The sequence below is a fragment of the Dromiciops gliroides genome, chromosome 1 (genome assembly GCF_019393635.1).
Source record: "Dromiciops gliroides isolate mDroGli1 chromosome 1, mDroGli1.pri, whole genome shotgun sequence".
NCBI classification, from domain to species: Eukaryota; Metazoa; Chordata; class Mammalia; order Microbiotheria; family Microbiotheriidae; genus Dromiciops; species Dromiciops gliroides.
The window spans coordinates 546,978,244-547,122,422 of NC_057861.1; the positions used below are offsets into that span (position 1 = coordinate 546,978,244).

Below are 144,179 nucleotides of genomic sequence, written 5' to 3' on the forward strand. Positions count from 1 at the left end.
ACCAGCAGAGCAGTGTTTGGAGAAGCACACGTGCGTGTCCTTTGAAAATGGGGAGGTGGGGCAAGTCTGTCAGAAGTAGCACGATGAGCTCATCAGAACACATCAGTGCCCTCAATGAAGCATGGGAAGCATGAGTTGCCCCATCTGGTGCAGTGGATAGAGCACTGGCCTCGAAGTTGGGAGGATCTGAATTCAAATCTCACCTCAGACACTTACTAGTTGTGTGATCCTGGGCAAGTCACTTAACCCCAATTACTTTAAAAACCTCAGGGGCCATCTCCAGTCATCCTGATGTATATCTTGTCACTGGACCCAGATGGCTCTGGAGGAGAGAGTGAGGCTGGTGATCTTGCACAGCCCTCCCTCATTTAAATCCAATTTAGTGCAAGTCATGACATCACTTTGAGAATGAAGGACAAATGACAACAACAACGCTGGAGATAGATATTTCCTCATGTGTGAGCCTTTCCATGCCTCTTCCCTCTGTGTAGCTACTCTTTCTACAAATGGACTGTGTATTTGTGGGATGGTATGTCCCATTTTTATGGGGGGAATGCTTTGGTACATTTCATCAAATACATTTTGCTTGGGTGGTACTGAGGATGGAGCTCTGGGTCTAGAGTCAGGAAGACCCGTGTTTAAATCCAGCCTTGGACACTTAGTAGCTGTGTAGCCTTGCCTAAGTCACTTAACCTGTGTTTACCTCAGTTTCCTTAACTGTAATATAAGGATAATAATAGCAGCTGTCTCCTGGGGTTGTTGTTTGGTATGTAGGAGGTACTTAATAAATGTTTTTTCCTTTCCCCTGCCTTTCTCTTTGTCTTACTGTTAAGGGTAAACAAATCTGTAGAGGTGAGTTATGGTTCTGAGTGGATATGTAACATCTCTCTCTTGGCTGACTAACTGATCCACCCTGTGAGTTGGGTGAGGGAGGGGTGCCCACACATACTACATTCAGATGGCATTTCCCTATACTTTTCTCTCCTAGGGCATGTCCTGTGTATTATTAACTTCTTGCATGAATCTCCTTTCCTTCCAGGAGACATTTAGAAAGCCCTGGTACAGGATGTTGAAAATGATGTCATATTGTCCAGTGAAATTTGTTTATTTAGAACTGAGCTTATCTTATCAACAGAATGTAGATTTATAATTATTATTCATGATAGATCCAGGGTTGGCAAACTTTCAAAGTGTTGGGCCAATTCTGACCCTTGGGTTTCTGTAGTATGTTGGTTGCTAAGTGCTGACTTTCAGTCTCTGGGTGGAAAGGGATCTTTGATTCTCTCTGGAGCAGAGGGCCAGAATGCTAGATTTTCGGGGGCCAGGGGACAGAGGGTAAGGTTAGAAGCATGACTGAGCTTCTAGTCAAGCTCCCATAAGCCATCCCCCCTTGCACAATATTCCATCAGTGTCTGCACAATCAGTCTCCGTTTCTGGATTGTACTCAATCCTTATCTATGAGTCAGGGAATTCCTAACTTCCTTCAAAGCTCAGTTCTGCTGCTACTTCCTGTATAAGGCCTTTCCTGATCTCCCTCACCCCCTTCACCCCCTCTCTATTAGCAGTCTATCCCTTTTGGAAATTGTTTTTTTAATTACTTTTTCTTTTGTACTATTTGATATGTTTGGATTTTTTTTGTATACTCTGGTAGAGTCCCCTCTGAACACCTCAAAATTGCACTCAATGATTTGGTCCCATAGAGAACAATTACTCCAGGCTTCTGGGGTCAACATTCCTAAACTATACCTCATGAGCTTCCATTAGTACCTTTGTCTTTGATAGCAGCTAGGCGACATAGGTAGTATAGTGGCTAGAGCACTGGGCTTGGAATCAGGAAGATTCATCCCCATAAGTTCAAATCTGGCCTCAGAAATTTACTAGCTGTGTGACCCTGGGCAAGTCACTTAACCCTGTTTGTTTCGATTTCCTCATCTATAAAATGAGCTAGAGAAGGAAATGGCAAACCACCCCAGTATCTTTGCCAAGAAAACCCCAAATGGGGTCACAAAAAGTTAGACACAACTGAACAACAACAACAACAAAAATACACAATTAATTTTAATCAAAAGCATTTATTAAGGTGGTATTGTAAGATTAATAGAAACCAATCATTCTACCCATAAACCTAGGGTAGGTATACTCTCCCACAGTTACACATGGTACCAGTGAGAAGACTGGAAACAAATATACATTTTCTTATCAGACTTCAATCTGGTCTTCTCCATCATGTCCCCAACTAGTTCCCTTTCCCCCCTTTCCCCATTTTGAGCCCCCTTTTATGTATTGTCTTCTTTTATTAGAATATAAATTCCTTGAGGGCAGGGACTTGCTTTTTATTATTTTTTTTTAATTTTATTTTACAAGGCACTGAGGGTTTAGTGACTTGACCGGGGTTATACAGCTAGTAAGTGTCAAGTGTCTGAGGTCAGATTTGAACTCAGGTCCTCCTGAATCCAAGGCCAGTGCTTTATCCACAGTGCATGGATAAAACTGCCCAAGGGACTTTCTTTTTACTCGTATTTATATTCCCGATCCTTAGCACAGTGTCTAGCACATAGTAAATTAGGCATAATATAGACCCAGGCAACTCACATAAGGCCACTTCAGGGCTTCTTGTGGTGTTCTCACATCTCTTGTCACTCATCTGGGTTTGCTAGTACCCAATCCTCTCCACAATTCAACTCCCAGTGCCAGAGATGGCTCTTTTCTCTATTCAATATCTTACACTCCTCATGCCTATTTCCTGCCTTGGCTGATGAGCTGTTCCCTGTTGGGTGTGGTGTTTCCTACTGGGTGAGTAGCACTGTTGTAAGACATCATGGCCAATTTTGGAAAAAAAGAGAAAGACCCTTTCCCCCTTCCCAATTGCTCCAAGGTGAAGAACTCTCTTAAGAATTGTGTTCTTCAGGGCAGCTAGGTGGTGCAGTGGATAGAGCACTGGCCCTGGAGTCAGGAGGACCTGAGTTCAAATCCAGTCTCAGACACTTAACACTTACTAGCTGTGTGACCCTGGGCAAGTCGCTTGACCCTCAATTGCCTTACAAAAAAAAAAAAAGAATTATGTTCTCTGGTTAACTCTATTCTCTGCTGCCAAATTGTACACTTCTTGGAACTGTGTCCTGCCTTGACTCAAAATTGACTCTCTTAATAAATATCTTTTATTTATTTCATTAAATATTTCCCAATTATATGTAAATTTTTTAAAATTTGTTTGGAAAATTTTGAATTCCACATTTTTCTCCTTTTCTCCCACCTGTTACACTAAAAATAATATTATCGACCCCTTTTTGCTTTATCCACAATTTTGTGAAGCTAAATTTCAGCTGCTTGTAAGTCACAAAATTACATCCCCTCCCAAAGGTTCCCTGACTTAAGGAATGGCACAAGACTACCCCCTTCTCTCTCTCACCTCAGTTTCTCCTGATTCCCTCCACCAGTAAGAAACTAGGTGTCTCAATCCCTATAATTCTGCTTTTTACTCCTTCCACATTATATATTAACTGTCTAAAAACCAAGGTTCTGAGTCTTTGGCTACCTAGAGCCTTGGTTCTGGTTTGTTTCTGCAACCACATGCATTGCTAAATGAATCACTGTCTGGATGTAACTACTTAGTCTTTTTATTCCACAGTAACATGCCCTTCTCCCCTCCTTAAGAAGGCAAGAAATTTGATATTGATTATGCATGTGAAGTAATGCAAAACATGTTTTCTTTTTTTATATTAGCCATGTTGCAAAAGAAAACACAGACAAAAAACCCAAGAAAAATAAATTCAGAGTTAATTAGTTCTCTCTTTGGGGGCAAATAGCATTTTTCATCATGGGTCCCTTGTTATTGTCTTGGATCATTGTCTTGATCCAAGTGCCTAAGTCTTTCCCCTTTGATCATCCCTACAATATTGATGTATAACTGACTCTTTAGAGACTATATTTCACTTTTTAAAAGGCCACTTGGGGATGATCCTTGGTTAGCCAATGGCTAGCTGCCTTCTTTTTTTTTCTTTTTTTTTTTTTTTAGTGAGGCAATTGGGGTTAAGTGACTTGCCCAGGGTCACACAGCTAGTAAGTGATAAATGTCTGAGGCTGGATTTGAACTCAGGTCCTCCTGACTCCAGGGCTGGTGCTCTATCCACTGTGCCACCTGGCTGCCCCAGCTAGCTACCTTCTAATTCCATCAAGGGACTCTTCATAAAAGGGTTTTGTTTTTGTTTTTTAATATAGGCAGGGGTCAGGAACTTCAGCAGTTCTGAAATCACCAGTGGGGCTAAGAGAGGATCAAGCAAACTATTTGCAGGCCTAGGGTATAGGTTGGGGAAGAGGAAAAAGTAGAGTGAATGAAAGTGAGTAGGGGGAAGTAGAGAGGAAGAGAGGGAAAAGAAAAGAACGAAATATAAGCAATAGGAATAAGTAGAAGAAAGGCTATTACCACTATTGCCAATCAGACCCCAGTGCCATAGGTGGTCTCCTCTTGGGGAGCTAGGAGCAGATGTTTCTAAAAAATTAGGACCCTTTAGATTAGATTTCTTCCAGAACCTATGATTTCCCTTTGCCTTATCCAGCCTGGAAAAAATGCACACACTAATTCATATATGTAAAACAGTGATACAGTAACAGGCCACAGAAAATGTCAGCCTCTTAAGCAGTTCCTCAGTGGGTGGGGTTACTTATGGAATTTCAAAGTTTTAAACATTGTCCCCAAGGGAATTTACATAATGGGATCCTGATGACTTTTAAAAATGCTCTTACAATTTAGTATCCACAACTACATTTATTGTCTTTCAAACACACACCCTCCATCCGAGGGACATAGGCGTGCATGACTCAGACGTTAATTTAATGACTTGAAAGATGTGTTTTCAAAGATGAAGGCCCCACTTAGTGTATAATAACATAGAAAGAGCTTGCATTCTCATTTACTGTGAGAAAGCTAAAGAGGGGAGTTCTGAGAAAACATGTAGGCCCCTCACCTCTCAGGCTCCATCCATGGCAGTGTTGCCCAGTAGAAAACCCTTTTCATTCGACAGAGGCTTAGCTAGGGAAAACAACTGATGCCTACAAATGGATTAGATGGGAAAATGCTACTTAAACGTGCTCAGTCCTGGCTTCCTCTAAGAGCAGGGCCAGCTCTTTGGGGTTTAGCATCCGCAGAGGCAGGTCTTCAAGGGACAGAGAAGGAATCACAAGATCCTTTTGTTTAGCACTTTGCAGGCAGGGCAAACGTTTGCTGAGGTCTTTAATCTCTGTAAACTTCTCAAAACTGCCAAATCGTTATGGCTAAACCACATCCCAAACCATTAGGGACAGCTAGGTGGCACAGTGGATAGAGTACTGGCCCTGAAGTTAGGAGGACCTGAGTGCAAATCTCACCTCAGACACTAGCTGTGTGACCCTGAGCAAGTCACTTAACCCCAATTGCCTTAAACATCTGGGGCTATCTCCAGTCGTCCTGATGTATAACTTGCCACTGAACCCAGATGGCTCTGAAGGAGAGACTGAAGTTAGTAACCTTGCACAGCCCTCCCTCACTTAAAAATCCAATTCATCACCCCAATATCATGGTTCTCTTTGAGACTGAAGGACAAACAACAACAATTCATCTAATTCAATCCCAGGACAGACTGACCAAAATCAGAGAGTGATGACTTGGAAAAGAACCTGAGAAATATTAGGGAACTCCATTAAGAAAACAGCAGCAATGGGGCAGCTAGATGGTGCAGTGGTTAAAGCACCGGCCCTGGATTCAGGAGTTACTGAGTTCAAATCCAGCCTCAGACACTTGACACTTCCTAGCTGTGTGACCCTGGGCAAGTCACTTAACCCCCATTGCCTGCAAAAAAAAAAAAGAAAAAAGAAAAAAGAAAACAGCAGCAAGATACATCAGAAAAAAGATTGAATTGAGAGTCAGAGGACCTCGTTTCTAGACCTGACTCTGCCATTAACCACTTGGATAAACTTGAATACATCCATTTAACCACTGTGGACCTTAGTTTCCCCATCTGGAGTATTTAAGAGCTGGAAGGGAATCATCTGCTCTGATCTCTGTACTCCAAACAATGAGCACCCTATTATGTCTCCTGGTTCTTTCACTGACCATAGTTGTGAAAAGAATACTTTAGAGGTATCCCTGGGTTCAAATGTAACACAGGCTATTTACCATTTAAGTAATTTACTCCTTCCAGGCTTCAACTTCTTCCCTCCATAAGATGAGAAGGTTAGGTTAGATAACCTCTTCAGCTTTAAGTCTGTGATCCTTTGTCTTCCCTTTGATTCCCCCTTAATTCCATTGCCTTCTCTCTGCTGATAATCTTCAATTTATCCTGTATCATAGTTTGTCCATAGTTGTTTTCTCCCTCATTTGATTCTTCCTTTTTTTTTTTTTTTTTTTGGTGAGGCAATTGGGGTTAAGTGACTTGCCCAGGGTCACACAGCTAGTAAGTATCAAGGGTCTGATGCTGGATTTGAACTCAGGTCCTCCTGAATCCAGGGCCAGTGCTCTATCCACTGCACCACCTAGCCGCCCCTCCCTCATTTGGTTCTGAGCTCCTCAAGAGGAGTTACTCTTGCCTTTTTTTTTGTATCAGTGGGGCTTGGCATATAGTAGGTGCTTCAGAAATAATTATTGACTGACTGTCTCTATTTTTCCTTGACCACTAGACATTCCTGTTTGAATGCCAGTCTCTTTTTGTTTTATTCTATAGTCTAGCTTGACTGATTGTAACAAAATCTTGATCATCAGTCAAGGGTACCTAAATTAAACCTTGATTCAACAGACTTTTATTTAAAATTTGAAGTACACAAGTCATTGTATATAGAGCACTTTTTTTTAATGATACATAGTTCCTACACTCAAGAAGCTTGCAATAAGTATATATTTATCAATTTTTGGATAACAAGCATAGGGACAACAAATGCCCAAATTGGTCATGTCCAAAAACCCATGTCTCCTTCTATATGTTGCCCATCATCCCTCTGTTGGAAGGTGGGTATCATACTTCATCATGGATCCTCTGGAGTACAGTTAGTTGTTTATATAAGTACAGCCTATTGTGCTGATAACAGGCAGCTAGGTGGTATGGATAGAGCAGTGGACCTGGAGCTGGTTAATCAGTCAAAGAAGCATTTATTAAGTGCCTAGTATATACCAAGCACTCTGCTAAGCCCTGGGGATTCAAAAAGAAAAAAAACATTTGCTGCCCTGAAGGACCTCACAATCTAATGGGGGAGACAGCAAGCAAAGAAATATATTCTAACACGCTAAATACAGTATAAGGAAATAATTGCGAGAAGGCACTAGAATCAAGATGGATTGGGAAAGACTTCCTATAGAATATAGCATTTTAGTCGGGACTCAAAGAAATCTAGGAAAGACAGTAGGTTGAGATGAGAAGAGAGAAACTTGAGTTCCAAACCAGCCTTGCTACTAGCTATGTGACCCTGGTCAAGTCACTTAAGTCTGTCAATTTCCTCATCTACAGAACAGGGCTAATAATAGCACTTATTTCCAGGGGGGTTGTTGTAAAATGAGGTGATATTTGTGTTGTTGTTGTTTTTTTTTCCGGGGCAATGGGGGTTAAGTGACTTGCCCAGGGTCACACAGCTAGTCAGTGTCAAATGTCTGAGGCCGGATTTGAACTCAGGTCCTTCTGAATCCAGGGCCCCGTGCTTTATTCACTGCACTACCTAGCTAGCTGCCCACTTGAGGGGATATTTGTAAAGCACTTTGCAAACCTCTAAGTGATGTATAAATGCTTAGTTATTATGGGGACAAAGGAGATCTTAGACCAAGCACTCTAGAAAAATTTGAGGAGGGATCACACTTCATAGAAAAGGTAACACCTGAGCTGAGCCTTTTAAGAAGAGAAGTATTCTAAAAGATGGGGAAGGAAGGTTGGAGCCTTAACTTCAAATTATGGTTGAGTTTGAAACATCTTGAAACAAAATAATGGCCAATAAAAGTTTCCAAATGGCCCTATTTTTCTGTAATGTTTAATAGATTTCTTTGAAGTGTGGCCTGTAGGTTGAGTTTACAGAGAATTTATTATGGTTGCAGTGAGCAAGATGTGCAGGTCAGAGAACATAAAATTCATTGTCTGGCTGACTCTACCACTTTAGAACAAGTCAAAAGGTATTTTTTTTCACTTTACCAAAAATCCAAACAGTAGCCTCCCCCTCCCTTCCTGCCTATTCTCATTTTTCTCTTGCTACATTCAATGCTACTATTTTTCTTTTTTAAAGAGGGGAGGGCAAAACATAGAGAGGATGGGACAGTTATGTATTTGGGGAATGATGTCATTGATGTCCATTTTTCACTAGTTCTAAAATTATATTACTGCACATTTCTTGGGAGCAGGAATGCAATATTTCTAGGTGGTGGTGGTGGTGGTGATAATGATGATATAGCTGACAGGTAGCTACCATTTGAAAGTTTGTAAAGCACTTTAACACATTAACTTATTTAAGTCTCTCGACAATCTTCCAAAGGGTTTCTTAGGGTTCTTTAACCCATTAGGATTTCTTAACTCTATTTTAGGGAAGAAGAAACTGAGGCTCTGAGAAATCAAGCGACATGGGCACAACCCTGATAAGCAGTGGAAAAGTAGATAGAATGCTGGCGTTGGAGTTAGGAAGACCTGGGTTCAAATCCAGCCTCAGACACTTACTAGCTGTGTGATCCTGGACAAGTCACTTAATCTCTGTGTGCCTTAGTTTCCTCAACTGTAAATGGGGATAATAATAATATTCACTTCATTGTCTGTTGTGAGGATCAAATGAGATCATCTATGTAATTCTCTTTGCAAACCTTAAAATAATAAATAAATCCTAGCTGTTATTTTAAGTATTTAGTTAGAATCAGGATATGAACCCAGGTCTTCCTGACTTTAAGGTCAGGATTCCATCTTCCTGAAGATTTAGTCAATTAGTCAGTCAATAAGTATATATTAACTGCCTATTATGTGTCAGGCACTATACTAAGCACTGGGTATATAAAGAAAGGCAAAAGACAGTCCCTGCCCTGTAGGAGCATAGAGTCTAATGGGGGAAGACAACATATGGACAACTATGTACAATTTATATTCAGGATAAATTCAGAAGATTATCAAGAGAGGGAAGGCACTAGAATGAAGGGGGCTTGACAAAGGGTTCTTGTGGAAGGTGGGATTTTAGTTGTGACTTGAAGGAAGCTAGGGAAGTCAAGAGGTAGAAATAAAGATCTAGAACATTCCAGGCATGGGGGACAACCATGTGTAGAGGACACATGGCCTGGAGTCAGGAAGACCTGAGTTCAAATCCAGCCGCAGAGACTCCCTACCTCTGTGACCCTGGGCAAGTCAGTTATCCTCTGCCTCAGTTTCCTCAACTGTAAAATGAAAATAATAATAGCACCTATCTCACAAGGTTGTTGTGAGAATCAAATGAGATAATATTTGTAGAGTGCTTAGCACAGTGCCTGGCACATGGTAGGTAATAAATACTTGTTCCCTCCCCCTTATAAACTCTCACTTCCTAACAGATAAAATGAGAAGAGTTGGATTAGATGATCTCTAATGTCTCTTCTAGGTCTAATCTCTATGATTCTATGATTGCAATTTAAAAATTATATTCTGCTTTGGATCAGCCGTGCTTCACATCACTTATCTGGATAATTGAATTGACTATAATTAGAGCCAAGGAGATGCTGGGAAAGATTGTGTTTGGTCATGTCAATTTCTTCTTCTTCTTTTTTTGTTTTTTTTTGTTTTTGCGGGGCAATGGGGGTTAAGTGACTTGCCCAGGGTCACACAGCTAGTAAGTGTCAAGTGTCTGAGGCCGGATTTGAACTCAGGTACTCCTGAATCCAGGGCCGGTGCTTTATCCACTGCGCCACCTAGCCGCCCCCTCAATTTCTTCTTGTAATGTCAAATATTTAGGGAGGAACAATGCTTTCAATTCAGTAAACCTTTATGAAGGACCTACTCTGTGCAGAGCACTGTGGTAGGCATGGGAGGAGATGCAAAATTCAGATAAAGCACACTACCTGCCTCAGTGGAATTTTACTGTCTAGAACTGGAATAATGGCAATAGCCAATATTGATTAGTTGATCGAGGCTATTCAAGGCTAGTCCTCCCCCTCCATAGTCATGAATAGCTCTTGATTACCTCCACCATGGCTCTTAGATGGGGTCCTGGCAGGTGGTGGCAGATAGGACTGAAGAGTAGCAGTAGCTACATAGCTCCCATGTGTTGTCATCACCTAAAGGACACATTAAAGACAGTTATTCTATTTGATAAGAGCCAGTGTTAGGGACCCCCCTGATTCCTGTAATCTAATTCTGACTGCTCATTTCAGCTTTGCTGAGAAACTATATGGTCTGTAAGCAGTAAGCTTGAGCAGAATTGTGTGAACTAATGAATTCTAGACTTTCATTGTCCAGGAATCCTCTTTGTTCTTCCCTCATGTGTGAATTTTTGTGTCTCTCTTGGGGTCCACCCATTCTGAATCAATGCAGGGAGGTGTATCTTATCTTTGTGTTTCTAGGAGATTGGGGGACATTGGGAAAGGAAGCTCCAACAGTGTGTTAATTTGTGAGTTTAAAAGTTTTTAAAAAAATTAAAAGAAGGCACTCTGCCCCACCCTCTCACTTTATAGAAGGGGTTCTGTGCTGAGCCTATCAAACTGCTTAATGGTGACAGCCCCTGATGAGAACTGATCCCCGATGGGGTGAACTTGGCTTTTGCCTGAGATTGTGTTTCTAAGGCTTCCTCTGTTTCTATACCTCAGGAATAATACTCAGGGAAGAAGAGCACTTGCACAATCATGGAGTGTAGAGTTTGTATAAAAACTTGTATGATCACTCTATCCCAGCCAAAATGAAAGGGAGGGAACATTCTTACCGGTCACTGCCCTAGAGTGCAGAATCTGTCCTCTGAGGAGTGCCTGCTGAAGCCCTAGTAGTGTTGGAGACAGGGAGCAGGTATGCTGGGTTAGGGGCTAGTCCATTTTCCCCAAAGCACCAGGCAGGTGCTACTATGGGTTCCTGGGTAATGGTTAGATTATAACTATTCAGCCTTCCTCGGAAAGGGGAAGCTTACAGAGAGAGGGTGAAGAATGGGAGAACGTTGGGAGGGCGTGTTAGAGACAAGCCCTATGATTGGCTTTCACAGGGAGGATGGGATGCAAACCATCTTCCTACCCTCTGATTGGCTCATTACACAACCCGTGGAGTCAAACCACAGTATTCACTTTAGAGACCTCCATTCTAGAGTGCTCAGATTTCCCCCTCCTTCTGGAGGAGACTGATTAAATAAGACCTCAAATTATCCATGATTATCTTTCCTCAACTCTCTGGATTGGAGTGAGCTCCATCTTGGTGCATTTTTTTCTCCCTTGGAAATCTGCCTAAATGGAGCACAATGGAAATCGAGGTTGGTTGACCTGGGTTGACTCTCAGTCCTGCCACTTTTACTAGTTGTATAAATTCCTTAGGGCCTCAGTTTCCTAATCAATAAAGTGTAAGAATTGGACTAGCTTCTCTTTAAGGCCCCTGTGATCTCAAAATCCTATGGTCCTATGAGATTTAAAAATAGGAGAGATTCTCCTTCATGTTTCCTTTAGACCCTTCTTCTCTGCAATAGACTCCCATTCTCTCTCTTTTTTTTTGCTTTAAGTGAAGACAGAAAACAGCTGGTCACCAACCTCCTCATAATCACCCTTCATATCCTTGAAGACCGTTATTAACTCACCCTCAGTTTTTCCTTCTCTAGACTAAATAATTAGTTACTCCTCTCTGCTTCCGTGCACTGATTCACTGGTTGGAGAGGACTTAGCTAAGCATAGTTACCAGCCTTAGTTAAGGGCATTCTCTCAGTAAATTCTCAAGCCCAGGAGTTCCAAGAAGGAAATACAGCTGGCTAGGGGAGATTGCACAGGTTTCACAGGTTGGACCAACAGATTCCTCTATCTCTCTTCAAGACCCGTAAGACTGGTATCATCACTCAGATATGCAAGGTGGAGACATCCCTGGGACTCAGGGACCTGCACAAGTCAATACTCCAGGGGTGAGTCAAGCTCCTTTTTAAGATTTTCGTCTTTTGGTTGCCAGGGACCTCTTGAGGACATATCATCAATTCTTCTGCCTCCAGGAGACCCTCTTACTGCTTTCTCATTCCCAATCCTTCTAGCCTAAGGAATACTGTGTATTAAAGATCACTGGGACAAGAAATTCCATAATCTAATCTAGGGTAATTTTTGCTATTGATACTTGGTTCTTCTGGTTTGATGGAGTGTTGTAAGCATTTAGGGGGTGGATCCTGGACCTAGAGCACCCTAGCATAATCCCATATGAAGTAAGGTACTTAATGAAGTCTTTTTTTTTTTTTCAAGCGGGTCAATGAAGGTTAAGTGACTTGCCGAGGGTCATACAGCTAGTAAGTATCAAGTGTCTGAGGTCAGATTCGAACTCAGGTCCTCCTGAATTCAGGGTCGGTGCTCTATCCACTGCGCCACTTAGCTGCCCTTTAATGAAGTCATTTTGCCAATGATGATGATAAACTTTTGTCCAATCTCAGTCCTCCCTGGAACTTGCTGAGTCCTTTTAGTTTTGGCTAGGAGATAAAAGGAAGGTGTGCATCCAGTGCATCTTATGGGAGGAGAGAAAATGTAGGTAGAAACCCATTCCAACCCAACAAAATTTCATTAGTTTGTTACTATGTGCCAGGCATTGTGCTAAGTAGGCTCTGGAGAGAGACAAAGTGAAAAATAGCTCCTGCCTTCAAGAAGCTTATATTCTATTGGGTAAGGGGTACGATATATAATAGATAAGTACATATGCAATTATTTGATAAAGGAGAGAGCATTAATTGTAAGGGAATAAGGAATGGCTTCTGTAGGAAGTTGGATATGAGCTAAGGAAGGAAGCCAGGGCTTCTAAGAGTACATTCCAGGTATGAGGGCTAGACTATGCAGAGTTTGGGAAGTTGCGAGTAGGCTGAACTGTTAGAAATATAACCCTGAAATAATGTGAAGTTAAGAGGGATTGAGATATATTGTTTAATATTATCATCTATTAGTACTGTTCTTGATAGAGAGTGTCCTTACTATTTCCAAAAGCCTTATTTAAATCTGTCCAGAGCCATTGTCCGCCTGTGTGTTCTCTGATGATGCCTAGGGTTAAAGGGTCATCTAAAACTGGATCTGTATGGTATGCTGGGGAAGTGGTATAATTAAATTGACTTAGGAGACAAGTGTTGTCAGACTATTTAGTGCTGAAATAGACACACACCCGGCAAAGAGCTGGACTCACCATATGGATGTCAGAAATTGCATTTGACGTTCAAATTCTTGTTAATTAAAATTAGTAATTTAAGGACTGTGATTTGCATGACCACTTCTAACTATGTTCCAAATATACTCAAAGAGAAAATGACTATTATGTCTCTCTGTTGTCCTCAGTTGCGATTTAGTCCTAAGATTGCAGGTTGTCTATGTCTTAAGAATATTCTGTGGTGGACTTGCAGGGGTAGGGTCAGAGGTAAATCTTTGGTTGCTACCAGAGGAAGTGAATGAGTCACCAAGACCTTTAGTGGCTTTAGAAATTTCTTATTTGGATGGAGCTGATTTGTAGGCACTCTGTCCAACTGTAGAGGTCAGAAACCACCCACACCACCTTATCTGATATGATTCTTGTTCATGTCCTCTCACAAATCCTCCATGAGAGCATTTACCCAATGTGTGTGTGTGTGTGTGTGTGTGTGTGTGTGTGTGTGTGTGTGTGTGCGCGTGCGTGCGTGTGTGTGTGTGTGTGTGTGTGTGTGTGTGTGCTTCCTCTAGTCTCTTTACATTGTGTGTCTACCTATGGAGCATGTGGACTATTTATCAATTGGTTATTCATCACCATCCCTGTATTACCAGTTCACTGCATTTTCTGGGTGTCCGTTTTTTGGATAATTCTTACCATTCTTCTTTTGTAATGTGCTGTAAGCAACTCATGCTCACCATATGTCTCATACTCTTTCTCTATTGCTCTTTGGGTGAACTTCAACTTACATTCTTTGAAGATTGTGGTCAAAGGACAGCAACATCAAGTGTGATAGACTTAGGTTCCAATTTTGACTTTGACACTTACTAGCCATGTGACCATAGCAAAGTAAGTTAATGTCTATATCCCAGTAAAATGTCATCTCTAAAAAGGGGATAAGAACAACTGTAATGCCCACCTCATAAGGTTGTTGTAGCACCCACATCAAATGAGAAAAAAAATAATCAAAGTGCTTTGTAAATGAAGTAACCAAGGCACTCTTTATTGCTTAGAGAAGCTATACAAGTTGACAGTACTTTGTGGATCTGTACCCACTCAAAACTGTAGCTTATGACACCCCCCCCCAAATGTGTTTACTTTTGCTAGGCATTGAGAGGATACAACTAGTTCAAAGTAAAGGAACTGAATGAAATAACATAGTAGGAAAAATATCAATGGAAAGATCACCTCAAGTCTGGGTCATATTCCCTCACAAGAATATATAACATCAACAGGGAAGGTAGACATACGTAGTGATGATGCATACATGATGGAGACCATACATGTAGGGAAATCATGTGGCCAGGGCAAACATATAGAGAGGCATATGTGGAGTGAAGGCATGTGATTGGAACATATGGGTGGAAGAGCAACTCTTTTCTCTGATGTTACAGGGCCGCTAATGTCTTCTGGAAATCTCATTAACCTGATCTTTCTGGGCCTGTTCCATGCTGAGTGATGTTCCCTTTGGGGTTAGCAATTGGTTGTTATAGAATTCCTATGTTGCTCCATTCTGGGTGTCCCATCTCTAGTATTCTCGATCTTTTTTTCCCAATGATATTTACTCTATTTTCTATCTTATTTTGCCCTATTCCTCCTCAAAAGTGTTTTGCTACTGACTGCCCCCTCCCCCTCTCTACCCTCCCTTCATTCTCTATCATTCTTTTTTTCTTTTTTTCCCTTTTTTTGGTGGGGCCATGGGGGTTAAGTGACTTGCCCAGAGTCACACAGCTAGTAAGTGTCAAGCGTCTGAGGCCGGATTTGAACTCAGGTTCTCCTGAATCCAGGGCCAGTGCTTTGTCCACTGTGCCACCTAGCTGCCCCCCTCTATCTTTCTTTTTTTTTTTTTAATTTTTTTTTTGATGAGGCAATTGGGGTTAAGTGACTTGCCCAGGGTCACACAGCTAGTGAGTGTTAAGTGTCTGAGGCCGGATTTGAACTCAGGTTCTCCTGAATCCAGGGCCAGTGCTTTGTCCACTGTGCCACCTAGCTGCCCCCCTCTATCTTTCTTTTTTTTTTTAAATTTTTTTTTTGGTGAGGCAATTGGGGTTAAGTGACTTGCCCAGGGTCACACAGCTAGTGAGTGTTAAGTGTCTGAGGCTGGATTTGAACTCAGGTACTCCTGAATCCAGGCCCCGTGCTTATCCACTGCCATCTAGCTGCCCCTCCTCTGAATTTCTTTGTTCTTTAATGGGCTTGTTACTTTGTTAGAATTTGTGGGTGTCATTGTTTTCTCCTACTGGCTTCTGGGCTTCATCTTTTTTGAGGTGCTTCTAATATTCCCTTCAGCTACAGTCTTCTGGGGGTGTAGTGACTAGAAAGCCTCTCCCCAGTATGGGCAAAACGAAAGCTCTTTAGTCATAGTCAGAGACTTTGAACTACTACAGACTTTTAACAAAAGCTAGGAATAGAGTCAGGCCAAGGTTACATATTTTCTTGTAACACCTATTTCTGAGGATGAGCTCATTGTTCTTTGTCCCAGACAACTGAAAAAACCAACCATCTGAGTTAGAGTTTGAAATTCTTCAGATCTTTTCTGCCTTAGTATGCAAATGAATTTGATCAGAACAGAAAGTTAAAGGAAGGAGGTGAGGTCATTTTCATTGAAAACCAGGCCCACACTTCTACCTCAGTTGTTTGCAGCAAAACCCTCTAACTTTGGTGATATATTTTGGCCAGTGAAAAACTTTGCTGTCTCCCTATAGAAACTTTAATGTTATGTAAATGTCAGTCGTTATTTAATTCTTCTCAGATTTATATTTGATGGAACTCATAGAAATAGTTCTGGATCAAGTTGCTAACTTGCTATTCTTTGATGTTTAGTGTTAGGTAAACGATTGTGTAGGTAGATAAAAGATTGAATTTTGTAACTGAATTAAAATATTTGGATGCAGGCTTATCTTCCATAGAACTGCTGAAAGCATCCTTGGGACAATCCTTTCTTTGTATCCCTAGTGTTTAGCACAGTCCCTAGCACAGTAGTCAACAATAAATGCTTATTAAGTGACTGGTTGACAAACTGACAGGGATGACATATACTTCTTATTGCCATGTGGTTTTAATTTCTTCTCCTATGTCTCTACATGTTAAGAACTTTTAATTCCAGATTGTTTAAAGGTTGTGAATGTTTGGTATGAAAACATCTATTAAAATGCTCTTTAATTTTTGTGGCTCAGTGCTTTGTCTGAGAGATTATAGGTAGCAATTTCATATGTGATAATACTCAAATTTCAGTAGTTTATTTGTTAATAATTACAATAGCTTATATTTATGTAATGCCTTATAACTTGCAAAGTGCTTTACATATGTGATCTCATTTTATGGGTGAGAAAAATTGAAATTAAGAGAAGTTAAATGACTTGCTTAGTCTCACACAGCTAGTAAATGTCTAAGATGGGATTTGAACTAAAATATTCTGACTCCAAGTCTAGAACTCCCGGTCCTTTGGCTGAATTCTGAATTCTCAAGGATATTTTGAGGTTTGTGTTTCGAGAATGATGATTTGTCTTCTCTGAGTTTATGACAAATTAGTAAGTAATTACTCTTGTGTGCAATTCTGGCCACTTGATCATCTTTCTAGGGGTTTAGTAAATGCTAAAATATTTACAAACTACAGTGATATATTATTTACAAACTACAGTGATATATTATGCAATTTCTATCATTTTCTTGCAAAGTCTTTATCAGTCAATAAATCTGAACTCATTAAGAATGAGCTTTTGGGGGCAGCTAGGTGGTGCAGTGGATAGAGCACTGGCCCTGGAGTCAGGAAGACCTGAGTTCAAATCTGGCCTCAGACACTTTACACTTACTAGCTGTGTGACCCTAGGCAAGTCACTTAACCCCAATTGCCTCACCAAAAAAAAAAAGAAAGAAAAAAGAAAAAAAAGAATCAGCTTTCTATAGTTTTTGGTAGTAATTTCTCATGTTGCAAACTGCTCTGTTTCTATAAACAAATCATTTCAAACCAACCATTTGTTAGACACCCTCTTTGTCAACATATTGTTACATGAGTTTCTGTGGATATCACCCATGGAGGGTCTTTTAGTTTCTTAGTTATTTCATAGACTCCCTCTGGTGGTTAAGCAATATGAGTTATATTCAGTAATTTCAGTGGTAAATATAGCTAAGACTTCTATAGCACTTACTGTGTGCCAGGCACTGTGCCAAGCAATTTACAATTATTATCTCATTTGATCTTCACAACAACCCTGGGAGGTAAGTGCTATTATTGCTCCCATTTTACAGATCAAGAAACTGAGGCAAACAGAAGTTAAATGACTTGTCCAGGGTTACACAGCTAGTAAGTGTCTGAGGCCAGATTTGAACTCAGATCTTCCTGATCCCAGATTCTGTCTGCATCTACTCTTCACCTGACTGCCTAAATATCTATTATCCACCTTTATTAATTCTCTGTCACCCTCAGGACCAACTCAGCTTTAACAGTAGGCTTCCCTCCAGATTGCCTTTTTCTTCGAAAGCCTCTCTGGCTTGGTACCAGGGCTGGAATCCACTTGTGGTCACTGATGAGAGAATATTGCAAGAGTATTGAGCTCATTGTACTCTTAGTCTTCAAGTTTTAAATTCCCTAAGGAGTACTTGGGCCTAAGGGCATAGTGTCATTTTCCATGCCTTTCCAGGAATCGTGAGGGACTGAACCTCTGGATTCTTTTCCTAGGGACATGGCATTATGGGCATGTAGCTGACCTACTTTAAGGAAATGTGCCTATCTCTTCTGCCTTAATTATGTGGCAAGATCAAGCAGGACTTGACTTTATGGCTCTCTGGAGGACAGGTAGGTTAGTTGTCTCTTAGAAACACAAACTAGTCTTGTTGGTGAAGGTTCAGTTCACAGTCAGGGCTTTTCATGGTGAAAGGGAAAATAAAGGGGTTTTGCTGAAGTGGGATCAGAATATTCCAGTTCAGGAAGGACCTGATTCAGAATGTCCAGGCCAGGAAGAGAGATTTGATTAGTTCTGCTTTGCACTGGAGGGTAAAGCTAGAAGTCATGGGTGGAAGTCTGAACAGGCAGATAGATTCAGCTTTGATATAAGGGAAAATACTTCCTAACAATTAGAACTGTCCAAAGGTGGAATAAACTACATTAGGAAGTTGTGGATTCCTCCTTGTTCAATCTCCAAAGAAAATCTGGATAACCATTTGTTGGGGATGTTGCAGAGGACGTTTGTATTCAATTTGGAAAAGATGGAAAGAGAGAGAGATGAATGGATAGATGGATGAATAGAAATACAGATAGGTAGATCAATAGATGAATTGATAGTTGGATGGATGAGTGGATAAACAGAGAGAACAATGGATAGGTAGAGAGCTAGATGGATAGACAAATACATAGTTGGATGGATGGAGTTATGTAGAGATTAATGGGTAGATAGAGCTGGATGCATAGATGATAGAGGTAGAGAGATGGATAGGGAGTTCAATGGATAGATAGTTGGATGGATGGGTAGATAACAGACTGGATAACTGGACCAATGGACAAATAGATAATTGGATGGCTGGATAGTGAGATAGATAAACAGAGAGATTCATAGAGAGCTAGCTAGCTAGCTAAATGCATGGATAGATAAATACTTAGAGATGTAGATAGAGGGATAGATAGAGAAAGGGAGAATAGGTAGATGGATGGATATGGCAAATATTAAAGGCTTACTATGTGCCAGACTGAAGATACTTACTGTACCAAGGACAGAGGATATAAAAACAAGAAAGTCCCTGTTCTTTTTTTAAAAACCATGTAGTTCTTCTAGTTTGAAATAATATTTTATTTTTTTCCAGTTCCATGTAAGGACAATTTTTAACATTCATTTTAAAATAAAATTTTGATTCCAAATCATCTCCCTCCCTCCCTTGCCTCTACCCTCTCTAAGAAGGATAGTAATTTAATATGTTATATTTGTGCAATCATGTAAAACATATTTCTATATTATTTATATTGTGAAAGAAGAAACAAGTCAAAAGAAATGAACCATGAAAAAAATAAAGAAAGTGAAAATAGTATGCTTTGATTTGTACTCAGATTCCATCAGTGCTTTCTCTGGATTGTGGAGAGCATTTTCCATTATGAGCCCTTTGCAATTGTCTTGGATCATTGTATTGCTGGGAAGAAGTAAATCGTTCATAGTTGATCACTGCACAATGTTGTTGTTACTGTGTACAATGGTTCTGCTCACTTTGCTTTGCATCAATTCATATAAGTCTTTCTAGGTTTTCCTGAAAATTTTCTACTTCTTATTTCTTATGATATAATAGTATTCTATTATATTCATATACCACAGCTTGTTCAGCCATTCCCCAATTGATGGGTATCCTTCAATGTCCAATTCATTGCCACCACAAAAGAGCTGCTATAAACATTTTTTGTACATGTAGGTCCTTTTCAATGGTCCTTATTCTTAAGATGCCTACATTACATTGTAATAGGGAAAGATAAAAGGGAGAGTGGGAGAAAGGTATCTAAATGGAAGGGGGTGGGGAAGAGGCAGGTGGGGCAGGACAGAGAGCTAACTGGAAGTGAAGAATATTCATAATGGCTGGACTTTGTGAAGATATATTGGGTTCAGGCAGGGATCCAGCAATCATTGAGTTGACCTGAGAGTTGAGTCATCCCAGAGATATACAACTATTATGGAGGTGAAGCAGGCTGCAGTGGAGAAAGGTCCCTGGGATGCTCTGCCTAGAGAGATGCTCTCAAAAAGGAATGAAAAGGGAAGAATGTTGCATGGCCTGATGGGGATATTCTAGGGTACAGACAGGTGCCTGGGCAAACCCAAAGACAAACAATTTATTTCCCAGTTCTCTTTAGGATTAGCCTCACTTCTATCCATTAGCAAGAACTGCAGGGTGCAGACCTAGTCCTAACTCCTCACCCAAAATACATTGAGAATAAGCCCTAGGCAAAACTGTGCCTAGGCTTTTGTCTCCAGTGCCTTGCATCTTACCTTTCCAACACTCTCATGAGCAAGTGTCCTGCTTCTTAGATTTTTTTCCCCCTAGGGGCCCTCGGGCTCCTCCAGTGCCTGAGATGCTAAACTAATTTTCTTAATAATGGCAGCATTTTCCAAATTGTCTTTCACAGAATCCTAGTTGTTCCACAGGACACTAATAAGGTTTCTGTGAGAAAACTTCAATACTAATGCAATTTCCTCCTCTAAAATGTAAAATATAAAATAATGTATATATCAAAAAATACTCATTACCTGCAGTAGTTTGGGAGAATCAAAACACTCATTTTCTCTAAACTTATGCCCATCCATTTTACAGGGAGAGAGGGAGGCAATTCCAGCCCCTCTGGAACAGCATTTATGGGTTTCATCAATATATTTCAAGCACCAAAGTGGTTTATGAAGAAATTAGTTTGGAAAAGCTGATTAAGATGTTAGTGACTTTGCACTAGGTATGATTTAAAAGAGCTATTGGGTGAGACCAGTCTTGAATCCAAAATAAATCAACAGACTAAATTGCTAATGGTGGGATTTCAGACACTGTGACATCTGGCTGAGATTAGATAGATAGATAGATAGATAGATAGATAGATAGATAGATAGATAGATAGATAGATAGATAGATAGATGATGGATGATAGATGATAAATGCATGGATGGATGGATAGATAGATAGATAGATAGATAGATAGATAGATAGATAGATAGATAGATAGATAGATAGATAGATAGATAGATAGATAGATAGATAGATAGATGATGGATATATGATAGATATAGATGGATGGATGGATGGATGGATGGATGGATAGATATGGGGAGGGGAGGATTGAAAGTGACACTCTAGGCACCCTCGGCCTTTTGCTACAATTTTTGCTGTGGTCAGCTTCTGTGTTGCCACCTTTCAAATGTCTCCCATCCCTCTCTTTTATCTTTTCCCATGCTACCTATGGCTCCTCTGAGGCACACCCGGCCCAGGCTACTTTGTAACTTCGAATCCCTCGCTCTGAGGTGGCTCAGGCTGAAGGGCGGGCCGCTCCTTTCTGAAGCAGTGTAGCATTATGCCGCGGGGTGGCGCTGTTGGACCTCTTTGCGCCCAACCTGTTGCGCCCTGGGCATACCAACTCTTTGGGACTTGGGGAGCGCCAGACACTTTGGGGCGCTCGCGTTGCCTACACCCTTTCCTTTTCTCTTCCGACTCTTGGTCCCTCACTTCACTCGTGCTCCGAGGCTCTCATCTCCGTGCTTTCTCCAGAACACCTTGCGCATTTAGTGCCTCGCAGTCCCTTTGTCAACTCTCTTGGGTCCTCCAGATGCTAAGGGGTTTCAGATGAGGACAGAGGAGACAAAACTTTTTATCTCCTAGCCAGGGAAAGGGGGTGGGGGTGGGGACCAAGCGAATTCATCATTTTGGGTCACAACCCTAAGTGTCACTTAGACAATTCCTAAGCAGCAACTTCTTGGCTGGGTTCTTGTTACGCTCCGAGACAGGTGCAGGCTCCTAGGACAGAGTGAACCTGCCCTGCGCATCCCCCTCTCCCCCCGCCCCCCCTCCCCCCATCCCCACCCCCATCCTGGGCTATTCCCTCTCCATCCCCTTTGCCTATCTCCAGCCCGAAGCTCTGCTCCTTCTTTCTTCAGATAAGACGGGCTGCCGATCCTTGAGCCTGGGTCCTTGCTCGGTCCCCAGGCGCAGGGGCCTGTGCGTGGCTGTCTGGGAGCATCGCGGAGCCGGTGTAAGGCGGGAGCCAGAAGCTAGAAGGAGGCTGATGCTCTTGGCGCCGCTGGCGGCCGAGACCAGAGCGCAGCGAAAGCAAAAAGGCAGAAGCGCCCGGGGGGGCGGGGGAAAGAGAGGAGGGAGTAGGGTGCTGCTGGGGCGCAGGTCAGGCGGGCCCCCTCCTCTGGCTGTCTCTCCGCCTATAAGGCGCCCACCCAGGTCTGAGAGCCCGGGGGCAGGACCATGAAGAGGAAGAGACGGGGCGGCCAGCTGAGCGGAGGGCATGGGCGCCACTGATCAGCCAAGCAAGTCACGTCTGGGGCGATTGGGTTGGGTTTTTTCCTCCCCCCTTTCCCTTTCTTCACCTCCCTTGTTGTCGAGGGCAAAGTGGATGTAGCAGCGCCATGCCCGGGCTGGAGTGAGAGCGAGTGAAAATGGCGTATATCCAGGTAGGGCTGTGGCAGGAGGGACGTGTCCGGGCCGGGGCCGGGGCCGGGGCCGGGGCCAGGGTGGGGATGGCGCTGGCGGCAGCGGAGGAAGCGTGGGGACGACGCGGTGAGGACCGGGACCAGGACCACTAGCCCGGAGCTGGCGGCCGGCTGCGCCTCGCTAGGCTCGTCCGTCTGCTGTGGGGCTGGCGCTCAGCCCCACGCGCAAGAAACTTGCCAAAAGAACGGAGGAGGAGGGAAAGAGAGAGAGGCAGTGGCGGTTTGGGGAGAAAAGGTGCCAAGGAGGCAACCTGTTTGCGCGGGCTCTGGAGCTGCCCAGGAGCGCTGTAATTGAGACCAGCGGCCGCTACTGAGGCTGGGGCCAAGTGGACGTGAAAGGGCAGTGGGAGCGCAGGACTAGGTGGGGGGGGGGTGCGGAATACTGTAGGGGTGAGAAGGAGAGTTCAGGGTGAGAGGCCCTGGGGACTACAAGGAGACTCTGGGTTTGTCCAGTCTGGGTGAGACTGGCCTGGGGTGGGGCGTGGTGGCATATGGGCGGGGCAGGAAAGCTCCCAGCACCCACAGGACCACTCGTGGATCTGTCGTGCCTTGTCTTTAGCCTCCAGCAGCAGGAGCAGCTGCGAGTTCTGGGCTCCAGCTGTGGAGCAGCGGGGAAGGGGCATCCTTTCCCCGAGGCCGCAATCGGAGCCTGGGGTTGGGGGAAGGGGAGGAAGGGGTGGGGCCCTAAGGAGAGCGGCCCGGGCCAGGCCGGTGGGTCCGCCAGCTGCAGTTACCGTGGTTACGGCTCTGGCTAATTGGCCGCCGGAGCGGAGACTGTTGCAGCTGTTCGGGCGAGAGGGACAAGGACGTCTCCTTTCCCCCTAGGCTTGACTGCTAAGGAAGGAGGACTGGAGGGAGAAAATGACTTAATGGTTGGGCTTGAAATGTAGGTTGGGTTGGAAGGACAGTGCACTGAGTGGTAGCAGTAATCAAGGAGAGAAGGAAGTATCAGGGAAGTGTTAAGAAAGGTTAAGTGAAGTAAGAAGGTTAGATGGCCTTTGACTGAGGGCCCTTTAAAGGACCCATGCTTGTTTCTGAGGCCTTTACCCCCGGGGCACTGCCCTGCCCAATTGGGGTTTCAAGTAAGTCTCAAGGTCATGAGGGTCCCTAAAGCTTCCTGGCATTCTGAGGAATGCAAAGACTGGTAGAATGTCACAGTGGAGACCTCTAATAGCAGACAGAGACCCAGAGAGGGTGAGCCACTTTCCCAAGGTCACAGAGTCAGTTATTCGGAACTGACACTCTAACAGTTTTCTTGATTCCTAGTCTAGTTCTCTTTTTTCTACATCTCGAAATCGGGCATTTTAAAGTTCACATAAAAACTCCACATTGATCGGTGTCCAGTTCTCCTCTCCCTAGCCACAAACCCACTGGGGTTCAACCTTAGATTTTTCCTGTTGAGGTACATCATTGACATTTGACTTTATTTCACAGATTTCATATCTGTGGCCAGCTTCTTTTTCTTCCCCACAGTCAGTCCATCCTTCTTCCCATTTAAAATGTCTCAAGTCCTATTTTAGCTTCAGTCTCCTCATCTCCACTATCATCATTAACAACAACAAACATTTATGAATTGCCTAGTCTTTGGAGGGTCCCAGGCCTCTGCTTTTTCCTTTAAAATGTCTGGTTCACCTTCAGAACATTCTTTATCCTCTTCCTTTTCCATAGGAAAAGGGCAGCTTCCTGGCTCAGCATTTTCTGGCTTTGAATGAATCTTCTTTCTTTGACCACACATAGATGTGACCTGTAGGTTCTTAGAGAAACCCATAGCAAATATATTTGAAGTTTGGCTGGATCCTGTCCTCATCATACATTTCATTCATCCTCTTTGCCCTCCCTTATAACAAAACATCCATTTTGTACATGGTGTGGGGGTGGCAGCTAGGAGAAGGTGTTTCATTGTGAGGAATCTGGGAAACCCAACTTCTGTTCACAGATGTGTATTCCCCATAGGTTTATATGTGTCTTTTTGTCTCATTATTTCCCTGAAGATTATAGCATCAATAGGGAAGTTTTTCCTTGATAGCTAAAAATAAGGGGTAGGACATATTAGCTTACTTTTTGTATAGTGCTTATGCTTTTCAAAGCTCTTTCACATACATTGTCTCATCTGCTTCTCACAACAACCTCATGAGGTATAGAAAGAAAGTATCCCCACCTAAATATTCCCCAGCCTCATCCCTATTTCTTAGGTACAGAAGCAGAGCCTCTCTCCTTGCGCTAATATTACCACCTTTCAATCGCTGATGTCAATCATTGATGAGAAATAATGACATTCAGAAGTCTGGCCCTGCCACCCTGCTGCCCATCTCTTACCCAGAGAAATGTCTGTTAAAATTTCCTCAGAGTCCTATTTCAGTTTATGGGAATACACCTAAATTTGGAAGGTATTTCGACCTTTTGTTTTATGGATGAAGAAACTTGAGGCCCAAAGAAAGGAAGTGACTTAGCCAAGATCACACCAGCAGCAGGTTGCAGAGACAGGATTTAAATGCATATATCTTGATGCTAGACCCCTTTCTATGCTGCCATGCAGCTTCAGAGGTGGTTTGGTCTTCCTCCGAAGACCTCTGACGAACTCAATGTTCAGCTTGGGAGCCAGGCTGGACTGGTTCTGGGAAACCAGGCCTGTTACAGATCTTATTCATTCTTCCCTTTCCTGCCAAACTTGCCCCAATTAAGCATTCCCATTCTGCTGCTTATTTCCTCCCCTATCTAATGGGCACAGTTAGAGAGCCAACAGGGTAGGGGAGGAAGAGGCTAAGGGACATTGCTTTGGGTATCTCTGAGGCAGAGGATGGTGGAGAGGAAGGAAGAATCTAGCATGAGTTTGACCTTTCTAGAAGCTGGTTTCCTTTTGAGCTATTTATTTTGCTAGAGTACCAGAAAGACTAAACTTCCTGCCATCTCCACCTTAGAAGCCAAAGTTGGAAGGATAGACCTCTGGGAGGATGGGGGAGACCAAATGGCCTCCAGGATGTGTTTGCCTGCTACGTGAGCTAATGATACATTTTGGTTGGCTTCTTGGATATTTCTGTATAGGAAGGTTTGCTATTTTCCCCAAAGTGTGGCTGCATTGGATAGCTCAACTATCTATCCACCCGCTCTGATTCATACACCATACGGTGCAAATCCAATTGAAAGGCTAAAGTTTCCCATTTATTTATTAGATGTGGTTTGTCATGAGGGGAGCAGCAGCCCTGGATATAGCAACCCCTTGTTAGGAAGTTCCAGTCTGTCCCCCGAGATGGTAAGTAGAAAGGTGTGGGGATTTTGGAGTTGTTTGAGCATTGCTAAACTGGTCTTGTCTCTTTCCTTTTCTTCCCCGACCCCACCCCCATCCCTTGCTTCATAATGGATACCTAAAAGGACAGTTGGAGCCATTAAATGAGGTGAGTTAATTGGATGATTCATTCTGTCTGGTTTCTAATCAAGGAGGGGTTGTCTTTCATTTGGGAGTCTTATCTAGTGTACTAGGTAGAGAGAGAGAAAGAGAGAGAGAGAGAGAGAGAGAGAGAGAGAGAGAGAGAGAGAGAGCCCATTAAACAGTCAGACATTGATAACTACGCAATTAGAGATGTTCTTGTACAAGGCAGCTTGAGGGAGAGGACCCCATCCAGAGCAAATAGTTTACATGAAGGGGTTCTCTCTCCCCCTTGCCATTTAATATGCTTTTTCTTATTCACTGTCATGCCACTGGGATCGGGGTTTTTTTTTTCCTTTTTTAAAAAGAAGATGAAATAATATGCATTTAGCTTCAGGAACATATTGTCTATTTCCCACAATGTTGTGTAAACCACCCACACATCAAAGAAAGCAATCAAATAAACTACAAAAGAAAATACCTGCAATGGCTCTCCCCCCCCCCCACCTCTCTCTATTAATGGCTTCAGTTAGATTCTGTTTGCTGTCATGTTGCCTGCAGTTGGTAAATAGAAATGGGAAAACATTTTGTTCTAAGTGTTCGGCAGCAGGGACAGACCTACTGAATGTCATTATTTCTCATCAGTGATCGACATCAGTGATTGACTGGTGGTAATATTAGTGTTTTTTTTTTCTTATCTCCTCCCCCCCCTTTCCCCCTCCCCCATCTCTTCCCACATGTCCTCAGGGCTTTCTTTCTAGAATCTCTGATCTGCTGCTGTGTAGATGGACTTGTCGCCACTGCTGTCAAAAGTGTTACGAGTGTACCTGCTGCCAGTCGAGTGAAGATGAAGTTGAAATCTTGGGACCTTTCCCTGCCCAGACTCCACCCTGGTTGTAAGTGGAGTTGTCCTGGCTTCCTCTAGTTCACATGGAACAGTGCCTGGTGTGTGTGTGTGTGTGTGTGTAATTTTAAGCATTATTGGAAATAGCCCTAGGAATATGTTCCCCCTTGCCTGAAAGGGTCAGGGACCCTCAAAAGGAGGAATAATTGGTGTTCCAGAGGCTAATGGAAATCTTTGTCATGATGCTTATGTCAGCTTGTTTTCGACCCTTTCGTGTTTGGTGTGTTGGTGAAACTAAGTCTACAAAGCAAGGTAAGTGTAAACAGCATTGGCTTTGGATCAGAGTTTAGATAGATCCTGTCTTGCTACCTGTGTGACCGTGGGCACTTAAACTCTCTGTGCCTCAGTTTCCTCATCTTTAAATTGGGGTGGGAGTTGGCCTACCTAGATTCTAAGGTTTCTTCTAGCGCTAGACTTGTGATCTGCAGCCCATTTTAGGGGCATGGACCTCTAAGAAGGTTTTAATGCTCAAAGTAAAGGAATTTTTGGTCAAGTGAGTTCCGAGCAGCAAAAGAGGACTATCGGCAATCACATTCTGTAATGAGCTTATAGTCCTGATACTACTTACACAGGTCAAAACCTCAGGTAGCCCCTGAGATGCTCACCTTTTCTCCAGCCCAAGCCATAACTTTATCAGAAATAGGGTGATGGAGACAAGCATCTCCAGCCTGAAACCTACCCTCCAACGCTGTTTATGGTCTCTTCAGTGTCTTTCATTTTATTTCCAATTCGTTCTCCTCCTGCGCCTGCATACAACATATCTCCATCTGTCAGCCACTCAGATATTTTTGGAAAGTGGTTTTGAATTTTCTGATCCACGTGTCTATCCACCTCCCCGTGGCTAGACTAGGAATGTGGTCAGAGGGCTCTGGTGGGCAGGTAGCAAAGCTGAAGGGTTCAGAGAGGCTCTCTTTGACTCTGCCAACCTCCAGATTAGGAAGGGGGGGGCAGGAGGGGAGGGAGGACCTTTATCATGCAATTGAGAGCCAATATGGTATAGAATGGATTGAAGGTCTTGAAATCAGGAAGAACTGGGTTTAAATCTCACATTAGACACTTATTAGCTCTATGTGACTCTGGGAAAGTCACTTAAACACTCTGAGCCTTGATTTCCTCATTTCTAAAATGGAACTAATAACAATAACAACACCTACCTAGTTGGGTCATTTTGAGGATCTGATAAGGTGATGCAGGTAAAATATTTTGTAAATAAAAATAATGCTATTATGATTATCCTCTCTTTAAAAAGAAATCACTTATAAAGCTCACATTTATATAAAGCTTTTTTGTTTAGAAAGTGTTTTCTTTTCCAACAACTCTCTGAAGTAAACAGTGTAATTATTACATCCATTAATTATGGCCTGATTTTTGGAGGTCTGTAGCCCAATGTAGGGATAGGAACTGGAAATGTGGTTCAAATAGCATTTGGGAACTCTGAAGAAACTCCCCTTTACCAATGGTGGTTGCAACTTTTTCTGTATCCTAAAGTCTTAAAGATCTGCTTAGAACAATGAGAGTTTAAGTGACTTGCTCAGGGCAGAACTCAAACTCGTGTCTTCCTGGTTCTGAGGCTGGTTCTCTAGCTTCTATGTCTTTCCGCCTTTCCATAGCCCACTATAGATTCTTTAAACATCCACCTGTCGCAAGGGAAATGTTAAATGCCCAGAGCTAGAACTTCTCCAGTTTTTGCATTTTGGGACCCCCCCTGCCCCACACAGAGACATACCTTCCTTTCCTGTCCTTGTTGTGAACAATCAAATTGAATCTTTTGAGGTAGAAGCAGAAAGATATCTGCCCCCCACACAGATAGAGGCTGAATGTGTGTGTGCATAGCAAGTCTCACTGTTGAAAAACAAACAAAAAATTGACAACAACCCAGATATTGAATGCTTCAAAGACCTGCTTTTGTGGCTTATGTCCCTGAGACTCTGGTGGAGTTGAGCTGAGGCCAGGGCAGGTCACAGGATAAATAAGCATCTGTCTGCCAAGCTTTTTTTATGTAGATAAGACTCTGTGTTCTCCCTCCTCACCTCTACCTCCTGGCTCTTGCCCCTTTCCAAAAGCATTTTTAAGCACCTATTAAGTGCCATGCACAGTGCCCTTTATAGATGTTATCTTCAAGACAGCTCAAATCCAGCTTTTTGTGGGAGGCCTTCCCCTCTGAGATGACTTTTCATCTACTTTATATGTAACTTGTTTATACTGAGTTATTTACATGTCATCCCCTTCACACCCATTAGAATGTAAGCTCTTTGAAGGCAGGAATTGTTTTTGCCTTTCTTTTGGAGCTTAATAAATGTTGTTGACTTGAGTCTGAACCTTTCCTGGCCAGAGGAGTTTTATTGTTCTCTCTTTAACAAACAATTGGTGAACAACCTGTAGTTTGACCATGGTAAGTGATGGGAAGGCACCTGGGCAGGATAGGATAGGATAGGACTTGGACTCTCTCTGAGCAGTGGTCAACACTTATGGTATTTTGGGGGCCCAAATAAAAGTGTGATGATTTTAAAAAATGCTCCTGAAAAGGTATGAGTTGTTTTTTCCAGTTTGTGCATCCCCAGATTTATTTACTGAGTAGGCAGTTGTATGTATTTAAACAAGCAGGGAGTGGAAATGTCAAGTGTGCAGGCCTGGCTGTGCTGTTTCTCATACAGTGAGAGCTCCGCAATGGGGAGCTGTGATAACAGCAGTGGGCACAAGGTACCAGTTTGTACGTGGCACATGGGGGAATGACACATGCATGCGAACTAAACATACAGTTCGTGTCACATGCTCAAGACATATGGTGAAACCTCCCCCATCTCAGGAAAGACTGCCGCTTCATTTATTTATGTTTCATATTCAACAAATGACATCTAATGGGCAAGGTCCTGTGTTAGGCCCCCTGGGGGAATATGTGAATGAATAAGGCATTATGCCATGGTGATAGAATGCTGGACTTAGAATGAGGAAGACCTGGGTTCTGATCCTGTTTCAGTGTGACCGCGAGCAAGCCACTCTCTAACCTCAGTTTCCTAATCTGTAAAATACAGAGGGTGGATCTGATGACCTTTAAGGTTCCCTCTAACTTTATGGTTTATGAGAAGACATGGTCCCTGCTTTTTAGGAACTCATTGTCCAGTAGGAGAAATAAGACAATTACCCAAATAAGCCAATTTATGGCTGGGTTAATTCAGAGGAGTATGGGATTATATTTTTGGGAATTAATTGGGGGAAGTAGTGAAGGCTTTGTGAAATTCAGCAATTCAACAAGCATTTATTAGGCACCTACTCTTGGGGACTGTGCTAGACCCTGGGAATAAAAAAAAAATACAACAGTCTCTACCCTCAAAGAACTTACATTCTTCTGGGGAGACTCAATACATACACAAATAAACATATTAAAATTAAGGATGGAGAAAGCTGGTTTTTCATGAAAGGATAGGATCTTATAGATTGGAAATGCCGAGCTCTAGGTAAACGTGGGCATAATCTAATGGCTGCTGAATGAAATGATATCATATGTTTATCCATTTAAGATTTGCAAAGCACTTTGCTCACAGCAACCTTGTGACAGAGCCAGCATAAGTATTACCTTCGTTTTGCAAATGAGGAAACTGAGGCTCCGAACGGTGAATTGACTCGATGTGGTCATACAGCTAATAAGTATCAGAGCCAGGATTTTAACCCAGGTCTTTGGAAGATCCTGTACTGTTCCCAGTGTAAGGTAAAGGTAGTATCTTCAGGTAGTATCCATACTGTGTTTACTTCTGTGCAGACTTCCCATGGGCCAAGGAAGATCCCGAAAAACTGAGGATGAGTGGGTGGGAGAGAAGAATATCTGCAGGTGGGCCAGATGGCAGATATTTCTCTCCCCTCACCCCCTCTGGTTTGCTTAGGTCTTCCCTTGGGGTGTTTGAGGAGAAGTAAACACAGTATGGTTCCAACTCTGCGTGTCCAAGCTTAGAATTCTAACTCAAAAGAGAAGGGAGCAATTCACATTTTTCTCTTGACAGCAAAGCATACCTCTGTGTAGTCATTTCTTAAGTCACTGACTAATTAAAGTGGTAGTTCCTGGAGGAGCTGATCCGTTTCTCCCAGGCTACTCCTGAAGTCTCTTCTCTTCTACTAGGATCAGCAACCGGGATGAAGATAAGAATGGGGACTCAGACCACACAGCCAGTGAGGCTCCTCAGACCCCACAGGATGATTCCCCGGATCGGAGACGCTCATCTTCAGATACATCGAAGTCTGCATACAGCCTTACCCGGAGGATTTCAAGTAAGCATCTGGACAGTCCCCTTCTGTGCAAACTGTAGCTCGAGAAACCCCTGGCCTTGTCTGTCACTTGTGGACAAACCCAAAGTAAATCAATGAAAAATCCCATCAAATTCATTGCCAGGAGTATAGACAGAGCAGGTTCTCTCAGGGACATCCGTGTTCCCAAAGAAAGAAAAAAGAGGCAGAGTTGCTGGAGGAGGCAGGACTGGGGAAAGAAAGATAGGACAGAGCATTGATGGCTCACTTAAGGTGGCCTTGATTATAGGAAAACACGGCTTATGAAAGTAAAGTGGATTTTAGTTTGTTTGATTGTGGGACTGAAACTATATCTAGTGAGTTGATTGGTCTTAGTCAATGGCTCTGACTAGCTCTGTGACATTAAGTAAGTCCTTTGCCAGAGGCAGATGCAGTGGCTAGAGCACTGGACCTGGAGGCAGAAAGACCAGAGCTCAAATTTGACCGTAGACACTTTCTAGTTGTGTGACCCTGGGCAAGTCACTTAACCTCTTATCTGTAAAATGGGAATTTAAAAACAACATCTATCTCCTTGGGTTTTTGTGAGGATCAAATAAAAGAATATTTGTAAAGCTCTTAGCATAATGTCTGGCACATAGTAGCTGCTTAATAAATGATTCCTTCCTTCCTTCCTTCCTTCCTTCCTTCCTTCCTTCCTTCCTTCCTTCCTTCCTTCCTTCCTTCCTTCCTTCCTTCCTTCCTTCCTTCCTTCCTTCCTTCCTCCTTTTTTTCTCTGGGTCTAAGCTATTTATCAGGAAAAAAGAGAGGGTTTGTGTTGATACATGACCCCGTACAAGTCTATTTATTTATTTTTTTTTGTGGGGCAATGAGGGTTCAGTGACTTGCCCAGGGTCACACAGCTAGTAAGTGTCAAGTGTCTGAGATAGGATTTGAACTCAAGTCCTTCTGAATCCAGGGCTGGTGCTTTATCCATTGCGCCACCTAGCTGCCCCCTACAAGTCCAAATCTAATTAATTTGTTTGACTTTTTCCTCTGCCTCATTGAATTGATCAGATATTTAATTAGATCGACCAAGTTGATTTATTAGTGTTATTATCAGTAGTAATAATGGCAGCTTTTGTTTATATACCACTTTAAGGTTTACCAAATGGTTTTTTTCCTAACAAACTCATGAGGCAGTTGAATGCAATAACTATTGATCTGATTTTCTGATGAGAAAACAGATTTGGGAAAGTTATCTGACCTGCCCTTGGTCACATCATTATTGTGCGTTGAAGATGGGAATCATAATTTGAATACTGGTGTTCTGTGATCTTTCCACTATATACCTAACTCTCTCATGATTTTCCCATCTCATGAATACCTAGAAAGTATAGAATGGGGACACAGGAGGCTGTGTGTCATGTGAAATGATTTCAGGAAGTAGGTGGTGGGGATCATCCCTCTTCTCCTAGGCTACCTGAGATTTCAGTTCTTTTTACAGGGTAATGGTCTATTTAAGAGGCAGTGAGGTGGTGCATTGGATAGATTACCTCTTTGGGCTTCTCTTTCATCATCTGTAAAATGAAGGAGTTGAACGCTGAGTTGACCCTGAAAAATGGGGGTTGAATTCAGAAGTGCCAAACTTAAGGAACCCTGGCCACAACTACCTACAAAACTCCTTAATGCTAGCCTTAACCAAATTAAAATGTAATTGGGAAATGTTTAACAAAATAAATAAAAATACAATACAACATAGATGATGTTAATTTGTGGTTTTTCTAAGTCAGTACCAGCCAGCAGGGACCTGGTTCTACTTGAGTGTTACACTGCTTGATTAGATGGTCTCTAAAGACTCTTTTGATGGGCAGCTAGATGGCTTGGTGGATGGAGCACTGGGTCTCATACACTTACTAGCTCCTGGGCAAGTCACTTAAATCTATTTGCCTCAGTTTCCTCATCAGTAAAATGAGTTGGAGAAGGAAATGGCAAACCATTCCAGTATTCATGCCAAGAAAACCCCAAATGGTTTCAGGAAGAGCTGGACGTGACTGAGAATGACTGAATAACAATAACAACAAAAAGTCTCTTTTAGCTCTTTGAATGCAAGTGTTCAAAACCAGCCTTAGGTCAAATCGTGTAATTAGCAAAGTTTGTTACATCACTGAATGCTGGAACTCCAAGGGACTTGTAAGGGATTTCCCTTAACTCTGGTACCCTCCCTCTATAATTATCTCCCATTTATCCTCTATATATCTTGTTTGCACATAGTTGTTTATATGCAATCCTCCTTACCGCCCCCCACACATTAGACTGTGTGCTTCTTGAGAATAGGAATTGTTCTTTGCCTTCCTTTGCAAACCCCAAATTTAGCACAGTGCACTTGGCAAACCATATTAGATATTTAATAAATGCTTGTTGACTTGATCTTAGAGATCATTTAGTCATAACCACTTGTTTTGCAGTTTTAGAAAATAAATTCTAGAAAAATTAGGGTTTTTTTTACTTTCTTCTCTTTTTTCTCCAACAAAATCTATTGTCAGGGAAGTATCTGAAAACCTTTTTCACATTGAAGTATGAATAACTGTTAAGTCAGTGCGCCACCTCATCCAATATGTGATGTTTTTTGTCTTAAACCCAGTGGAATAGGGCCTTTTTTTTATTTAGTCATTTTTCAGTCATGTCTGACTCTTCATGACCCCATTTGGGGTTTTCTTGGCAAAGATACTGGAGTGGTTTGTCATTTCCTTCTCTAGCTCATTTTCCAGATGAGAAAACTGAGGCAAACAGGGTGAAGTGACTTGTCTAGGATCACATAACTAGTAAGTGCCTGAGACCAGATTTGAACTCATGAAGAGGAGCCTTGCTGACCAAGTTCAGTGCTCTGTCTTCTATGCCACCTATTGAGAGTCAGAATTAGAATCAGTGCCTTTGAAGTCTTAGTCCAGTATTCTTATTACTAAATACACCATGCAGCCTTCTTAGCACCATGCCTAGCACATAGTAGACACTTCATGTTTATTGATGGACCTATGAAATAAAATAGATAGAAAAGAACCCTGTATAACCTACAAAGTGATATCACCCACGTTCTGTGTGATTACCCATTAGGTCTTGAGTCCAGACGGCCCAGCTCTCCACTAATCGATATTAAGCCCATAGAGTTTGGGATTATCGGAGCCAAGAAAGAAATCATCCAACCCTCAGTGCTGAGAAGGACCTACACTCCTGATGACTACTTTAGAAAGTTCGAGCCCAGACTCTACTCACTTGATTCTAACAGCGATGACATGGACTCCCTGACCGATGAGGAGATCTTATCCAAGTACCAGCTGGGTATGCTGCATTTCAGCACTCAATACGACCTGCTGCATAACTACCTAACTGTGAGGGTGATTGAGGCCAGGGACCTGCCACCTCCCATCTCCTATGATGGCTCTCGACAAGATATGGCTCATTCGAACCCCTACGTGAAGATCTGCCTATTGCCAGACCAGAAGAATTCCAAGCAGACAGGTGTCAAACGCAAGACCCAGAACCCAGTGTTTGAGGAGCGCTACACCTTTGAGATCCCGTTTCTAGAAGCCCAAAGAAGAACTTTGCTTTTAACCATAGTGGATTTTGATAAGTTCTCACGTCACTGTGTCATTGGGAAAGTTTCCGTGCCTTTAAGTGAAGTGGACCTGGTGAAGGGGGGGCACTGGTGGAAAGCTCTGGTTCCCAGTTCTCAGGTAAGGAAGCATGTCTGTGACTTCTGCTAGCTGTGTGAAAGATTCTTGACTTGTAAGGTGTGACCCATAAGGTCACCCATAAGGCTTGATGGCCTATAAGGAAGAATAGAGATAATACTGGGTAAAAAAAAAAAAAAGTATTTACTTTTGTCTTTTAAAAAAGCAGCTTTGGGGGCAGCTAGGTGGCGCAGTGGATAAGGCACCAGCCTTGGATTCAGGAGGACCTGAGTTCAAACCCAGCCTCAGACACTTACTAGCTGTGTGACCCTGGGGAAGTCACTTAACCCCCATTGCCTGCAAAAAACAAAAAAAACAAAAACAAAAGAAAACAAAACAAAAGCGGCTTTGAAGAATGTGGAAGGAGAATAAAGGATGATCTAGTCTTTGTTGCCTGGGAAATTGATTCCCTGTCTCCCCAGAAGATGTCTGAGTACTTAAGAAGCACCCACACTGACTTGGAGTCTTTCCCTGGGTGATTATTATTAGGGTTATTGAGGCAAGCTGACTGTAGGTTCTTGCCTTGGGAATATAGGTAGCTGTGGCATAATTATCTAACAGTGAGGGTGAATGAGGCCAGGGACCTGCCATCTCCCATCTTCTCTGACAGATCACAACAAGACATGGCTATTCACACACTCCTACATGAAAATCTGCCAAATTTACTGATTCCATAAACAATGTGTGGAAATGCTTCTCAGTGCCATGTTAATCATGGGCAGAGATTTGAAAGTGGGTGCTTTTGAGGGGCAGAGGAAGATTAATAACAGCTAGAATTGAGGCAGCTGGGTGGCGCAGTGGATAAAACACCGGCCCTGGATTCAGGAGGAACTGAGTTCAAATCTGGCTTTAGACACTTGACACTTACTAGCTGTGTGACCCTGGGCAAGTCACTTAACCCTCATTGCCCTGCAAAACAAAAACAAAAACAAAAACAAAACAAAATAATAGCTAGCATTTATATAGCATTTTAAGGTTTACAAAGTACTTCATATATGTCATCTTATTTGATTCTCATGGCAGCCCTGGGAGGTAGGGACTACTATTATTTCCATTTTACAGATGAGGAAACTGAGGTGGAGAGAGAAGTTAAGTGACTTGCTTAGGGTCATAAAACTATGAAGTGTCTGAGGTAAGATTTGAACTTGGGTCTTCCTGATTTCAGGTCCAGTCTGTATCTACTGTGTCATCTACCTGCCTGGATTAAAGTTCTGGAGGTGCCTTCCATACATGAATTTGTATCTACAGTGATTCAATGTGGGATCAGATAGCTAGGTGGTACATGGTTAGAAATCCAACCTCAGACACTTAATAGCTGTATGACCGTGGGCAAGTCACATAACCCTAATTATCTGTTTCCTCATCTGTGAAATGAGCCAGAGAAGGCAATGGCAAACCAATCCAGTATCTTTGCCAAGAAAACCCCAAATGGGGTCACGAAGAGTGATACACGACTGTACAACTGCACTGTGGGATTGGATCTCTCACACACAAAGTCACAAATGGATGCTGCACACCAAGGAGTTGTTTCCTCATTGACTAGATCAGTCACTCTTAGTCATTACTTATTGATTGAATGTCCCCTACCAGACTTTACTGGATTGCTAGAGTAGGGAAAAAGCCTGACCTTTGCCATCAAGGAGCTTACAGATCTAAAGGGAGAAATCAAAGAGACAAGGTATAGACAGTGCTTTATTATTTGCATTGTAAAAGGGACTAATCAATTAAGCCAATAAACATTTAATAAGCATTTACTTTGTGCCTGACAAGGCGCTAAGGGCCAAGCATATAAAGAAAGGCTGGACAACAACCCCTCCCCTTCCAAAAGTCTATATTCTAAAGGGTAGACAATAGAGAAATAATTAGATACATGCAAAACACTTAGAATCAATCAGTCCTGTCAGTCAATAAACATTCATTTAGCATCTCCTATGTGCTAGACACTGTGCTGAGCCTGAGAATACAAATATAACTGAAAAGAAAGAGTTCCTTTAAGAAGTTTATGATCTATTGGAATAGAAGGAAGATGAATCCATGTGAATGATCTACACCACTGGGGATTATAATTGGCTTTCTTTCTTCTGAAATCCTTACCTTCCTAATGCTGGGTTTAAGGCATAGATCTTTGTGTTAGCCCACTCAAGGCTTAGTGTCCCTTCTCACAATAATGTTTTTTCCCCATTTTTTTTCTTTTTCTTTCTTCCTTTCTTTCTTTCTTTCTTTCTTTCTTTCTTTCTTTCTTTCTTTCTTTCTTTCTTTCTTTCTTTCTTTCTTTCTTTCTTTCTTTCTTTCTTTTTGGCAGGGCAATGAGGGTTAAGTGACTTGCCCAGGGTCACACAGCTAGTAAATATCAAGTGTCTGAGGTCAGATTTGAACTCAGGTCCTCTTGAATCCAAGACTGGTGTTTTATCCACTGAACCACCTAGCTGTCCCCGCCCCCAATAATGTTGGGTTTTTTTTTTTTTGGTGGGGCAATGAGGGTTAAGTGACTTGTCCAGGGTCACACAGCTAGGAAGTGTTAAGTTCAAGGCAGATTTGAACTCAGGTCCTCCTGAATCCAGGGCCGGTGCTTTATCTACTGGGCCACCTGGCTGCCCCCAATAATGTTTTTAAATGCATATAATATACAAAAAAGGAAACCAATTATATTGAAATAAAGTTATCAAAATATGTGTTTCTTTTTTAAAAAAATAATTTCATAGGGGCAGCTAGGTGGCACAGTGGATAGAGCACCGGCCCTGGAGTCAGGAGGACCTGAGTTCAAATCTGGCCTCAGACACTTAACACTTACTAGCTGTGTGACCCTAGACAAGTCACTTAACCCCAATTGCCTCACCAAAAAAAAAAATTTTCATAGACCCTAGGTTAAGATACCTGGATTAAGGATAACTTCAATGTTTAACTGCATCATGTGGGTCCATCCCATCTAACTGTGAAGGGTAGAGAGGAGGAAGGGGGAGATTAGAAATAGTAGATACTTTTTTCCATGTATTTTAAAAATATTTTTATTGATTTCATTAAATATTTCCTAATTACACGTAAAAAATTTTAACATTCATTTTTTACAATTTTGAGTTCCAAATTAAAGAAGACAAGCAATATGATATAGATTATACATGTGAGGTCATGCAAAACATTTCCACATTAGTCATAAGAGATAGTAGACACTTAAAAAGTGCTTGTTGACTGACTTGTAGAATGACTGACTGGATTCTCATTGAGTAGGAAGGGAAAGCTAGCCTAGCATTAAAAACTTGTGGGTATTTAATTGAATATAAGTAATAGAGGTAGGCACATGAATAGCCCTGTTTGTCTAAATATGAGGTATCACCATAAAATGATGAGGTGGATTTTCTCTGTGGCTGTTGGCAGGCCCATTACACAACATTTTGTTGTTGTTCAGTTGTGTCCAACTCTTTGCAACCCCATGCACCATAGCCCATCAGGCCCTTCTCTTCTCTACTGTGTCTCAAAGTCTGTCCAAGTTCATGTTCATTGCTTCCATGACACTCTCTATCCATCTCACCCTCTGCCATGCCTGATCATTTTTAGAATCTGTCAGTAGCCCAGCATGTTTGTCATTTCTCATTACTAGCTAGAGCCTAGAGTTTATGGACTCCAAGATATTTTATCTTTTCTACAGCTCCCAATGTCTTCCCTTCAATGCACGAGAGCCCTCAACTAGAGGTCTGCTACCAAGATGGTGGTGAAGGAGGAAGGATACATTAAATCTTTCTTTTTCCCCCCCAGGGCAATGAGGGTTAAGTGACTTGCCCAGGGTCACACAACTAGTAAGTGTCAAGTGTCTGAGGCCAGATTTGAACTCAGGTCCTCCTGAATCCAGAGGCACTTCTTTATCCACTACGCCACCTGGCTGCCCCAGGATACATTAAATCTTATCATTCATTTATGTTGTTTTTTGTTGTTCATTCATCCAGTCATGTCCAATTCTTTGTGACCCCTTGGACCATAGCACACCAGGCCCTTCACTATCTCCCAAAGTCTGTCAAAGTTCATATTCATTGTTTCTATGATTCTCTCTCTCTCTCTCTCTCTCTCTCTCTCTCTCTCTCTCTCTCTCTCTCTCTCTCTCTCTCTCTCATCCTTTCCCATCTCCTTCTCCTTTTGCCTTCAATCTTTCCCAACATTAAGGTCTTTTCTAATGAGTCTTGTCTTATTATGTGACCAAAGTATTTAAGTTTCAGCTTCAGGATTTGACCTTCCAGTGAAGAGTCTGAATTAATTTCTTTAAGTATTGACTGATTTGATCTCTTTGCTGTCCAAGGGTCTCTCAAAAGTCCTCTCTAGCACCATAGTTTGAAAGTGTTGATTCTGCAGCATTCAGCTTTCCTAGTAATCCAACTGTCACATCAACACATTGCTACTGGAAAAACCATAGCTTTGACTCTACAGGCCTTTGTTGGCGAGGTGATGTCTCTGCTCTTTAATATGCCGTCCAGATTTCCCATAGCTTTCCTTCCAAGGAGCAAGTGTCTAGTCTCATTTAGAACACTGGGCTTCATGTAGAACTTATATTGGCACAAGTGTAAGTGAATGAGTGGAGACGAATCAGGGCCAATTATGCAAAGCTAAGGACAAGATGCTGTTCATCCTGGGAGGAAGGAAGAGTTCGGTTGTGCTTTACTTAGGCAACAATAATTGTATACCAGCTATCTACTGAGCATGATACTAATTGCAGAGGTAGGAGTTACAATGCTCCTTGAGAGCAGGGACTGTTTTTCGCCTTTCTTTGTATTTCTGTCACAACACAGTGCCTGGATTGTAATAGGCACTTAATAAATTGCTAATTGACTGACATAGTATAGCAGCTTTAGTAGATAGAGCATTATACATGGGGTCAGGAAGATTGAGTTCAGATCCAGCCTCTAACCCTTACTAGCTGTGTGACCTTGGGCAAATAAAAAAAAAAAATTTTTTTTTTTTGGCCTCAGTTTTCTCATCTGGAAAATGGGGATAATAACAGCACCTACTTGCCAGGGTTGTTTCCAGGATCAAATGATGTAATAATTGTAAAGCACTTAGCACAGCCCCTTGCACATAGTAAGCACTATATAAATGTTTAGGATGATGGTGATGGTGATGCACTAGCCAAGTCCAAATTCTGGCTCTGTTAGTAAGACCTTGGGTGAATAACTTATCCTCTCTGAGGCATAGTTGCCTCATCTGTAAAATGAGAGTGATCAGTTAGAATTCAGGAGTTCTTAACTTAGGGACCGTTACTTGATTTAAAAACAAAAATATTTTGATAGCAGTATTTCAATATAATTGCTTTTCTTTGTAAACCGCCCCCCCCAACATACACACATACTCCTACCCTTCCAGTCCTTCTTTACTCTCTTAAACATACCCTTCAGTGTAGTGATATTGGTCTCCTTGCTGTTCCTCATACATGACAGTTTCCCATGCCTGGAACTCTTTCCCTCCTCATTTCCACTTCCTGACTTCCTTCAAATCTCAACTAAAATCTTACTTTCTTCAGGAAGTCTTTCCCAGTCCTCTTTAATCTTAGTGCCTTCCCTCTGAGAAGCGCCCCTCCCCAATGTATTCTGTTTTTATCTTGTTCCTACACAGTCGTTTGCATGATATTTCCCCCATTAGACTCTCAGCTCCTTGAAGGCAGACGTATCCTTTACCTTTCTTTGTATCCTCAGCCATTTAGCACAGTGACTGGCTAGGGATAGAAGATGTTTATTCAATGCTAGGGACTTACCCGTTAATCCTTTATGTTTAATTTTATGCATTTAAAATTATTTTCTGAGAAGGGGGTTCATAGGTGTTATCAGATTGCTCAAAAGGTCCAGATCCAGAAAGGGTTAAGAATCTCTGCAATAGCAAGTCTGTCCTGTGTCCTGTGACATCATATTTAGTTGAGTGTTTTGTGGAGGAGATTAGCAGTTCCTGGAGTCCTGAGGGCTTTTAGCAGATACTCAGAGGTGAGATGGAATAACAACAGGTAGGGAAATTTGGCCAGTTACAGCTGTGGTCATTATTTCTCTGGTAGAGTTTTTTATTTGGAGCTGAATCGAAACTTCTTTTTCACTCTTTGCAAGTTGATCACGCAATAGTACTTGCACTCAGGCGAAATAACAAGTGTTCATTCCAAAGGCAAGAGGTAAAGAGCATCTCTTATAATTCCAGACTTCATGTCTTCTGGAAATGGGAGAAAATCTGTGCAACGAGATGAATGTGACATTTTACGAGCTGAATTAAAGTTGATTTTTCTTTCTCCTGAAATTCTTGACATTGATGGCATGGGTGGCATTTCGATGACTGCATTAGCCAGAAGGTTGGATGCCATTTGTAGAATGAGCTTGAGACTGTTAGTTTTATGGGAATCCTGGTGCCCTTGTGAATTTTTTGGAATAAAGGCAAATCTCCATATGGATAGATTCCATCAGGTTAGATCCCATGAAGACCTTATCCAGTTTTCATTCTGGGTTAAACACAGCCTCTGCTAACTTTGTGGGGTCTGGGTTGAGAAGTAGGTGATCGTTAATTCACATCACTCAGGCATTTTGTGTCCATCATTTTCCTTCTACTTCAAGTGTTTTCCAGGATGTTTTAACAGAGAGATTCTGAAAGAGTAACTGAGGCTGTAATGACAGTTATTTTGCATTTTTTTCTCTTCTACATAGTTTAATTTCAAAGTGACATTTAGTAGAGGAAATATTCATTCTGAACAAGGACCCTCTCAGGAATGCCTATGTTAGAAAATGTAAATAAAATCATCCTTGAAACCATACAGGGTAAACAACAGGATCCACTGCCTTACTTTAGTTTGAAACAGTGGGAAAGTCGTTTTGGAACCACAGGACCTCAGTTCAGTCCTCAATTATGCCACTTGCTACCTTGTGACTTTGGACAAGTCCCTTAATCCCCCTTGGTTTCAGTTTCCTCCACTGTAAGATAAAGGGCGGCTAGGTAGTACAGTGGATAGAGTGTCAGGGAGACTCATCTTTCTGAGTTCAAATCTGGCCTCAGGTACTTATTCATGGCGTGACCCTGGGGCAAGTCACTTAACCCTGTTTGCCTTAGTTTCCTCATCTGTAAAATGAGCTAGAGAAGGAAATAGCAAACCACTCCAGTATCTTTGCCAAGAAAACTCCAAATGAGGTTATAAAGAGTCAGACACATCTGGAATGACTCAACAACAAGTCATATTTTATGATCCCCCGAATTTCATGATGAATTTAAGATCTGGTTTAACAAGTTATGTATAGGGGGCAGCTAGGTGGCACAGTGGATAAAGCACCGGCCCTGGATTCAGGAGTACCTGAGTTCAAATCCGACCTCAGACACTTGACACTTACTAGTTGTGTGACCCTGGGCAAGTCACTTAACCCCCATTGCCCCGCAAAAAACCCCAAAAACCCCAAACCAAAAACAAGTTATATATAAAAGTGGTTTAAAAGAAACATTGAGTCAAGTAAGCCGTTAAGAGTTACCCTGTTCATTAAGGTAGGTGAAGATAAAGTGGGGCTCTGGCAATAAAGGATGGAAATAAATCCATGCTTTGTATTTGCTCAGCATCATTTGTTGCTGAAAAATAACACTGCTTTGGATGTAGGTAGTACGTTTTTTGCTAAGGAGCTTGGAGGAAATTGGCCATGATTGACATTGCTCAGAAGCTGCCCAAAAGTCAGGGTAGTGATCTGATGTCTAAAGATAAAATTGTAATTGAATGGAAAGGCCATGTAGTTCTAAGACTGCTGGGTTCTCTCCTGCGGACTTGCCACGTTATCCTAGGCAAGTCCTGTGGGGCCTGGGAGTCCTTCTAGGTAAAATGGCAATAATAATATCACCTACTTTACATTTCTATTGTGCAGCAACAAGGCAACTTTAAAAATATTTTTTAAAGCCCCATGCAGGTACAAAACTGTGTAAATGTATTGACTTCTAAGCATGGTCCTCAGACACGAAAACTTCTCCTGAGGATAGGGGCTTTGGGCCTTTTTTGTATCACAGACCTCCTTGGAAGCCTGGTAAAGACTCTTGCCCATTTCTCACAATAATGTTTTTTACATGATCAAATGAGATAATAATTATAAAGTGCTTAGCCAAGTGCCTGGCACACCGTGTTAGCTAAATGCATAAAAGAAAATGCATAGGATTACAAAGGAAACTGATTATATTGAAATTCAATTATCAGAAATATTAAAAACAGGGGCAGCTAGGTGGTGCAGTGGATAAAGCACCGGCCCTGGATTCAGGAGGACCTGAGTTCAAATCCGGTCTCAGACACTTGATGCTTACTAGCTGTATGACCCTGGGCAAGTAACTTAACCCTCATTGCACCGCAAAAAAAAAAAAAAAAAGAAATATTAAAAACAACAAGAAGAAGTTCATAGATTCCAGGTTAATAACCTTTGCTAGGAAAACTGTGATATTTGTAAAGGCTGAAAGATACAACTTGTGTGACCAGCATGGAAACCAGGCTATTCTGTCTCTGGGAGAAGCCAACAGTATTGTATTACACAGCCAAATTATTCTCAGTATGCTTGATTTTAGAAGATTATTGAGAGAACTGTTGGATTTTGTACAAACAGAAGGAAATGTGTTTTGTTGAAAAGTGATATTTGCACATGGGTCCAGCAGATATTTATGTTTCATAAGATGACGTTAGGCTGAGATTTACTCGATATGAAGCAAAACCTTTTGTTGCCTAGGGTTGAATACTGAATAGCATTGAACAGGTGGAACAAGAGGAATTCAGGGTTATATCTAGAGCTAACTATGTTTGGGAAATAGTCAGACCAATGGTGGTGTCATTTCAAAATAATGAGGATTAAAAAAAACCCTCAAACCAAATACATTAAAATTTATACATCCCAAGAAGGGTTGCCTCCATCAAAGTTGCTCCCCCAAACTTAAAACATTTATTAAGCAGATTTATTAAGCATAGTATTCACATACACATTAAACACATAATGTGTGACTAGTTTGGGCAGATAGATAAAGGACTGGCCTGGAGTCAGGAAGACTCACCTTCCTGAGTTCAAATCCAGCCTCAGAAACTTACTAGCTGTGTGACCTAGGCAGGTCACTTAACCCTATTTGCCTCAATTTCCTCATCTGTAAAATGGGAAAGAAATGGCAAAACCACTCCCAGTACCTTTTGCCAAGAAAACCCCAAATGGGGTCACGAAGAGTCGGACATGACTGAATGCAGTGAGCAACAGCAACAGCAAAATGTGTCCCAAATACTGTACAAAGTGCTAGGGATGCAACTACAGAAGCAAAATCTTTGATACTTACAGTGAATCACTCTCTGAATACAGGATATCAGATGAGTAGAAAGCTGGAAAAAGCCTTGGATACAAAGTTAGACCTCATTTTGTAGATGAGGAATCAATCATAAAGAAGTGAAATGATTTGGGGACAGCTAGGTGGTGCAGTCATAAAGCACCGGCTCTGGATTCAGGAGGATCTGAGTTCAAATCCGGTCTCAGACACTTGACACTTACTAGTTGTGTGACCCTGAGCAAGTCACTTAACCCTCATGGCCCTGAAAACCCCACCCCCAAAAACAAAACAAAAAAAAGAACTGAAACGATTTCCCTATATTTGGAAAACAGCAGAACCTCAAGGGATGGCTAATCTTTGTCCTTTGAGGATGGATGTGTCTTTTAGGAACAGTCAAATACTCCAAATCCCCATCAAGGGTAAAGGCCTTTCCTTCTCAGCTCTGAGGGCTGGATGCTTTTATTTCATGCCCCTGGAATCGCCAAACCCAGTGAGTTTTAATTTTGATTAGATGTAAGCTGAGTAAGTTGGATTCAAGACCCAAGACCATTGGGTAATAACACCATGCATTGACTTTAGCCTTTTAATATTTGTTTAATTTTATTTGAAGGCCACATGACTGCCTTCCAACCTTCTTGGGCATAATAACCACCTTATTTCATCAGTGTGGGGAACTCTTAGTGATGCTAACCACCTCTGTGACATTGGTCTTAACTTACCTGGGCCTCAGTTTCCTTTGCTGTAAAACTAAGCAAGGTACAAGGTTCCTTCCATCTCTTTGAAATTCTCACAGGCAGTGCAGATAAGTGACTACTCTGCAATGCATAGCCTTAGAGAGTTGGCTAGGGCCTAGAAAGGGTAGGTGACTCACCTCCAGATGTACAGACAAAATGTGTCAGAAGCCTGTCTTGAACACAGGCCATCCCAACTCCAGAGCCACATAACCCTTCATCTGCTAAACCATGATGCCTTTCAATTTTTCTATAAGTATTTATTAATTGAGAAATAAATATTGACATGCTAATACAGATTCAGTAACACATTTAGTAACAGATTCAGTACACTGTATTTATTAATCACAACTCTGGCTGCTTACATTTGAAAAAGTTATATATATATATATATATACACACACACACACACACATACATGTCAGATATTGTTCAGCCTGCAGAAGGTGTGAGAGACAGTGTAGTATTAAGTTGTTAAGACTGGCCTTGGAGTTGGGAAGGCCTGGGTTCAAGTCTTTACTAACTTTGTGACCCTAGGCAAGCCCCAGGAAATCCTCCAGGATGGATGTATCAGACTTAAGAGCTGCAAAACTCCTCAGTGAGACCTAAACCAGATTAAAATGTATTTGGGGGGCAGCTAGGTGACACAGTGGATAAAGCACCGGCCCTGGATTCAGGAGGACCTGAGTTCAAATATGGCCTCAGATACTTGACACTCACTTAACTCTAATTTCCCAGCCCCCCAAAAATGTAATTTGGAAATGTTTAACAAAATAAATAAAAATATACTACAAAATTTTGTTTTTGCTGTTCGTTTTGTGTCTGACTCTTCATGATCCCATTTGGGGTTTTCTTGGAAAAGATGCTGGAGTAGTTTGCTATTTCCTTCTCTAGCTCATTTTACAGATGAGGAAACTGAGGCAATCAGGGTTAAGTGACTTGTCCAAGGTCATAAAGCTGGTCAGTGTCTGAGGCTGGATTTAAACTCAGATCCACCTGACTCCAGGGCTGGTGCTCTATCCACTGTGTCACCTAGCTGCCTCCTTCTGGTTCTTTAAAATGAATAAACAACAGCACTCCTACCCCCTAACTATGATTCCAAGACTATGACTGCTGTAATAAAGAGGTTCATTCAGACTCTAGGCTCCTCTGATAGAGCGAGGGGGCTTCAGGGTGGTTGCTTTCAGGAACGGTGTGGGTTAGAGTCCCAGATTTCTTCCTTTGGGGATTTTTCATAAGAATGTTTTAATGAAGCTTAGGAGATTGTGTTACTCAGCCTGGGAATTTTGATCTTCTTAAAGCTGCTATTGTTTTGGGGTTGGTGGCTGGGATGTAGCATCAACCTTTGTGACATGGCTAATTAATTTAAATAAAGCTGAATGACCACCTCTCTTCTGTCTCTCAAGTGAATCTTAAAAAGATTAAATAGGAAAATGCTGGTGTTACAGAATTTAGAGTAGGAAGGAATCATCAAATCCAAGGATGTTTAGCTGGTGTTCTGTAAATTAATATAAATATATATTTTGATAACTACATTTCAATATAGTTGGTTTTCTTTGTAATCATTTGCATTTTATTTTATGGATTTAAAAACATCCTTTTGAGAAGAGATCCATAGACTTTACCAGACAAAATGTTAATAATCCCTGTTTCTGGGGCAGTGAGGTGGTACAATGGATAGAGCACCAGTACTGAAGTGAGGAGGATCTGAGTTCAAATTTGGCTTTAGATACTAGCTGTGTGCCACTGGGCAAGTCACTTAATCCCAATTGCCTCTAAAAAAATCCCTGCTTCTAATCTAATCCTCTCATTTTACAGATGAAGAAACTTGGCCCAGAGAAAGGTGACAACTTGGTCAAAGTCACACAGACAGTGAGTGGCAGAGCTAGGATTTGAACTCAGATCTTGTAACTTCAAATACAATGTTCTTTCCACCACAACCATGCAGCCCTATCACTTCCTTTCAGAGGCCCATTTTCATTTGAAACTATTTAATTAAACTTAAGGGGAGCTAGGCAGAGTGGTGGATAGAGCCCTGGACTTAGAGTCAGGAAGCCCTGGGTTCAGATTTGGCCTCAGACACTTACTAGGTCTATGACCTTGGCAAATCACTTAACCTCTGCCTGCCTCAGTTTCCTCATCTGTAAAATGAGCTGGAGAAGGAAATGGCAAACCACTGCAATTTCTTTGCCAAGACAACACCAAATGGGTTCAGGAAGAGTCAGATATGACTGAAAAATGATTGAATGACAGCAACAGCAATCAAATTTAAATTTAAACAGTTAGAGATGCAGGAAAACATGCATCAGCACAAACTCAAGGATGGCCATTGGGGTGTCAAGGCGCTATTCTGCAAACCTATTTAAATAGTTGGCTGCAGGAGCTCAGGCATGGATGGGGTGTCCTTGGTACAACTGGGAGGCACAGAAGGAAAACCAGGAACCAGTTGCCCACTGGTGCCTCCAGGGCATCCTTCTCAGGATGCTGAGAGGTCTGTAAACACAAGGTCTTGGTCTTAATACCACCAAGACAGGACAGAAGGGATTTTTGTTTGTTTGTTTTTTTTCAAAGGAAGCTATGGGTTAAAGCTTCCCAAGGCCACCTGCTGAAACTGTAGCAAAGGTGTCCTGGCTCCCAGAGTCTGTCTGGACCTCATTGAGTCAGCAGACAATGACATGCCCCAAGGAAAGCCTAAATACCGTGACCTGGTAAATAAAAATGAATAGCCGTGTTTGGTATTCTGTTATTGCCCCCAACTCAGGAAGGGCTCAACAGTCAAGGCTCTTGACAAGGTAAATGTCAGTCTTTTAATGAAAACCATTCTTCCCCTTGGCCTGGAGCTGACTTCCATTGCAGGCTGAACCTCCACTGTACTTTGGCTTTTAGAGAATCGCCTCTCTTCCCCCAGGAGGAGGTTATCTTGCCCTTGCTTTTGGATGGTTAATCATATCAGTAACAGGATGCAAATGTATCTCGGTAATAGCACCCCACCAGGAGGCTAGACGTAAGAAGGGCTTTGGAGAGCAGCAGACATTTGGAAATGTCTTTTTTCAGGGACCTGGCTTGGGATTTCTTAGCCTCCAAGCAAAACCAGGCACTTGGCTCCCTAGCGGCCCAGGTGCCATGAGCCAACTTACTGTGCTGAACAAACAATTTGGGAAATTCAAGGAATATTCTGGCTTTCAGCCCCAGAAGGGCTCTCTGCTCAAGAGGACTCCCATGGAAGAACGAGCCAGGTGCCTAAATTGTAAGTAGCAGTGAACCAAGCCATGAAGTTAGAGAAGTGTGAGTCAAAAGATCATTGAATCTCTTCCCAGTTAGTCTCTTTGCCTCAAGTTCTTCTCACTTTAGTCCATCCACCAAGTGACTGCCAGAATACTTCTTCTAAAGCTCAGGTCTAACAGTGCTGCTCCCTTACTCAGTAAACTTCAGTGTCTCCCTACTACTTCTAGGATCAAATAGAACATCTTTGTTTGGTATTTAAAGCCCTTCACAACCTGGCCATGTCACATTATATCTTTTTTATGATACCGATAGATAATAATATAGGATACTAATAATAACTATATTATACATTATATAGAATACTAATAATGATATAGGATACTAACAGATAATTCTATTTTGTAAAATACTAAGAATTACATTATATAAATACTAATTATATAGGATACTAATAGATAATTATATTTTATAGAATATGAATAATTATATTATTTATTATATAGGATATTAATAGATTATTATATTAGATAGGATACTATCATATATTTTGTCAACATGGAATTATATAAGATATGAATATGTGATTATATATCATATAGAAGACACATGCATATTCATATTTTATTGGATAAAGGATATAGGATATAAATATAATTCTATTTTATATTATATATAAACCCCTAATTTATAATTGTGTGATATTTAGATACATAATTACAATATAATACCAATATATCATATACTTAATAGATAATGCTCCTTTAAACATTCATTAACGATGAATTCCTTATACATAGCACTCCATCTCTTGACTCCTTGTCTTTCCCCTGACTGTCCGCCCATTCCTGGAATGCACTTTTTTTCACCTCTGCCTCATGGAATCTCTATTTTCCTTCAAGAGTCAGCTCAAGTGCCAGGGAACATAGGAATCTTTTCCTGATTCCCATTCCTTCCCCCCAGCTGCTAGTGTCTTTTTCCCCAAATTATCTTATATCTATTTTTCATATATCCCTCCTGACTTGATTGTATGCTCCTGGAGGGGAGAAGTGTTTTCTCTTTCGTGTTTGTAAGGATCCCATTATTTAGCACAATTACTGTCATATAGTAGGTTCTTTTTTTTTTTTTAGTGAGGCAGTTGGGGTTAAGTGACTTGCCCAGGGTCACACAGCTAGTGAGTGTTAAGTGTCTGAGGCTGGATTTGAACTCAGGTACTCCTGACTCCAGGGCCGGTGCTTTATCCACTGTGCCACCTAGCTGCCCCTGTAGGTTCTTAATAAATGCTTATTGATTGCTTGGAGCTGCATGCAAAATTTTGGTTCTCTTACTTACTTGCTGTGTGATCTTGGGTAAATCATCTAAATTCTCTGGTCCTTGGTGTCTCCATCTGTAAAATGAATAGATTGGGCCTCTATGGTTCTTTCTAGTTGTAAGTCTCTGAAGCTAGAAATGTATTATTATAGTACCCCTGACAAGGGCCGTTAGTTAGGGAGATGGAGCCATTTCTATGCTGTGGAGGGCAGCTAAGGTTGCTCAGTGGATAGAGCACTAGGCTTGGAATCTGGAAGACTCATCTTCTTGAGATCAAGTCTGACCTCAGACGCTAGCTGTGTGGCCCTGGGCTGATCACTTCATCCTATTTGCCTCAGTTTTCTCACTTGTAAAATGAGCTGGAGAACAAAATAGCAAATCACGCCGGTATCTCTGCTAAGAAAACCCTAAATCAGGTCACGAAGAGTAGGACACGACTGAAACGACTCAACTTCCCTGCAGAGGGGTTTCTATTAGGTGAAGTTTGGTAAATTTTATCAAGCCAGGATCAGTATGAGTTGGAGTTTAGAAGAGGAGGAGATGGTAAATTGGAATCCTTGTTCAAAACCTGGGAGGGGATGACAGGATAGGATACCACACTGGATGGAAAAGAGCCCCTGCTGGAAATCCATCCAGAGAGATCCTGGCAGAGACTTCCATGGTCTGCCCCAAAGGGTCTGAAGACTCTTCCCTCTTTCCCTCTCACCTTCCACCCCCCACCAATCAGTGAATTCACAAGCACCTGTCTGTAATCTCCTCCTTGCCAGATGCTGTTTTAGTCACTGAGGACAACAAAGGAAAACAAAAAGTGAAATAGTCCTTGCCCTTAGGAAGCTTATATTCTTTCAGAGAAGACAACATGTACATATATAATATATACAAAATAAAAACATGTCAAAGTTTTTGGAATTCACAAAAGCTGTCCTTGGGGAAAATTTCTAAAATAAAACACCAGGGACAGCTAGGTGGCATGGTGGATAGAGCACTGGCTCTGGAGTGAGGAAGACCTGAGCTCAAATCTGGTCTCAGACACTCAGTCAGCTGTGTGACCCTGAGCAAGTCACTTAACCCCGATTGCTTCTCCCAAAAATATACAAAGTCTTTGATGGGGGAACAGTAGCAGCTGGGGGGATTAAGAAAGGCTTCATGTACAAAGATATTACTGGAGGTGAGCTTTGAAAGAATTTAAAGGTTCTAAGAAGTGGAGGCGAAGTGTCCCTTACTCCTATCTCAGTATTATAGGATTGTAAAATTTAGAGTGGGAAGAAATCCTTTAGTCCTCTCACTTTACAGATGGAGAAACTGAGGCCCAGAGGAGGTAAGTGACTTGACCAAAGTCATACAACTGATAGCTAGCAGAGTCTGGATTCAAGTCTATGTACTCTGACTTCAAATCTAAGTGATTTTAGTCCTATATCACAATTCCCTATGAAGGAAAGAAAAGGTCACTTAATGGATCAGGATTGGAAAAGAACTTTGGATTTTTCTTGGGCTCATTTCTTAGCCACATGCTTCAGTGTTGGATGATGCATGATGGTCAGTTGACCCGATTTACGTGCTTGTGTATGAGCTGTATTTTGGGCTTCTTAGGCCTTCTTATGAATTAAACTGGACAAAAGAGGTGCTGTGTGTTGTGTGTGTGGCAGGGGATAAGCAGGTCAAAAGGCAAATCTTGAAATTCAAATCCTATCCAGTCCCTAAAACAGCTGCCACCATGATCTCCTTTGGACCAGACTTGGGTGGTGGTGGTGGTGGGGTGATCCTAAGCTTCTATTCCTTCCAGGTGATAGTGAAGAGAGGTTTCCCCCCCATGTAGCTCCCAGGGTTATCAGGGCTACTGCTGGTTAAAAGATAAATCAGAGGTTAGTAGCCGCAGTGGCAGGTAGTATAATTCAGCACTTTTCAAAGGCCCCTGCGGCATTCACACCATCAGGATGACAAGGGCTCTGTCAGTTAGGCCTCTAATCAAACAAGGAAATTGCTTTCCTGGGGTGAGTTGAAATGGCAGCGTAAACCCGATTGTCCTTGACAACACAGTGGCTAAGCTGACTTAAGCCTTTGAGGTATGGTGCCTAATACAGATACTTGGTCTGCTCCTCTCACAGGCTTCTTGAGCCACACATTGGGAAACATGACAATGTTCCCTCCTCCCCGCTAAAAAGTGAGTTTCTCCCAGCAGAGATGGGGCACAAAGAAAGGGATTTTTAATCACTCAATAAACATTTGTAAGTGGGACATATCCTAGAGAAAGGACTACATTTCTTTTCTTTATAAAAATTTTTATTAATTTTTTAATGAACAAAAATTGATTTTCTTTCCTTTTCACTCCCCACTGCCATTAAAAAAGAAAAAAGGTAAGAAAATCAAATTGGTTAATAACAAATATGCGTAGTCAAACAAATTCCTGCATTGGCTATGTCCAAATCTATCTATCTATCTATCTATCTATCTATCTATCTATCTATCTATCTATCTATCTGTCTGTCTGTCTGTCTGTCTGTCTGTCTGTCTGTCTGTCTGCCTGTCTGTCTGTCTATCTATCTGTCTATCTTATTATAGAATATATATATATATACACATTTATATGTGTGTATACACACATATCTATCTATATATTGATCTCATTATATATAAATCTATATATACATTTGTGTGTATACAAATATCTATATCTATTGTCTATCTCATTATAGATTAATATATACATACATTTACATGTGTGCATATGTGTACATACACATATCTTTTTCTATGTATGTATATATGTATCTATCAATAATTCTGTATCCTGAGTCCATCACTTCTCTGTTAGAAGGCGGCTAGTATGCCTCATCATCCCTCTTCTGCAGTTGTGGTTCATAATAGCACTGATTAGAGTTCCAAAGGCTTTCCAAATTGTTTATTCTTCACAAGGTTATTCTAATATAAATTATTCTTCTAGTTCTGCCAATTTTACTTTTCCTCAGGTTATACACTTCTTTGCAGGTTTCACTGAAACCATCCCTTTCACCATTTCTTGTGGGACAGTAGTATTCTAGTACATTAATATGCCATAATTTCCCTTATTGATAGGTACTCCTTTGGGGCAGCTAGGTGGCGCAGTGGATAGAGCACTGGCCCTGGAGTCAAGAGTTCAAATCTCATCTCTGATACTTACTAGCTGTATGATCCTGGGCAAGTCACTTAACCACAGTTGCCATAAAACATCTGGAGCCATCCCTAGTCATGCTGATATATATATATATATATATATATATATATATATATATATATATACATATACATATACACACACCACACACACCACACACACCCACACCCACACCCACACCCACACACACACACACATACACACACACACACACACACACACACACATATGAACCTCTTGCCACTGGACCCAGATGGCTCTAGAGGAGAGAATGAGGCTTGCACAGTCCTTCCTCACTTTAATCCAATTCACTGCAAGACAAGATATCACCCCGATGTCATGGTTCTCTTCAAGAACTAAGGACAAATAACAATAAGGTACTCCTTTAGATTCCAATTCTTTGCTACTAGGAAAAGAGCTGCTAGAAATACTTTTTGTATCCATGAGTAGAAAGGGCTGTATTTCAAATGAGGCCTTGGGCCTCAAGGATGGATCTGATTGAAGTTCCCAGTTCTTCAATTTCCATGAACTGTGTGCCTGTGGAAAGAAGGTGAGGAAGGTAACAAGCATTTATTAAGGGCCTACTATGTGCCACATACTCTGCTAAGTACTTTACAACTATGAATCTCATTTGATCACAACACTCCTGTGAGGTAGATGCTATTATCATGCTCCTGTATGGCTGAGGAAACAGAGGCAAACAGTAGTCAAGTGACTTACCCAGGGTCACACAGTTAGGAAGTAACTGAGGTCACACTTGCACTCAGGTCTTCTTGATGCCAGGCCCAGTGCTCTATCCATGATGCCACCTGGCTGCACCAGCCTGAAATATAGGGTGATTGGGCATGGGGAGTGAGGGAGGATGGAGAGGGAATGGATACAATAAAGAGAGCCATACCAAGAGGATGGTCACCGTGGGCCCTGGGGCTGGAGAGCAGTAGCATAGCCTCCTTTGCCAGCTATGGAGGGCAAATTGAAAGAGCTGAGATTCATCTGTGATGGTCAAGACCAGTGGACTCTCCCAGCTTAGTTTGAATGAGTCCTTCTAGCCTTTGGTCAGCCCATGCCACAGGCTTTGCCAGGACAACCTTTTGATATGTAGAGTGGGGAGAAGAGAGGGATAGGAGTCTCCATCTGTCATTTCATGTCATAAACTCCTGATTGGGAAACTCCCTTCACTGATGCAGTCTTAGACATTCACGTAGGGCACTCAAGGATTGTGACTTTTACCATGACCCCACACCTGGTTTGTGTAAAAGGCAAGGCTTGAACCTCCAGGTGTTCCCAACCCCAAGGTCAATCTTTTGTCCACTATACTTATCTGGTGTTGTTCTTCAGTTGTTTCAGCTGTGTCCGACCTTTTCTGACCCCATTTGGGGTTTTCTTGGCAAAGATACTGGAGTGGTCTGCCATTTCCTTCTCCAGCTCATTTTACAGATGGGGAAACTGAGGCAAAGATACTGGAGTGGTCTGCCATTTCCTTCTCCAGCTCATTTTACAGATGGGGAAACTGAGGCAAAGATACTGGAGTGGTCTGCCATTTCCTTCTCCAGCTCATTTTACAGATGGGGAAACTGAGGCAAAGATACTGGAGTGGTCTGCCATTTCCTTCTCCATCTCATTGTCCAGAGGAGGAAACCTAGGCAAGAAGGGTTAAGGTGCCTGAGGTCACATAACTAGTGAGTACCTGAGGCTGGATTTGAATTCAGGAAGAGGGGTCTTCCTGACTCCAGGAGTGACACTATCCACTGCACCACCTAGCAGCCCACTACTAAGCTGCACTGCCTCTTCCTAATTAATTCTGCATTTAAATGTTTTACTTTAACAATACATGTTACTTGTAAAGTTTGCTACAAGTTGCCAATTGAGTTTAAAAGATGACCACTGAAATTCTTAGCCTAGCCCGTTTGGGGTCCTAAGCTTAAGGTGTCATGTAAAAATACCTCTACCTTAAACCCAGTAATCCGTGTGAATCCAGTTTAGCAGCATTTGTGTTACACATCTTTTGAGTACCTCACTGTGCTCAACTGAGCACAATTTGATCAAGTCACTGTGCTCAATACGGGGAGAGGGTTACCAAGTGTAACGATTGGAATGACGCCACCTGCTGGAGACTTACTGTAGGAAAGCTCCAACATGAGGAGAGGGCCTCCGAGGGCAAGACCATGTGGCTTTTCTTTGGCTTGTGGGAGGAAGAAGGGGGAGCTGGGCGCTCTGACTTGCTCTCTTTCCTGAGGACTCTGGCGGAGAAGGGAGCTAGAAATGCGCTCTCCCTTTAATAGATAGATGAATCTAGGCCTTTCTCTCTCTCTTTACCAAATTCTTATACTCCTTAATAAATGCTTAAAAGTCTAACTCTTGCTAAAGCTTATAATTTATTGGTGACCACTCATTAGATATTTTAGTCAGTATAGCTAGAATTTTAGCCCTTACACAAGATGGATAAGATGGAGGCCCTGCCTTCAAGGAGCTTAGACTCTAGTTGGGAAAATAAGATATTGAAATGCATGCAGAACATGATGATTGAATCAGAGGCAAGGGACACTTCAATGGGCCGCTAGGCGGCACAGTGGACACAGCTTCAGGCCTGGAATCAGGAAGACTGGAGTTTAAATCTGGCCTCAGACACTCATTGGCTGTGTGACCCTGGACAAGTCACTTAACCCTGTTCGCCTCAGTTTCCTCATCTGTAAAATGAGCTGGAGAAGAAAATGGCAAACCACTCCAGTATCTTTGTTGGGAAAACCCCAAAAGGGGTCATCAAGAGTTGGACATGACTGGAGTCAACTAGACAACAACACTTCAATACAACAGTAAGAAGAAACATCACCAGGAGTTACAGGTATTGATAAGAAGCATTCTTCTATGAGCTTCAGAGGAGGGGTAAGATCCCTTCTTATTGGAGTAGCTAGGGAAGTACACATGGAGTGGGAGGTTTTCAGCTAAGTGTGGAAGAATAGGTAGAATTTGTCTAGACAGAGAGAACACTGCAGGACATGTCAACCAGTAGCCTAAAAGGCAGAGAGGCCTGATGTGGCTAAAACATGGTTAGCCAGTTCAGAAGGTTTCCTTAAACTTCCTGGTAGTAAGTATTTTCCTGTTCTTTTTTTAAATGATCATTTTTATTGTTATCTTTTGCTTTCACATCATTTTCTTTTCCTAATACCCTATATCATCCTCTCCTACCCAGCAAGCCACCCCCTTTGTAACAGAGATTTAAAAAGCAGTTTAGAAAAACCAACCAAAACACCAACTTCCTGGTACATAGTAAATGCTTAATAATTGCTTGTTGCTGGAATGATTCCCTGTGTCTGACAGCATATGCACTATTCCATTCCTGTAAAGCCTCGTTTCTGTAAAGAAGGGAGAGAGGTACATTTTCTCAACCTTTCTTTAAGGCCAAGTTCATTCATTGGAATTGCATGTTTCTTTCTATTTGTATGGTAGACATGGTACATGTATTTTCTTGGTTGTGTTTACTGCACTCTGCATCAGTTCATATGTCTGCCCATGCTTTTCTGAACCTTCATATTTTTAGCTTCTTATGGCATAGTAACATTCCATTTCATCCATGTGCCCCAATTTGTTTAGCCCCAGTTGATGGATATCTACTTTGTCTCTAGTTTCATTGCTATGGATATTTTGATATATGTAGAACCTCCTATAGAGGCATCCTTCAGTATGTAGGTATCACAGTGGATAGAGTGCTAGACCTGGAGTCAGGAGGGCCTGAGTTCAAATTCTTCCCCAGATATTTCTGGTTGTGTGACCCTGGGCATGTCACTTGATCTCTGAATGCCTCACATCCCCATCTGTAAAATGGGGATAATAATAGCACTTACCTCTCAAGGTTGTTGTGAGGATAAAATAAGATTTGTAACGTATTTTGCAAACCTTAAAACATAGAAATGCTAGTTATATGATGATGATGATGATAATTATCCTACCAACGGGACCTCTGGGTTTCAGTTACTTGGCATGTCATGGATGCTATGGCTTCTACAAGAAAGGAATGGGGAGGGGCAGCTAGGTGGCACAGTGGATAGAGTACCGGCTCTGGAGTCAGAAGGACCTGAGTTCGAATACAGCCTCAGATACTTGACACTTACTAGCTGTGTGACCCTGGGCAAGTCACTTAACCCCAATTGCCCCACAAGAAGAAAGGAAGGAACGATAATACTTTATTCTCTTACCCATAGTTCCTTTAGTTATTGGGCTTGAATTTGCCAGCCATGGCCAGGTTTCACATGTTTTTCTTGTTATCAGGCCAACATACTCTTAAGTAGTTTGCCATTAACAGGTGCCTAAGGAGTGAAACACACTGAAAAACCAACTTAGGGTGGCAGCTGTGCCTCACTTTTCCCAGACTCTCGAGAGGATTTGGAGTAGATTGATTTAATCTGGACAGCCATTGAGCCATGAACATAGACTCTTCAGACATCAAAGGGAAAACACAACTCTGTAGCCCGGGTTTACACAACCTCCAGATTCCCTTTCTCTCCTCCCTTTTTCTTCCTAAGAGTCAAATCTAGCAGGCATAGAAAAGCCTGTACAGGTTGTAAAAGATGTTATTCAAAGCAGCTCTCTCCCGGCTGCATTACGCATAGATGGAAGAGACCCCAGATCCAGTGAGAAGGCAGAGAAGCCACACAATTAAGTAACTTCTGAAGGAGTGTTAGACCAATGTCTTTTCCCATAGTTTTTTTTATACCAAATGGCATTTTTCAAATGTCCTTTTAAAAACTGATTAGAGCTTAACTGTGTTGAAAAGAAACAAGTAGAGAAATATTTCTTTGGGGTAAGAAGCATTTCAGGGTTGGGCTCCTATTCAAATCAAGCCTGGTGCTAACATTGTGCTGATGTGGGTAAAGGTGGAAATATTTAGGAGCCTCATTTCATTGTTGCCCTTGGAGTTCATGCTGTGGAAATGTCTTATGGGTAGTTGTTTTTGAGGGAACGTTTCTAGGCTTTTTTAAAAAAATAATTTTTTTAGTGAGCAAAAAATCAATTTTCTCTCCTCACATTCTCTGACCCCACTGGAAAAAGGAAAAGAAAAGAAAAGCCTTGTAGCAAATTTGCATAGCCAAGCAAAACAAATTCCCACATTGGCTGTGTTCAAAAATTCATGTCTCATTCTGCACCGTGAATCTATCATTTCTCTGTCAAGAGGTGGGTAACTGAATTCATTATCAGTTCTCTTGCATCATGGTTGGTCATTGTGCTTATCAGAGTTCTTAGGTCTTTGAGCACTGTCAGTTTCTAGACCTTGAGTGACATGTATGCCAGGCCAAGAAAAAAATATAACTAGCACTCTTATTTCAGCCAGGTTAAGTTGGCCAAAAAGGGCTTGCCTATTGCTCAGGGCAAATGATGGGCGTCAATGTGGTATAGTTGAAAGTACACTCATCTGGAGGACTTGGACTTGGGGTACCAAGAGGACTTGGGTACAAATCCCAAATTGGGTAATAATAATAATAACAATGACAATAATAATAGATAGTATTTATATAGTGCTTTAAAGTGTATAAAGCACTTATGTTATCTTATTTGATCTTTCTGCCCCTGTGAGATAGGTGCTATTACTATCCCTGTTTTACAAATGAGGAAACTGAGGCTGAATGATTCAATGACTTGCCTAGAGTCACACAGCTAGTAAGTATCTGAGGCTGGATTTGAATTCTGGTTTTGCTAACTCCAGGTCCAGCACTCTATCCATTGTACCATCTAGCCACTTATCATCTCTGGACTTCAGTTTACTCATCTGTAAAATGTGAGAATTGGACCACAAGGCCTCTGAGCTTCCTTTTATGTCTAGATCTGTGTTCTTACTTGTGGAAATGGTGAAGAGTATGATTTTGTGGATGCTGTCACCTCAGGGAAGCCTAAGGACCATTTTTGCTCTTGGGTGGCTAGATAAAACATCTGTTGATATTTAGAGCAATGCCTGATGATTATACATCTCCTTATGCTAGGGACTTGTAATTATGGCAGGTCAGATCAACCCTCTGGTTCTTAAGAATAAAACATTTTCCTTTCACTGTAGCACCAGAGACCTGTGATGCATTTGTTATGCCCTTCCCCTAAAGCCATCATATGGATGATATTTGAAAGGCTGCATCAGGTCACTTGGCTTCATTCATACCTGCCTTGTGAAGAGAGTTTACATGTAGGACAGTGCCATTAATGGTCCCATAAGTTGGGCTGAGTTCTGTGTTTATGCACTGCCCTTGAGCCTCATTTCTTAAAACCACTTGCTAAGAGGAGATTATTATCAGTGGTAGATATTCCCTTGTTGCTTCCTTAATTCAGTGACCTAGGAATACCTTGTGTGATGAATTAATTAGCCATGGGAAAGCCTAATTTCTTTTTAAAAACAAGTTTTTAATCATACCTTTTGTGTTTTTACAGCACCTGCATTTCCCACCGTATTCCTACCCTTCCAAATGAGCCCTCTTTTTTTTTCCAGGGCAGTGAGGGTTAAGTGATTTGCCCAGGGTCACACAGCTAATAAGTGTCAAGTGTCTGAATCCGGATTTGAACTCAGGGCCTCCTGAATCCAGAGCTGGTGCTTTATCCACTGTGCCACTTAGCTGCCCCCATAGCCCTCTCTTTTAATAAATAAATTTTAAAAAAAGACCAAAAAGAAAAGAAATCCACAGAAGTAAAGTCTTTTGTATACAGTATTCCACATCTGTGGTCCCTGTCATATTTCTTCTGTGGGACCAAACTTGGTGATTACAATTTCACCACAAAGAGTGCTACAAAGTTGTCAGATTTTGTTTACATTGTTCTGCTTTTCTCATTCTTCTTACTGCAGTTTGTAGCAGTTAATAGGTCTTTCTATGGAACAGCATAGTTACTTATAATTGCTATTACAAGTAGCCCTGTTTTCTTTCTTGTAGACCTCATTTAAATCATAATGGCAACTGAAAAGTTCCGTGAGAGATTCACTGAGCTGAAAGGGCCACCCAGCATCCAGCTAGGTTTTGGCTAAGCTCTGTCAAGGTCTTACCCGTTTGATTCTCTTGCCCTCCCTCCATACTCCATTCCCTTTAAAACAACATTCGTCTGCTTTCAGAAATCTATTGTCGAAACCATTGAGGCTAAAGTTAGATACAGAGCCACCAGTCCAGACTTTGTAAATGGAGACTTGGGGGAAAGGGGAAGTGGAATAAAGGCAATTCCCTTTTAATAAGCCAAATAAGCTCTTAGAAACCCTAGTGATTTCTTGAAATCTCTTTGCAAACATCTATGTGAGTATCCATGTGAGATCTAATCCTGCCTGACTTGATGGAGGTGGAGAAAGGAATAATCCACAGAGCTGCATTTCAGATCTTCCAAAGTATAACCAGCAGCTCTTCCCTGGAATTTTTTGTTTGTTTTTTTGCAGGGCAATGAGGGTTAAGTGACTTGCCCAGGGTCACACAGCTAGTAAGCATGGAGTGTCTGAGGTTGGATTTGAACTCAGGTCCTCCTAAATTCTACCTAGCTGCCCCCTTCCCTGGAATTTCTGAAGCTAACTCTTGAAAAAATATATGTATCCCTTCCAGGGATGGGTAAGTAGTAAGAAAAATGTAGGAAAGCACCTGGTCTATTTCACTGAGGCACATACAATGTAAGCTAAAGCTTTGGAGAGGAGGCCCAAAGAGGCTTCTTTTCCAAATGTTTGCTTGTTCACTGATTGAATGTGCCTTCATGATTTTTCCAGTTGTGTAGTCCAGAGGTGTAGGGAGGGGTTACTAGATGTTCAGAGCTGTGCCAGCCTGGTTCAGCTTCATGGCCTTACTCAGGTTTTGGCATCCCATGTGAGGTAGGGACATTGCTTGGGGAAAGGAAGCTGGAGTTGAGTTTCTGGTGATTGATACAGTATCAAGGACATGTACATATGTCATTGAGAAGCATCATGGGAGGGGCAGCTAGGTGGCGCAGTGGATAAAGCACTGGCCCTGGATTCAGGAGTACCTGAGTTCAAATCCAGCCTCAGACACTTGACACTAGCTGTGTGACCCTGGGCAAGTCACTTAACCCCCATTGCCCTACAGAAAAAAAGAAAAAAAAAAGAGAAGCATCATGGGAAGTTGACATGTTCACTTGTTCCTGGGTCTGAATTTTAACTCAAGGACTTTGAAATGGAGCATACTGCTTGTCATAGGTCAGCAACCTGTCTCTCTGAAAGAGCAAACAAACCCAGCAACTTATAGACACGCTCTGAGGAACTTTCTAGGGCAGGGATTCTTAACTTTTTTTGTGTGTTGTGATACTGACTCTTTTTGGCAGTCTGGAGAAAACTGTTGATCCCATCATAGAAGAATGTTTTTAAGTAACTAAATTTCAGTTAGATGTTAGTGAAAATAAAGCTTTATACACACATATATGTATATATATATATATAGTATGTATATATACATATATATAAAATATGTCCAACTTCATGGGTTCTCTGAAGTCTATCCATGTATCCCTTAGGGGTCCTTGGATCCCAGGTTCAAATCCCTAGCTCTAAGGCAATGGGCTGAAACTCTCAAACTTCTTCCTGTTTTGGTTAGAGAATGGTGCTAATGAAACCAAAATCAGAGGTTTCGTTCTTCAGTATGGATCATTGGTCTCCACCTTGTCCCAGAGCCATAACTAGGAATTTTTTGCATCAAGGACAAATACTGCCACTCTTCCCCAACCCTGCCTCCCATGTAAATGAGGGCATGGGGAGAGCATGCCCTCATTTGCCATGATTTCACTTGCTATGGTGAAGCAGTAGGGGTGGAGCTTACCCCAGCCTTCTATTTCCAGCTGCCTATCTAAACGAATTATTTTTGCTAACTGGGTACTAAGTTCTGTTTCATTAGTTTTAAAGGACTGAAAATACTGAAAGAACCTTCTAAATATGGTATCCCTGGGCAAAACCCTGGTTTTCCTCCTCTAGATATATTTCTGTCCTATTCTGTGACCATAGACTATAACCCTCAAACCAGAAAAATGTCTTTTAAATTAATCACAATGATGCCTGGACAAGAAAGTATGGACATACCAGTGAGATGCTTCACTGGGAAATAAACAAATGCCACATCATGGTTTTGTGTATAATGAATAGCAGGTCTACAGAAAATAGAATATAAGTGGGTTTTCTTTGTTTCTGTGCCTGAGAAAGGCAAAATTAAGCTTGCTTGAAAAGGGTAATGAGGATGACAAATGGTTAGCTTTTAAAAGTGATACTTAGGAGTTGTGTTCCTGAATGTTAGAGATCCACTGATTTGAGGGAACAGAAACATTTTTTCCTTGGGCATAGTAAAGGAACTGGAGGCCTTCATCCTGTCTCAGGGCCCTTGGAATCTCCTTATAATCTTCTCACTCCCCAAAGTAGATTGAGCAAATTTTCATGAGATCATGGTTGCCACTTCCTCTCCCTGATCCCCAAAGTACAAAAAATATAGGCAATGTCACAATATACCAACATGAGATCACATTAATGGGAATTAAAAAGCCTCTATTAAGCACTTATTACATGTCAAACATTGTGCTAAATCCTAGGGATACAAATACAAAAGAAAAGGCAGTCCCTGTTTACAAAGGAGCTTACAATCTAATGGGGCAGACAATATAGGGGAGTGGTGACCAGGGAGGGGGCAAGTAGGTAGAGGTTTACCAAGATGGTAATTGGGGTCACAGGTTCATAGATTGATACACCCAATCCACAAACAATGATAGAGTTGATTTGATCATAGTTCATAGTTCCAGAATTGGGGAAAGAGTGATAACAAGATATATATGAGGCAGCAAGGTAGTTAGTAAGGCTATCCAGAGGATAGGGAATGATGGGGAGAGGAGTGGCTGGGATTTTCCTGACACAGTAGTCTGTAGGAGCAGTGACCAATCAGAAGGAAAGGCCAAATTGTGGAAGTTGTTCCCAGCATGATTTCTGTTGTGGATGGAAAGGCAATGTGTGATGTAGGTAGGGTTATTGTTATTATTATTTCCACTGTATGGGTGAGAGAACTGGACAGACATGAGCTAGTTATGTAACTACTTCTCCAACCACCTGCTATAGAATTTAGGAGATATTTGCTCTTCCACCTCTATTGACTCCCTTACTTCTGAAGGATTCTGGGGTAGATGGGGAGGCTGTTGATTTTGTCTGTACCTAATGAAGATTTAGTCATGATAATTGCTTATTTGGGGCTAAATCTTATAGGGTATCCCTAGCCTGAAAAGGCAATGTTGGTGACTGGATTTTATAGCTGGGGTTAGGTAGAGGTGATAGCCCTTCCTCAGGATAAAGGAATCATTTATCCTAAATCGCCTTTCAAACTCTTCTCTATAGGCTGTTTCACAGACAGGGATCCTGGGGTATAAAAGCAGATGTGAAGAATGATGAGACAGCATTATGCTTGCATCTGGATTGAAAAGCAGTAATTGCATGTACAGTTATATTTTTTTCTTAGACATAGTGGGTCCTTTTAATTCTCTCTCTTCCCCCCACCCACGTCCCAGTGCAATTATACTGAAATGTAGGCTAATTTCTCACCAGACTAAATTGTCCTTCAATTGGCCCCAAGTCTGAAAGAAATAACCCCCAAACGATGCTAGATTTATAGAATTCAATTTCTTCAATGTTAAATCAAGCACGTTGATTGAATTACACATTCCCCCCTTTGCCTTCCTTCCCTTGCTTCCCTCTCACCCTCTTTCCACAAATTGCATCTCAAGATGAAACCTGGTTAAATTTTTAAAAAGGAGACTTGCTATCAGTGTGATTTATGAGCCCTTGAGGGACAAAATTTGCTGTGGCTTACAAGTGTAGCCAATGCCTCCTTGAGGCTGCGGAAGAATCCAGTGACACTTCTCTCCTGGAAATGAGCTATTTTTCAGGGATACTTTCTGGGAAAAGTGGCATCTTCTGATCTCATCTCTGGTTGTAGTAGCTGTGAGATTATCCAAGGATCTTGGGGAAGCTGAGGTGAGAGAAGGAAGCCTTGGAATTCACCTCATCTTCATGCCGTCAATGGCATTTAAAACTTCCGAGACTGGGTGTGTGTGGGTTGGAGGGGCAAATGGTCGGGGATGAGATGGAAAAGAACTTTGAGAAGCCAACGGCTTTGGGAAAAGCCTGCTGATTTAAAGCACAGCTGTCTCCCCTCAGCATAGCTTTCTTCTGTGCTGTACTGTGCGAACCCACTGATGGCCCTTCCAGACACAGGATGTTATTATCTGCTGAGTGGAAAAGGAAACCATTTCTTCTTTTTGCTATTAGAATCAAAGGGGTGACTTGGTGGTCTCCAGGGTGTGATCAGTGTATTTATGTATTTCCAGCCTCTGAGGTCACTGTTTCTGCTGAGGGAATGTTGGAAAACTGTTCTATGATTTTCTTTTTCCCTTATGAAGAAATACCTTTACATTTGTTAGTTCAGCAAACATGCATTAAGTGCCTGTGGATACTAAGCACTGTGCCAGAGTGGGGACAGAACAAGAATTTAAGTGCTTGCTATGTGCTAGAGATAATGCTAAGCACTTTACAAATATTATCTCATTTGATCTTCATTCACAACAACCCTGGGAAGCAGGTGCTATTGTTATCTCCATTTTATAGTTGAAGAAACTGAGGCAGTTGGAGATTAAGTGACTTGCCCAGGGTTGAGCAGTTATTAAATGTCTCAGGCTGCATGTGAACCTGACTTGTAGCCCAGTGCTTTTCTCTCACCTAGCTGTGAGACAAAAGAAAACCAAAAGAGTTCCTGACCTCAGGGAGCTTACGTCCTAGGGGAAACAACATGTATGAAGATAAGTCCATAAAGTAAAATACAAATTAATTTTGGGAGGGGAAAGCACCAACAGCTTGAGGAGGGGGATTTGCAAGAGAAACCTTGTGTACCAGGTGGCATTAGAGCTGAACCTTGAAAGAAGCTGAGGATTCTAAGATGGCAGATGAGGAGTGAGTGCATTCCAGGCATGAAGGACAGGCTATGCAAAAGCACGGAGATGGGAGATGAAATGTCTTGTGTGAGGCACAGAAACTTGGCCAGTTTGGGATCCTGAAGAGTGTGTGAAGAGAAATAGTGTGTCATAAGACTGGAAAGGAAGTCTAGAGCTAGATAATAAAGGGTTTTAAATACCAAACAGCTAACTTTATATGTTATCCTAGAGAATACAGAGAGCCGCTGAAGTTTCTTAAGCAAGATAGTGGCATGGTCAGATAGGTTAGAAACATCATTTTGGCATCTGTGCAGTGGGTGAATCATAGAGGGATGAGACTGGAGGCAGGGAAACCAAGACCAAGTTCTCTTTTGGTGTCCCATCAAGGAACTTTGCCATCAGGTGCATTTCAGGGAGAAGCTGTGTCTGTGGCACTTGATCCTTTAAATTTTTCCCATTTGATTTTGGTAGATCACTTGAGGTTTGTGGGCCTTAGTTTTCTTGTCTATAAAATTGCCCGGGGGGGGGGACCATTTGTGCCTACCTATCTCCTTTATAGGACTGATATGTCAAATAAGAGAATGGATGTGGAAGCATCATGTAGAAGTTGGGTGTGTGACAGGCATTGCTGAGGGAGGACAAGATATCTGACTTTGAATATTTGAGATTAGACTTGTTCTGTTTTTCCTCAGAAGACAGAACCAGTAGCAATGGGTGGAAATTGCAAAGAAGCAAATGTCCAATTGGGGTCATGGAAAACTCCTCAGCAGATGGATAACCAAAAGGCTATGCCTCAGAAGGTAGAGGAGGTCTTCAAGAAGAGGTTGAATGATTGTCTTTTCATGTAACTGGGGAAATTTTTTGTAATTACAAAAAGAAATCCCCACTGTAAGGTACCAAACAAGCAATTTTAACATTAATTTTAATAAAATCTTGAGTTCCAAACTTTCTTTCTCCCTCACTTCTCCCCTCCATGGGACAGTAAGAAAATTTATATAGGTTTTACATGTTCAATCATGCAAAACATATTATCTTAAGTCATGCTGTGAAAGAAGACACCGATCCAAAAGGGGAAAAACATAAGAAAAATACAGAAAGTGAAAAATAATATTCTTACATCTACATTCAGTTCTTTCTCTGGAGGTTGATAGCATTTTTTCATCAAGAGTCCTTTGGAGTTGTCTTGGATCATTGTGTTCATGATAATTGTTAAGTCATGCAAAGTTCTTCGTTATTATGTACATTATTATGGTATACACTTTTCTCCTTGTTTTGATCACTTCATTTTGCATCAGTTCATATAAGTCTTTTCAGGTTTTTCTGAAATCTTCCTGCTCATAATTTCTTATAGCACAGTAATATTCCATCACCATCATATACTACAACTTGTTCAGCCATTCCCCAATTGATGGACATCCCTTCAATTTCCAATTCTTTACCACCACAAAAAGGGCTGCTATAAATAAAGGACAAATAGGTCCTTTCCCCTTTTCTTTGATCTCTTTGGGAGACAGACCTAGTAGTGGTATTGCTGGGTCAAAGGGTATGCACAGTCCTTTTTTACATAGTTCCAAATTGCTCTCCAGAATGGTTGCTTCAGTTTACAACTCCACCAGCAGTTCATTAGTGTCCCAGCTTTCCCATATACTCTCCAACATTTAATATTTTCTGTCATATTAGCCAAGGGGATTTCTTTTTTGTTGTGGCTTGGATTAAATGACCACTGCTATTCAAAATTCAGTGATTCTCTGATGCCTCTTAGGCCTGTTAGGAGGATCCAGTGAGAGAGAATGAAGTAGAAAGAGTTCAGAATTTGGAGTGTGAATCCTACTTCTGTATTTTACTATCTGTGTGACCTTAGGCAAATCACATAACCCTTCAAGTTCTTGATTCATATCTATAAAATGAGTAGGTTGAACTAGATGACCGAAGTTCCCTTCCAGCTCTAAATATGTGATCCATCATAACAATGTAAGACATATTTACAGTTTCTCTTCTTCCAGGATAAATATAGTATTGTTGTAGTTGGGAGAGGGGATTCTTTTGGTTCTATAAAATGTGTGTGAGATTGTTGGCTTATCCGCTTTGTGGACCACCATTGTGTGGCCACCAATTTAAAGTCCTTAATCTCTTCTTTCTCCACAGAATGAAGTGGAGCTGGGAGAGCTGCTGCTGTCATTGAATTATCTCCCAAGTGCTGGAAGATTGAATGTTGATGTGATAAGAGCCAAGCAGCTTCTCCAGACAGACATGAGCCAAGGCTCAGGTAAAGAGAAGTCCAATGACAAAGGGTAGAGGTTTCCTCAGGTGATGAGAGCACCTGGGAGTAGGAGGCAATAGGCCCAAGTTTTCCCTGGTTGGTCAAGAAGGATTTTTTTTGTTTGTTTCGGGGCCATGGGGGTTAAGTGACTTGCTCAGGGTCACCTAGCTAGTAAGTACCTGGGGCTGGATTTGAACTCAGGAAGCTGAGTCTTCCTGATTCCAGGCTTTGTACTTTATCCACTGTGTCACCTAGCTGCCATCTGCATAGTACATCTATATAGAGGGAAGGGATAGAATTTGCAACTCAAAATTAAAAAAAAACAACAATTTCCTTTAATTCTATGATCCTTACCAACAATCCCTTAGGTAAGGCACATGAGTTTTATCTCCATTTTTACAGTTTTGCAAACTGAGGCTCAGAAAGGCTAAGTCACATATGGAATCATAGATTTAGAGTTCCAAGGGGCTTTAGAGGTGATCTAGGCCAATCTCTTCCCTCTTTTGATGAGGAAACTGAGACCCAGAAGACTAAATTGCTTGCCTAAAGTCAGACAGGTGGCAAGTAACAGAGCTGGGATTCAAATCCAGGGCCAATGACTTAAAATCCATTATTCTTCCCACAGCACCTCTCTGGGAATAAGAATTAATGCCACTTAAATTTAAATCTGTTTCTTCTACCCTTAAATCCACAGCTCTTTCTGCTATGCCAAATAACCTAAGGACATCTTCTGAGCTCAGTATTCAAAACCTGAGAATTAATATTCCCCCTCCTTATTTGTCAAAAATAAGCCTACTTTTAGATTTATATTTTATAATATTTATTCTTTTAAAAAATCATAGCAGAGATTATACTTTAGAACATCCTTTAAAGTTTGAATGGAGATTTAACCTACTTTCATTTTATCAGGAAATGGCTTTTTCTATGAGAATAGAAATGGTATAATCAGGGTAGCCATCCCTTGCAAAGCACTCATGGCATTGACTCTTCAGGAAAAAGTGGTGATGCCCAAACTGGTCTTTGTCTTTCATACTGGTTTTAATGTAGTTAGCTGCTGGATGGGACAGTGGATAGAGAGCTGGGGCTTTCGTCAGCAAGACCTGAGTTCAAATTTAGCTTCAAATACTTATTAGCTGTGTGACCCAGGGCAAGTCACTTCTCTCTGCTTCAGTTTCCTCACCTGAAAAAATGGGGATGACCTTCCAGGGTTGTCGTGAGTATCAAATGAAGTAATATTTGTAAAGGGGTTAGCATAGTGCCTTGTACATAGTGGAATATATATGAGTGCTTTTTTCCTTCACTTCCATTCCCCTAAAGAAAGTGGAGTAGTGGAAATAGCATTAAGAGCTCACTATTTAATAAAGAATTCTAGATTTAGAGTCAAAGGATCTCCATTTAAATCCCATTTCTGTTGCTTACTTATCCCTGTGAGCTTGATCAGTCATTGTATCTTTCTCAGCCTCAGTTTCTTCATCTGTAAAATGGGTGTGAGTGGCTGAACTCAATGATGTCTTAAGCTCTCTCCCAGTTCTAACCTTATAATAGAGGGTGGGCCAAAAGTCATGAAGGGATCTGATGTTTTAATAACTTTTTCAAAAGTACTTTCTTTATTTTATATATATATATGTATATATGTGTGTATAAATATATATATATATATATAATTTCCTATATACTATATATGATGCCATGGCATTATAGATCAAAAACAAAAAATAAAGGAGTTATTAAATATTGAAACCCCTTTGTGATTTTTGGCCAACACTGTACAACCCTGTTGGAGTAGGTATTATCTTCCTCTCAAGCTGAGGGCTTAAATATTTTACCTTGGGCTGTTAATGAGTTGTTTCAGTCATGTCTGACTCTTTGTGACCACATTTGGGGTTTTCTTGGCAAAGATATTGCAGTGGTTTGCCATTTTCTTTTCTAGCTCATTTTTTACAGATGAGGAAACTGAGGAAAACAGGGTTAAGTGACTGACCCAGGGTCACACAGCTAGTAAGTGTCTGAGAACCAGATTTGAACTCATTCGGATGAATCTGATTCCAAGCCCAGTGCTCTATCCACTGCAATACTTAGCTACCCTCTTGGTCTGGATAACAGCTAGTAAGTGCCTCAGGGAGATTTTGAACCTGAGTCAGGTTACAAAAGCAAATGGATTTGGAGTTGGATGGGACCTTAAAGGTACATGAATAAAACACCTTCATTTTACAGATGAGAAAACCCAGGGTAACACGGCCAGTACATATCTGAGGGGAGATTTGAACTCACATCTTCCTGGCTTCAAATCCAACATACTAACTATCATATCATGCTTCCTCATAAAAAGCACTGTCTGGAGATTCTTGTTCTGGCTTTTTACTAACTTTGGGCAAGTCATTTCACTTCAGTGGAGGCAGGTTTTCTTATCTGTAAAATGGGGGTAATACCTGCTCTACCTACTTCACACAGAGCTGTAAGGGTCAAATGAGATAACGGGCTTGATCAGAACTAATCTTCCCTCCAAAACTTACTCTTCCTTCTAGTCTCCCTATATCTGTGGATGGTACCACTATCATCCCAGCTTCTCATCCTTCAAAAACTCAGTTATCTTGGAATTTTCACTCTCCTTTACTTCCTTTTTTCAATCCAATCAGTTATCACTCTTGTCAATTCTCCCTCTGTAATATATCTCTTATCAGTCTTTCTTGTCTCCTTTCCCCACCACCACTCCAATTGGGTCCCTCTTTACCTCTCAAGGGCAATTTTAATAACTTAGGTTTTATGATGTTAGGCTCTTCCTTTTTCTCTCTTCAACCCATCTCTTTTACACAGCTACCCAAGTAACCTTCCTAAAGCACAGGTCTGTCTACTAATTCCCTTACTCAAAAACCATCAGGGGCTCCCTATTGATTGCTTCAAGGATAAAATGCAGGCTCCTTAGCCTGGCATTTAAGATCCTGCATAGTCTAACTTCAACCCACTTTTCTAGCCTTATTTCATACTGCTGCTCATTGTTAGAGAGGCGGGCTAGGTAGTAGATAGAGAGCCAGATTAAAGTCTTGTTTCTGACACAGACTGGCTGAGTGACCCTGGGCAAGTCACTTAACTACAGTTATCCCTTCCACATCAAAGCAGTTAGCCATGATCTGAAAAATTCTTGTAAAAATTTTTGACCCTCCCTTCATACCAGAGAAGAAGTCTGAATTACTATGGCATTAAAAGATAAAATATGTTCATACTGTACAATTCAATACATATATTTTATGCATTTCTGAGTTTCTAAACTTTTTCTGTGTCATCTGCTGGCCTTTGGGTGCCGCCTGCTACTTCTACAAAATTCCCCCTAAATCCCCATTTAATTTCTTATGTTGACTCAAGCTATATTAAAATTGTGATGGGGAAAGTCACGATGTAGAAGGGATCCATATTCATGGGGGCAGCTAGGTAGCACAGTGGATAAAGCACTGGGCCTGGATTCAGGAGGGCCTGAGTTCAAATCCAGCCTCAGACACTTGACACTTACTAGCTGTGTGATCCTGGGCAAGTCACTTAACCCTCATTGCCCCACAAACAAACAAACAAACAAAAAGAATGGAGGGATCCATATTCAGTGCAACAGGCAAACTCTCCAAGACCATCAATTGCAGATAAAGCCCTGACCTCCGTCAGTAGAATGAGTTTCTCATTTGGGAGTTATGTATGTTGTATTTCCACTGAAATATTTCCTAGGGTTGATATGCCCCCTCCTGCCTCTATATTCTCACAAGCCATTTTTGGCTCCTTCAGGGTATTCCCTTTCCATTTCTACCTATCTGAATCCTGTTTTCCCCACAAGGCCCAGCTTATGCCCTTGGCAGAAGAGCCTGAATTGGGAGTCACGAGTCTTAGGTTCCAGTCCTGGTTCTGCCATTAGTTGACTTCATGATGTTGGGAAGAGGGTGGGGAGGGTGGGGAGGGTGGGGAGGAGGAACATTTATTAGGCATCTATTAAGCACGGGGCTTAGAATCAGGAAGACTCAGCTTCATGAGTTCAAATCTGACCTCAGACACTTAGCAGCTGTGTGATCCTGGGCATGTCACTTCTCCTTGTTGGCCTCAGTTTCCTCATGTGTAGAATGATCTGGAGAGGGAAATGGCAAACCCCTCTAGTATCTCTGCTGAGAAAATCCCCAATGGTGTCACGAAGAGTCGGACATGACTGAGCAACAAAATTATTTTGGGAAGAGGGTGGGGAAAGGAGGGAGGAAGAGCATTTATTAAGCAGCTGTTATTAAGCACTACTGTGCAATGATTACATCTGGCAATTCACTCCCCCTCTCTTTTCCTAGAGGATCTCCAAGCCTCCCTGTGGCTCTGACATTCTGTGTCTGCTCTGTACCTCTCTCCCCAGACCCCTTTGTGAAGGTCCAGCTGGTACACGGACTCAAACTGGTGAAGACCAAGAAGACTTCCTTTATGAGAGGGACAATTGATCCCTTCTACAATGAGTCTTTCAGTTTCAAGGTCCCACAGGAAGAACTTGAAAATGCTAGCCTCGTATTTACAGGTAGGTGGCCTCATCTCAGAGCCTCTCCTGGGTCCCCATTTTCACCTTTGCCCTTGCTCAGGGTCAGCGTCTTCAGAGGGCAGCCAGCTTCTAACTTGGAGAAGATCGTAAGATCATAGCTTCTGAACTGGGAGGAGACCTCAGGAGCTCTCTAGCCCAACCTACCCATTTTACAGATGAGGAAAACTGAGGCCCAGAATGGTTTAGTGAATTGCCTGAGGATACACAGATAGTGAGCATCTGAGATGAGATTTGAACTCAGTACTCCTGAGTCCAGAGTAAATGGTTTTTTCTTTCTACTATACCATGTGTGATACAACTTGGTGTATAAGGACCCACTGTCCCTATGATGTGGTAGAGCAGCCTCACAAACCCTGACCTGCTTCACTACCCAGGGAAGAGTCGTTCCAGCACACCTTATCATTTTCACATGCTGCTACAACTTATATAGAAAACCATCATAAAATATTGATGTAGTTAGAATCAAACAACTAAGACAATGGGGAGAAAAGGCCTGGATTTGATGTGGAAGAGACCTTAGAAGTTGCCTAATCCAACCTCCTCCTTTTACAGATAAGGGCAACCACGAGGTCCAGAGACTTGCCCAAGGTCACTGAGTGACAGAGGCATGGCACGATCAGAACTCGGGTCCGATGATTCCTGGTTCTGGACCCTTTCCACTGAGCCATGATATCTTAGCTCTTCCACCATATCTTGGTTGTGTGACCTTGGACAAGTCATTTAACCTCTGAGGGTCTCAGTTTTCTCATCCGTATAATGGCCCTACCTCACAGAGTTATTGTGAGAATCAAGAGGACAATGCATGTAACAATGTGTGAGCCATTATGAATGCAAGATGCTTCTGCTGTTGTTACTACTTACCTGTGGAAGTATGGGCATGCCCTCAGCCCCAGGATACCCTTCTAAAAATCCAGGGTCAGTTTGTCAGACTCCAATGCCTCTAACTTACTATCTTGTGCCTATATTAAAGCCATGTTGCTCAAGCAGAGGTAGCTAGGTGATGCAGTGGATAGAGTGCTGGGCCTGGAGTCAGAAAGACTTGAGTTCAAATTCAGCCTCAGATACTTACTAGCTGTGTGACCCTGGGCAAGTCACCTGACCTCTGCTTGCCTGAGTTTCCTCTACTGTAAAATGGGATAATAATAATAGCACCTCTTTCCCAGGGTTGTTGCAAGGATCAAACGAATTAATATTTGTAAAATTCTTAGCACAGTGTCTGGCTATGTAGTAAGTACTTAATAAATGCCTATTTCCTTCCTTCTAAATGGGGTCAAGCTTGAAAAGGAACTAAGCCAAGACACCAGGCCTACCCACTGTTTATTTGTCTTAATAAGCTTCTTTTAAATATATATTTATACTTTAAATGATCTTACTGAAGATGGTGCTTCAACAGTAGTGCTTATAATATATGTTGTGGGGGCAGCTAGGTGGTGCTGCAGTGGATAAAGCACCAACCCTGGATTCAGGAGAACCTGAGTTCAAATCTAATCTCAGACACTTGACACTTACTAGCTGTGTGACCCTGGGCAAGTCACTTAAGCCTCATTGCCTGTCTTGTTCCCTTCCATGACCTTCATATGTTCATCCATGCCATTTTTTAGAAAAATAAATCTGAAAGAAATCCTAAGGCAACAGGGACCTTTTCAGATTAACTTGATCAGTTAATTGACTGACTAACAGCTGCCAGCCCAGGGCCTACCTTAATAAGATCTTAATTTATAAAAAAATTTGTTTGGATATTGTTTATTTTTACATCACCCCCATTTCCAAATATATCCTACATATCAAGTCCTCTCTTGTAACAAAATACAAAAAGAAATTTAAGAAAAAAACAATTCAACAAAACTAACAAACTCCCATTTCCAAATATAGTCTACTCATCAAGTCATCTCTTATAAAAGAATTTTTTTAAAAAGTTTTTTTAAAAAAATAAAGCAATTCAACAAAACTAGCCAACTCTTCAACTGCATTTGATAGTAATTGCAATTTTCCATACCCATAGTCCCCTACTTTTCTAATGCAGGAAGGTACATTTTTTTTCATATAGCCTTTTGGGGTTTCTTTTTGGGGGGTTGTTTTGTCATTATAATGGCACAGTGTTTTGGCTTTTGTTGTTGTTACTGTATTTTCCATTTATATCACTGTAGAGATTGTATATATATTGTTTACCTGGTTCTGCTTGCTCCATACTGCATCAGTTCATATAAATCTTTCCATACTTCTTTTAATTAATCCTTCAAATCCATTGTCTCTTATAGAATAATAAGAGTCCCTTACATTCGTTCTTACTATTTGTCTGGCCCTTCCCTAGTCTGTGGGCCAGATAAGATCATAAAGCTTTCGGATGACTAGTTCATTGATTGAGACTCCTGAGGGGGCAAATAGAGAAGCAACATGGAAAACTTATCATCATCATCCTTGGCACTGATATAATGCTTTAAAGTTTGCCACGCCTTTCCTATGCATTTTCTCACTAGAGTCTCAGAACAATCCCATATGACATGAATACAGTTGAAGCTGGAACTCAAACCCATAAACATTCTGACTCTTAGGCCAGTGCTTCTCCATTGGTGAATGGAAAGGACCTGGAAAGCAAGTAAAACTTTTTTGTTCTGTGAGCACGATTGCATCTCTCAAGATGCTTATTTATTGCATAGTGGATAGAATCCTGGACTTTAGGAAGACATGAGTTTATATCTCCTCTCTCTCTCTCTCTCTCTCTCTCTCTCTCTCTCTCTCTCTCTCTCTCTCTCTCTCTCTCTTTCTCCTCTCTCTCTCTCTCGCTCTGTGACCATGGGTTAGTTGGTCACTGGATCTCTCTTGGCCTAATGTTTCACATCTGTAAAATGAGAATAATGACGATATCTGTGGTACCTACCGATGTTACAGAATACTTGTAAAGCTCAAAACTAAAAGCTTTGCAAACTGTAAATCATTATATAAATATCAGGTATTATTTTATGTACTGGTTATCCTCTGTGCCTACCACCCAAGAGGTCTTTAGCTAATTGATGAACCAGTCAGCCAAAAACATTTAAGTTCCTATTGCTGCAGGCCCTGGACCATACAGATTAAGGTAAGAAGAGGTCCCTGATGTAGGAAAACTTTCAGATGAAGACAGAAAGCACCCGTATGAGTAAATCTAAAAAGGATATGAGGATGACAGGATGAAACATTGAAAAGTTATAGGGACTAAATACACGGAAAAATAGACATATAAATAATCAGCAAAGGGCTAAGTACAAATTGTAAGTAGAGGGGAAATGTTTAATATCTCTGAGTCTCAGTAAAATGTAAAATTAAAGGGGTTAGGCTAGGTGATCTCTGGGATACCTTCTAACTCAGAATCTTACGAACCCATTATGAATTAAGGCTATTGAGTATTTAAATAGAGAGATGATAAATGAAACTAGGGTAGAGTGACAAGGGCTTTGACCCAGGATTTCACTTGTATTCCTTTAGCAGTTTAGAAACAATTGAGTTACTAGTTTAGTTTTTAACAGAGTACCTAGTTAGACAGAAAAATTAGCCAAAATAGGGATGCTCCTAGAACAGGAATTCTTTTCTTTTCTTTTTTTTTTTTTTTTGGTGTGGCAATTGGGGTTAAGTGACTTGCCCAGGGTCACACAGCTAGTACGTGTTAAGTATCTGAGGCCGGATTTGAACTTGGGTCCTCCTGAATCCATGGCCGGTGCTCTATTTACTGCACCACCTAGCTGCCCCTAGAGCAGGATTTCTTAATCTGAGATGCATCAACTGATTTTAAAAAATATTTCATTTGTATCCCATATATTTTATTTTTGCATTTAAAATCATTATTGGGTCCATAGGGTTCACTGGACTGCCAAAGAGGGTAAGGATGTACAAAAAGATTATGAACTCCTTTGGAGCTTCCTAGCCAATACTATTTCTGGGCCCCAGGTGAGCTCCTCTCTGCCTGGGCCTGGCTCAACCCTGGTGACCTCTCTAGAAGGGACATCACCTTAACTGTGTTGCCTTTTTCTGTCCACATTCTCCCCTTATTCCATCCACACTAGGTGATGTGAACTTTTTTTTTAGTACAAGAAACCTCCTTTAAGAAAGCAGGATTGGGGGCAGCTAGGTGATGCAGTGGATAAAGCACCAACCTTGGATTCAGGAGTACCTGAGTTCAAATCCGGCCTCAGACACTTTACACTTACTAGCTGTGTGACCCTGGGCAAGTCACTTAACCCGCATGGCCCCGAAAAGAAAAAGAAAAAGAGAAGGCAGGGTTTCGGGATCTCCTATGATGACTGATAGGGAAGCTTCTCAGGCCCCTGAGAAAAAGTTAGTATATTATAGATATGGGGTATGGTCTGGGAAAAATTGTGTGAATTGGTGGGTATATGGGAAAATCTACATCACTACTGGACCCAAACCCACAGAATTCTGGGGCTTTTCATTCTTAAATAACAGAAACAGCTCCCATCCCAAATGCTGAAACCTGACCCATTATCTTGTTTCCAAACATTTCATCACAGAAGTGAGGTTGAGCAGCAATTTAAATTTTTGCACAGATTCCTTGGTAAAAGGCTGTAATTAAGCTCTGGTTGATATTCCTGGCTTTCTGAACATTTCCTTTCATGTGTGAAAAAGATTCCTTTTCCTGTAATTTTCAGTCAGGTGATTTCTATAGCTCGAGTCAAAAGAAGGGAGGGAGGGGAAGAAAAATTAAACACCAAAAAAATCAAACTCTCAGCCCAAAAGCCATGAGGGAAATTCTGCGAAGCTTTATTGTATCAAAAGAAATTGAAGGGAGGGATTGAGGCTGCTGGCTTATTACTGGTAAGTAGGTAAAAAAAAAAAAAGAATGAAATTTGAGTTAATTAGAGACAAAATCATCCAGAGGAAATGCCTAGCAATGAATGTGACTGTCACACAGTAGAATTACTTCAATGTCTGAACCCATTCTGAGCACATGATTTGATTTCTAGACCTGAATATTCTCCCTTCTCAACCTTTCTGGGCCTCAGTTTCTTCATCTTCAAAATAATTCCTTGACCACACGAATGAGATAATAAATGTAAAATAATCAGTGGACAATTTGAGTGCCTATAAGTGCCAGACACCATATTTGGTTCTGGGTTTACAAAGACAAAAATTAACCCATCTGTACTCAAGGAATCCATGTTCTTTCATTTGACTGGAGGAGAGAACCTTTGTGTAGATAATTCTAACAAAATAAATACAAGGTAATTAGAGGGTGCCAAAGAGGTCACTAGCAGCTGGGGGAATCCAGAAAGGCTTCATGTAGAAGGTGATGTTTGACCTGAGCCAGAATGAAAGTAGGAGATTTTAAGAGGTGGTGGTGAGAAGCGTGTGCATTCTAGGCATGGGGGATCTTGGGTAAAGACACTGGGGCTGGATACAGAGTGTTCTGTGTGAGGGACGGTAAGAAGACCAAATAGGTCAGTCTGCAAAGAGTTTATAAAGGTCAGGTCCAATGCAGGCTGCTCTGGTGATTCAGTTTGGGGATTGGAATGACATGAGATATTCACAGATCATCTAATAGCTAACAAAGGGAAATTTACTTAGCCATGGTGTGGAAAGGATATTCGGCAAGGCTACAGCATTGAATCAGTTGGTCAAAGCTTCCTTGACTCAGCATTCACCATGGTGACCAAGGGAACAGCTTCTGACTGTTCAGGCTTTTGTATTTAGACCACCCATGTCAGGAATTCAAGCCTTGATGCTTTGGGAACTTCATCTTGAGGGTGGTTTTCATACCTTTTAAAGTTCAAACCTAGTCTGTCTTATCTAACATGGAGTAGGGCCTTAGAAAAAGTCAGCCCGACCTCCCTGACAGGACCCTAGTAGACACTGTCTCTTCCACAGAAGGGGCATATACATAAGGCTGGAAAGATAGGTTGGAGACAGATTATGAAAGGCTTTATATGCCAAACAGTATTTGATCCTAGAGCTAATTGGGCGCTCAATTACTGAATTATTTAAGCAGTAGAATGACATGGTCAGATGCATGATTTAGGAATGCCAATTTGGCAGCTATGTGGAGGGTGGATTGGAATGGGGAGAGACTTGGGGCATGGTAGGAGGCTTTTTCTTTTCTTTTTTTTTGAATATTTTTTAACATTCATTTAAAAAAATTTTGAATTCTGAATTCTCTCCCTCTTCTTCAGTGAGAAGGCAAGCAATGTGACATAAATTATACATGTGAAATTATGCAAAACACATTTCCACATTAGCCGTGTTGCAAACAACCAAATAAGACAACAAGAAAAATTAAGTGAAAAAAGTATGCTTCAATCTGCACTCAGACTTCATCAGTTCTTTCACTGGAGGTGGAGAGCACCTTTTATCATGAGTTCTTTGGAATGGTCCTGAATCATTGTCTTGATTAGAGTAGTTGAATCTTTTATAATTGATCATCATTACAATATTGCTATCACTGAAACATTGTGTGATGATCAGCCATGATTGACTTGTCTCTTCTCAGCAATACAATGATCCAAGACAATTCCAAAAGACTCATGATGGAAAATGCTCTCCACATCCAGAAAAAGAACTATGGAATCTGAATGCAGATTGAGCCATACTATTTTCATTTTTTTAGTTTTTTTTTCTTTCTTGACATTTTTCCCTTTTGTTCTGATTCTTCTTTTACAACATGACTGATGTGGAAATATGTTTAACATGATTGTGCATATATACAAAAACAATATTGCTGTTACTGTGTCCAATATTCTCCTGGTTCTGCTCAGTTCACTAGTAAAAGTGGCTTTTTTAATAATGCAGGTGAGAGTTGATGAAGACCTACCTGAACAGAGGTGTAAGTAAGACTATGTAAGTAGAGAGAAGGGGATGGACACAAGAGATATCACAGGGGTAGGAATGATATGAAATTTGACAATTGCTTGGACATATGGAGTAAGGAGGAGTGAGAAGTCAAGGATGACGCTGAAATTGCAAAGCTGGGTGACCAGAAAGATGGTGGCACCATTAAAAGAAACTCAGAAGTGGGAAAAGACAGTGAGCTCTGATCTAGACATTTTAAACTTGAGATGCCTCTGGGAATTTGATCTGAAATAACCAACAGGCAGTTGATGAAGGAGGATAGGAACTCGGAGATATACAGCTCTGGGAACCATCTGTATAGAGATGATAATTAAGCCCATGGGAGCTTTCAAGATCCCCAAGAGAGAGAATGCAGAGAGAGAAGATAGGTGGGGGCTTATGACAGGTTGGGGGTACACCTGCAGTTAGGGGCTGGGATATTAATGATGACCACCAGGCAGAGGAGACGGAGAAAACACAGTCAGGAAGGCCCCATTACTTTGCATTTCAACAAGAGTCTGCATCAATCTCTCTGGACCTCATAGGTTTCTCAGCCTTAGTGGGGTATTCAGAGGTCTCTCAGGCATCTGTAGTGGGAGCAAGGAAGGCCACTCGCTCTGTTTCCTATTATGACTTGGCCTTCTGCCGCAGCAGAACTAAATTGGCTAATTAGATTTGCTGGTGAGACAAGATACAAAAACAAGAAAGAAGCAAGGTGGCTACATCGAAGGAAGGAGGAAGGGAATGAGGAGGAGGCCAGTTGCAGCAGCATCTGCAGCAACATAGTCTGGAAGGGAGGCACATGGGCTGAGTGGGGCAGGAAGGGAGAGAGGGTGCCCTGGATGGGCACTGTAGCTGTAGCCTGAATAAAACATGGAAGAAGAGAGCAGGGGGAAAGAGGAATGTGGAAGAAGAGAGTGGGTGGGCTGGAGCACCATCCATGGTCTGGCAGGGAGGCATAGGGGAGAAGTAGTTCCTGGAGAGAGGAAGACATGAGTATTGAGTGGGGAAAGGAAGGGAGAAGAGGCGGAGAATGGGGCACTAGCAACAGCTGTGACCTGAGAGGAAAATATTGTATAGTGGTTCATTGCAGCAAGACGAAGAGGAGGGAGGTATGAAGGTTGAGTGAGACAGGGAGGAAAGTAGTGTAAAGAATTAATTGTTATTTGGGGTTTTTATGCCTCAGCGCGCACTGGCCTGGGGCTCCGCAAACCGCACGGTGCTCCACCCACTGGTTGTAGCCGTTGCCTACATGGGCCTGGCAAAATTATAATGATTGGAAGCCTAGTGAGGGCAGTCATGTGACTGTCTGAGCAGCCATCCCATTGGCTGGGGCTGTGTGGGGAGTTTCTAGGTTTGGGGGAGGAGAATTGGGCATTCGAGGTGGTGATGACGTGAGGTGCCAGAGCCCTGGCAACGGCTACAACCAGTGGGTGGAGCACCGTTCTGTTTGTGGAGCCCCAGGCCAGTGTGCACTGTGGCATAAAAACCTCAAATAACAATTAATTCTTTACAGTAGGCAGTATATAGACAGAAGCTGTGACTTTGGAAGAAGTCAACAGGAGTTGAGTAGGTGGGAGCCACAGAGGTTGAGTTGGGCCATGGAACCGACTTGGAGCTTTCCTTCTTAAGGTGAGAATGTAAAGAATTTCTAGGATTCAAGATTAAAAAAAAAGAATGATACCCAAGCCTAGTATATTGCAGAGGAATAAACATTCATTGGGAAGAAAGAGTTATTTCTTCTTGTTTTCACATGATGTTAGAGGAGTTTTTGGAGCTGTGGGTGAAGATCCTAGGTATGAAGGAGCAATGTCAGCCCCAGCCTGTCCTTCACCTCTCTCCCCAAGCTCCATCAGGATATCCTTATGGTCTTGTCTTTCCCATTCCCTTAACATTCTCAAATCGGCTTCGGTTTGACAAACATTTTATATGTACTCTGCTGTAGGGAGAAGAAGAGAGATATGTTGCCAATTCTGTTATTCTGGAGTCCAATGGAGAAAAGAAGTGTATGCAGATAAGATATAAGGGAGACTGAACAATAAACGCATAGGACTCAGCAAAGTGCTTTGAGAGATTTGTGGACAAATAATTCAATTTCATGGGAAGTATAGAGCTCAGAGGAGGCTTTGGGAAGAAAATGGTATCTGAGTTGAGCCTTGGAAATAAAGGAAGGAATTTACTAGACTGAGGCAGGTATAGAGGTATGTGTTGTATCTGTGTGTACGTGTGCATGCATGTAAAGTTCAGGGAAAAGCCATGAGCAAAACTCTGGATTTTGGAGAGGTTAAAGCCAGTGAATAGAGAGATCAGTTTGGCTGAATCAAGTACCATGGGATAACACTGGAATGGTAGTCTTGGAGCCATATTGTGCAGGACTTGAATGGCAACAGGGACAAGGAGCCACTGACGTTTTTTGAGTAAAGAGGTGGCATCATAATAGCAATAAGTATATTAGGAAGTTTTTTAGGCAGTGGTCTGGAGTATGAAATGTTTGAAAAGGGTAAATAGATGGGCAACAGGAGACAGTTTGTGGACCATTAAAACTGTTTCGGGGAGAGGAGATGAGGGCCTGAACTAGAATGATTGCCGTCAATTAGAAAGGAAGAGATGGATGCAATAAATATCATGGAAGATTTGATATTTGGCAACTAAGTGGAATGTGGGGAGGTGAGGGACCCGGAATATGAATCTGAGGGTTCAAGGTTGAATAACTGGGATGCTAGTGGTGCCATCAACAAAAATAAAGAAGTTATCAGGGAAATGATAAATTAAGTTTTGGACATATTGAGTTTGAAGTATTAGTGTCGATCAGCAAGCATTTATTAAGCATTTAATATCTGCCAGGCATTATGGTAAGTGCTGAAGATACAAAGAAAGGCAAAAATTTGGTTTCTGTTCTTAAGGAACTCACATTCTAATGGGAGACAGAAGGTACAAATAACTCTATACATATGAGATATAGACAGTAGAAAGTAATCTTATATGAGAGGCATTAGCAGCAGAGAGAATCAGGAAAGTTGAGCTGAGTCTTGAAGGAAACCAGGGAGGCCAGGAGGAGCAGATAAGGAGAGAGGGCATGCCTAGCATGCGCTGCTGAAATGGCATGACATTGGAAGATACAGCATCGTGGCATTGTTCTTGTTCATCCTTTATTTTCAAAGAGGACCAATGACATCATAGGATGATGACTTGCTCATGAATTGCATCTATTTATTTATTTGTTTGTTTATTTATTTTGGTGGGGCAATTGGGGTTAAGTGACTTGCCCGGGGTCACACAGCTAGTAAGTGTCAAGTGTCTGAGACCAGATTTGAACTTAGGTCCTCCTGAATCCAAGGCCAGAGCTCTATCCACTGCACCACCTAGCTGGCTTGTGAATTGGATTTAAATGAGGCAGAGCTGCCCAAAGTCTCCAGTCGTCGAAGTTCAGTGGCCTGAGATGCAGTGATGACCTTGATGTCTTCAATGTCTTCTCAAGCTCTAATTTCTCCATTGTCAATCAATTTTAACCAAAGAAACATTTATTAAGCACCTATGATGTGTCAGGAACTGTGTGGAGAGACAAAGAAAGGTGAAAGGTCATACTCTGCAGGAGCTCACAATCTACTGGGAAAAATGTTTTCATAAGGACGAAAATGTCTAAATATGAATGACCATTTTTTGCAGTGCCTAGGAAGTTGTGTCTCTAAATATAGCTCCTCGGTCTTCTTCAGAGGTCTGAGGACTATAGAGGATTGGGGAAGAGGCAGGAGGATGCTCTAGAAGTCCCTTGTCTTGACTGGAGACATGGAACCTCCTTGCATCTGAATTTAACACAGGGCCATATAAGGGCTCCCTGCAGGCACTACAGTTTCACCTAATTTCTGACCTCATGGAAGCTTGCCCAAGAAGCCCTTCTCATCTTCCAATCAGATTTCCATTCTCAATATCAGGTTGGGTTGGGGTAAAGGTGTCCTTCCCACCTCTCTACTTGAGTCTTGTGCTTTCCTTCTTCATCAGCACCCCCTACAGAAGAGCCTGTAGTGTTTACTCTCAGTGGTACCTTGGGCCCCCTGTGCTTCTTTGGGGACATTTGGGTGGGGTTATTAAAATGATCTGGAGCTGCTCTCCTTGACACCAAGTGTGTTCAATCCAAGGGCAAAACAAAAGTCAGGATGGCTGGCGATGGCCTGAGATGCAGTAGATTGTATGGGAAGAACAGTAAGAAGGTCATTGTGGCTAGATCTTTGAGTAGGTTGAGGGGAATGAAAAGGTCCTTCTATTTTTTCTAATACTTTGACTTCCCTGGAGGGTGCCAGGTTATGGACAGAGGGAGGATCTGGGAGTGACACTGGCAGGTGTTCACACTTTAGAACTTATGCCAAAATGTTCCACCTCCAAGATCTTGAACTTGCAATCAAGCAACCAACATTTATTAGGTAAGAAGAATATGAACTCTTCTTGGTATTGGGTGGGGGGTTAGGGATGGCCTTAGAGAAGGAACAGTCAGCACTGAAGAGGGTGTCTTCAGGAAATATCCAGAAATTGTGGAGTTCTAGATGATGGAGAGCGATTTAGAAGATGATCCTATAGTCCTAATGGGAAGGGTGGGGTTAAAGTAGACCAGGAATTGGAGAAGAATTAGACTGGGCTGGATAGGAATGAGAATGTGGGAAGAGATAGCTATAGAGAAGGGATTTTTGCTCAAGCAGATGAAGACTACTCTAAAAGACAGGGATGAGGGGGAAATCAGTTCACCTTTTTAGACCATAGCTTATTCACCTATGTAATGAGGAGGTTGAATGGGCTGATTTTGGAGGCCCCTTCCAGATGGGAATCCCATCTGGGTCAGGTGACCAGTAAAGGCTCCTTAGAATTTAATGATTTCAAATGTGTGCTAATGTAAGAAGCATAAGGGGCCTTCGGAAGGGTTGGGGTCCAGGGAAGGATGTGCTTTAATGCCTCAAAATACTAGTAAGGAATTGCATGAATTTGGTCCCTTTCCATGAGTATGATGACCAGGCAAATAGATGGTTGCCCATCTATTTATCCCTTCCAAACCTTGACCCCTGCATGAATGTGGTCTTTTTTTTCTTATGTTGCCACCTGCAGCAGAGTACAATAGGGAGAGGGGCAGTGTGGTTCCCTTGCAAAAGCAGGTTCTAAAGTAGCAAGCAAAAGACCTCGGTTCCAATAATGACTCTACTGCTTAATTCCTACATGTGACCCTGGGTGAGTCATTTCTCTCTGGCTTTTTGTTCCATCAGTTGTGAAAATGAGGGCATTGAAGTAGACCCATTTCTGAGGGCTCTTCCCTCTCTAAATCCCGTGACCCATCACTATAGTGTTAAAAACCCCTGGAAAGATGTTTGCTGGCCACAAAACCCCTGGGATTTGTGGCAACCAATACCTTGCCAGAGATCATTATATCCAAACAGGAATTCATGACCATTTAGTCCAGCCCCCTCATTTTCCAGGTAGAGAACTGAAACCCAGAGAGGTTAAATGATTTGTCTTGGGTTACCCGGGGAGAATGCAGCAGACCCAGCTTCAAACTCAATTCCACTCACCCCCACCATCCCCAAACTATACCATGCTGATTAAGCAGAAGGAGGCCACCCAGGAGAAAAGACCAGATCAGAGATAGAATGTTGGAGAGCTTAAGTCCCCAGGGACCCTCAAACCTGTTCTCCAAGTGGCTCTGGGTAGCAACCAGAAGCTTTAAGAGGTGGGAAGCATCCATTTTAACAGATGCTTTGGGTGAAAATTGGCAACACTTGAATTTTGGGTGAGCCCCAGCCAACTGACTGCAGCTTCTCTCAGGGCTTTTCCTTCCATCTGAATGTCTGATTAAAGATTTCAATGGATTTGAACCAAAGGATGTTCAGGGCAGGTTTCCTCCTGGGAGATGCAGGTGGAAAGTTAAGGATTTGTTAAATACGTGCCCCGTAGCCAGTATTTAAATGGAAAAAGAAATAGAAGCCCAAGACACAGCCTTTGAATTCTGGCTAAAGGGGAAACAGCCTTTGGATGGAGCTGCCCACGTCACCACTTGTTATACAGTTGGTTCCAGATAAAGGCCGCAGCTGAGATGTCATCAGTTTGGAACAAAACAATTGCCTGAAAGCATCTTCTCTTTGCTTCTGGCTGTCATCCTGCCAGACTTGACTTTACACAAGCAAGGCAGCTGATATTCATGGCCCAGAAGGCTTAATCCTTAAAATACTGGGGCCTAGTTGTTGCCAACTCAATAAAATTCAGGTCTATAGAAAACCCCTAAATGGGATCTGGGCCCTTCTTTTAGCCAAGATAGTATATAGCCAATTTGCATGGCATGTAGTTTTTGGTGAAAGTTCAAGAAATATATTATTTACTGGTTTAGAAACAACAACAGCACATGAGCTGCATGAGTGGAATAATTGTATCTGTTCTCTCTTCATTCTTATGGTGGGATCACCAAAATAATAATAATAATAACAACAACAACAACTAGCATTTATGTAGCACTTTAAGCTTTGCGAAGCACTTTGCAAAAAATCTCATTTTATCCTCGCAATCTTCATTTTACAAATGAAGAAACTAAACTGAGAGGTTAAGGGATTTGCCCAGGGTCACAAGCTAGTAAGTGTCTGAGGATGGATTTGAATTCAGGTCTTGCTGACCCCAAGTCTAGCACTCTCTCCATTGTATCACCCAGAACTGGAAAGAATCCCAGTTGAACCTTCTCATTTTACAGATGAGGAAATAGAGACTCATGAAGGTTAAGTCACTTGACCAAGATAATGTAAGGGAGTAAATAGCAGAAACAGGATTTGAGCTCGATTAGTGCTTTCTACTATGCAGAACCTTGCGGCCTCATGACCTTTATTTGTTAACATGCCCTTGGTCAATTCCCGGAAATTAGGTCTGGGACATTGCTCTAGCTATTTTCATTAGAATCTGGAGTTATTTAGCTCAGGTCATTTTACTCATAGACTAAGACCTGAGCATTTCAATGATGGGTTTTTACTGGAAACCTATTTTGGGAGGAGGGGGAATGAATGTCAGGCAATCAGTCAACAAGCATTTATTATGTCTTTATGGAATTTTGTGAACAGATTGGGCTAATACCCCACAATTTTCCATTTTGATTTTGACGTCCTCTGCATTGATATGGATAGGTCTATTCAAACTCGTATAACAGCAAAATAAAAGTATTAGTAAAGTCTCACTGGGGTCAGATCCTCTAGAAATCCAGAATTCCTCCTCTGGAGGAATTGGGCTCTAGAAACAGGCTATACTTTGTGTCTGACCCTAAAACATGCCATCAGAGGGGGTGGGGTGGGGGAGAGGTTAAAATACATATTAGCCACTTTGGAAGAGAAAGAAAGTTAATAAATACAGAACCAGGAATTGAGGGAGGAACCTGGAACTTGGAATTGGAAGGGAAAGAAAGTTAATAATATGGAACCTAGAATTGAGGGAGGAAAAAGTGGGGAGTTCCTTGGGTTTGGGGCAGGGACATAGGATAGAGGGTTTGTAAATTGACTATGAATGTAATACTCAGATTTTTTTTCTTCTAAAGAATCAATTGAGGGGCAGCTAGGTGGCACAGTGGATAAGCATTGGCTCTGGATTCAGGAGGACCTGAGTTCAAATCCAGCCTCAGACACTTGACACATACTAGCTGTGTGACTCTGGGCAAGTCACTTAACCCTCATTGCCCTGCCCGTGCGCCGCCCCCCCCCCCCCAAATCAATGGAACACTAGTGATTGTGTGATCTTGGTCAGGTCATGTGACTTCTTTGAGCTACTGTCTTCTTAACTGAGAAAGGAAGATTATTCCAATTGAAGTGGAGAGACAGTGTGATCAAATAGGAAAGAGACAGGCCTTGGAATCAGAAATACCTGGATTTAAGTCTAGTCTCTGGCACCTACTGGCTGTGATTGCATGGGCAAATCACTTAACTAGCAACTCTGTGAGATTGTATATGTATATGTAAATGTATATGTATATGTATATGTATGTGTATGTGTATGTGTATGTGTATGTGTATATGCATACATTATAATATGTATTTTTATATATACATATATATACACACATATATTTATAACAGAGGACTTGTTCATTTGCATTGTAGATAGAATTTTCTCTGAGAAGTTTCCTCTGCTGAAGAAATCATCACATCACAGATCTAATGCCTCCCTAAGCCCCTCAAAACCCGAAAATAAGGTTGTTTTCTGGAAAATGTCTTAAAATACTATAGACATTTGAGTTATTATTTTGGCCTAGTAGAACGTGAACTCCTTGAGGACAGGAACAATTTTGTTCATATCTTTTCATGTCCAGCACCTAGTGCAATGGGGTGTATGGGGTGTTTCAGAAGGACTAGCGCTTCCAGTGTGAGGGCTACTCATCCACATTTAGGGTCTACTTGATTCACCCAACTCTCGCCTGTGGCTCCAAGAACCTCTAGAATGCACAGTGGCCATACCCTAGTAAAAGCATCTTAGTAGATGGGCTTAACCGGTTTGAGGGTAACTGAGAGGCCTCAAACCCATCGGTGAGTTAGGGGAATGTCTACCCCAAGCTTTTGAAGACTTCCCCTGGTGGAATGGGCAGATGGGAACAATTTGTTCCAGTGGCCACCACGCAGCTGAAGTAGGAGCTGTGGAGTAATTAGAACTTGATCAGACATTGAAGGTGCCAAGATCATCCACTGGCCATCCCGGCTATTGCCAGTCATCCCGACTTTCGTCCTACCACTGAGAAAGAGAAACTGTGCAATTCTGCCTCATTTAAATCCTACTTACATGCAAGTCAAGTCAGGACGTCGCTTGTGATGTCATTGATCTTCTTCAAAAAGGAAAGATGAATAACAACCTAACACAATATCTTGTCCTGAGAAGGTCCTTAATTCATGGCTCAGCTTTTTAAAAATTTTTTTATTTTTTAAATTTTCATTTATTTATTTATTTATTTATTTTTAGTGAGGCAATTGGGGTTAAGTGACTTGCCCAGGGTCACACAGCTAGTAAGTGTTAAGTGTCTGAGGCCAGATTTGAACTCAGGTACTCCTGACTCCAGGGCCAGTGCTCTATCCACTGCGCCACCTAGCCGCCCCAGATTTTTAAAAATTAAAGGGAATTGAATTGAATTGGTTCTACTACTGAGAATCTATTGTAGCATAATGGAAATAGGGTTTTAGAGTCAAGAAGGTGAGTTAAATCCAGGCCCTGACTCTTATTGGCCCTGGGACCTGGATCACTTAACTGTTTTTTGTTTTCTCACCTGTAGAATGTGTCTGTGTATACATGTATATATATATACACACATACACACATGTATATGTACATACATATGTGTGTATACATACACAGAGATGTATGTATGTATGTATAATGGGCAGCTAGGTGGTGTGGTGGATAGAGGGATAGAGTGCTGGGCTTGGAGTCAGAAAGAATCATCTTCCTCAGTTCAAATCTAGTCTCAGATACTTCTGAGCTGTGTGATTCTGGACAAGTCACTTAACCCTGTTTTCCTCAGTTTTCTCATCTGTAAAATGAGCTGGAGAAGGAAATGTCAAACTATTCCAGTATCTTTGCCAAGAAAATGCCAAATGAGATCATGAAGAGTCAGACATGACTGGACAACAACATATGTATGTATGTATGTATGCATATATGTATATATGTGTGTAGCTATGTATCTGGCCTCAGATATTTACTAGCTGTATGACTCTGGAAGTTACTTAACCTCTGCTTCAGTGACCTCATCTATAAGATGAGGATAATAATAGAATGAATGAATAGAATAGAATAGAATAATAGAATAGAATGAATGAATAGAATGAAACATTTGTAAAGTGATTTACAAATCTTAAAGTGATATATAAATGCTAGCAATCATTGTTATTAGCTATTATTAATTTTTTTTTGGTGGAGCAATGAGAGCTAAGTGACTTGCCCAGGGTCATACAGCTAGTAGATGTCCTAGACAGAATTTGAACTCTTGTCTTCCTGTCTCTAGGCCCAGGGCTCTACCCACTCAACCACCTTCTCAATCCCTTTTAATTGTAGTACCTTCCTTTTGTTGATTATCTTCACAATTTTTCCCATCTATATCTTGTTTGTTGTTGTTCAGTGGTTTCAGTTGTGTCCAATTCTTCATGACCCTATTTGGGGTTTTCTTGGCAAAGATACTGGAGTGATTTGCCATTTCCTTCTCCAGCTCATTTTACAGATGAGGAAACTAAGGCAAACAGGGCTAGTGACTTGCCCAGGGTCACACAGCTAGTGTCTGAGGCTAGATTTGAACACAGGAAGATGAATCTTCCTGACTCCTGGCTTGGAGCTCTATCCACTGTGCCACCTAGCTATCCCTTGTAATCCACAGTTTATATATTGTCTCCCTTCTTATTAGGCTGGGAGCTTCTTGAGAGCAGGGATTATTATTTTTTTTGCATTTCTTTGTAATCCCCAGTGCTTCACACAATGCTTGGCACACAGTACATGGTCAGTGAAGGTTTATTGACTAAAACGAGCAGGTGATGAGGGAGTAGAACATGAGGAACAGTTTTTGCAAAGGCATGGACGTGGGAGTGTCACGTGTGAGGTGCACAGCAAGAAGAACCATTTGCTTAGGCCACAGAATTCATAAAGAGGAGTAATATATAATAAGGCTGCCAAGGGGGGTTGGAACCAACTTGTGAAAAGCTTAAAATTCCAAACAGAACAGCTTCTATTTGAGTCTAGCAGTGATAGGGAGTTACAGAAGCTAATAGAGCAAGGGAATGACATGATTTAGAACTAAGTTTTAGAAAAAATCATTTTGGTGCCTGAGTGAGAGGCACCAAAGAGAGTTCTCTATCCACTGTGCCACCTCGCTGCCCCCGTGTTCCCCTACTATTAACCATCAGTGACCAGTGTCCCAGTTTTGTTTAATCAATTGGCCTTGATTAGCTTTTACAACAAGGGATTTACTTCTAGGATTTAGCAAGAATAGGAATGTAAACATTCTTCCTGTCTCCCAACACCAGGGAGGCACACTCTTTTCTATACCATTCCTTCTCTCAGGAGAGTAAGTTACATAGCATTGGTCCCACCATGTTAGTGACCCAATGCAGCATCCCTGCTGGATAAGTACCCATATTAGCTATCTATAGGCTGGATTCCATGGGCTCCTCCTTACTTATTCTTTAATGCCTCTATGCTTGATTGACTTAAAAACCTGGCCTGGGCTCCACTCCCAGATCCCAATCTCCATTTTTCTTTACCTAAATCAAGAGAGACAAAGAACCTAGGCCCATATTCAGGATTCCTGATGGGAAAGGTCTCTCTCTTCAAGTATTGATTCTCTTCTCTCACCTGAATGCTGCCTGATAGGAAGATGTCTGCAAAAAGGAGGAATGGGTTCTGGTCCACTAGCCTTTTGAATGCCTCTTGTTCTGGCTCTGCACCTAATCTAGAAGACCATGAGCAGTTATAGGGTATCTCTGCATGCTCCTAGTCTCCCCATTTGTCTGAGGTTGGATTTGAACTCAGGTCCTCCTGAATCCAGGGCCAGTTCTCTATCCACTGCACCACCTCGCTGCCCCCGTGTTCCCCTACTATTAGGGGAGATCAATCAATCCATCCCCTCCAATGAGGAAACATGAGCCCCAGAGAGACCGACTTGGCCAAGTTTCACCCTGGGAAGTAGTTGGCTGAGCCAGGAGTCACTGTCAAAGCTGGTGCACAAATAGGCCTCCTTGGCTCTTTCCACTGTGACATGTGCTACTCCTCAGCGTAACAAAAGGCTCCATGCAGTCCTTTGGAAATAATGACGCCAGACTTTGCCTTCCACTGTAAATGCATTTCACTGGCCTTCGAGTGTGGCCAAGGTGCATCTCAAATGCAGCTTGAGTGATAATAGGGATCTAAGCTGGCCGTGTTGACGACCTGTAATCTCGGTTCGGATTTGGCCTTTCTCAGCCTGCCGAGGGCAGCCATGCTCATCATGGCTTATATTTAGCCCCACGTCATGATGCCTTAATTGCCTCCAGAATGTCTTTGTTTTATCACTCTCATCATTTCAACACCTGCGCCCTGGCTTTTGTATGGCTGCTTTCAGAGCACGAGACAGCGGCTTTGTCTTTAAAATGGGATAGAAAGAAAAGGAGGAAAAAAAATCATGATGGTTCCTGCTGACTGTCCAAATGGCTCTGCCGTAAAGACTTGTTCAAACAAAAATATGCTGCTCTCCGAGTAGAGGTTTTCAGGATGTCTCGACTACACAGCATGGAACACATGAGCTTAATGGGCTGAGAAGGCCTTAAAGTGGTCACTGGGTGAGGTTCTTAGGGGGTTTTAAAAATCAGCCTTTATGAAATTCTTTCTTGGGTCTTTTGTTTGTTTGGTTCTGTTTTTCTGGGCAAATGTGACCCGCATAAAGGAAAGTCAATTATTTAGGTGGAGTGGTTCTGCTTAGTGTCTCCTCCCTATGTGTTTAATGCAGTATACTGTACTAGGTATTGTCTTTTGCCTTTCTTTGTATCCTCAGTGTTTAGCACATAGTAAGTGCTTAATTAATGCTTATTGACTGACTGACATTCTGCTGTTAGCTTGGCTGTGTGACCTTGGGCAACTAACTCACTGCAGCTCTCTCTATTAGATTCCTTATCTGTTGGGGCAGCTAGGTGGTGCAGTGGATAGAGCACCGGCCCTGGAGTCTGGAGGACCTGAGTTCAAATCTGACATCAGACACTTACCACTTAACTAGCTGTGTGACCCTGGGCAAGTCACTTAACCCCAATTGCCTCACGAAAACAAAACAAACAAACAAAAAAAAGAGGTGGATAGTGTGTTGCATCTGGAATCCTCTGTAGATTCCTTATCTGCCAAAGGAGGATGACAGCATCTCTTGTACCTTCCTCTTACATGAGAAGCCAGTCAATAAACATTAATCAAGCAAGCAAGAAACATTTATTAAGCACCTACGATGTGTCAGGCACTGTGCTAATCACTAGAGAGACAAAGAAAGGTGAAAGACAGGCCATACTCTGCAGGAGCTCACAATCTACTGGGGAAAATGTTTTCATAAGGATGAAAGTGTCTAAAAAAGAATGATCATTTTTTTCAATGCCTTGGAAGTTATGTCTCCAAGTATAGCTCCTTAGTCTTTCTTCAGAGGTCTGGGGACTATAGAGGATTGGGGAAAAGGCATGTTAAGGCTAAGATTCTAGCTATAATGTCTCAAATATCTAATGAGTGGTCACCAATAAATTATAAGCTTTAGCAAGAGTTAGACTTTGAAGCATTTATTAAGGAGAATAAGAATTTGGTAAAGAGAGAAAAAGGCTTACATTCATCTATCTATTAAAGGGAGAGAGCATTCCTAGCTCCGCTCCCCGCCAGAGTCCACAGGAAAGAGCAAGAGTCAGAGCGCCAGGTTCCCCCTTCTTCCTCCCACCAGCAAACGTCACTTCCTGACGCCAAAGAAAAGACGCATGGTCTTGCCTTCAGAGACCTTCACCTCATGGCAGAGCTTTTCTACAGTAAGTCTCAAGCAGGTGGCGTCATTCCAATCGTTACAGGCAGGAGGATGCTCTAGAAGTCCCTTGTCTTGACTGGAGACATGGAGCCTCCTTGCATCTGAACTTAACACAGGGCCATATAAGGGTTCCCTGCAGGCACTCCAGTTTCACCTAATTTCTGACCTCACGGAAGCTTGCTCAAGAAGCCCTTCTCATCTTCCAGTCAGATTTCCGTTCTCAATATCAGATTGGTGGGGTAAAGGTGTCCTTCTCCCCACCTCTATACTTGAATCTTATGCTTTCCTCCTCCTGTAGTTTTTACTCTCAGTGGTACCTCGGGCCCCCTGTGCTTTTTTGGGGTTATTAAAATGATTTGGAGCTGCTCCCCTTGATTCCCAATATAGTCAATTAGTGAACATTTATTAGACACTTACTGTTGTGACGAGTGAAATCGAAAATAATTGAGGAAACAGAGGTTTGAGCTTCTGAGCATATCAATGTATTAAGCAATGCTTGCTAATTACATAACCAATCAGGGCCAGGCCTCCTTATCTTGGCACTGGACCCTGAATACAGGCGGAGACAGATTTTCACGCATTATGCCAACCAGCAGTCATGACTCCAAAATATTTGAGTAATAACTTATTTTATTGCAAGAGATAGCAGAAAGAGGGAGCAGCTAGGTGGTGCAGTGGATAAAGAACCAGCCCTGGATTCAGGAGGACCTGAGTTCAAATCCGGACTCAGACACTTGGCATTTACTAGCTGTGTGACCCTGGGCAAGTCCCTTAACCCCCATTGCCCTGCAAAAAAAAAAAAAGATAGGAGAAAGAGATAGCATGCTGGGTCCCCTCCTGTATACAGTACAAATGAAACCAGCTGGCCACATTCTCAGTTAAAAGCGAACAATTAAGTGGAAATCAACCAGGAGGCAGCTAGGTGGCTCCATGGATAGAGTGTAGGGCCTGGAGTCAGGAAGATCTGAATTCAGATCCATCCTCAGACGCTAGCTATGTGACCCTAGGCAAGTCACTTAACCCTGTTTGTCTGTTTTGTCATCTATAAAACAAGATGGAAAGGGAAATAGCAAACCACTTCAGTCTCTTTGCCAAGAAAACCCCAAATGGGGTTACAAAGAGTCAGACACCACCAGGATACAAGATTAGGTAATATGATTTCTAATTAGAAGAGATATTAGGGACTTTCTGAGTTGGGAGGGAGAAGAGTGAAGAGGTGCAATTCCCTGAAGTCAGAAAAAGAGGTTTCTCACTGCCTCAGAGTGTCTATATTCAATCAATGGAACAAGGAAACAGTAACTGATCGGTATGGGGTCAGTTTTCAGAGAAGACATATGGGTTGCTTGAGATGTATAATTGTGCAAAACTTCCTTGCATCAATCTTTGGGTCTGACTAGGTTTCTGGTCAGTGTAACCTAGGTCCTTAGTTAAGGGGCTCTAAACAGTAGGTAGAGGTGGTCCACCTTCCCAGCCATGCCAGGCTAGGTTCAAACAATGCAATAAAGTTTTCTCACAAGACAGAAATTAGATGAGAACCATCACTGAACAGAAAGGGAACTGGTCTAGATCCAAAACCGAGTCATAAGATGGAGTCAGTGTGGTTCACTCAATTCCCACACCATACTCCATATGTTCGGGGGTTTGGGGCATGTTTAGATACACTTTGCTAAAACTGAAGATAAGAAGGCCTGTCTTCAAGGTGTTCACATTTTAATGGGGAGATAGCATATAAATAAATAGATATATACAGATATAGGCAAAGTATATATACAAGATATATATGTCTATATTGGTGTATACATATGTGTGTGCATATATGTATATATGTATATGCACATATATATTTGTTGTTGTTGTTTAATCATCTCAGTTGTTTCCAACTCTTTGTGATTCCATTTAGAGTTTTCTTGGCAAAGATTCTGGAACAGTTTGCCATATCCTTTTCTAGCTCATTTTACAGATGAAGAACTGAGATAAAGAGGGATAGGTGACTTGCCCAGAATCACACCGCTAGTAAGTTTCTGAGGCCAGATTTGAACTCAGGAAAATGAGTCTTCCGGATTCCAGGCCCAGCACTTTATCTTTTGTACCACCACATAATGCATGTATATACATGTAAACACACATATTCATACAAATATGCATGCACTCTGTACATATCTATACATGTGTGCATATGTTCCCTCACGTGTATGTGTGCATGCGTGCGTGCATGCATACACCCCCTCACACACATATATGTAATCTCAGAGGGAAGGAACTAGCAACCAGGAATATAGGGAAAGTCTTAAAGAAGACAAGATTTAAGCCGGGTCTTGAAGGAAGACTAAGAAGCCAATATTAGGAGGGAGAACATCCCAATCCTGGTGGGGTAGCCTGTACAAAGGCTTGGGGATGGGAAATAATGTTTTGTATTTGAAGAACTGGAAGAAAGCCAGTCTAGCAGTATTATTGTGCCATGAATAAGGCATAAGGAAACTAGAAAGGTAGGAAGGGGTCAGATGGTGGTTGGGTTTTAAATGCCAAATAAAGGATTTTGTGTTCATACTTGGAGGTAGTAAGAGAGCCATGAGAACTTCTTGAGTAGGAAGTACTCCGACTCACTGTGGTCCGATATAGGCTTTAGAAAAATCATCTAGGCAGCCGAACTGAGGATGAAGTGGAATAGAGAGAGGCCTAAGGCAGGGAGTTCAGTTAAAAGGCTATTGCAAGGGGCATCTAGGTGGCACAGTGGATAGAGTACTGGCCCTGGATTCAGGAGGACCTGAGTTCAAATCCGGCCTCAGACACTTGACACTTACTAGCTGTGTGACCCTGGGCAAGTCTCTTAACCCGCATTGCCCGGAAAAAAAAAAGGCTATTGCAAGAGTCCCAGCAAAGGTGATAAGAATGTGAATTATGGCTGTGCCTGGGTTAGAGGAGAGAAGGGGACATATGTAAGAGATGGTGTGAAGCTAGAAACAACAGGGTAGGTGAATAGAACCACAATGAAGGGAGTAACAGGGAACTAAGTAGAGTCCCTGCTATACTTACACTCTAGTTAGAGAAAGGGAGTAGCTTTCCACAATCACATTAAAAATCAGGGACAAGAAAAGAAAATCAGGGATAAGAGTGCAGAGGTAAAACAGGATAAAGGATCAGATTTCATAGTGGGAAACAGTTGTTCCTTGAGATCGTCCTGGAGAGAGGCAGTTTGTAGCAGAGTTTAGAGGGAATTGGGAAGAATGGTGGAAGGGGAGAGGAAATAGGAAGGGGGATGGCAAGTACAAAGTAGCATCATGCAGTGTATGCCACCTACAGCCATAAAACCTTGAGCAAATAATTTAATCTCTCTGAATCTTTGTTTCATTATCTGCAAGATGGGTGTAATACCTGCCTTTCCAAACTCAGGACAGTCAGTCCTATGAGTATTAAGGGCCTATCATGTGTCAGCCACTGTGCTAAGTGCTGGGTATACAAAGAAAGGCAAAAGCTAGTCCGTGCCCATATGAAGGAGACAACATGCAATCACCTATGAACATACAAGATATATGCAGGTCACCCACTGCATCCTGGGCTATTGCCGGTCATCTTGACCTTTGGCTTGCCGTTGGACTTTGAAGACTCTGGAGGAGAGAATGAGGCTGACGACTTTGTGCAGCTATGCCTCACTTCAACTAAACCAAATTCATGTGAGAGTCAAGACACCACTCTTGTGATGTCATTGGTCCTTTTGAGAATGAAGGATGAACAATAGGATAAACTGAAAATCATCTCAGAAGGAGGGCACTGGGTTTAAGGAAGAATGGTAAAGGTTTCTTGCAGAAAGTGGGACTTTACCTGAGACTCAAAAGAAGTCCCAGGAGGCAGAAATGAGGAGGGACAGAATTCCAGGCATGGGGGATAGCCAGTGAAAATGCTCAGAGCTGGAGATGGAGTGGCTTATACCAGGAACAGCAATAGGACCAGATTATGTAGGGGAATAAAACAGAAGAAGATTGGAAAGGTAGGAGGGTGCCAGGGCTTTAAGATCCAAAGAGAGGATTTTTAAAAATTTGTTTTTTATTTATTTGCTTGTTTATTTATTTAGTGGGGCAATGAGGGTTAAGTGACTTGCCCAGGGTCACACAGCTACTAAGTGTCAAGTGTCTGACGCTGGATTTGAACTCAGGTCCTCCTGAATCCAGGGCTGATGCTTTATCCACTGCACCACCTAGCTGCCCTCTCCCCCCCCCCCCGCCCCTGCCAAATAGAAGATTTTATATTATATCCTGGAGGTAATAGGGAGCCACTGGAGTTTGTTGACTTTGGGGAGTGGAATGGGGAGAGACTTGAGTTAGGAGACCAAAAATGCAGATGATTGTAGGCTGTTACAATAGTCTAGGATCAAGGTCTGTACCAACATAGTGGCTGTGCCAAAAGGCAGAAGGGGGAATATGCAAGAAATGTTATTAAGGTAGAAACAATAGGATTTGGCAACAGATTGGCTATATGGGGTAAGAGAGAGTATGGAGTTGAGGATGACACTTAGGTTGTGTACCTGGGTGACTGGGAGGATGGAGGTTTCCTTGAGGGTAATAGAGAAGTTAGAAAAAGGGGAAGATATGAGGGTAAAGATGAATTCAGTTTTGGACTTCTCCAGTTTGAGATATCTGAGACATTCAGGTTAATATGTCCAATAGGTAGTTGGTGATGTGAGATTAGGGGCTGGACCAGTACATCTGAGAATCACCTGTATAGAAATGATAATCAAATCTATGGAGAACTGATGAGATCACCAAGTGAAATAGTGTAGAGGAAGAAAACGAGGGGGCCCAGGACTGAATCTTGGGGAATACCCAAGGTTAGAAGATGTAACCTGGATGACTTGTCAGCAAAGGAGACTGAAAAGGATCAATCAGACATGTAGGAAGAAAACCAGGAGAGAACAGTGTCATGAAAACGTAAAGAAAAGAGAGTATCAAAGAGAAGAGGGTTATCAATAGTATCAAAGGCTGCAGAAGTCAAGAAGGATGAGGACTGAGAAAAGGCCATTCGGTTTGTCAGGTAAGACATCCTTAGTAACTTTGGAGAGAGTGGTTTTAGTTGAATGATAACATGAGAAGGCATATTCCAGAGAGTTAAGAAGAGAGTGAGAGGAAGAGAAGTAGAGGCATCACTTGTGGATGGTGTGCTCAAAGAATTCAGTCACTAAAGGAAGGAAAAATATAGGGCAATAGATAGCAGGGATGGATAGATCAAGTGAGGGGTTTTGAGGATGGGAGAGAAAGGTATGTTTGTAGGGAAGCAACCAGCAGAGAAGGAGAGATTGAAGATTAATGAGAAAGTAGGGTGATAAAGATGTCAATCTGCAGGAGAGGATGGAATGCAATGGGACCACTTGTGCATATAGAGAGGTTTGCCTTGGCAAAGAGTCAGTCAACAAGCATTTATTAAGCACCTACTATGTGTCAGGCACTGTGCTAAGTCCTGAATGAAGAAGGACCATTTCTTCTTGTGAGATTCACAGTCTTCACTACTTGAAGGAAGAGATAATAACGAAAGACATCTGAGTGATGTGAGATGAGGAGGAAGAGAGTAGGATAACCTCTTCGTGAATGATCTCAAATTTTTCATTGAAATATGAGGCAAGATTCTTGGCTGAAATTGTGAAGGGAGTGAGGAAATAGGAGGCTTGAGTAGGAATGAACAAGTTTAGAAAAGGCTCTTTGGTGAATATGCTAGTGAATCAAGTGAGATAACATGAAAGCACTTGAAAACAGTATCATGAAAAGATAAGGTATTAGTACTATTACTTTCTTTTCTGAAACATTTTCAGCAAAGAAAATACATCCCAGCCAAGGCCCCAGATGTCTTGTTTAGTCTAGAGAAGGTATTCCGTATTTTCTTGAATGACTCTGGAGATTACAGGTGTTAAATAAATTTAATTCTTTAGACCACCTGAAGATTCACCCTTGAGTGAAGGGGAAATCCAAACAGCACCTGACAGATTTAGGCATTGGGTCTGAGTCGCAGTGACTGAATGACTGCTGCTCTCTAGACCTGTCCATATGCCAGAAATGCTAGTGGCTGGTGCTGCTTTCTTGGACAGATTTGCTTGGGGGCATTCAGTGCCTGTTTGTTCTCTTAGCTATGTTGATATTGTTTTGGTTTCCTGCATTAGGTGAGGGTTGGGGGAAGGGAAGAAAGCATTGCAATTCATTTGTTCATCTTTATATAATTCATTCGCTGAGCAGTTATCGAGGACTTAGTATCAGATATTATGTGCTAAGCATTAGGAATTCAAAGGCAAAAAGGAAACAGTGCCTACCCTCAAGAAGCTTACATTTTATTGTGGACACGGGGGTAAAACTTGTACATAGATTTCTACTACTAACAAGACCGTTGCCACAGAAGGGGCAGGCAAACCAGTCTAGATGAAGCCTGAGGCAGGCTGAGGAGGAGGCAAGAGGTTGCATGTACCAGGGGTGACAAACCACCTTGAGCACCACCTTCCCTCAAGCCCTAATGGAAACGGCTCAAGACCCTGAGCCCAAAAACTGGAGGAAGAAAGTATCTTCCCAACTACAGCCCTGTTTCCATTTTAGCCATTGCAGGCAACCTAGAGGACAACAGGGGCTGTTAAGGAGAAGGGGTCCCACCAGCACCAACCCTTTGTCCACCTACCATTGGAACCTGTGGAGATATGACCTATCAACTTCCTCTGTAGTTGCCATAGCCTCTGCCTCTTTAGCAGTCTCAGCCACCGCAAAACTAAAGACCTTGTCACTGATTTCCTTGGGCAATGTCAAATGGCTCAGCAACAGAACTTGATATGGTTTCACGAATGGAAATGACATTAAAGAAGAAACATTACCATCTGTATTGACCCTGAATCTTAAGGACCACAAGGACTTTTTTTTTTTTTTTAGTGAGGCAATTGGGGTTAAGTGACTTGCCCAGGGTCACACAGCTAGTAAGTGTTAAGTGTCTGAGGCCAGATTTGAACTCAGGTACTCCTGACTCCAGGGCCAGTGCTCTATCCACTGCGCCACCTAGCTGCCCCCCACAAGGACTTTTTAAAAATTTTCAAACTAAAATTTTTATTTTCAAATAAAGATCCACCTTCTCTTCCCTCCTCCTTGTTCCCTGCCCTCCTTCACCATTGAGAAAGCAAAAAACAAACAAACCCCAAAACCTTTGTTACAAACATGTTTGGTCAAACAAAACTAATTTCTGCATTAGCTGTGTTCCAACATGTATGATATACACGATATATGTGTGTGTTGTGTATTACTTGATCTGCATTCTAAGTATCAGAAGGTGGGTGGCATGTTTCCTCTTGAATTCTTTCAGGTTTTAGGGACCATGAGGCCTTTCCAAGTGACCTGCATCCTTATTGGGATGGAAACTCCTTGAGAGCAAGGATTCTCATGATTTTCTAACTATACTCCTAGTTCTTAGCACATTTGTTGTTCAGTCATTTTTCAGTCATGTCCAACTCTTCATTGACCTCCTTGGGGTTTTCTTTTTTTTTTTTTAGTGAGGCAATTGGGGTTAAGTGACTTGCCCAGGGTCACACAGCTAGTAAGTGTTAAGTGTCTGAGGCTGGATTTGAACTCAGGTACTCCTGACTCCAGGGTGGATGCTCTATCCACTGAGCCACCTAGCTGCCCCCCCTTGGGGTTTTCTTGGCAGACTGACTGGAGTGCTTTCCATTTCCTTCTCCAGCTCATTTTACAGATGAGGAAACTGAGGCAAACAGAGTTGAGTGAATTGCCATGGGTCACACAGTTAGAGTCTGAGGCCAGATTTGAACTCAGGAAAATGAGTCTTCCTGACTTCCAGCCTGGTGCTCTATCCACTGCATCACCTAGCTGCCCCCAAATCTCCACTAGAGTGTATATTTATCATTTATGCGATGTTCCCCGCCCCCCCCAACTGTTTCGGTTTTCTAAGCAAAGAACATACACACACATGCTTATCTATTTGTTTGTTTGTTTATTTATTTATTTTTGTCAGTTATCTAAACTCTTAAGGCCATTTATCCTGGACCCAGCTACTTCTTCTACCCTATTCTTTCTTCACTTCTGGCTATGACGGTCAAGTGTGGAATAAATTAAATTCAGTGGACATTAGTTTACCTTCACCAATAAGTAAAAATTTTCAAAGAGAGCATCTAATTGAATTCTCAGCTAGGTATAGGATAGTGAAGATATCTGTTTGGAATTAAGTGAGAGAACAATGGAAGGGGCAGGGAACAAGCATTTATTAAATGTCTACTATGTGCTAAGCACTATGCTAATGAACAGTGGAATATCTCACCATTCAGTGAATTACCTACATGTTGTAATTATTTGCTAACTAGATCATCAGGTTTTCTGAATGGTAAAGATAAATAAAATAACATAGGGACAAACAATAAATTCCTGCCTGAGATTGTTAGAGTATATGGCCCAGTGTTAAGTTGAGGGTAGTTAGGTATATACCACAGCATCTGCTGTGGATTCTCAGGACAGGCCTGAAAAAGTTCAAGAAACAACACCAGCCAAGCCAAGTACTTAATCTAAATTTATTTAAAAAGAAAACAAAAGCTGAGGAAGCTATTAGGTTTTAGGGGGGAAAGGCCAAACTCATAAGGGAAAAGAATCTTTCATATCAAACCTATGGTGTATTGGAGTTCTCCAAAAGGAGAGAAAATTCCAGAAATCCTGCTCTAAGATTAAGGAAGGGAAGGAAGGGGACAAGCATTTATTAAGCAACTACTACATGCTATACACTGTGCTAAATTCTTTTCAAGTATTATTTTAATTGTTCCTTACAACAACCTTGAAGAGTAGGTGTTCACATTATATTCATGTTACAGTTGAGGAAACTGAGGCAGAGGTGAAGTAACTTGGCCAGGGTTACAGAGCTAGGAAATGTTTGAGGGTGGATTTGACCTCAGATCTTTCTGACTCTAGGTCCAGCATCCTATCCATTGTGCCACCTAGTACCCCTAATAGTATCCTTATTTTATAATTGAAGAAACTGAAGCTGAGGTTAAGTGACTTGCCCAGGGTCACAGAGATCGGAAGTATCTGAGGTCACATTTGAATTCAAATGGATTTGGGGTTCCTAGGGAACTGATCCCCAAAGGTCTATCATCTCTTTTCTTTGTCTTGTTGCCTCTACCTAGGTTTACCCCAGGAAAATACACTCCATGGGATAGCTTCTTTATCATTTCCCCCAAAAGTATATATAAGAGTTCCCTAGCTCCCATACAAGCACTCAATTTACACCTGCCAGTCAGATATAGAGCATCTTTATTTCACCCTACATAAAATTGGGAAGAGGGCAAAGGCCTCCTAGTAGCTCCCTGTATAGCTACAAAAATAGAGAAAGCACTCAAGTAGCCTCTATGGAAGTCCCTTTGGAAGGAAGCTGAACCAGGTGTTGCTATTGGGCAACCCTTTCACTTTCACATGAATTTTTCTTTCCTGCACAGTCCTAGCCAGTCTCCCCAAGACTCATAGTGCCATCTTGTGGTTCAGGCACCTCTTGGAAGGTGAATTTCCTTTGAGTACAGCTGAATAACCAGAGAGGTGAGGGGAGAGGTGAGCTGGGTGGTGTGTGTGTGTGTGTGTGTGCACGCGCGTGTACAAACTGTATATGCCTTCAGGTTCTCTCATTCGCTTTCTGATGTAGCATTGGGCATGAACTAGAGGAAGTCCCATGCTAACCCAATATAGCACATAAAAAGAGAGATTTTAGACATAGTTTATGGCCAATCTGTATCCTCCATTGTATCTTTGAAATTGACTGTCACTGCTGGATAAAGTTGAAAAAAGAAGCTGACTTAGGGAGTGGGCATTTGAAGCCATATCCGAGGATAGAATATCACACAGTGAATGAAACATAAGATATGTGTAACCAGTACAATCTGCTAAAGTCTGCGAAGATCTTATTCTTATTTGGAATGTTTATTACACCCACATTCCAACTCTTCTCATTTCACTTCCATAACTGTCAATTAGCAACCAAAAGCAATTCAGCTCTTTGCATTCAAGAACTGGCTTTTAAAAACGCACACACAGAAATCTGTGAAAGACTCAACTTTCTTGTGACTCTCGTTCACAGAACATAGAATCTGTGATTAGAAAAGTTATCTGTCACCATTCTCTCAAATGTCAGTTTCTAGGGCCAAGAATCCAATGAAGCATTTCCTATGTGTGTTTGCATTTGTTTTGCCAAGAATGTTTGTCTGAGCTCTGAAATACCATGGTGATGAGCACCATAGAAACAGTTACATGAGATGATTCTTAAGTGGTAACTTGGTTAGAGACCAAAAATCGAATACTTTTTTTTTTTCTTAAATATTGTTGATGGTTTGCATGGTAATTGCTGGAGACATCACCAGCATCAGGAGATCATCAATTTCATTAATGTGTATATTTCCTCCAACAATACAGATTGCATCCCATCCATACCAACTCAACCTGGGTAACATCCCTCAGCACTTTTATCCTTTCCCCCCCCAAAAGCAAGAATAAGGAATGAGAAGGACTTGTGGAAACATAATTAGATGGCCTTAGATGAATGTTACACTCTGAGGAGGTAGCCTTTAGGATGATAATAGTATCATTTCTCTTTACATTTTTGTCAAAAAAAAAAAACCCCAATCTCTTCCTTTTTCATTCACTCTTCATAGATAGTCAATAATCATTCTTCATTTAATTGACACCCACCATGCTACAGGATACAGAGTAAAACAATCCCTTTCGGGGAAGCTAGATGGCGCAGTGGATAGAGCACCGGCCCTGGAGTCGGGAGTACAGCCTCAGACACTTAATACTTAACTAGCTGTATGACCCTGGGCAAGTCACTTAACCCCAATTGCCTCACTAAAAAACAAAAATAAAAAACCCTAATCCCTTTCTTTAAGGAACTTCCATTCTAATGAGTTATTCCATTCAAATTAACTTTCCATATAACTGATGTTTTCCTTTTCAAGCACAAAAACATCAAATATTAAACATTTTTGTGGAAATCTCTTTAAAATATATGACTAATTTCCTTGCTTTTTAAAAATTTCAGTCAACAAGTATTTATTCAGTGCCTATTATGTGATGCAAAGACAAAAATGAAATAGTTGCCTCCCTTCAGGGAATATACCTTCTATTGGAAGAGATAATATGTACAGATAATATCATTGGCTGGCATCAGCGGGGTTCCTCATCAGGCAGAGACTCTTCCCTGCCTTCCTAAACAGAGTATCTTGAGCATAATTCATCCTTTCTTGCCTTGTAGTCATCATGTAAAATCAATTATTATATGATAACATTGCCCTTAAAAACTATTTAGATTTATAGAATATTTCACAACTCTTATTCCACACTCCTGGCTCCCATGGCTTTCATGCATTTTTAGTTCTGTCTACCATTTCTCTGCCTCTGTATCAGCTGTCCCCTATACCTGGAATACACTCTCTCCTGACCTCCATCTCTTAGAATTCCTTGTTTCTTTCAAGGTTCAATTCAAGCACCACCACCTCCAGGAAACCTTTTAAAATTCATTCTGTATGTACTAATTTATGTATATGTTGTCTCTCCTGATAATATGTAAGCTCCTTGGGGGCAGGGACTGTCTAGTTTTTGTATTTGTATTCCCAGTGCCTGACACTTTGTAGGGCCTTTAAACATACTTGTTGACCATTAATTGCAGAGCACTATGCCAAGTGTTAATAGGAATTACAAAGGTTAGATAAGATCCTGCCTTCCTGTAGCTTAGTGTCTAATAGGGAAATACAGCATCTACACAAATAACTAGAATACTACGCAGTACGTGATAAGTGCATCAGAAAGGTGTGAGATTTGTTGTGGAAATTTCCATGGAGGGCAGGATATCTCACACACCACAAGGTTTATAAGTTTGGGGGGGGGGGGACAAAAAGCAAGAAATGAGGCTGAAAGAAAATGTATTAGTGCACTGAGGAAGACTGCTTGGACTGGTAGCAGCCTCAACTCCTATGAGTAGAGATTGGGCTTTTATAGCTTTTTTAAAGCTTGTTTAGAGTACACAGCCAATCAGTGGCCTGCCATGGTAGAAAAGGAAGTTGGGAAGCTTGCAATCACTGGGATCAGAGATGTTGCTAAAGCTCAGGTGTGTTCCTATGGGAAATACATTTCTCAGTGGTTAGTCTTATCAGAGTTCCCTAAAATGATCACACACACACACACACACACACACACACACACACACTCCTTACCCCTAGTTGTTTTTCCTTGGTTACTTTATCTGAGGAGAATATATTTCCCCAGAACTCACAATACTCAGGTACACCTGTCTCCTTCACTGATTCAAGGAATGGGAAAAAGTATTCCCTAAAGGAATCAGAGAAGGTTTAATATATTAAGCAGTACTGGAGCTGGATTTTAAAAGATGGGTAAATTTTCAACAGCCAGAGAGTTAGGGAAGGTATTACAAGCCTAGGGAAGCAAAGACACAGAAATGGGCAAGTGTGGGGTATGTATAGGTGATGGCGAGTTGTCCAGACTAGCAGAAGGATAGAAGTTGTGTTAGAAAGTGCAGTTTCCTTCCCTTGTTAGAAGAGCATCGTAACTACTCAGCAGCCCAGATTTGTTGAAAAAATGAAATGAGGTAACACATTTGAGAGTAGCCAATCATTATTATTGCCCTCTTTCAATGTAATGATCTGCTAATGGCAATATTCTTCCAGGCAAACCATTAGAATAGGAAACTGCTCATATTAGTCAGTCTCAGCTCATTACAGTTTACATTTTAAGTGACTGGGAGAGGGGGGTGTGAGTGTGAGTGTGTGTGTGTGTGTGTGTGTGTGTGTGTGTGTGTGTGTATTTGCCTTTATGCCTATCAATGAACTCTAATTCACCTAGACATAGTTCAGCAGACAGACCCCTACTTTAACCCACTTAGTGAGTGTACAAATCATCCAGCACTTACTCTTTCATAGGCTGTTAAACTGTAGTTTTTGATGGGTGAAAGGGAGCCACAGACTGCCTTTCTTGAAGCCCTATTTCCAAGACCTATATGGTATCAAACCCCTGCCCTTATTATAGGCACAGGTCTGCACATTCATCATCATTTAGATAGCACCTATGTGCCAGGCACTATGCTAAGTTTGCTTTACAAAGTTTATCTCATATGAACCTCACAACAACCCTGGGAGGTAGGTGCTATTATTATCCCCATTGTTGTTGTTGTTCAGTTGTTTCAGTCGTATCTGACTCTTTGTGACCCCCAGTGAGGGTTGTCTTGGCAAAGGTACTGCAGTGGTTTGCCATTTCCTTCTCCATTCGCCATCTTATTTTTTTTTCCTGGGGCAATGAGGGTTAAGTGACTTGCCCAGGGTCACACAGCTAGTAAGTATCAAGTGTCTGAGGCCAGATTTTATCTCAGGTCCTTCTGAATCCAGGGCCAGTTCTTTATCCACTGCGCCACCTAGCTGCCCCTCCATCTCATTTTACAGATGAGGAAAATGAGACAAACAGGGTAAAGTGACTTGCCCAGGGTCACACAGGTAGGAAGTATTTGAGCCAGATTTGAATTCAGCAAGATGAATCTTCCTGACTCCAGGCCCAGCACTCTATCAACTGCCCCACCTATCTACCCCTTCCCCATTTTACAGTTGAGGAAACTGAGGCAAGCAGCAGTTAAGTGACTTGTCCAGGGTAATACAGCTCGTACATATCTGAGGAAGGATTTGAATTCAGATCTTCCCGACACCATCCCCACACTCTATCCACTACACCAGGGTTTCTTAAACTTTTTCTACTCGTGACCCCTTTACTCCCAAGAAATTTTTACACCATCAGGGTATTTAGGTATGTAAAGTAGGTATGCATAACCTTTTATTATTGCCAAATTTTATGGGACCCCACGAGGGGTTGAGACCCACAGTTTAAGAAGATTTGAACTACACTGTGGGACTGCCTCTTGAGCTTTGGAAACCCAGAGGGACTCGGCATTTTGCCCAAAGAGAAGAGAAAAATCTCACAGGATCTAAGACAGAGTGTAGAACTTGATTTTGGATTCAAGGTCAATGGTGGGAAAGTGGTAGGAAGAGGAGGATAAAGAGGGAGTACTTTGATATTACAGAATCATAGAATTTTGGAGTTGGAAGGGACCTCCCCAGCTATCTATCTGTCTAATCCAACCCATACTCACAAGGAATCCCCACTACAACAAGCCTGACAGTCATCCTCTGGCCTCTGCTTGAAGACCTCCAACAAGAGGGAATCCAGCACCATTTTTTTTTGTTTTTGTTTTTTGTTTGTTTTGTTTTTTAGGCAATTGGGGTTAAGTGACTTGCCCAGGGTCACACAGTGTCTGAGGCCAGATTTGAACTCAGGTCCTCCTGACTCCAGGGCGGGTGCTCTATCCACTGCACCACCTAGCTGCCCCAATCCAGTGGCCTTTTGAGACAGCCCATTCTACGTTTGGACAGCTCAAGTTGGTGGGAAGTTCTTGCCTAAATTTGCCTCTTTCCAACTCCCACCCACCATTGTAATGGTTTTGCCCCCTCCCCCCCTTGATCAAGTTTAATCTTTTCTTCACTTCAGAGCGTTTCAATACTTGAAGAGAGATGTCAAATCTCCCCTTGAGTCTTCTCTATGTATTCCCACATCCTTCACTTTATCCTCACAGAACATGGATTCTAGTCCCTTCATGATTCTAGGTGACCTACTCAGGACACCCTTCAGTTTACCAATGTCCTTCTTAAACTGCAGTGGCCAGAACTGAACACAGTATTCAAGGAGGCCTGAGGGAGGCAGAATACTGTGACAGGATTACTTCCCTATTCTTAAAAGCTGTGCTTATCAACACAACCCAAGATGGTATGGGTTTTTGGCTGACATATTACACAGCTAACTTGTGTCCAGCTTGTTGTCCACCGGTACTTCCAGATTGTTTCCAGAACAACTGCTTTCTAGAACCGCTGCTGCAAAATCCTCTGAGGCTACCTATGTGATAGATTTGTCTGCAGAAAAGCTCTGCGAAAATAGAATTTTTGTAAATGGAACCATTTTCTAATGGAGGATCATAAATCTCAAACCAGAAAGGACCTTAGAGGCCATGGAGTCAGATCTCTTGATTTTTTTATACATGCAGTAGGGAGGCTGTTTATATAACTCCTGTAGTAAAGCAAAGTAATCTTTTGCAATAAACATTAAGCCAATTTTATGGAGAACTCAAAAAGGGCAAGTACTCAGAGGTCAGAAGAAGAGGTTCAAGGACACTCTCAAGAACTTTAGTATTGATTGTGAGACATGGGAGATGCTGGCACAGGACCGACTAGCATAGCATGCCTGAATCGAAGAAGGGTTGTGCTCTATAAGCCAAGCAGAATCACAAAGTACAAAGTACTACAGAGTAGTACAAAGGAAATGTGAGATGTACAAATCTAGAGACATCTACCTCCATCCCAAATGTTCAAAGGACTATTTGTGCCTGATCTGTGATAGAGACTTCTGAACTCATTGCACTGATTAGCCACAGTTGGACACACTGAACCTTGATCCTAACATCATGATGTCACTGGTCCTCTTCAACTATGAAGGATGAACAACAATATCTCCTTTGTTGAGAGGCAGATCAGGGTTGTGGATGGAGAGCTCCCTCTAGAGTCAGAATGATCTGGTTTCAAATCTAGCACAAGTCAGATGTCTTTGTAGCACATTGGTGTCCATCTGCACTGATAGAGGGTGTTTCCTCACTGGAGATTCCTTATACTAATAAAATCATATCTCTTCCCCCATCTTCCAAACCTCTTTCTCCTCCTCCCTTTCCTTTCCTCTAGAAAAAAAAAAACTGTTGTATGTTTGGTTTTTTGTATGATAGATTTAAAAAAAATAATAAAGCCTACTCATATTTTTTTTTGAAGACCTACAACAACGTATTATAATGTATTGGGTAGTGCCCTGGACATGGACTCAGGAAGTCCTGGGTTCAAAAGTTGCCTCAAACCACTTATTAGTGTTTGACCCTGGGCAGGGCATTTAACTGCCAGGGCCTCAGTTTCCTCATGTATAAATGGAAGGGACTAGACTTGATGACCTTTAGGGTTCCTTCTGGCTGTAAATGTCAACTCCTGTAAGTCTCATGTTCTCCAAGAGATAAGCAGTCTAAGTAAGCTAGGCACACTTATCAATAATATTAGCCCACGGCTCTCTAACTTCAGCCATCAGAGCAAAACTATGCTAATGATTTTTGTGGAATTAGCTTCAGATCTTTATTTTTGTTTGTTTTGATTATTTTATAAACCTCTTGGTGGGAGTGGGGGTGGGGGTGGGAGTGGGTGGTTTGGTTTTTAGTTATTTTTATTTTCCCATTTTTATAATTTCATAGACTTGATATAGATGTCGTGGGGGAGGCCATGGCTTCATTACCATCTGAGCTCTGTTTTTTTGTTTTGTTTTGTTTTTATGCATATTTTGACTGGCTTATTTGATCATCAAGATTCCTCCCGGGATCAATCCTGCACTTGCCTGGCTCATGCTGGGTAAATCCGTGATACATCACATTCTACGGCCCTTCATTAATAACCCAGACAGTCTGGGTGCCCATGAGAGTAGCAGATCATGAGGAATGCCACAGTACAGAGAGAGAATGGGCTAACATGACTCCAAGGATAAATCAAGCTAATGATCTCATTAGGCTTTCAAGATGAAAATTAAATGTGTGTGGGTATTAACAGTGAAAATCTTCCTGAGAAAATGTTTTGTGCTGGCCTCCTTGCCAAGGATAGGAGAAATGTTAGTGGCTCCTGACAGGAAACCCACTACTTCTACTAAATAGATGTTAATGGTCCTTCCTTCTCTGCCTGCACGTCCCCTACTTACCCCTACACACAATAAATTAAAGAGAGTCGCATCTCCCAAAGAGAGGGTCAGCCGTGGACCAGATAGAATGATGCTTCTTTCTTCTGTTGAGTTTGGTTCCTTAATCAGGTGATGAGTCTTTCCCTCTAAAATTACCTTCTATCTACTCTGTGTGTATTCAGAATATACCTATTTATTTAAATGTTCTTTCCCTCATTAGAATAGAAACCCCTAGGGGCAGCTAGGTGGCGCAGTGGATAGAGCACTGGCCCTGGATTCAGGAGTACCTGAGTTCAAATCTGGCCTCAGACACTTAACACTTACTAGCTGTGTGACCCTGGGTAAGTCACTTAACCCCAATTGCATCACTAAAATAAAAAAAAAGAAATGCTTATTGACTGACTGGCTAACTGAATGATAGGTGCATTGCTGAAACACAAATGTGAAGAATTCTTATCATTGGGACAGCTAGGTGGTGCAAGTGGATAGAGCATTAGGCCTGGAGTCAGGGAGACCTGAGTTCAAATTGAGCCTGACACCCACTTAGGCACACTAGCTGTGCTACTCTGGGTAAGTCATTTAACCTGTTTACCTCAGTTTCCTCATCCATAAAATGGAGCTAATAATAATACTTCCCTTCCAAAGTTTTTGTGAAGATAAAATGAGGTAATAATTGTAAAGCAAATAAGGGCTACAGAAATGTTAGTCACCATTGTTGTTGTCATCATCTTCATCACCATCACCATCATCACCATCGTTATCAGGATTAAACTTGTTCTGTTTGGACCCTGATGGCAAAACCAGGAACAATGGGTGGAAGCAAATTTTCAAAAAAGCAAATTTAGGCTTAATAGAATGCTGGACAGCTAGGTGGCTCAGTGGATAGTATGCCAGGCCTGGAATCAAGAAGACCTATCCTCTCGAGTTCAAATCTGGCCTTATGTACTTACTAGCTGTGTGATCCTGTGCAAGTCATTTTACCCTGTTTGCCTCAGTTTTCTTATCTGTCAAATGAACTGGAGAAGGAAACGGCAAATCACTGCAGTATCTTTGCCAAGAAAACCCCAAATGGGGTCATAAAGAGTTGAACACAACTGAACAAGAGTGCTGGGGCAGCTAGATGGCACAGTGGATAAAGTGCAGGTCCTGGATTCAGGAGAACCTGAGTTCAAATCTAGCCTCAGACACTTGACACTTACTAGCTGTGTGACCCTGAGCAAGTCACTTAACCCTCATAGCTCCACAAAAAAACAAAAAAGAACAAGAGTGCTGGCTTGGAATTGGAAGACCTGAGTTTAAATCCTGCTTCAGACTTTTACTAGCTACCACCCTAAGCAAGTCACTTAACACAACTTTCTGCTTCACTTTCCTCATCTGTGAAATGAGGGGGTGGGATTTGGTCATCTCTTGCAAAATGTCCATTTTATGTCTTAACCTGTGGTCTCATGAAAAACTTCCTCCAAATTAGAGCTGTCCAAAAGTGGAGGGGTTGCCTTGAGAAGCGCTGTGTTAACCCTCATCAGAAGTCTCTAAACACATGCTGACTGACTACTTGTTGGGTATGTTACAGTGGGTATGAGCTGAACCCTATGCTCACCAAGGTTATAAGACCATAGATTTAGAGCTGAAAGAAATCTTGGAAGTTATCTAATTTTACAAATGAGGAAACTGAGACCCAGGGAGGGTAAGAGATTTGTCCAAGATCACATAAGTGCTTTCGAACTGAATTTCTTTTTGAGTCCAGAGGGGCCAGTGCTCATTTGGCTACACCAAAGGTATTTCCTTCCAACTCTAAAATGTCATGATTTTGCAATTCTCCATGGTCAAAAATGAATTCTTAGGCACTTGCTGCACCTCAGTCATCATCAGCAAGAGTTAAATAAACCTAAGACCTTAACTTTGAGAAGCTTGTAGTCTGACTGAATAATGTGAGAAAACAGAAACTTTTATAGACAAAACAATGCCATAAACTAGATAGGGGGTACTTAACCTTTTTTGTATTATAGATCCCTGTGACAGTCTGAGAGACCCTATGGACCCCTTTGCAGAATAATGGTTTTAAATGAAGAAAATAAAATACATAGGATTATAATTTTCAATTATATCAAAATATAGTTTTCAAAATAGGTTTTTTTAAAAAAAATTCACTGATCCCACTTAAGAACCCCTGGATTTGATTTTTAAAATATAGTATTGTTATTAAATTATCATTTAAAAATTGAGTTAGTTTGTTGTTGCTCTTTTTTTTTTTTAGTGAGGCAATTGGGGTTAAGTGACTTGCCCAGGGTCACACAGCTAGTAAGTGTTAAGTGTCTGAGGCCAGATTTGAACTCAGGTACTCCTGACTCCAGGGCCAGTGCTCTATCCACTGTACCACCTAGCTGCCCCTGTTGTCGATCTTTTTGTTATTGTTCTTGTTTATTTTTTCCTGAGTTCTTTTTTCCTTTTGTTCTGATTAATGTGGAAATATGTTTAACATGATAGTAGTGTATAACCTATATCAGATTGCTTTGCTGGCCTCAGAAGGGGGGAGGGAAGGGAGAGGGAGAGAAAAATTTGGAACTCAAACATATCTTTACATGTAATTGAGAAAAAAATAAAGACTTATAGGAAGGAAAAAAACAACATAAAAATTGAGTTAGGAAGGAGAAGATAGTTCCTGACCTTAAGGGAATTATTGTCTTCTCACTGATGTCTTATCCCTTATCCTACCAAACCTTCCCCTTTATCCTCACCTCTCTCTTCCCCTTCCCCTTGGCTTGCTTTCCCTTCTTCATACCCCTTAATATCCCTCCTTATCCCCATCGTGTCTTTCCAGTGTTTGGCCACAATATGAAGAGCAGTAATGACTTCATTGGGCGCATCGTCATTGGTCAGTACTCCACCGGTTCCTCTGAGTCCAACCATTGGCGGCGGATGCTGAACACCCACCGGACAGCAGTGGAGCAGTGGCATAGCCTCCGATCCCGAGCCGAGTGTGACCGGGTCTCCCCGGCCTCTCTTGAGGTGACGTGAAAATTCCTGGGTGATTTATTTTCCCCAAAAAAAAATTGAGAGGAAAAAAATGGTTGACATATACACATGCACATACTATACATATGAGTATACACATGCATACATAATCACCGTGGAATTGAGAGGAATGGAGACAACTACTGGTATCAAAACGACTGCCTTTGATAAGGTGCCTCAAAAGATTCCTGTGTCCCATTTCCAGATGATGTGAACTGTGTCCGTTGTTTCTTCTCTGGGATCTACTGGACGCATCCACTGATGTTGGCACCCCCTCTACCCTTTGCCCCATGACTTCATTTTCAATGCCAAGGGCACTTTTGAATTAATAAGAAGAAGACAGCCCAACCCCTACCTGACTGGCTTGCTTAGTGTTGGGTCAGTATGGGGAGGTTATTGCCCAATGGGAAACTTTTGAAATAGTTGCTGTCTGCTGACAGTGTGTGCACACCTGATTCTCTTTCCCAGAGGTTTAAGTATCTATGTGTTCTCTTGGTGAATGTTATGAGTAGATTAGACAGTTTGGGAAAAAATCATATACATATATATATATATATATAATGTAGTAAAATAACTACTGACTTAATAGATCTGTCCTTGTGTTAGCTTATTACCCAGGAACTCTTGTCAGTATGTATACTTATGTTCTTGTCTAAATGCACACGTGTGTGAATATGTGTGCACCTAAGTCCTCTTGCGTGTGGAAGATGGCGTGCTGGCTGGGACCCAGACCTCTTGCCTTCCCCCGTGAATGAATTGTCACACAACTACATCCTGTTCATTAGAGACCCACCCATCTAATAGTCACATATCTGTATGTAAAGTACGTGGAATATGATATAGCAAAATAATCCTTTGGAGTGGATTCATAGAATGATCCAGAGAAAGCCAATGAAGAAATGTTTAGAGTCGCCAAGGGCTGATGCTATGGGTAGAAAGGCCCCCAAACCTCCACTGGACTCAATCTCTTTCCCTTATAGACTCTTGTGGGTCTTTCTGTGTCTGTGTGTGACTCAAAGTCATTCTTCCCCAACAGCCCCTAAGTTAAGGAAGTAGTCTCGTTACTCTTTTGAATGTCTCTGTACATTTTTCAGAACATATTGTCTGATATGATGGAGAGTGTATATTTATTGAAATTAAAGATCTATTTATTTGTGCCATGCACTCAATGCTGTTGCTTTCTTTGGGGTTAAGGGGGAGGTGGGAGTGGGAGGATCTAGTGATACAGCCAATTGCACCTGATCATTGCTATCTATTTTGTAAAAATGAGAAGGAGCCTGAAAAGGAATATCAAGGTAGGTTCCTTCCTTTCAACTTTTAATGCAACCGCTTTGGTCAGGCCCTTATCTTTTCCTCACTTTTGGAATTACTTCCATTTTTATTGTTGTTCTTATTACTGTTGCTGTTGCTGTCTTTGTTGTGATCAACCCCAGGGTATGAATGTTTATTTCCATTCATAAACTGACTTTATTTTTTACTTAGGAATCACTTCCTCACCAGTCTAACTGCCTCTAGTCTATCCTTCCTCCAGTCTATCCTCCATAATGCTGCCTGATCAATCCTCCTAACAAATTTCTCTCATCTAGTCACTTCTCTACTCAAAAACCTTCCATTGGTGGTTTGCCATTGCCTACTGAACAGTGTGGGGGGCAGCTAGATGGTACAGTGGATAGAGAGCTAGGCCTGGAGTCAAGAAGACTCATCTCCCTGAGTTCAAATCTGGCCTCAGATACTTCCTAGCTGTGTGACCCTGGGTAAATAACTTAATCCTATTTGCCTCAGTTTCCTCATCTGTAAAATGAGCTGGAGAAGGAAATGGCAAACTACTCCAGTTTCTTTGCCAAGAAACCCCAAATGGGGTCATGAAGAGTCTAACACGACTGAAAACCAACATGTGACTATTGTATCAATGGCTGATGCTGGTATTTAAGGTTCCTCACAATTTGGCTCCAGTTTAACCTTTTCAGTCCTGTTAGAACTATTTCCCTTCATGTGCTCAATGTTACAGCTAAAATGGAATGATTTCAGCGGGCAGCTAGGTGGCGCAGTGGAGTTCAAATCTGACCTCAGACATTTGACATTACTAGCTGTGTCACCCTGGGCAAGTCACTTAACCCTCATTGCCCCACAAAAAATTAAATAAATAATAAATAAATAAAAATAAAATGGAATGCTTTCTACCCCTCCCCACTCCCTATTTTTGTCCTGGCCTTGAGAATGTCTGTAGCTTTGTTCACTGTATCTCCCAAGCTACAATGGACTTCAACCTTACCCTCAATCCCTTCCTATGAGGTCCAGCTCAGGTGCTACTTCCATCCCAGGTAAAAGTGATTTCTCTTTTCTCAAATTTATCACACCACTTTGCCTCAGTCTCTCCTTTACATCTATTTTACTCTTTTGTATCTCTCCCTGCTACTCTGTTAGATTGTAAACTTCAAGACATGGTCTGTGTTGTATAGATAATAATAATAATAGCATTTATATAGCACTTTAAAGTTTATAAAGCACTCCACATAAGTTATCTCATTTGATCCTTCCAGTGAATATGTGAGGTAGATGCTATAATTATGTCCATTTTACAGATGAAGAAACTGAGGCTGAGAGAGGGCAGGTGACTTACCCAGGGTCACAAAGCTAGTAAGTATCTGAGGCAAGATTAAACTCATGTCTTCCTCACTCCAAGTCAGGCACTTTAATTGTTAAGACACTCCTTGAGGTATATTGGATGTTCGAAGAGGACTAGCACCTCTGGTGAGGTGCTGCTGAGCCCTTTTCTGGGCTGCTCATCCACCTTTGGTGTCTTCCTGGCACTCAACTCTAACTTGTGGCTCCAAGAAGCTGGAGCATGTGCAGTAGCACCTCCCCCCCCCCCAGTGGTCTCAAGTCCATAGATAAGCTAGGAGGGTGCCTACCTCAAGCCTGTGAATATGAAATGGACAGATGAGATCAATTTGTTCCAGTGACCATAATAAATTCCAGTGGCTCATAATATGAGCAAAGCACGACTGCAGTAGCTCAAAAGAAATGACATGCAGGGACAGCTAGGTGGTGCAGTGGATAGAGCACTGGCCTTGGATTCAGGAGGACCTGAGTTCAAATCCAGCCTCAGACACTTGACACTTACTAGCTGTGTAACCCTGGGCAAGTCACTTAACCCCAATTGCTTCACCAAAAAAAAAAAAAAAAGAAACGAGGTGCACAAATTTAGAGACAAATGTTCATATGGACTATTTGCACCCAACCTGTGGTAGAGCCTTCTGAGCTTATATTGGTCTGATCAGCCACAGTTGGACACACTGTACCTTGACCTCTTCCAGAATGGACAACAGCCAAACAACTAGTTAGCAAACACAGTTAAAAGAAAAGGTATTTAATAAAGAAAAATAGCAAAAGAACATTTTTCCTCATATAACTTGGGTCACCCTTTCCCACAAATACATACCATCAGTAGGAAGAATGGACACACCCAGGGTAAGTATTTGGAGGGACCCACAGGTAGGGAGCTCATAGCCAGAGGGCACATTTAGAGAGGCAACTTTTATAGGATCATGGATATCTTTTGATGATGTCATCATACTGTCCTCTCTGAGTCTACTTGTCCATGCTCTTGCATGAAATCTCTGGATGGTGCCCCACTTGTTTCATGGGCACTGTTAGGTATGGCTTTGCTGGGCATTTGATTATGGAACTTTTTTAGGTTCCATCTTCTGAATTTGGAAAGGTCTTTGATGATATGTCTTCCTCGTAAGAGCCAGAACGGGCTCTATCATCTCTTTTTTTAGCTTAGAGCCCAGAGGTTTAACTATCATCTCTGTTAGGGAGGCAGACCCTAAAAATATCCAGTACAGACTTGAGAAAAACCCTCAGATGTTTTTACCTCAATATGAAAAGATAAATAAGGATATTTAGATGATTCTCTGATCTATTTATCCAGCCCTAAGCTCTCTCCTGACCTTCAAGCTCACAATACTAATCACCTTTTAGACATCTTGAACTGGATGTCCCATGGATATATTAAACTCAGTATGTCCAAAACAGAACTCATTATCTTTCCCCCAAACTTTCCGTCCTTCCAAACCTTCTCTATTATCAAAGGTGGGGCAGTTATGTGACACAGTAGATAGAGCATTGGTCCTAGAATCTAGAAGACCTGAGTTCAAATCCAGCCTCAGACACTTGACACTACTAGCTGTGTGACCCTGGGCAAGTCACTTAATCCCAATTGCCTCAACATCTGGGGCCATCTCCAGTTGTCCTGATATATATCTTGCCACTGGACCCAGATGGCTGTGGAGGAGAGAGTGAGGTTAGTTACTTTGCACAGCCCTTCCTCACTTAAATCCTTCATTACAACTCATGACATTGCCTCCTGATAGCATGGTCCTGTTTGAGAACAAAGGACAAACAATAATAACAATTATCAAAGGCACTGTTATCCTCCTAGTCACCCAGGCTTTCAACCTAGCTGCCATCCTTGACTCCTTACTTGCCTTTCACCTCATATATCCAATCTGTTGCTAAGCCCTGTTGTTTCAGTTGTCATAGACATCATTCAAAAGATGCTTTCTCTCCTCTTATATGACTGCCACTATGGTGCAAGCCCTAATCACGTCATACCCGGGCCATTACAATAACTTCTTGGTTGCTGGTTGGTGAGCAACTTCAAGATTCTCTCCACTCCCATCCATTGGGTTTTTTGTTTGTTTGTTTTTGGTGAGGCAATTTGGGTTAAGTGACTTGCCCAGGGTCATACAGCTAGTAAATGTTAAGTGTCTGAGGTAGGATTTGAACCTAGGACCTCCTGAATCCAGGGCTGATGCTTTATCCACTGTGCCACCTAGCAGGCCCCATCCATTGTTAATTAAGGTGTCAAAATGATCTCCCTAAACTATAGGTCTGACCATGTCAACCTCCCCTCAGTCATACAACACATTCAATGAACCCTATTATCTCCAGGATAAAATCTAAAATCCTAGTTGGTGTTTAAAGTCCTTCATAATTGGCCCTCTTCTACCTTTCAAGTCTTCTTATACCATACTGAAGGTATTCCCAATACTCAATGATTAAACAATAGTGTTCTTCATGGTGTTCTTCCCACACAACACTCCAATTCTGCCTTTTCCGTTACTGACCCCGCTCCCCCTCCATGCTTGGAATGCTCTCCCTCCTTATCTCTGTCTCCTGTCTTCCCTAGATTCCTTCATGACTCAGCTCAAATCCCATCTCATGGAGGAAGTCTTTCCCATTATACCCCACTGCTAGTGCCTTCCATATGAGATTATCTCCCATGTACTCTGTATATGTCTTGTGGGGTTTATGGGGTGCTCAGAGAAAACTAGCACATCTAGTGTGAGGGTTTGCCAAGTCCTTTTCAGGTCTCCTCTTACACCTTTGGTGTCCACCTAGCACTGAACTCTTACCTGTGGCTCCAAGAAGCTGTAGCATGTGTAATGGTCATGCCCTAAGAAAGGCATCTCAGCAGATGAACTAAACCAGGGTGAGGGAAACCAATGGACCTCAAACCCATTGGTGAGTTAGAGGAATGTCTACCCCAAGGGTATGAAGACTTCATTCCAGAGGAATGGGCAGATGAGAACAATTTGTTCCAAAGGCCATGAAAGTGACTAAAGCAGACACTATGGACCTCTTAAAACTTGGTTAGACATTGAAGATGTCAAGGTCATGCACTACATTCCTCCAGTTATTTTGACTTTTATCTTGTCACTGGACTTAGATGACTCTTCACACACAAGTCATCACCCATGATGATCTTTGTCTTCAAAAATGAAGGAGAAAAAAAAATGAAGGAGAAGGGCAGGTAGGTGGCGCAGTGGATAGAGCCCTGGAGTCTGGAGGACCTGGGTTCAAATCTGGCCTCAGACACTTAACACTTACTAGCTGTGTGACTCTAGGCAAGTCACTTAACCCCAATTGCCTCACCAAAAAAAAAAACGAAGGAGAGACAACTATAATATGTCTTGTATGTATATAGTTCTTTGCATGTTTTCTTTCACATTAGACTGTTCTTAGCACAATATTTTAAGAGAGGATGTGGTCAGGGATGTGCTGGCAAATGTTTTACAACAAGCTTTCTGTGGGGAAAATATATTCTTCTAATCCACTTCTAAGTTGCATCTGCATTTTCTCCATCATTTTCTTAAGTCTAGACAATCAAAAGGACAACAAATCATACCCTGACTGGTAGCATTCAGCCATTTCCAAGGTGTAAATGCTCATCATAAAAATTTAGCCATCAACTCTCATAAGTTGGGTCAAGCTGGCTCCATTATAGCCATGGATGTAGTGAAATTGGATTATGTTCAGAGTGAGATAAGTGGAATGGTGAGGGGTTGAGGGGTCTTGAAATTCTGTCATATGAGAAAGGATTAAAGGAACAGGAAATGTTGATTCTGAAGAATGGGAGACCAAGGGTAGACATATTCACCTTCAGGCAACCTGGAAGAGGTATTAAATTTATTTTGTATAGTTCTAGAGGGCAAAACTAGGATCAATGGGTTGATTATTGGGAGTCAGATTTTGGGCTCACTATAACCACAAACTTTCTAATAATTATTCTTAATGGAATAATAATGGAATAAGGAGGGAATTCCTAATGGAATAATAATGAAATGAGATGAGTTTTCTATTCCTTAAAATATTTCGGCTACCATCTACCATGTTTATAAAGGATATTCCTACATGGGAGTAAATGGTTGGCTTTATGGCATCTAAGATCCCTCTAACTTTATGATTCTATAGTCCAAATTCTACAGTTGATAAATGTTGAAGGGGGTGTGGAAAATGGGACACTAATTCATTGTTGGTGGAGTTGTGAACTGATCCAACCATTTTGGAGAGCAATCTGGAATTATGCCCAAAGAGTTATTAAATTGCCTATAACCTTTGACCTAGAAATACCACTACTAGGTTTATTTCCAAAGATGATTAGGGAAAAAGGAAAAGAACCTACATGTTCTAAAATGTTTAAAGCAGCTCTCATTGTTGGGGATGCCCATCAATTGGAGAATGGCTGAACAAATGGTGGTATATTACTGTGATAGACTACTACTGTGCTACAAGAAATGATGAGCTCGATGATCTTAGGAGCACATGGATAGATGCACAAAATAATTGAGTGAAATGAGCAGAACCAAGAGAATGTTGTATGTAGTGACAGCAATATTGTTTTAAGAACAACTTTGAGTGAATAAGTTACTTTGACTATTATAAACACCCAAATTAGCTACAAAGGACATATGAAGGAAGACATTATTTGCATTCAGAGAAAGAAATGATAAATAGATGTATAGTATGAGCTTACATGTATATACCTATTTGTGTCTAATGGTAGCTATCTCTTGGGAGGTAGAAAAAAAGAAAAAAGAAATTCACATGATGACTATTACATATTTTAAAGGAATAGCAAGTTGTACATAACAGATTTGCAGTTTCCTGTGCAATCATTTTTCATTATACTTTTATAGAAATGCTTGTTTTATTCTATAACTTTTTAAAAAGATTTTATACTCCAATATTCTTTTCAGTATACTGTCTTTATTCTTAGTATTTTTCAGAATGCAGATGACTGTGGAATCTCAGGACCAAAAGGAACATTTTTATTTTGTTTTGTTTTGGTCCAGATCTGTGATACATGGTAAGAAAATTACCTCTGTCAGTACAGGTCAGTAAGCATTGTTCAATTTATTTTCGTTGTTATTCACTTGTTTCAGTCCTGTCTAACTCTTCATGACCCCATGTGGGATTTTTTTTTTGCAGAGAAACTGGTTTGCTATTTCCTTCTCCAGATCATTTTCCAGATAAGGAAACTGAGGCAAACAGGATTAAGTAACTTGCCCAGAGCCACGTAGCTAGTAAGTGGCTGAGATCAGATTTAAACTCAGGAAGATGAGTCTTTCTGACTTCAGGCCTGGCACTCTATCCACTGAACCACCTAGCTGTCCTTTGTTCAATTTATAGTCTTTAGGGAATTGCCTAGGACACTGGTTAAATGAGTTACCTAGGCAGTAAAGATCAGAGGTAGAACTTTGGCCTAGTTGTTCTTGACTCTAAGCTACCCCTCATTCGCAAGTAAGGAAACTCAGAATTAATTTTACAGATAAGGAAAATGAGGCTCAGTGGTTTCATTGTGCTGGCTGTTGACTCTCTGGATGATAAGCAGCACATTTAAAATATTTTATATATTTTATATTTTAAATATTTTACTGATGCATTCATTATGTTTTTACACCACAACCATGACTTCTCCATAAAGCCCATTCATAGAACTCTCTCATGACACAAACAAAAAAAAAAGTTAAGTAATGTTACCCAATACAACAAAACAGTGATGTTTATACCATTCTGTATCAATGGTCCACCATTACTCTACTATGAGGACGGAAATATATTCCATCATCAGTCCATTGGAATCAAGATTAATCTTTGCATTTCATCTGATTCCTAATTTTTTAAATACCATTTTTCATTTATGTCACATATGCCTGTTGCTCCCCTGGGTCTGCTTCTTTAGAATAGAATCTTTTGCCAAAGCAGCTTCAAGTCTTCACTGAAATAAAAAGTTAATCCCTCCTGTGAGATTAGGGCTTAATAGTATGAGAAAGACAGGGAATTTGGGAGATACAGAGGTTCTGAGGCATCAGGGAAGTGTCTAGATTATCTCTAAAATCCTTTCAGTCCCTAAATTCTAGGATTCTATGTCTAGAATTCCTAAGTCCTCAGACTGATTCCTTAGTGACATCCTCAGCCTCCATTTATGAAAGTAACATGTAGCATTATTGCCCCCTGACCTGAGACAGAGTTCAGTCTTGCTGCTTTGCTTCATGCTTCCCAAGTAAAGCATTATGGGAGGATTCAATGAAAGCCAATTCAAGTTTCCCTCCTCATGAGTGGTAAGCTGCTAGCTTCCTTTTTCTTTTGAATTAGGTGGCACATTTACATGAAAATGGCTAAACATTGTTTTAGCTACACATACAGGAAGGATAGATCATGGAATGAAAAGATCTTAGAGGTATAAAGGCAGTAGCCCTTAAGACCCTGGGAGACCCAGTCTGTTTCACATTTTCATTATACTGTCCTTATTCCTAGTATTTTTCAGAATGCAGATGACTGTGGGCAATATGGAATCTCAGGACTGAAAGGAACATTTTTGTTTTGTAAAAATGGTGGCAGGCTTACTAAACTATCAAGAAAAGAAACAGGGATAAAGGTAGACGCTATGTAATGTGGGGTTGACTCCTTTCTCTCTCTCTCTCTCTGTCTCGTTCTTTTCTTTCTTTCTGGATTTTGGTTACAAGGGATAGCTTGCTAGGTGGGGAAGGGGAAAGGGGTAGGATGTGATGTAACAAAAGATATCAATAAAATTTAAAATAAAAATGCTTATTGAATTACAGAGACTGGGTCTGATGATTTATGATAATAATAACAATAAGAATAATAGTGAGACTATAGAACTGTGATCCAGCAATACCACTGCCAGGTTTATATCTGAAAGACATCCGCCAAAAGAGAAAAAGACCTATTTGTACAAAAATATTTATAGCAGCTCTTTTTGTGGTGGCTAAGAATTGGAAATCAAAGGAATGCCCATCAACTGGGGAATGGCTAAACAAACTGTGGTATATGATAGTGATGGAATATTATTGTGTTATAAGAAATGACAAGGAGGATGACTTCAGAAAGGCCTGGAAAGACATGTGTGAAATGATGTATTGTGAAGTGAGCAGAACTAAGAGAACATTGTACACAGAGATAGCAATATTGTTTGATGAAGAACTGTGAATGACTTGACTATTCACAACAATAGAGTGATCCAAGATAATCCCAAAGGACATACTATCCACTTCCAAAGAAAGAACTGATATTGAAGGAACAGACTGAAGGCTATTTTTCACTTTCATTTTTTTCTTTTAATCAAGGTTTCTTGTACAAAATGACAAATATGGTAATGTTTTACATAATCATACATGTATAACCCATATCTGATTGTTTGCCACCTCAGGGCAGGGGGAGAGAAGGGAGGGAAAGAGGGATAGAAATTGGAACCCAAAACTATAAATACAAATGTTTATTATTTTTTAAAAAAGAATAATAGCTAATATTTCTATTAGCACTTACTATGTGTCAGGCACTGTGCTATGCTTAACAAGTATTAGCTCATATGATCCTCCAACCCTGGAGGATAGGTACTATTATTATCCCATTTGCAGATGAGGAAACTGAGGCCAGTTGAAGTTGTTTTAGGACATACTGAGATCTAAACAAACTTTAGAAGAAATTAACCCGCCCCCTTTGAATGTTCAAGGATAGGGCAGTTTAGAGTGGGCTGGAGCTGACATGATCCTGTTGCCCTCTGCTGGCCACATCCTTTAATTTTGGGAGAAGTATTTTCCTTGCCTCTTCTCTGAAGGGTGGTACCCATCTCACCCATTTCTGTATTTTTAAGTGCATATTTTCAACTTGACCAGGAGGATAAGTTTGGAGGTGATGGCAGGCTTCTGTGGGGAATGAGGCAAGAAAGCTGGGATGATTCCTGGAGAGCTCGTCAAGGATGAAGTCAGATCAGGAGAGGAAGCATGAGGCAGTGTGACCAAACACGAGAGCTGGTATGACTGCATGTGAGGCACTGGAGAAGCCTGTGTTTCAGAGAAATTTATCATCTCACATTCTATGTGATCTGTTTTCCTGTTTGCCTTTTAAAAAAAATTCATGTTTGAGAGCTCTCATTTCCATCCTTATTCTTCATTATTTCTCTCACTGATCTTCTAAACCATTTGGGAAGTTCTTGTGGTCTTTCCATTATATGGGAGAGAGGCCTGGTTACTCCTTTCTTTCATGCCTCACCATTTTTTCTTTTATTTGCACAAAAAGTGAAGGATAACACCCCAGCAAGTAAAACTTACAGTTTTGGGGTTCACATAAGGACTTTTCCCTGAAGGACAAAATTCTGTATCTTGTAGGCTTAGAATAGGCAGCCTTTCTCTCCAGGGGACTTAGTAACAGTAATCTTGGGTTTGCTACTTTAGAGATGGCTTGGACAGTTTAGGGTCAGTGGTTCTGCCGACCTTGGGACTAGTAGGCTTGGTCATTTTGGCAACTGTCCATTTGGTGGTGACTTTAGGGCCAACACATTTGGTAGGCCCTTAAGTGACTCTTGGGTTTAGTGATCTTGGGCCTTCGTAGTACTAGACTTGGAATCAGGAAAATCTGGGTTCAAATCCAACCTCAGAGCCTTACTAGATGGACAGCTCTTAGGATGTCTCTGAACCCAAGCTTCCTCATCTATAAAATGAGGATAATAATGGAATAGAGGATGATAATGTATGGAGGTAAACAGGAGAGCATCTCCCCTCCCTGCCACACACACATCCCCACAAACACACACATCCCCTCTGATGGATTTTGGGCCACTTCCAATGTTTTGACTCAACTCTAAAGTACTTAGTGCCATGGGATGACTCAGCAAACCTTGGTCCCCTTCCCCCCTCCTTAACAACAGTGTTAGTTCCATAGAGCATCACATATAAATCTGTCTGGATGTCTCTGTCCATCATCCTCTCTTCATCCCCCTCTTTCTTTCTCTCCTTGTCTCTCTGTCTCCATCTCTCTCTGTGTTTCTTTCTCTCTGTCTGTGTGTGTGTCTTTTTCTCTTTCTCTGTCTCTGTTTCTCTCTGTCTTTTCCTCTCTACATGTCTCTCTGTGTCTGTGTCTGTCTGTCTCTGTTTCTCTCATTCTTTATCTCTATTTCTTTTCTCTCTTTTCTCCCTCTGTGTCTGTCTCTCTTTCTCTTTCTCTGTCTCTGTCGGAAATGTTGAGTGAGACCTCCAGCATCCAAGGATATGTCTCTTCTGCTTTGTGTTTCTTTCTGTGAACATGGGCACCCAAACAGTGATCCTGATAGACAGACTCTTCAGGAATGACCACTTCAGAAGTTTAGCAGTTCCTCGGTCACTTAGGTGGTTGCAGCTCTACTTTGGTTGCCCCACCTTTGCAGCTCTTACATTTCGAAGAGAAGATGACCACTGAGAGAAGGAGCCCAGTTTCTGGCCTGGTTTACTTGAAGGCACCTACCTTGAGGGAGCTGTTTGGGCAGCTAAATGTTCCATGTCCTGATGTTTTCTGTGCACTCTCTTATGATATACGAGTAGTTATACATTACTGCTTCATGTTTAAATCTGTCATCGAATACTTATGAGTTTTTTTATTTTAAGAATTTATTTTATGTGGACTATGTCAATAACTGTCCTATACCTGACCTACAGTGTACATCGAATGCTTTTCTACTCGCTTTCGGAGACATCTTAGACATGAGGCAAATCTAAGTGTTTAAATGTTTTCCTCTGAAGCTTCAGAGCAAGGGTGTGTACTAGAAAGGTGTGGGGGAGAGAACCTATCTCCTCTTTTCAGAGGTGAAATTACCTCAGAACTGACCTTGTTTTATAGTTCTATAATTGCTACAATAATAATATCATATGTATTTAGGTAGCTCAGTAGATAGACTGCTGGTCAAACAGTTAAGAAGACCTGAGTATAGACACTTACTAGCTGACCTTAGATGCTTACTAGCTGTGTGACCCTGGGCAAGTCACAAAACCCTGTTTGCCTCAGTTTCTTCATCTATAAAATGACCTGGAGAAGAAAATGGCAAACCTCTCCAGTGTCTTTGCTACGAAAACCCCAAATGGGGTCATGAAGAGTCAGACTTGACTGAAACGACTGAACAACATTATAAAGTAAGTGGTTGTGAGGATCAAATGAATTGATTGTAAATGAATTGTAAACCTCAAAGCACTATATAAATAGGGATAGGGTCTGGATATCCCAGGTGAGGAAACTCCCTCTCCCGATGTAGCTCTATTTTCCCTCTAACTTAGAGTTTTAGAGAATTGCCTAGAGCAGTGAGAAGTTAAAGGACTTACCCAGGATCATTTGTCAGAGGCAGGATTTGAGCCCAGGGCTCTATACCACTACACCATTCTTCTTCCTCTGATACTACATCAATGTGAGTTCTTAGTGGCCTTGGGAGTGTAGGTGCTGGTGGCCCATGATGACCTCTTCCCAGGTGCTGATTCTTTGGGTGGTTAGGCCGGCATCTTCTTCCATTCCTTCTTACCAAATCACATGTTCCTCAAGAACATGGAGTCAGGCCCTTTCAGAAAGTTAAATCTTGGTCACCTAGGTATCTTGATATCATTTTGGTGCCATTTGTGGAACTGGTTGTGGATGGTATGACTCATAAACTTGGCCATCTCTACACCGTGACTTGCCCCACTGAGGACTCCATGGACAGAGAGATTATCTGTTTTAGTATTTACCTAGATGGTGTAGTGGTTAGAGCATGAGGGGCCTGGAGTCAGAAAGATATGAGTTCAAAACTGGTCTTAGTCACACACCAACTGTGTGACCCTAAGCAAGTGATTTAACCTCTATTTGTCTAAATGTCCTCCACTATAAAATGGGGATAATACTAGTACCTACCTCCCAGGGTCATGGTGGGGACCAAATAAGATGATAATTGTAAAGCACTTAGCACAGTGCCTGCCACATAGTAGGTGCTTACTAAGTGTTAGCTGTTATTATTATTCCCTCTGATCTAGGGGTTTTGCATTGTCTGTTTTACTCCAGGACCTTTATTCATTGTATTGAAACCTGTTCTTGTTTTTTGTTTGTTTGGGTTTTTTTGTGGGGTAATGAGGGTTAAGTGACTTGCCCAGGGTCATATAGCTACTAAATGTCAAGTGTCTGAGGTCAGATTTGAACTCAGGTCCTCCTGAATCCAGGGCCAGTGCTCTATCCACTGAGCCACCTAGCTGCCCCCTCTTCTTGTTTTTTAACTCATTTTTTTCAGTCTCCACACTTTTTCTGAGAGTTTTCTTCATGATGAGCTCTCAACCTTTCTTTGGCGTTGGTTTTTTCCTTTATTTGTCACATTCCTTTCTATTCTGAGGTGATGGGTGGAGCCTAGGCTTAGATAAGAACCCTTTGCTTAGCTGTCTCAGCCATCCTTCAGCTTCCCCAGTTGACTTTGGGCAAGTCTCTGGGCCTCAGTTTCTTCAATGGTAAAATGAGGGGCTTGGGATAGGTGACCTTTAAGTTAACTTCCAAGTCTAAATCTATCATCCTTTGTGCCATGGATCTATTGAGTCTCTCTGTTGTAGATCAGAATGACTAATTACCCATATACTAATTCATAGTGGAAGGGAGAGAAACTGTCAGAGATGAGAGAGACACTGGCAAGGTGCAGAGAACCCTAACTGGTTTCCTTGGAAACTGTGGCCCAAGGTGCCCAGCCTTGTGATCCTGATACTTTTTTAATTAGCACAATCTAAGCACCTCTGTAATGCTCCTGGTGGGAGGAGACCAGGAAGAGGAGGGAGAAGTGGAATGACTATGGTGAGGAGTCAATAAAAGTTCAATACAAGGGGAGAGTGTTAGGGACTGTGGTGAGAGGATTTTTGGAGCGGCTTCTGCATTTACCACACACAGTATAAATGGTTGGAAGAAGGTGCTTGAGCTTCCGAGATGCGTCAGTGTTCAAAGAGCCTTCTTTCCATTCCCATCCCCACCCCCACTCCCCCCTACTTCAATTCAATTTATGGAACAGTTAATTCATTCATGGGCTCAGACTTCCTGCCTGCTTGTATTTGACATGGAGTCCCATAGACCCTAGCTTCTTAAACTGTGGGTCACAACCCCATATGGGGTGTTGTAACTCAATGTGGGGATCATGAAAAATTTGGCAGCAGTAAAAACTTATGTATACCTATTTTATATACCCATATACTTGGGGTCATGTAAACATTTCTCGGGGAAAAGGCATTGTGAGTGGAAAAGTTTAAGAAACCCTGCTATACAGCAATGGGTTTTGCCAAGTTGGGGGCCTGACTGGTCCAATGAATTTCTTTCCTAGTCCCAACTTGCATCAAACCCTGGAATTTCAGGGGCCCCCACCCCAGATTTCATCCCTGGTCTTCTACCCTCACTGCTCTCTACCTGGACCCAGAGAAAAGCCCACCAACACCCCTTATCAGCTTTGATGGGTTCTCAATTTAGATTACCAGGAGTCATTCAAAGTGATTCTTCACTGATGATTCCCAGCCTGTCAGAAGCAATTCTTTTAGGTCTGGAACTTGAGCATTGCTACGAGAGCCTTTTTAACACTTGTTAAGGGTGAGGGACAAGAAAACTTTACAGAAAACTCATCCAAAATTCAACTTAGAAGACTGGTTAAAAAAATAAACATAGCTCACACTTGTATAGACCTTGAAAGTTTGAAAGATACTTTACATATTAAATCCCCACAACAACCCTAGGAAGTAAGTACTATTATTATCAGGGGGCAGCTGGGTGGCAAAGCGGATAGAGTACTGGACCTAAAGTCAAGAAGGCATGAGTTCAAGTCTAGCCTCAGACTTTTTAAACTGTGATCCTGGACAAGTAAGTCACTTAACCTCAGTCTGCCTTAGTTTCCCCATCTGTAAAATTAAATGGGGATCATAATAACATCTACTTTCCAGGGTTGTTAGATGGGCAGCTAGATGGCTCAGTGGATAAAGTCTGGAGTCAAGAAAACCTGAGTTCAAATTCAGCCTCAAATATTTACTAGTTGTATGACCCTGGGCAAGTCACTTAACCTCTGTTTGCCTTAATCCAGTGAAGAAGGAAATGGCAAAGCATTCCAGTAGCTTTGTTGGATGTGACTGAATGACTGAACAACAAACAACCTAGAGTTGTTGTGAGGATCAAATGAGATCATTTTTATAAAGTACTTAACACAGTGCCTAGCACTTAGTAGATGCTATATAAATGCTTATTCCTTTCCCCAACTTCTTCAGTTTTGTGACAATGGACTCATCCAAGATTTTCGAGCTAAAGTCTCCTGCCTCTTAGTTCAGTGATCTACACCTCACTAAGTCTTCTGTTGAAATGACAATGCCCTAAGAACAGGATTGTTTCATTCTTTGGATTGGTATCTCCAGCAATGAGCACTGTGCCCGGGAACATATGAAGTGATCCATAAATGCTTGCTGATTGATTCTGCAGGTTGAAATGCATACTGGGAGATTGCTCTGGGGCCAGTTTAGTCTTTTGGAGGAAGGTCTTTGCCTTCCACTTGGCTGATGGGAAGGTGAGTATGAGAAGGTGATTAATTCATGTAGGCTGCAGTTCCCTCAAATGTGGAATGGGCACGGATGGTGTTGAGGTGCCTATGGGAATCAGAGGGATTCTGTCTCAATGTCCTATCACACATGGTTTTTAGGTATGTGTGAGAAAAGGTCGAGGGAAATAGAAGAGGGGAAAAGGTGTGATAAAAAGGGGAAGGGAACAGAAAAAAGAAAACTAAGATCCTAAAATCTCTTGCCCCTATGTCAGCTGTTTTTCCCATGCTGATGTGGCCTGGTGGAAAGGGTGCTGAATTTGGAGTCAGAAGTCCTGAGTTTGGGTGACTTTGGACAAATCACTTCACCTTGTCTATAAAATGAGAGGTTTGGGGGCTTGATCATTTTCCAAGGTCCCTTTCAGATCTAAATTGTAGGATTTTTTCTTACACACGTCTCCCACTTCCTGCTAACAGGTCCAACCTAAGAATCTGTGAGGTCCCCCTAACAACCAACCCCTCTGCCTGGCATTCCTGCCTTGTAAATCTGGCACTGAAGTCTCTAGCTTCAGTGAAGCTTGTGAAACATAAGCCACCCTCATTTATGAAGCTCAGCTTACAGCTTCCTCTTGCCCGAACTAGTGTTGAAAGTAAGCCAAGGACTGAGTCAGGCTGTGAACATTAGCTCCTGTCCCAATCTCAGACTGCGGGTCTACCTCACTTTACACAATGGACATGTTTCTGAAGAACTGTGCTTATATAAAATTTCTCTAAATCAAATCTCATATTAGATACACCGGGGAAATATATGGGGAGGCTTCATTACGTTATTTAAACCTAACCTTGGTGGTTGACAGGCCAGATTGTTGCTTAGAGACCAGATTTGTTGAATGCTTAAGACTACAGGTTATGCTGACCCCCACACCCCAGACCCTTCCAGGAGAACCAACACCAACACCTATTCAAAGAATGTAAGGCGTTTCCTTCCTCCTTTTATACATTTCAAGTAACCTACATGTCTTATGTGGAAACTGCTGCCACGCTGGTCAATTACCTGCTATTTCCTTGTTCGTTTATTTAAATCCAATATAATATATAACCTAGAGAGAGTGGGGGAGAGGGAGGGCACCTATTTCAGCTCACCTCCTGCCATATGACTTAATAAACTTTTTCAATGCTGGATTTGTTCTCTTCAGCCAACTGTCAGAGGAACAAGCCTTTGACAGAAGCAGTGAGGTGGTGTGGTGGGGAGAGTTGGATCTGAAGTGAGGGATGTAACTTGAGCACAAATCCTATGTCAGATACTCCCTGACTCTATGACCTCACCCTTCTTTTTTCCTTGGGAGGGGCTGGGTAGAAGAGTGGAGAGGAGTGAGTAGGGCATGATTTTTCCGGATGGTGTTTCTCTTTTGCCCCTGAAAAAAGATTACATCCAACGCAGTTTGTTATTGAAATGATTTTTACCATAATAAGCCAAAAAGTCAAGGGGGGAGTGGTTTGTCATTTTCTTCTCCAGCCGATTTTACAGATGAGGAAACTGAAGCAAACAGGGTTAAGTGACTTGCCCAGGGTCACACAGATAATAAATGTCTGAGGTCAGATTTGAACTCGACTCTAGGCCCAGAACTCCATCCACTTTGCCACCTAGCTGCCCCCTGATAATAAAAGTACTTACTTCCTAGGGTTGTTGTGGGGATTTAATATGTAAAGTATCTTTCAAACTTTCAAGGTCTATACAAGTGTGAGCTATGTTTATTTTTTTAATCAGTCTTCTAAGCTGAATTTATAGATAAACTCTATAGTCATAGATGACAAATCTTTAGAGCCAGAGGAAGCCATGAAGTCCAATTCCTTCATGCTCCAGATGAAGACAGTGAAAGCAGAGGTGTGGGCTGGCTAGTTTTGCCTTGTCCGGAGTTATATTAGTTAATGGAAGACCTGTTACTAGACCCTGGGTCTTGTGAATCCTTAGTACAGAGAGTTTTCCTTCAGCTCTGAAATTCTAGACTTTTTTTTTTTTTTGTGGGGCAATGAGGGTTAAGTGACTTGCCCAGGGTCACACAGCTAGTAAGTGTCAAGTGTCTGAGGCTGGTTTTGAAGTTAGGTCTTCCTGAATCCAGGGCCGGTGCTTTATCCACTGCTCCACCTAGCTGCCCCCTGAAATTCTAGAATTTAAACGATAAATCTTGTAAATTGTTTTGAAGACTCCCAGGTTCAACCAGGGGTACATAGATTTAGACCTAGAAAGAACCTTAGAGGTCACTGAGTCTATCTCTCTCACATTTTATCAATGAGGAAACGGAAACCTAGAAAGGTTAATTTACTCACAGTAACTAATAAAAATCACCATTTGAACCCAGGTCCTCTGATGCCAAATCTAGTACTCTTTCCATTGCATCACACCACCTAACTAAAAGTGGGCTACTACTACTTCGGAAAGAACTTTAAAGCTTCTTATACTCACATAAGGTTTAAAGAGAAAGTTCTTTAAAAAACAACAACAACAACGAACAACCTGAGCATCTTCCTCTCTTGGCTATAGCCACCAGTTTGGAATTATAAATTTTGGAGCTGACAGGAACCCTAGAAATCATCTCATAGAATTTTACACCTATCCCAGCAGATGTCTCAGATGTCACTTGAGCTTAATCTTAACATTTTCAGATAAGGAAACTGAGGCCCAGAAAGGTGATGATTCAGCAGGAGCTGAGACCTGTCTTTTATAGCGATAGCTGACATTTATATAGTTCAGTAAGGTTGGCGGACACTTTACATACAGTCTCTGATTTGATGCTCACAATTCTGTGAGGTAGGTGTTATTATCCCTATTTTTATAAATGGGGAAGCTCGACCTCAGAGATTTGCCTATGATCACACGGTTAGTAAGTTTCTGAGGCAGGATTAGAACCTTGCTATTTCTTTCTTTCTTTCTTTCTTTCTTTCTTTCTTTCTTTCTTTCTTTCTTTCTTTCTTTCTTTCTTTCTTTCTTTCTTTCTTTCTTTCTTTTTAAAGAACCTTGCTATTTTTTGTTTTTTTTTTTTAGTGAGGCAATTGGGGTTAAGTGACTTGTCCAGGGTCACACAGCTAGTTAAGTGTTAAGTGTCTGAGGCCGGATTTGAACTCAGGTACTACTGATTCCAGGGCCGGTGCTCTATCCACTGCGCCATCTAGCTGCCCCTGAACCTTACTATTTCTAACCTCAAGTCCAGCACTCTTTCAACTATAACATTAAACTACTGAAGCTTAAAACGGCATTTAAATTCTTGGGATACCCTGTATATTGATATTTATTATTATTAATAGCAGCTAGCTTTTATATAGCCCTTTATGGTTTGCAAAGTACTTTCCAAATAATATTTCAGTATAAATGTATGTCTATTTTATATTTATATGAAGTGACACTCCCAACTCCAGAGAAAAAGGTTGGAGCCATTGACCTCTGCTGGTGGTAAACCAGTGTTTCACTAAATTGATATCTAATGCATAGTGTTACAGGGCAGGACCCCTCCCCCCAATTTTGTGCCCCTCCTCTCCCCTCCCTTCCTCCTCTTCCCTTCCCCTCCTCTCCCCCTGTCTTTCCAATTTGTCACGCTGACAGGTTGCAGTTTCAGTGAAGAGAGGGGAGGAGAGGGAGAGGGGCTGCTGTCCAGCCAGCCAGCTCAGCCTGAGGCCCAGAGCAGGGGATCTCTAAGAAGGGTCTGCTCCTGAGCTGGCTTCTCTTCTATTCTGTCGACTCCTTTCTCCAGGGTCAGGGAAGATGGTGAGGTGGGAGCTCTGGGCTACTGCTGTCTCTTTGGTTTTCCTCTCTATCCAGGCATTTCCACAGACAGACATTAAAATCAGCCCAGGTGAGTGTGGTCTGCAGAGGTCTGCAGAGGGGGATACGCCTCAGCTCTTCATTTCAGGGCATTTTGCAAAGGTCAGATGGATGCAAATTAGATCAACCAGAACTCCTCGGGTTTCAGAGAGTGCTCCTATTCTTTCTCAGTGGCTCTTAATGCCAGAGTCGGGGCTGGGCTTGCTCAGCTTAGTGACAGCTCCCATTCATAGGGATTATTCTGGACACAGGTCAGCCCAGTCCTAGAGCCCAGTGACATGTTCCAGATGCTAGCTGCAGGGGTGTAAATGGAATGAATGACTGCGCCGTCTGAACCCAGGTGGTGCAGGGGGAGTGTTGTTTTGTTATCGTCGGGTTATTGCAGTGTGGGGAGACCTCAAGGACCGAGGGGCATTGCCAGATGCTCCTGAGAGCTGAGAGTTGCCAGGCTTCCTGAAGAGAGAGTTCTAGCAGCTGATCATCTGTAGTAGATTTGCTTAATTCTTGCTTCTCAGTTTGGAGCAAGAAGTTTCAAATGAAGAGATAGTGTGGTTTAGTGGAAAGAATACTAGACTTGGCATCAGGAAAGGTCTAGGTTCCAATCTTGCCTCTGAGGACTATGGGCAAGTTGTTCAGCATCATTGTTCTTACCTGCCAAATGAGAATGATAAAACTTATATTAGTTAGCTTATTGGGTTGTTGTGAGGAAAGCACTTTGCAAACCTTGAAGCCCTCTAGGGAAATGACTGAGGTGGCCTCCTCAGTCAGAGAGATGTGGGTTCAAGACACACTTCTGATATATATTGGCTGTGTGACTGAATTTCTCAGTGTCCTTGGACAACTCTCTCAGATGATAAATTTCTACATTGGTAGAGGGTGTTTCCTTACTAGCAGCTTACTCCACCAACGAAATTACAGGACTAGTAAAAAAAAAATAATAATTCTGTTTACTGGACATATTGTTCACTCATCTAAAGAGGATTTATGGCAGATGTCATTAAAATCAAATGAAAAAAACCACAACTCTCCAAACTATTATTTTATATATTGATAACAGATCCGGGTTCTCAAAGGGTATGATGCAGAGGTAAAGCCAAGCTGGGAAGGGGAAGGGAATAAGCTTTTATATAGCGCCCACTATACCCTGAGTCCTTTTTTTTGTGTGGGGGGCAATGAGGGTTAAGTGACTTGCCCAGGGTAACACAGCTAGTGTCAAGTGTCTGAGGCCGGATTTGAACTCAGGCCCTCCTGAATCCAGGGCTGGTGCTTTATCCACTGTGCCACCTAGCTGCGCCCCCCCCCCCGAGTACTTTTATCAATATATATATATATATTTTTTGCGGGGCAATGGGGGTTAAGTGACTTGCCCAGGGTCACACAGCTAGTAAGTGTCAAGTGTCTCAGGCCGGATTTGAACTCAGGTACTCCTGAATCCAGGGCCGGTGCTTTATCCACTGCACCACCTAGCCGCCCCTATCAATATTATTTTGATCCTCACAATAACCCTGTGAGGTAGGTGTTTTTATTAGTTCCATTTCATAGTTGATGAAACTGAGGTTAAGCCCGGGTCATACAGTAAATACCTGAGGTTAGATTAAAACTCACATATTCCTGAATTCATGCTCTGTGCTCTAACCCCTGCACCACCCAGCTGCCCTAGTAAAGAAGTAAAGTAAGGAAGACACTATATGTCCGTTGCCAGGTTAACTATGAGATCACGGATTTTTCAACCGCAGCAACTCTTGGAGACCATCTAATTCCTAGAAGAGGGATCTGTTTTAGTAGAGGGAGTGTCTACACTTGAATTCTTGAAACATTGATGTCAGAAAAATAACAAATCTGTCCTCAGAGTTTGCAGAGCACTTTAGGTACTTTACTCATTTGGTCCTTCCAACAGCCCTGTGAGATAGAGGGTGCCAGTATGATTATTATTCTGATTTTACAGAGGAGAAAACTGAGGACTAGCCCAAGGTCATATGACCAATAAGGAGTATCTAGTGGTATATGTCTTCTGATCCCAACTCCATTTCTCTTTGAACTGTTCTACTATGGTGGCACAGCTACCATGGAGTTCAATGGAAAAGAACTAGAGTCAGAGGACATGGGTTCAAATCCCACCTCTGATACTTATTACCTGTGTGCTCTTAGACAAGCCAAAACTGTCCTGGTTCTCAGTTTCCTCATCCATAAAATGAAGCTTTGGAGGTCCTTGTCATCACAAGGGCTGTGATCCTATCAGCTCTTGCTCTAAAGCAGCTGCCGGAGGGGGGTGATCAGGATGGAGATGGGATTTTTTAATGAGGTTACCAGGTGGTGCAATGGATAGAGCATGGACTTAAGATCAAGAAGACATGAGTTCAAATTATGCCTCAGATACTAACTAGCTTTGTGACCCTGGGGAAGCCACTTATTCTCTCTCTCTGACTCAGTTTCCTCATTTATAAAATGTGGATGAAATAGTACTTCCCTCCTGAACTTGTTGTCAGAATCAAATGAAGTAATGTTTGTAAAAATGCCTTGAAGATCTTAAAGGTGTTATAGAAAAGCTATTATTGTTATTATTATTATTATTATTATTGTATCCCAGTGGACAGAACACCTGTCTTTATCTCCTCCAGCTCCTAGCACAATGCATGGTAAGTAGTTGGTGCCTAAGAAATGTCTGATGGGTGAATGAATGAATGAATGAATGCAGGCAATTTGGAGAATTTGTTGTGAGAACAAAGGAGGAAAAAAGAAAAGAAGAGCATGATTAGATAGCAGCCGAGATCTGCCCTGTCTCAAAAGGCCTGGAAAAATTCTGCCTAGAGGAAAATATTTCAACAAAGGAAGGCCACCAGGATGCTGTTTGAGGGCTCTTTTAAAGCGGAATTCTTGCATTTTCTTATCCTCGTGTCTTTGGGGAATCTCTAGGGCAGCAGAGGTGAATGGAGCCACTGAATGGTCTTTATCTCTGGGAGAAGACTGGTGCTGGTTTTCTCTTCTTGTCCACAGCTGGGGGCAGGGTGTAGTTCTAAGAATACCCAGGGTTCAAGTATTTATGCCCCCTGAGGTGATGGTAGGGCCTGAAGGCAGCTAAGTGATGCTATAGACAGGCACTGAGTCTAGAAGACCTGACCTTAAATTCAGTCTCTAGAAAGTCTTGGGCAAGTTACTTAACCTGTTTGCCTCCATTTCCTCAATGTAAAATGGAGATAATAATAATGATACCTACCTTACATGGTTGGTGTGAAGATCAAATGAGATAACATTTGTACAGTGCTTAGCACAGTGTCTGGCACTTGGTGGTCACTTAGTAAATGCTTGTTTCCCTCTTTCTCTCCTCCCTTCCTTCCCTCCTTCCTTCCTTTCCTCCCCTTCCCTCTCCTGCCCTCTCCTCTCCTCTCCTCTCCTCTCCTCTCCTCTCCTCTCCTCTCCTCTCCTCTCCTCTCCTCTCCTCTCCTCTCCTCTCCTCTCCTCTCCTCTCCTCTCCTCTCCTCTCCTCTCCTCTCCTCTCCTCTCCTCTCCTCTCCTCTCCTCTCCTCTCCTTTCCTTCTCTTCCCTTCCCTTTCCTCTCCTCTCCTCTCCTCTCCTCTCCTCTCCTCTCCTCTCCTCTCCTCTCCTCTCCTCTCCTCTCCTCTCCTCTCCTCTCCTCTCCTCTCCTCTCCTCTCCTCTCCTCCCCTCCCCTCCCCTCCCCTCCCCTCCCCTCCCCTCCCCTCCCCTCCCCTCCCCTCTCCTCTCCTCTCCTCTCCTTTCCTCTCCTTTCCTTTCCTCTCCTTTCCTCTCCTTTCCTTTCCTTTCCTTTCCTTTCCTTTCCTTTCCTTTCCTTTCCTTTCCTTTCCTTTCCTTTCCTTTCCTTTCCTTTCCTTTCCTTTCCTTTCCTTTCCTTTCCTTTCCTTTCCTTTCCTTTCCTTCCTTCTCCTTCCCTTTCCTCTCCTCTCCTTCCCTTCCCTTCCCTCTCCTCTCCTTTCCTTCCTTCCTTCCTATTTTCCTCCTCTTCCTTCTTTCTTCCCTTTTCTCGTTTCCTCTCCTTCCTTCTTTTCTGCACTTCCTTCTTTCCTTCCTTTTCTCCTTTCCTCTCCTCCCTCCCTCCATCCCTCCCTTCCTTGGAGAGAGTGTGGGATGGGCATAGGGACTGGACCTATGATTTAAATGGCATAGAGAACTCCAGAGTGAGGAAAGTCCCTCTACTGATGCCAGTCAACATTTTCTCCTCAATTCATGGTCTTAGAGTTGTCTAGCCCACAGAGAGGTTCTGATGAGCTAGAGTCATAGGGCCATCATGTGTCAGAGGCCAGACTAAAATCCAAGTGTTTCTGGTTTCAAAAAGCTCTGTTCACCGGTTATATATAAGAAAATAAGGGGATGGGGTCAGATTTGGGGGAAGGTAGGTTCCCCTGCCCAGAAGACAAAGGCTTCTTTCCCAATCGATGCTTCTGAGTGACCAGGGTCTTGTGACTCAGCTCTAACTTCAGCCCAGAGCTGGCTCCGAATGGAGTCCCAGCAGGGCAGAGACAACTATGGAAAGCGAATCTGCTCCTACCACCTTCTTTTCTCTTTTATTTCTGTGACTGATCTCAGTGGGAGGCAGCAGTCCGTTCCTGAGGCAGTATTTGGCCTTCTGTAGCAAGCAGCTAAAATGAGTGGGAAGATGACAATTTTTTTCTTTAAAAAAAAAAAAAAACAAAACCCAACAAAACTCCTCTCACCTTTCCCTGCTCTCCAGAACAAGCCCAAAGCTTTCCAAATGTTGAATTCAAACACAACAGGTGAAATCTGTGGGTGACTCACTACATAACATCTGGCCAAAGGCCACACAGTCTGGGTCCCCCTTTGTAAACAGGGCAGGAAAACTAGTGGTAGTTTAATAACAATTGCTTGCATTGAAGTATTGCTTTATGATTTTCAAAGCAATTTTCAAATGCTGGTTCATTTGATCCTTCCAACCATCTGGATTTAGGAGAAGGTGACTTCACTTACAGCTAACAATCTCCCTGAGCCCCTGCCCAGAAGAGATTTTTTTTTTTCTCCCCAATCACTATCGCTGAGTAACCATAGACTTAGAACTCAGCTTAGAGCTTCTGGCCAGAGCCAGCTAGTGAGGTCAGTATGGTTATTACCATTTAATTCAGAGGTCAGTCAATTGGTAAGCATTTTTTAAAATTATTTTTTCCAATTATATGCAAAAACAATTTTTATTTTAAGCTCCAAATTTCCTCCCTCCCTCCTTTTTCCCCCTCATTGAGAAGGCAAGCAGTTTGATATAGTTTATTCCCTAAGCATTTATTAATCACCTACTGTGTGTCAAGCACTGTGCTAAATGAAGGGGATACAAAGAGAGGTAAAAAACAGTCTCTGCTCTCAAGGAGCTCACAGTCTAATAGAGAAGCTCACAGTCACCCTAATTAAGCAGACAGCGCAATAGCTTTGGCGTCAGAGGAACTGGGTCAAATAGCCTGGGTTCCAATTGGCATGGCAAATAATTTGGCAAACAATTTCATTGCTCTGGACCTCAGTTTCCTTGCCTGAAAGATGAAGGGGTTGAGTAGACAGCCCTCCAAGGTCCCTTCCAGATTGAGGGGCAGCTTTATGAGACTTCTGGTTCAGACCATTGTAAATAAAAACTGGGAATCTGGGACATCTGCTTATCTAATGTATTATTTCTACTTCTCCATCTCTCATATCCATATCTTTCTACTCACATAGGCACTGCAAGCTCTCATCACCTCTCTCACTTTTGCTTCCGAGGCCAAAAGGATGGTGCCCTGGAGTCAGGGAGAGCTAGATTCAAATCCTGCCTCACTTAGTACATGTGACCACAAGCATATTACTTAACCTTCTTGTCCTTCAACTTCCTCATGTGTAAAATTAAGAGGTTGGACGCTGAGGTCCTTTTCAGCTCCAAACCTGTGATCCTATGAGACCTAGGCTTAAAAGAGAGCAAGTGACTGGTCTGAGTTCACAGAATGACTAAGTGGGAGAGCTTGGATTTGAACCCACATCTTCTGACTCCTCAAATGTTTAAGAATTAGAAGGGATTTTAGAGATCACCTGGCCTAAGTTCATTGCTCTTTCCACCATGGCCCCCAAAACATTTATGTTGCATCTTGAGCCATCACCAGTCATCTTCACTTATGTCTTACCACTGGACTTTAATGATTCTGGAGAGGAGAGTAAGGCTGATAACTTTGTGCAGTCCTGCCTCACTTAAATCCAGTTCACTCAAAAAGTAAAGACATTACCTCATGATGTTATTTGTCCTCTTTGAAAAAAAAAAAGACAAACAACAACAGCAATAACCTTGGGAAAGAGGAATGGGAATGTTTTTCTTCTGACACAGGAACCAGAAAAAAAAAGATGAATATTTCTATTTCCTATAAGAATGCTATTTTTTCCTTAAGTTCATTCCCAAAGAGGATGGAATAATAGGAAATGAACTTGGAGGAGAGCAGGAAAGCCCATGGGAGAGTATTTCTTTTGCTTCTTCCAACCTCCCCTCCAAAACAAACAAACATACAAAAACTCAACCCAGGACTTTGTCCTTGAGTCCCTTGACTCTATGAACTTTTACCTTATTTTGCCTTATAGAGTCCAGGCATTTTAACCACTTTCAGTCATCTCCACACTATGCTGAGTTACACCACCCTTCCTTCCACCACTGCTTTTTGCCTTGTCTTCTTTAATTAGAATCTAAGCTTGAGGGCAGGAGCTGTCTTGCTTGTATTTATATCTCTAGCACATAATACAGTATCTGGCCCAGAGCATGTATCTATCTATCCATCCATCTATCCACCTATCCATCTATCCATCTATCCATCTATCTATCTATCTATCTATCTATCTATCTATCTATCTATCTATCTATCTATCTATCTATCTATCTATCTATCTATCAATCTATCTATCTATCTATCTGAAAATCAATAAATTCAAGTAAACTCACATAAAATATTTGCTAGGTACAAAGTGCTATACTAAATACAAGAATAGATAGGATGCAGACCTTGGTCTTAGGGAACTTATACTCTAACGGGAGAAAGATATACCCAAATCACTGTAACATAGAGAGAGAATGAAATGATGTTAAAGGAGATGTCCAAACAAAGTTTTGTGCTTCCACGAAGGGAAGGGATATTTTCACCATGAGGAATAGGATGGCTCAAGGCTCACAGAGAAGATGACACATGAATCAGGTCTTGGAAGAAAGGACTTCCAACAGATGGAGAGAGGGGACATCATGAACAAAGGCATGGAGGTAGGAGAGGACAGGACAAGAATGGGGGCCCAAGAGTAGTCCTGTTTGGCAGACACATAGCTGTGTGACCCTGGGCATAGAGTATGTGAAGCATAAATGGTAGATAATTAAGCTAGAAGAGTGGTTTGGAATAAGACTATGGAGGACCTCGAATAGACAATAGAGAACCACTGAAATTTTTTGAGTAGCTGAATGACATGATCAGAGTTTGTGAAATCTCTTTCATGGTGAGCCTTATGGGATTGGCTATAGATGAAAGGGATATACTAGACGAAATCAGCCTAGGATCAAAAGTTAAAATACCAGAAAGATAAAGAGGAGGTTAAATAATTGCTAAATTGGAGCTAATTTATCATTGCTAGATATTCAAAAAGGCTCTTTGCCACCTCTGTGCTCTCTCAGCTAAGGAGCCTTGACTACCCCAGAGGAGAACAGATTAGTGCTGACCTGTCACAGCCCTATTTTTCTGCTATATTTAACTGTAGGTATCCACAGGCATCACTTGCTCCATGAAGCAAATCAAATTAATGGAAGGAGGTGGGGAAAGGTGCCCAGAGAAAGGTATATGGAGGTCACAACTCAGATGTCTTGTTTCCTATACCTCGTATTTACTGTTGAGATGTTCTCCTGGCTCCAAGAATTTAGGAGAGGCCTGACTAGCTACAGGAACAAGATAGCTCCTTCTCAGAAGCCCTTTTCTCATTGAAGGATATCTTTAGGGATATAGTAGGAAGACTGTTTGTTGGTCTTGGTTCCAGAATATTTGGGTTCAAGTGTAGTAGTTGTTTGAACCTTAGCAAGTCACTTGACTTCTGTGGGCCTCAGTTTCTCCATCTGTACAATGGGGGTAAAAATCCTTGCACTACCTATGCCACAAGGGTGTTGTGAGGAATGTGTCATGCCAACTTGAGTAAACTATTGAAATATGAACTACTTATTTTTGTTTTCTTTTTTTTTTTTTTAGTGAGGCAATTGGGGTTAAGTGACTTGCCCAGGGTCACACAGCTAGTAAGTGTTAAGTGTTTGAGGCCGGATTTGAACTCAGGTACTCCTGACTCCAGGGCTGGTGCTCTATCCACTGTACCACCTAGCTGCCCCTTATGAACAACTTATTGCTGTTCATCTTTCATTTTTGAAGAGAATCAACGATATCACCAGGATGATGTCTTGGCTTGCAAATGTATTGAATTTATTTTTTTTTGTGGTTTTTTTTTGGATTTTGTGAGGCAATTGGGGTTAAGTGACTTGCCCAGGGTCACACAGCTAGTAAGTGTTAAGTGTCTGAGGCCGGATTTGAACTCAGGTCCTCCTGACTCCAGGGCCGGGTGCTCTATCCACTGCGCCACCTAGCTGCCCCCAAATGTATTGAAGCAGAGCTGTGCAAAATCATTACCCCCAGTGATGCTCCCAGCTTTATCACATGACCTTCATGGAAAAGCTTCCATGACAGCAAGAATCTGTACTAAGTTAGAGAATGATGATGATGAAGCCAAGGCCAATTGCCACATTGGTCCTTTACATTTTTTTTTTTTTAGTGAGGCAATTGGGGTTAAGTGACTTGCCCAGGGTCACACAGCTAGTCAGTGTTAAGTGTCTGAGGCCGGATTTGAACTCAGGTCCTCCTGACTCCAGGGCCAGTGCTCTATCCACTGCGCCACCTAGCTGCCCCGGTCCTTTACTTTTGATCACCACAAATACACCACTAATCCTGGACAGCTATCCAGCTAGAAAAAGATGACTTGGATTTAAATCCCTGCTCTGCTATTTTCTAATTCAGTAGAGTTGGACAAGCTGCTTCAAAGCCTCTTGTTTTCTCAAATATAAAATGGAGGTGATGACACTTGAATTTCCCACCTCACAGCGCTATTGTAAGGGAAATGCTTTATGTGCTATATAAATATGCATTTATTATTATTGGTCACAAGGAGATACAAAAAGACATTATGAATGGTGTAGCGCAGTACATCTCTGCTAATGGAAAAACCCTACTTGCACAGATAATTGAAAATAATCCTAGATTGTAAGCTCTTTTGAGATGAGGGAGCCACATCTCATTCATATTTGTATCTCCTTCGGTACCTTTGGCTTGGACCTGTGATTTCATTAGCTTGGAAACTCCCAGGGTAAAAACTCCTTTCTTTGATAACATTCATCAATTCATCTCTAACTTCTAGCCTTAGAGAGCTTTCTGAGGTAATGAAATAAGTGGCTTGTACCGGGTCTCAGAGCTGGTATATATCAGAAGAATCAAACCTATGTCTCTTGGATTCCAAGACTGGCTAATCTTTTATCCATAACAACATATGGCCTCATGTTGGACATAGTAGGTATTCAAATGTCAGGTGTTAAAAAACATTTATTGGGGCAGCTAGGTGGTATAGTGGATAGAGTGCCAGCCTAGAGTCAAGAAGACCCTTCTCGAATTCAAATCTGGCCTCAGACACTTATTAGCTGTGTGATCCTGTGCAAGGCACTTAACCCTATTTGTCTCAGTTTCCTCACCTCTAAAAAATTATTTAACATAAAACTTAAAGGGAGGTTAGAGGTCATTCTAATCTAGTGTTTTTCCAATCCAGACTATTCTGAGAACTGGTAAATGTATAAATTGCTTATTGTGGACCATTCCACTCTGCAATCTTAGCTGACCAAACCCCAGAGAAGAGGGTCCTGGGATAATTGGGACCCAGAGAGGAGGAGAAGGAAGGTAAGGCATTAGTATTTTTAAGATTTTTAAGATTGGAGCCTGCTGCTGTTGTTATTGTTTTAAAGATGGACCCTTTCTATCTACAATTTTGCAGATGAGTAGAAATTTATCACAGACTAATGATGATTCTTGGACTAATGGTTGGTGAAAATTGATGCTAAACTTTTCATTTTCTAGATAAAGAAATTGAAGGTCAGAGAAGTTAAGGAACCTGTCCAAGGTCACATAGCTAATTAGTGGCGGGTCTCTGATTTTGAATCCAGTATTATTTTTTGCTGCAACACACTGCCTCTCTCAACTTAAGAAGCAAGCAGAATAAAACTCAGTACCTTGTAAAAGAGTATCTTGGATGAATACTCTTGAGAGGCATTTGGTGGATAAAGGGGTATACTTAAAGCAATTTTATGAAAATGGATGACTATCAACCACCCTTCCATGTCCCTTTGTGAGAGATTTTTTTTTCTAATTGGCTTTTCCCTTTGATTTGAATGTCCTTTTCCCACTAAAAGTACTGACCTCCATTGCTCTGGGTTCTTTCCCTAATGTGAATAATTAGCCAGGGTTAATTCAAAGGCACTGCTCCATAGGTTTTACTTAAACCACTGTCAACTCCTTTCTCTCCTCCGTCACATTTTGTTTCTCTCTCACACTTTGTCAAAGACCCCATAGCCAATAAAGGTCTGTCGCAGAGAAGGGAGCAGCATCTGGGCAAGGTAGTCAAGGTTGTCAATCTAGAAAGCACTGACCTAGTCAGGTAGTTTGGTTCCTTGAGGTTTCCAGTGACTAAAATGTGTACATAGCAATAGAATCAACAAACTTTACTTATTCATTTTATAAATTGGTACACGTGGTATAGATTTTTTTTTAATGAGGCAATTGGGGTTAAGTGACTTGCCCAGAGTCACACAGCTAGTAAGTGCTAAGTGTCTGAGGCTGGATTTGAACTCAGGTACTCCTGACTCCAGGGCTGGTGCTCTATCCACTGTGCCATCTAGCTGCCACTAGATTTTTTAAAGTACAGGATTAAGTATTAAGGGATCTGGTTCATTGTCCTGGCTCTACCACTAACTAGCTGGGTATCTTTGGCAAAGCCACTTCCCTTATCTTCAGTTCCCTCATTCAGTTCTCTTCTCACCATATCCTAAAGCAATAATTAATTTATTTTTGTTTGTTTTGTGGGGTAATGAGGGTTAAGTGACTTGCCCAGGGTCACACAGCTAGTAAGTGTCAAGTGTCTGAGGTCAAATTTGAACTCAGGTCCCCCTGATCCACTGCGCCACCTAGCTGCCCTGCAGTAAGCAATTTATTAACAATCCTGGAATCAGAATGTTCTGAGTTTGAATCTGGCCTCAGACACTTACTAGCTGTGTGACCCTGGGCAAGTCACTTAATTGCTATCTGCCTCAGTTTCCTCATCTGAAAAACAGAGATAATAATAGCACCTATCTTCCAGGGTTGTTACAAGGATCAAATGAGATAATACTTGTAAAACACTTAGCACAGTGCATGGCACATAGTGGACACTATATAAATGTTAGCTATTATCATGTAAACACATACATACACAATATCTTTAGCAATAGCTAACATCTTTATTTTTTCAATGCCGAGGAGAAGAAACACCCCAAACATTTTTTTTTTTAGTGAGGCAATTGGGGTTAAGTGACTTGCCCAGGGTCACACAGCTAGTAAGTGTCAAGTGTCTGAGGTCAGATTTGAACTCAGGTACTCCTGACTCCAGGGCCAGTGCTCTATCCACAGCGCCACCTAGCTGCCCCACCCCAAACATTTTCAAACACTTTCTGGTTTTCTTTCTCTCAAGCCATTCCAGAGATGATTCAGCCCTATCCATGTCCTCTTTTCTGGATGGAGTATGAAGGTTACTGCTACAGATTCTTCCCTCTTAATAAGACCTGGGCTGAGGCTGACCTTTACTGTGCAGAGTTCTCCATCGGGACAAAGTCAGCCAAATTGGCTTCTATTCACAGGTAAGATTAGCAGGAACTGGTCACCTCTTGATACCTCTCATGCCCATGACATCCTTCTTTCTTACATGAAAGGGGTTGGGTGAGAGTCTGGGGAGGGTGAGTAGGACCTGAATTTTCCAGGTGGAGTTTCTCTTTTACAATTGAAAATAGATCCTATCCAGCGTAATTTCTTATTGAAATCATTCTTGCCATCATCATGAGACAAATATTCAGATTGACTGGTGTGTCTCCCTGGGGAAGTCCTTTAAATTTCTGTTTGTTTCCTCACTTGTAAAATGGGGGTAAAAATAGCACCTACTTCGTATATTCACCTACTTGTTGTGAGGATCAAATGAGATAATGTATGTAAGGTGCTTTGCCAACCTTAAAGCACTACACAAGTATTGATAATACTTATTATTATTAATAGCACTGTTAACAAGACATTAACTGAAACTTCCCTTTATCAACTTATTTTTCCTGTAAAGGTTTCATTGCAAGAGATGTAAAAATCATCCTTCTCTCCAAAGATCACTAAGTAGACCTCAAAGATCTTCATTAAGGAAGAAGATGGCCCTTTCTTTGCCTCCTTTCTTACCTAGTTTTAATCACTGAATGGGTGCTACCTAAGGCAAACTGAGACCTGGGCAAGGCCTTAGTTTAAAATACCAAGGCTGGGGGGCAGCTAGGCGGTGCAGTGGATAGAGCACTGGCCCTGGAGTCAGGAGTTCAAATCCAGCCTCAGACACTTAACACTTACTAGCTGTGTGACTCTGGGCAAGTCACTTAACCCCAATTGCCTCGGTAAAAAATTAAAAAAATAAAATAATAAAATAAAATACCAAGGCCTCTCAAGGTCATTTCCAGTTGTCCTGATAAATATCTTGCCACTGGACCCAGAGGTCTCCTGAAAAGAGCCCTGCTTCACTCAAATACAATCCATTGCAAGTCATGACATCACCTCCCCTATGTCATGGTCCTCTTTGAGAACGAAGGACAAACAGCAACGAGGTGGCTTTTTGATATACCAATGGAGATATCTGAAGTGGGATTAATTATCATGTCTGGATTAAAGATGTCTTCATAAGGGTAGAAGAGAGATCAAAACCCCATTAGATTGGGAGCTCCTCAAGAGCAAGGATTGTCTTTTGTCTTTTTTTGTTTGTATCACCAGCACTAAGCACAGTA

The 144,179-nt window shown here is 41.8% G+C and overlaps 2 protein-coding genes across 3 annotated transcripts in view; both read left to right on the top strand.

Annotated features, from left to right (window-relative positions):
• The first annotated feature begins 22,098 nt into the window (after window positions 1-22,098).
• On the top strand, window positions 22,099-112,305 carry SYT17 (synaptotagmin 17). 2 transcript variants are annotated; one of them, XM_043974765.1, is made up of 8 exons: window positions 22,099-22,399; window positions 25,813-25,830; window positions 26,550-26,698; window positions 30,818-30,966; window positions 34,033-34,652; window positions 66,378-66,498; window positions 70,865-71,020; window positions 110,961-112,305. In XM_043974765.1, the coding sequence occupies exons 1-8, from the start codon at window positions 22,385-22,387 to the stop codon at window positions 111,155-111,157; spliced, it is 1,425 nt and encodes a 474-aa protein (XP_043830700.1). In that variant the 5' UTR covers window positions 22,099-22,384; the 3' UTR covers window positions 111,158-112,305. The 2 variants fall into 2 exon arrangements, with proteins under 2 accessions (XP_043830700.1, XP_043830706.1); XM_043974771.1 differs by lacking the exon at window positions 22,099-22,399 and adding an exon at window positions 25,493-25,688.
• Window positions 112,306-131,025: 18,720 nt separating this feature from the next.
• Window positions 131,026-144,179, top strand: part of CLEC19A (C-type lectin domain containing 19A) — a 27,676-nt gene continuing 14,522 nt past the window's right edge. The window contains exons 1-2 of the mRNA XM_043980420.1: window positions 131,026-131,116; window positions 142,847-143,012. Of these exons, the coding sequence (XP_043836355.1) occupies window positions 131,026-131,116; window positions 142,847-143,012 (257 nt within the window). The remainder of the gene's footprint in view (window positions 131,117-142,846; window positions 143,013-144,179) is intronic.

Bases quoted from the DNA above. Each gene is read 5' to 3' on its own strand.
- SYT17 (XM_043974765.1), top strand. The intron at 66,499-70,864 runs GTAAAGAGAAGT...CTCTCTCCCCAG, and splicing joins AGACATGAGCCAAGGCTCAG to ACCCCTTTGTGAAGGTCCAG. The intron at 71,021-110,960 runs GTAGGTGGCCTC...GTGTCTTTCCAG, and splicing joins TGCTAGCCTCGTATTTACAG to TGTTTGGCCACAATATGAAG.